The 144179-nt window shown below is 39.7% G+C and overlaps 1 protein-coding gene across 13 annotated transcripts; it reads right to left on the bottom strand.

The window, feature by feature from the left end:
* Positions 1–74032: 74032 nt before the first annotated feature.
* Positions 74033–138314, bottom strand: adgrb1a (adhesion G protein-coupled receptor B1a). 13 transcript variants are annotated; one of them, XM_027001776.2, is made up of 34 exons: positions 137716–138314; positions 123821–123922; positions 123485–123669; positions 122924–123110; positions 120931–121867; positions 111789–111947; positions 110758–110862; positions 109142–109306; positions 108396–108575; positions 107667–107996; positions 107463–107564; positions 107104–107210; positions 106792–106986; positions 106626–106694; positions 104571–104679; positions 103676–103819; positions 100381–100453; positions 99091–99193; positions 97481–97524; positions 94414–94540; positions 88162–88271; positions 87144–87246; positions 86721–86871; positions 86422–86491; positions 86094–86160; positions 85500–85585; positions 81273–81371; positions 79614–79785; positions 79378–79473; positions 79216–79255; positions 77934–78598; positions 76404–76439; positions 76132–76290; positions 74033–75933 (listed from the first exon to the last, which is right to left on the bottom strand). In XM_027001776.2, exons 5-34 carry the CDS (start codon positions 121652–121654, stop codon positions 75739–75741), a joined length of 4785 nt encoding a protein of 1594 aa, XP_026857577.2. In that variant the 5' UTR covers positions 121655–121867; positions 122924–123110; positions 123485–123669; positions 123821–123922; positions 137716–138314; the 3' UTR covers positions 74033–75738. The 13 variants fall into 13 exon arrangements, with proteins under 13 accessions (XP_026857577.2, XP_026857586.2, XP_026857555.2 ...); XM_027001785.2 differs by lacking the exon at positions 137716–138314 and adding an exon at positions 137618–137628; XM_027001754.2 differs by lacking the exons at positions 122924–123110; positions 123485–123669; positions 123821–123922 and adding an exon at positions 130171–130341 and having other exon boundaries at positions 137618–138314.
* Between the last annotated feature and the right edge of the window lie 5865 nt (positions 138315–144179).

Below are 144179 nucleotides of genomic sequence, written 5' to 3'. Positions count from 1 at the left end.
TTGCACTGGCATAATTAATTTTCTTTTTTCTATCCATCGCTTAGAGAGATTCCAGTCAAATATAAATATAGTTTGTAAAACATTTTGACACTGATATTTCATTCATGTTTCATTAACACATATAATGGCAACACATGGACAACAATGAAGAATGACAAAATCATGTCACATATTTTCAGTTATTTGACAATTAGAATCTCATTGGGGGTCCTTCACCCATTTTCCTTGAGGACCATGTGCTATTCTATTAGTGTGTGGACATGTTTTGCTCAATTACATGAAGCTCTTATATAATGAAATTGAAGCATGTTTAATTTACAAAAGGATATGGTGAGATACAAGAAATAAAAAGTTGATTTTGTACAGCATGTTGGTGTAGCAATTATTGCTACAAAAAAAGAGAAAGTAGTGATACTACAGTGTATCACAAAGATGTTTTGTCTACACCTCTCCAGTTTTTCACTGGTGAGGAGAGTACAACAGAGTCACTTAAAAAGAAGAAGAAGAAGATGAGATACAAAAATAGAAACTTTATTTATTTATTTTTGAATTTTTGCTTGTGACCTGTCTAAATATTTGTAATAAGAAAGATTTGAGGTTTTATTTCAACAGGACCTCATTTGGTTGAAGAAGAAATTACTGTATCTGTAAGAAATAACAACAGCTAGCCACACAGAAAAAAAACAAAAAAACATCCATTTAAAAGTGGCAGGTATAAAGAGGGGGCGGCTTAACCAAAAGCCAGGACAAACAGATTGGCATGTACCAGCCTGGCCTCTTGATTTTTGTTAGCTCTTCATGTTTGTAAGCTTCCCAGTAGGTAATAAATCCAAGCACTTCACTGTTACTTTTTATGCAGGTAGGCTGCAGCCAAAGCAGAGGAAAATTAAGAATTACCCAAAGGCTGAGTTGGTGTTAAAATTGTTAACTTTACCACATGCACAATTAGAGCACAGTTTGACCTTTGAGTGTGATGTGTGCAACATTTTTTTTCTGAATTCAGCTCTTATCAGGACAAACAAAATCAGTTTGACTTCTCATCAAGTATTTATTGCATATTCATGACCAAAACAGATTTATTTATCAGTTAGCGTAAACATGGCATCATTCCAAAAGTGCATTGAAGTGTGTGTGTGGGTGTATGTATGTATGTGTGTGCTTATATTGTGATGTCGTGTACACACATGACTAGTTTTTGGTCCCTTTGAGGGGAGATTTAAGGTCTCTGAAGCCAGTCTGGTTTATCATTAGTCAGCTCTGAGGAGGAGTGCAAAGTTCAAGACAAGGTGACTTGTTCTGCACTTTTAAACACTCATGCATGCACGCACACACACTCACACACTTGCACACATTTCACTGCGAGTTATACTGTGTATGACTATGTATGTGACAAATAAACCAAACTTAAACTTAAACTTAAACACATGCTTGCAAGCTCGCAAGCACTCATGCATGCTTGCATGCACAAACATACATTCAATAAAAGTATTAACAGGAAAACAATTTCTGATTATGTACATGGTATACAACTCATTAGTTTATTAAATATGGATTAGTTTATTACAGTTGGAGAAAGCAGGGTCTTTTCCAAATGTGCCTACTTTCATAATCCTTTTATGGCTGAGATGGAAAGGTATTTTAACAACTGTTAAAACTCTGCTCTATGCAATTCTTCAATGCAAAATTCATGCACTGCAAATCTGTGCACATGCCCAAGGCTGCTAAAGACTAGAACAATAAGATGCCATTTCAACTATACATTTTTGATGGAAAAAGTTAAAGGCTGATATTTTATTATTTTTGAAGTGTATGATTCTAAAATAAAGCAAAGGTACACAATATTTCAAGAATACAAATGTCATGACTTACAGAGATGATAATATCTGATATCAAATAATCTGATATCAAACAATATCTGATATATTTTCATTTCCTGAGAAGACTTCAGTTGTAATGTTAAACCATACAAACCTAACTTTTGAGGGTTTAGATTTTTTCATCCAATATATGTGGGATCTGTACAGTTTCAAGTTCACAAGCTGGTCAGCAGTCTACAACCCTTTAAAAGAGATGCAGCCAGAATATAAATATGAACATGTGCATGTGTGCTATTGATTTCAGATATTGAAAAGAGTTATAAAACAAACAGTAAGATGTGTGCATGTGTAGGTACCATAGTGCAAGATTTAGTCAAGAGAATGGCATGATCAGCTTTCCTTTGGATTTCGAGCCAGACCAGTATTGCAGCTTATGTACTATTCAGATCTCCAGTAGAATGTTTTATTGTTCCAGGCTGAAGGTGTGAGATTTTAAACTTAGGTCCACTGAGACCTACACAAATTCTGATGGATCCCTTCCCCACTGCATCAGGACCTCCTCTGGCTCTAGCTGGCTGAAGATCATTTTAACTCAGTGTCTGTTCTTCTGCACATATCATTCATATCTGGTCAGTCTGACCAAGTTCCAAAACAAATTCCCACTGGGTTTTCTTTTAAATTTAGCAATCCTCCATGCATGCAGTTCCTGAATTTACAATCCAGACATGAAGAGGCTCTAGCCATTTCCCTCACACGCGTCATCACTGTTCCAGCATATTGTCCAGGTGGTATTGTCATATAGCAGTATAAATCCCCTTGCAATTTGAGACCTAAAGAAAGATAATGCATCAGATTGAATCCATATAAAAGCACAGCCACTTCCTGCCTATTTGAACAATTCTATGATCCATTTAATAGAGAACAGTTTGCAGGATATGAATATTTGCAAATAAACACTGAATTTTAGCCAGTGTGATCTGTTTTATAGCCTGCAGCTTCATAACAATAGGCAGAACCAATGTATCAATAAAAAGTCAGGAAATGAACTGTTGACTCCATTCTTCAGCAATGTTAAATTTATGATTGAGGATGCTTTAGGTGCAGAAGACAGAAGAAGACCACCAATTTCCACTGCTCCTTCTTTGATAAAACAATACACATTTGCTAGGTCTACACCTGACCATTTCTGGAATCTATTGCTGCATGGGTGTATGATCTTGTTAATCCCAAGGATTAAAGTAAAAACACTCTACAGATTTTTTGATTCACACTTGCAAAGGTACCAGTTCAGTTCAGGAATGTTTACCAGAGATGACCTGTAGAAAATACATATCTTTTGGTGCGGCCACATAGATCTTACAGGGTTTCACGACTTCCAGTGCATTAATCATAACACAATGTTGTAATGTGTCAAAGCAACGTCTCTAAAAAAAAGTTTAAAAATTGAGTAAATTTATATTTAAAATCAGTGATGCAGTCTTTAAACAGACATTCATACCTTGAAGCTCAATTTTGGATATTTGTTTATTTGATAGAATTCCAATGTCAATAATTAATGAAACTATCCTTATGTATAAATGGAAAGATACATGTCCCGACATGCAGATAGTCTGGTACATTGTCTTTTTTGGTATTCTGTGAATAAGTACCGCCTTCCATGAGGAAGGTACATTACAATTGGTATAAAGGTGTTAAACATGCATGCCATGGCTTAAGTAAATATTACATTGTGGCTTTCAGAGTTTAATATGTGACTCCATATATATACTCCATATATATATATATATATATATATATATATATATATATATATATATATATATATATATATATATATATATATATGCAACCCTATATCTATCTATCTATCTATCTATCTATCTATCTATCTATCTATATATATATATATATATATATATATATATATATATATATATATATATATATATATATATATATATATATTGGGAAAGGACCCTCCCCAATCATGACTGTTTCATACCTGCTACAGTGGTAATGCAGCCTCCTGTCAACTCCACAAGAATGTTATTCCTCACATAGAGAAAGTTCCTCTAATGAGCCCCAACACTGACTGGCAAATGAATTAATCGCAATTACATGAGTGCTTTGATGCACAACAAACCAGTGTACCCTATAGTATTTTTTCATCCCAGTGGTAGCTCAGTGGTTAAGGTACTTGACTTGTAATCGGAAGGTTCAAGCCCCACCATTGCCAAGTTGCTACTGTTGGGCCCCTGAGCAAGGTCCTTAACCCTCAATTGCTCTAGTTGTACACAGTCATAATTGTAAGTTGCTTCGGAGAAAAGCATCAGCTAAATGCTGTAAATTCCATCAACATTAAACAGGACAGAGAGAATTGTGGCTATGAAATTAACACATCATTCTGAAATAGTATCAGAGTACTATCACCATATGCCTTCATATTACTGTAGTTCCTTTAAAGATGCAAAAAGAAAAGTCCTAGGGACCTTTTGGATAGCTTTTCCTATTTGTACAACTGTAAATTCTTTTCAAGGTGAGTCTATTCTAGTCAGTCATATGTAACAAGGGAAATTATTCATCCACCATGCTGTTTAATGGCTCATGTCAGATCTCGTAGAAATAGTAGTCAGTACAAAGTAAAAAGGCTCAGCTGTCTATTTCACCATGCACATTAAATTGGCTAAGCATAGGCTACAGAAGCATAGGCAGCGATGCAGCCGTTAGCTCTACTGAGTTAGTCGATTTCAAAACGTAATTCAGTTTAGTAGGGAAGCCTGCACAGCCACCCCACAGCCTCATCTCTGCTGACCTCAGATCAGTAGTTCAAACAGACATCAGACAGGAACTTTACAAAATTATGCCCTTTTTTGACTGGTTTGAACAGTTCACTTCACAGCCTGACCTAATGCAGGCAAAGCACCCAACTTTGACAACTTAGCTTTGCAACTTGCTGGGAAAGCTTAGCAGAGGCAGAGGTGTGAATGTCATACTGATCCAAGAGCTATCATAACAGTATGCCAGCCTTCTTTATTATTCTTGCTTCCTCACTACATTTGAGATGTACACTCAACACCCACTTTATTTGAAATATCTACCTACATTCTTTTGCCAATTTTTTAAGTACATGTACATTAGGGATTAATTCTATACCCTGCAAAAACTCTGGTCCTGCATAAGTACCTACAGATTCAAAATAGCTCCTTATAGAGTTTATTTATGTCCAGCAGGACTCACAGGGTATTTTCTGTGCAAGTCTACAGTTATGGACTGTAGGTCTTGCATTGCCATGCACAATTTGTCAGTAACCCTCTTCACTATTGTTATTCAAATCTGACCCTCGAATCCAAATCCAGTCCTGGAATTTGTAATCCCTTGTAGTTGATTCATTTAATTATGATTCACAGTTATTGGCCACTTTATCATCACAACCTGCCAAAAAAAAGGTCACACACTCTAATATTTTGTTGGACCGCCTATAGCTTTGATTACGGCATGCATTCGCTGTGGCATCGTTTCCACAACATCAGTGTCACAACATTTATTTCTAGAGTTGCATTAGTTTTTGTACCACTGCCCAAAGTCTTCTCCAGCACATCCCAAAGATTCTCAATGGGGTTCAGGTCTGGACTCTGTAGTGGCCAATCCATGTGTGAAAATTATGTCTCATGCTCCCTTAGAATCCTGGCATTGTCATCTTGGAATATGCCCGTGCCATCAGGGAAGAAAAAATCCATTGATGGAATAACCTGGTTATTCAGTATATTCAGGTAGTCAGGTAGTCAGCAACCCCAGATCATAGCACTGCCCCCACAGGCTTGTATGGTAGGCACTAGGCATGATGTGTGCATCACTTCAGCTGCTTCTCTTCTTACCCTGATGCACCCATCACTCTGGAACAAGGTAAAACTGGACTCATCAGACCACATGACCTTCTTCCATTGCTCCAAAGTCCAATCTTTATGCTCCCTAGCAAATTGAAACCATTTTTGCCAGTTAGCCTCACTGACAAGTGGTTTTCTTAAGGCTACACAGCTGTTGAGTCCCAATCCCTTGAGTTCCCTTCGCATTGTGCATGTGGAAATGCTCTTAATTTCACTATTAAACATATCCCTGAGTTCTACTGTTGTTTTTCTATGATTTGATTTCACCACACGTTTAAGTGATCGCCGATCACGATCATTCAAGATTTTTTTTCCGACCACATTCCTTCCTCGAAGATAATGTTTCCCCACTGTCCTTCCACTTTTTAATACTGTGTTGGACAGTTCTTAACCTGATTTTAGTAGTTTCAGCAAGCTCCTTAGATGTTTTCTCTGCTTGATGCATGCAAATAATTTGACCCTTCTGAAACAGATTAACATCTTTTCCACGACCACAGGATGTGTCTTTCGACATGGTTGTTTAACAAATGAGAAGCTACTGACTGCATCAGTTAGGGTTAAATAGCTTGTTTCCAGCTGAAACATAATCACCCATGCAGTAATTATCCAATGAGAGGATACCTATTTGCTTAGTTAAATCCAGGCTATTTTTTTGGGCAGGCATTATGTATATATATATTATATTTCTTTCTTTCTTTCTTTTTTCAATGAAATTTGAATTTCAAATATAAATTAAAGGGGTTATACACTTCAGTCACAATGGGAACCACATTCCAGATCCTCATTGGTCCTCTGTGGTTAAGCGACAGTGGATAGCACAGTGCAACTCCCACCACTTCATTCAGCCTCCATTTTGTAAGCCACCAATCTCACTTGTGCTGCTAGTGTACCAGTGGCTTTAAGGGAGCCACAAAGAGACCCAGGCTGCATTAGATGCTGTTAAAATCATTCTTGTCTGAAAATCACTGTGGCCTCTGCTCCAGGCAGGAAGGTGGCTCAGCATATCAAATCCACAGTGCCTGGACTGTGCATGGCCCACATGAACCTTAGTAATCTTACTCTATTGCAGTGCACAACCTCTGGCACACTCACTCTTTAATCTGCATTACTTCACCATATAACTTCTCAAACACATCACTCCCTAAGCTTCACCATTTATCCAATCAGATGGATCATAACTGACAAGTCTTGATCTTCAGAGCTGACATTAAGTTATTAAGTAAGAGACATTTCAGATCCACGTGGTGCACTGGGTTGATTAGAACTTCTGAGGCTTGTTGAGATAATTTCCTTCTTCTGAAGAAGTAATGCTACCCTTCCCATTCCATCATCTTGCATTAGATATCTACAGTCCCTCTTGGTTGTGAAATTAGTTAATTAGATTAGATAAGTTAATTCAATGATAATTATAGAGTGTAATTCTTGAGTCTTGGTTTCAGGATGTGGAAAATCCTGAGAGCTTAGTTAAGGTGTTTCACATTAGGTCTCATGGGTTCCTCAATTTCCCCTGAATACTAGCACATGTCACAATTGTCTACTTTTCATAAGGTTGTGCATTTAAACACTGCATGTGCCTTCTGTGCCCTACATCATTACCAGTTCATGTTTGTTTTTCCCCAGTATTTTTTCTTATTTTGTGTTTTCTCCTTTTTAGCTACATTTGTTATTCAGCCTTTCTGCACACTAGTATCCTCCTAGTCTCCTATTGCATTTGTCTGACCAAGCACCTTTTGGAATGGATAATGCTGGAGATCCTGCAGCATTGGGAGTGGTCAAGTATGTAGCAGATGATTATTAACTAGCACATACACGTAGACTTAGGCAATTGCTGTATGGGAGCAGAGGACAGAGATGTTGAGCTGTGCTCTAACCTTTTCCACACTGTTGTCGCGCACCCTCCTGAAGGATGAGAACCATGTGAGCAGTTGCTCAAGCTCCACAAGGCTGCACTATAGTATTGAAATATACCATCACCTTCTGCAGACTGTGCAGGCCCAACCATAGTGGCTTCCTCCAGTTTCCTGCCCTGATGATGTTGGAGCATTGACTATGGAAGTCTTCTGTCATAGATTCCTCCACACCTTCACATTCGCAGTGCTCCACCTCCTCTGAAACTAGTACTTGTCGCTGTTTTATACTCTTCATCAGGCAGTGTATTTAAACATGTCCCTCTAATCTTTCTGTGCTTGGTTTAACTTTTGTTAGCTAACCCATGTGATCAGCAGCTCATATTTGCCTTTGCCCAGTGTTTTCTCTTCTGTGTTTCTCTGTGTTTTCTTTGTTTGCTACTTTTGGTAATAGGGTTCTCTGGATACTAGTCTTCTCCATATCCTATTTGCGTTTCCTGACAAAGGGCAATTGATGGTTTATTAGAGTTAAATATACTGTCTGCTCTGTTTCATAATGTTAAAGGGATAAGTGTAAAAGCTGGAAAACAATTTTCTAAATCACATTATTTATCATCTATTTTTTATCTATTTATCAAGATATTTCTTAGCAAGGAACATCAAATTACTGAACATGCTCTATCACACATTGTGACTACCTTTTTCATTTAATTATCCTTTGCCTGACATTGATTGTCACTAAATGATTTTCCTTACAGTTTTTGTTTTTAGATTGTTTGGATTATGCATAAAAATGAAAGTCCATTTGTTTTTCTCTGGGTAATATGTACAGGCAATGCTGTCATTTGGAAAGCAAGGCTAATCATACTGTCTGCATCAGTATATGTATGTGATGATGTCATGGAACGCTCGCCTCCTGCAAGCCACGTGGTTTGGCCAGCCATGTGTAGTGGCTGCACACACCTGCACCTTGTTTGTTTATATGTATTTAAACCCGTGTCGAAGTGTGCAGAGTGTTGGTCATTGTGGATGTAACGTTTTAATGTTAAGGTTAACGTTCAGGTTAATATTCTTTTCGTCATTGTTAAACTTATTCGTGTTTATCGTCTGTGTTTATTGTTAACCGTGTCATGTTTGTGTTTATCGTGTGTAATACGTGTGTAATACGTGAGTGCCAATGTTATTATATGTAAATTAATGTTCGTCCACGTTGCTGGAGTCTGTGTGTCCTGGCCCTTGCCCTTTGGCACTCGGGCCACCTCGCGTTACAGATGAAAAGTTCCTTTCATTCCAAGAAATATGATTGTCTATGGTCATGCCTAGCTGCAACAAAGACATTCACTTTGGAATCATTATTTTTAACATTTCACCACCTCATACCAATACTGTACATGTTTGCATGCTACAACATAGAACACATCTGTCAGGGGCAGATGGCATAACAAACAGAAAGCATCCTTAGGGCCCATGTATGACATCTTTTCAGTGCATGTAGCCTGGCATCTTTGGTTCTTTGGCAAGTAGGTGGTATTTAAACATGCTATAGGGAGCCAGCTGCACCAATGACTAGAGACAATTGATCACTTCCAAATTGGCATCACCAAGAGTCGTGTTGAGTCTGGGAATAGATCCCAATTAGACCTTGATGCAACCTGTCCGCCCTTTTGAGCGACTATTCTTTGGGATCTGGTTCCAGAGCCATATCAATCTAATACAGAGTTATGAGGATTAATATAGAAGAGAGGTCGTAAATGTAAATTTTGTGCTACCTGCAATTAGGTAACCCCTGATTCAGATGTCAAGCTGCTTTTAGAGTGTTCCTGGAAGCAGGCACAGTGCTGAGCCAGGAGCCATAGCTGCACAGCTCATTTGCTCCTGATATAGTGTGCCCTGATAAAACAGCTTGCAGAAATTGTGCAGTCAGTGCTAATAAAAAAGCATATAGGCTACATCTGAAGGTCAATATTAAGCATTATCAAAACATGAGGTATGATCAAAGGTGTGATCTCTTGGGTTGTCCAGACTACACTAAATGAACAGAAGTGCAGTGTTGTGTGCTATTAATGAGAAACGCATTCAGAAACTTTAATTCAGTTCTTTAAGGCTGTTCTAAAACTTCAAAGCATATGCATATTTTTCATTAGTGTGAAATGAGAGTCTTTTCACATCATGACGTGGCATGGAGAAAATAAAAGTGACTCACTCTGTTAGCTATTTGATCTCTTGCTATGGGGACCTGATGATATCAGGTGAACCACACTTTTCACAATCAGAAAGAAACCATGAAAGTGACAAGACCATTATATATCCAATTTCCCCACTTGCACTCTATAGCAATTAACCTTTTTTCTTTGCTGCATAGATTCAATGAAAGATCAAACTCTGACATTAAAAGGTCATCTCATCTTTCCGCTTGTTTGATTGAGCTTTGACAAGAGTTGTCTCAAGTTAAGACATATGTCAGGCACTCTGTATGTCAACTGCACCTCATCATACTTCCTAGCTAAAAGGGCGCAACAAATATTTATAAAACATGGTCTTTCAAAACCTTCCGCAATCCTGTGGTTTAGGATTAGTCCTTTAAGCAGCTCAGTGCAAAAAAGTATTTACAGAACTAAATGAGTCAAAAGTAGCTGTTAAAAAGTAAAAAAGTAAAAAAAAAATCCAGACGAAAGTAGCCCAGACTGAAAGAGCCATGTTCTAAAAATAACCACAATGCTGTAGTGGCTGTGGGAAACGATTAGGGTTTGTGTAAAGTCTGCTGAATAGCGAGAAAATTCAGAAGTTTTTGTGGTGAGGAAGCAGACATGGAATGACTTTGACTTTGGGCTTTACTGGGCATCTTGGCTTTACCAGGCTCTACTCACGTTCTTAAAGTCTATTTCCAGCCTTCCAAACCAGTCCACATGCCTAAAGTCTCACCCTCTTTCATAGGAGTGTGGTCTTAAAATGGATAATTTGTGTGTGTGTGTGTGTGTGTGTGTGTGTGTGTGTGTGTGTGTGAGAGAGAGAGATGGAGGTAGATGTGGGGATAGGGGATAGAGATAGGTAAGCCTTGAGGTGAATTATGAAGTGAAGAGATGGAACAGATTAGTTGTATACATGGCTATTAGCAATAAACAATTTTAATATTAACATAAATAAATGCTGGCTGAGCATGTTCTGTGTTATGCAGAGAGAGAATACAGTTATGAGCTATCAGTGAGACAAGGTAGACCTTGTAGACATTTTATGGCTTTACTTAATTTGCTTGCTGTGACTATTACAGTTTAAAACTAGATTCATACACTCAAAAAACAAAAAACAAAAAAACAAATCAAACAAACAAACAAACACCCGCCCCCCCCCCCCATGGAGTCTTTTTTCCCTTCTACAGCACTGCCAATGTTTCCTTCAGTTATACATAAACCCAAGACTGCTAGTGCATCCTCATGGAGAAATACACTGAAACTGAAGGACTGAGGTTGCCACTGTGTAAAGTTGATCACCAAGCAAATGCAGCTCGGAAATTTATGGTCCAGAGCTGAGACGGGGCTTAAAGACAGCCAAAGATGAACACTGGAATAGGAAAAAACTGTCTAGGGTGGTTCATGGCCACTTAGCATACTGTGCAATCATTTTTCAACCAGTCTCTGACTCATTAAGGTTTGCTGTTAGAGGAATTGAGAAAAACGAGAAACGTGTGGCAAGATTTACAAGATAATGGATGAGTAGCACTCTTTCACTGTGCTGCTCAATGATTTAATCAGGACTTCAATAAATATTTGCATTCATTTGAAATGAGATTCGGGCCCGCCAAGCTGGCTGGCAGTATGGGCTGTTGTCTGGGGACGGTGGTGCCTCCGAATTCCTGATGAGCTGCGTCAGTGCTACTTTTCTACAATGCCATAAAAAGCCTAGTTTTCTAAACCCAATATTCCCTTAATAAGGTCCCATTCTCATAGAAATGATACATTCAGAGGTCACCTGTGAGTTGGTGATTGTTAGCAATCCATGCAGTAAAGTTAGGAACGGAAAAGGAATGACACCTTACCCAGTGGAACCAGTGACTCATGGGACACTGAAACCGTGCCCTAAATAAAATCAAGTACAATGTAGATTGGTCAGAAGGGACTGGGAAGTCAGAAGTTAGACTGAAATCTTTTCTGCCCTTTGCTAAAACCATAATTCAGGCTGGCAAGGCAAGTGCAGAAGCGAGCACTTTCACTGTAGGGAATCTGTCACTTTAATACAGCTCTGCAGCTGGGCTGCCCTGACAGCATAGCATTTGGGCATCTTTGGTTGTTTTGGAGCACAGCATAAGAGTCAGCGACCATGTGCTCCTGAGCAGGGGACTTTAGAGTGCCTGAGTAGTGGTTGTAAAAGCAGTGGCTATACCTTCAGTACCCTCGAGTCAGCAAGATATTCTTCATTTTTAATATGTTTGCTGTGGCTTCGTTTCTCTTCAGTTTGATATGATTGCATACTTTCCTGACTATGAACCTTCCTAATAAAGAGCACGATAAAAAAGATTTGAGGCAAATCATGAAATTTTAATGCAGCTGTTTTATTTGGCTAACTTGGGGGTGGGGAAGTAATGCTTAAAGCAGTTGCTTTGTTTGGGTAATCGGTAACGTAGATGAGGAGTTATTGAAAATATAGAAGTCAGAAATTAGAATTGAAGGCATATGTATCAAATTCTGAGGCATGTGCATGCCCACGCACACACACACACATACACACACACACACACACACACACACACACACACACACACACACACACACACACACACACACACACAAATACACACAAACACACACTATAATGCACATAGTATAGTGAAGCGACTATTTTATGGGGTTCCATAAAACCCCGATATAATGTTAGAAGATAAATAAATATGAGCTGTGGGTGGGGTGTATCTGCAGGTCACTGTAAAGTGTTGGCACACAGGCAATATGAAATCATTTCGAGCTTCCTTTGCTCTTTTGATCTCAGCTACTTCTCTACCCTTTGCCATAGCAACTTACAGTTTCCTTTTTGGCAAGTTAAAACAGCACATACGGTTATGTAATGACGAGAATTAGCTTTTCATCATTTATTTATGTCTAGGACACTTCTGTTTTTGACTTTAGCTAATGGCTGTGACAGATCCATTGGTCACAATATTCTGCCTATGGCTCCTTTGATAGGGTGAGAATACTAATTAACTGAATCTTACATTTTTTCTCACCGTAGCCTAGCTCTTGAAGTGAAAAAAAAGATAAATAATTTTGGACTGATGTCAGCATTTGTCATACTCTATGGCTCAAGTCTATTAAAATGTAATTGAAGTTCTGGTTGTAAAGTATCAGCACTCTGCCCAATGAACAAAGACAAACTTACTCCCCTCTTAATCTCCCTGTTCCACTATTGGTCTGTCTGTCTGTCTGTCTGTCTGTCTGTCTGTCTCTCTCTCTCTCTCTCACACACACACACACACACACACACACACACACACACACACACACACACACGAAAAAAAAAAAAAATTCTCATTCTCCCCTGGCTTCCTGGTGGCTGTCCTAAATGTGGAAATAAAATCTGATAAAATATTTTATGCCTTCTCAGTATCTCCTATCTTTCTTAGCTCAGTGGCCCTATGAAGTGAGTCTTCCTACATTGCCTTGAGCCATAGCAAAGGTAAAGAGAAAGGGAGGGAGGGTTTAGAATAGGATTAGGCACTAGCATGGAATCTGTCATATGAAACATACCATTTCGAGCAGACCACCACTTTATATGTTAGAGTGACTCTGTCCTCCCTGATTTTACTCTACAAATAACATGTTTTTGCTTTTCTGAGCCAATGCTTTTCTTACAGTCCAATCAATAGTTAATTATTACAGTAACAGGCATGAAAGGTGAATGGCTGTTCTTTTGTTTGTTGGTGATTTCTCTCCCAGTGTCCATGATTGGCTTGTTTTGTGAGACATTCAGATAATCACATTAATGTCACTGAGCATGTATTTCCAGTTTATTTCTTCACCCAGAGTTGGCTGTCACAATAGAATATCTATTAATGCTGTATCAAGGTAAGCTCTTGGGACAAAAGGCTGTATTTCAGTCCATGTTCCTCTGTATAATTGCACAAGGTTTATGTCTGAGAATGACTTCTAGGTCTCAGAAATATATTTAAAATCTATACAGCACTGATGCGTATGCAGTTTCATTAAATTGGTAGCATTGATCAGGATCTTAATGTTGTTGCACAGTGCTCAATAGTCATGCGTCTATTGCTGGAAATTTGAACTACCAAGCAGGGGTTGAATGCAAAAAAGTGAACATTTTTCAGATAAACCAGGCCTAATATCCCCAGCTCCAGGCCCTGTTTGACCTGAATATCTTGGGGTGAGGCATGCTCATGGCATATGGACATACATTCCCCTGTTTCAGTTCAGACAAGAAAATGCCATTATTACCAAAAGTGTAATGCGACATTTCTAGAAAAAAATGCAAGCCAATAGATGTTTGATCCAAGGTTCAGTTTAAAACTGGGTGTTTTATACAATGTGCTAACCCAAATAACCCGATGTAGCCTTACACTAGGTGTCCATCTTGAGCATATCCTCACATATATAAAAGTGTCTCATATTTTATATATGCTTATTACCCTACTAGAGATTAGATCTTGATTGGCTCAGATGTAAGAGGACTTCCTGTCTCAGCAGAAAGTAAGCCCTCTCCTGTGCCTCCAAAGTGCTGTTGGATGTCTGTCATCACCACTGGCCCCTCCAGTGTAGCTGTACTGATTAATCTGCCCCACTCTGAGCAGTCTCTCCAGAGGAGTGGTGTGCCTGCTGCCTCCTGCAGTGATGATGGAAATTTGATTGGGAATCCTGCCTAGAGTGTTCCAGCCTCCAGCCAGTAGGGGACAGTATCTCCTGTAGGGCCTGCCTCTGCCTCACTGGCTCATCACTGATTATAGCTCAGATGGATTTATTGGTTGGATAAATTGGGATGTGCTAGTGCTAAGAGTGTGGGGCGTGGTGGTGGGTGGTTGTATTGACAGGCTAATGCAGTGATAATGATGGGGAACATAGACGAAGGCCTGTTTGGTTTAATTCTCTGTGGTGTGTCTAACAGATGCTCAGCAAAAGAAGGCATGGTGAGGGCAATCAATGAGAGGTTTAGATAAGAGGTCTATAGACAAATGCTGTGTTATTAGCTTTTTAAATTAAGTTGCTAGACAACATATCTACCATATATATACACACTAATTCCATGTAAACAAATATTTAGCAAGTTCCTCCCACAAAAAAGACATTATGACTAATAGTATCATTGTAGGACTTTCTACTGGGCACAGTATCATACAGATCAGTGCAAAGTACTGTAAACAACTGCACACATTGGTTTGTTTCTATCTAAGCTAGAGTTGATATTTTAATTTCTCATGCAAAGTGCACAGCTGCTGCTTGTTGCTTGTTGATTTTGGGCCAGCTCCCCCTGTGCAATCACAGCAGCTGATTGCTGTGAGGATGAGCAAACCAAATGAATCAATATTTTTTGACAATGCATTCAAATTGCATCAATCAGGACACTATATCATATCACACACAACCTCAAACTATGTTTGTAGTATAAAATGATACAAATGACCCAAAATCTCAACTGCGGCACTGAATCATTCCTATGCATTGCATGTCTAGCTTGGAATTCCTTTATGCATCTGAATCTAGCAAATATTTTGATGATAGTAAATAGTAACTTGTTGGTGGCATGTACATGAATCATGTTGCCATCACCAAATGTAGATTTGTTTATTGCTAATTACTATTGTCAGTTTAGTTTTACATTATATTTTGTTATGTTTTTGATAAGAATAAGAAAATAGCAAGAACATCACATCTGCATCTACATAGAGCATGTACAGTCACAGCAAATTAAATGTTAACAAAATGGAAGAAATCCAGGCTCAAATCTTATTATGAAACCAAGCTTCCAAGTGACATCACATTGTTGTGATTTTCCATAACAAAAGCCTAAGATGCCAGTTTCATGACTTTTTTGAACATTCAGAGCCATCTTGCCTCTCAGAGAATGATAAAAAAACAACTAAAAAATATTATTTTTTATTAAAACATACCCTTTTACCCAGAGCAAAGTATTTTCAGTTTTACAATGTAGCTTCATTTAATTACTGAAATGATACTAAATGAAATAACATAGAAGACAAAAAGGAATGGGAAACTAAACACAATAATGGAGGCTGCTCATTGCCATGCCATGCCAAATTTCTGCCTAGCTACACAAGATTAGTCCCTGCCAAATTTCCGCTGTGCACAGTGGGATAATTTCTGCTGTGTACCAAATTGCTCTGTGCAGATATTTTTGTACTGTCCTTTTTAGAACTATTCTTTATGTTATACATACATGTTCTGTCTCAAAATGAAAGTGTTTTGCATGAAGTACACAAGATAACCAAAAACACAAAGTGACACATTCTTTTCTGTGGAAGCCATTTCACAAGGAGGACATTTTTAAGAAGGCCACATCCAGTAAGATCCCTGGCTAGTAGACGTAATCTCCAGAGACCTAATTCAACCACTCCTAATTATATGGATTATGTGCATATGATCACATTGAACATTTTTATGAATTATTATAAAGAAGAAAGATGTCTCTGAGTTTACCAAATATCATAAGAAAATTGTATGGGAAATGCTAACTTTTTTCATATTTGCAATCTTAAGATCATATTGGTTATGGGCCATGGTTTGGGGAATACATGCTCTCATTGGAACAAAAGAACAACAAGGAATCTCTGTCCTTTGTTATGTACCAGTTGAACGAAGATCTGTAAGATTACATGATATTTAAAGTTCTCCACTTAGCAAGCTGAGGTACTTACTGTGTGGCTGAGGTGCAATACTGTGTGGCTGGTGGTTCAGCAAGACAATTTGTCTGTTTTTTGATGCTCTCTTATGGTAAAGTGAGGCCTCAGTGCTGTTTTGTGCAAACTCTGCCATTAACAGAGTGCACATACTTCTGGCTATTCTGGAGACTACCAGGTGCTCCATGGACTCTGAACTGCTGACCTATTTCTCTTTACACAGAGAAAATTGCTGCACTTTGAAGTACAAAAAATATGCATTTTAAGATCAGTGAAACAAATCTCGTATTAGCCCATATCAACATAATAGTTATACGCTATTTATATTGATGCTGTCAGCATTATTCAACTACCCACCTGATATAGTCTGATTGAAAGTGTAACGGTGAGCGGTAAGGAGGCGGACGCATGTGTGGAGAAGAGATTTATTCAGGGAAAATCCAGAATCAGAGTCGGTATAACGGTCCAGGGTCAAAGAGCCGACATGAAGAGTATGTGGATACATGATAACAAAACACAACACACGAAGGCAAACAGGGCATCAGGCTATAACAAGATGCTAGGAAAAACTCGGGGCTAAGAAATACGAAAGCTAGGATAAACACAAAGGCACGGAGTACAAAGGAACATAAACATACGAAATAAACATTAAATGAACAGCCAAAACACAGGGCTCAAAACAGGGTTTAAATGCATGAACTAAACGAAGGACAGGTGTTGAAAATCAAACAAGGGGAGGAGAAAACAAAACTATGGAACGGAACTAAAAACACAAGACAGGGAAAACATGGAATACGGAAGCTGGGAAGGACTGATCATGACAGTACCCCTCCCCCCAAAGCACGCAAAAACAGGAACCACCAAAACAGGACTAGGACGAGACATCAACTGGAACAGCACGGGCAAAACGCGGCGCAGATACAGGACCCAGTCGTGACACAGGAGCAGAAACAGGATTCAAACAAGGGGCATGATGAGGAACAGGCACTGGAACAGGAGCAGACACTGGAGCAGACACACAAACTGGGGCAACAGGAGCAGATAGAACAGGACAAGAACCAGGAGCAAAGCGGGGATAGACACAGGAACAACAGGAAAAGAACAGGAACAGAAGCAGAAGTAGGAGCAGGAACAGAATGCACAACAGAAACAGACTGCGGACGACAAAAGCGCCGGGAGGGAGGACGAGGAGTACAAAAACGCAAAACAGACCAGGACAAAGGGATAGGAACAAAAATGGACACAGGCACCGGAACGGAAACACGGACGGGCACAGGGACAGAAACAAAGGGAGACACAGGAACCGGAACGGGTACAGGAACGGGCACAGGAACAGGCACAGACAACACAACAGGAACAAAAACAAAACCAGGCAACAGAGAAGGCAAAAACGACGGGGCTGTAGGAGCAGGCCACAATGGAGACATAGGAGGCCCACAGGGAACAGGAGACACAGTCCGAGGAGTAACCACTGGGACAAGTCTAGCACGAAGCACGGAGACAGGCCTGGCACAAGGCACGGGGGCTTACGGAATGGCTTCTTCCACTCCAGGAACAGGAACTGGCTGTGGCGTACAATGGTGGCGGTTCCGGAGGTATGGCTGCGGCCTTCATCGGCTGCAGGTGCAGTGGGTCTGGAGGCGCAGCTACAGGAACAGGAACTGGATCAGGATGGCAAGCGTTTCCCCTGCCAGGAACAGGAACTGTATCAGGACGGGCGACGTCTATCACGCCGGGAATAAGAACTGGATCAGACTGGGTGGCTTGCAGGTTGGCCACAGATACAGGTTGGGTGACCCTGAGGGAACACACAGACACAGAGGGACAGATGTTGAAAATCAAACGAGGGGAGGAGAAAACGAAACTATGGAACTAAAAAACACAAGACAGAGAAAACACAGAACATGGAAGCTGGGAGGGACTGATCGTGACAGAAAGCTCTGTCTTCCTTTGTGTCTATCCTAGTTATTTGCTGAGCTAGTCTTTTCTAAGCACAAATTGCTTGATAGAGGCAGCTGTAAAAAGCTTCAAGAGCTTCTGACCACATATTATTTCTCCAACACAACTTGAAGGGCAGCCTGGAACTCAAAAATAAAAATGGAAACACATTCCCTGTATAAAGAATGTCTCTGCTAAAACAACTTTTAAATTGAAATACTATGAAGGCAACAGACTTCTTGTACATAAGTGTTCATTTAAGGTAAGATATAATAGCCGATGCATTTGAACACATTGCAAGCAATGTTTTTTGGGGTCATTGAATATTTCTGGTCTTTCAACCCTCCCACAGGCAATCCAGCTACAGCATATTACAGAAGCCCAACCTTAAAGAAGGCATGAGCTTCACATTTTCTACGGGGGGTGCAAATCAACATATATGAAATTATTCTTTTCATTCATCTTCTGTATCTGTCTATATACTTTAGATGGATGTTCAGATAAACATTAACCTACATTAAACATTAATCAGATAAACATTAACCTTCATGAGGTATGTGGATCCAAGACAATTCTGCACTTTCCTCAGTTTCTTTACAAATATAGTAAAACACTGTTTCTTTAGAGACATAGTAGAGAAACACAGCAGTCAAATGCAATGAGAGCTGTTCAGCATTCACATGGCCAGGAAGTTAAGGTCACGCCTTTCCTCTTTTCTGTGCTTGTTTTGAAGCTCGGGGCTGCTAGCAGGGTGCCTTTGGCACCATTCACCCTCTGGTCCTCGTCCTGAATCCGGACTCTGTGTGCTGTGAGAGGATTCAGCCACAGCTTTGTGCCACATCTTCCTGAAGACAAATTATTCCCCTGATCAACAGTTAATTACATCTTTTATCCTTTTTTACTCCTGAACCCTAACAGCAGTCTGTGTCTCTCTTTTCCCCGATGGACCTCTCCTCTAAAGACTGAACAACAGGGCTTTGCAAGTCTTTTAGTCTATGGACGTCAACTCCTCCCCACCTCCCCAAACCCCAGTCCACCAGCCCCTACAACCGTTTTCTGTTTGGTTACAATCTTGTATTCATGTTCTTTTTTTTCCTCCTGTTGCAGAATAGACCTCTAGCAGGTGCAGCTAATTAATAGAATGTGTGAGAGAGAAACAGACAGAGAGAGAGAGAGAAATAGAAAGAGAACACTGGATTCTTATGAAGGAGAAACATTAAAGAAAGAAAGAAGGAAAGAGAAAGAAGATATTAGCATATACTTTCATCTCACTTATTTAGACTCTCAAGTGTCTGTGTATAAATGGTGTTTTTCTATGTGCCAAATCTTTGCACCATAGTATTTTGAGCTACTAGTGTAACAACTCATCTTTTAGTTTCTTTGTCAACTAACAGCCCAGAAGCTAAAATGTTTTTGGTAATTATTTGGTAATAATTTTTTCAAATAAATATTTTAGAGACAACTAAAAGTCAAGCTACATATTAGTCTTAAATACTGTTTTCATCGTGTGTCACATATTGGGAAAAAGCTCCAACATTAATCAAACATAAGGAAACAACCCTCAGTTAACATCTCATAGGAGCGCAGTAGTCAGGGTCATTTACTGCAGCCTAATGATGATAAGTGACTAACCCTGCTCAATGACCTTTATTTACCCCCAGTAAAAGGAAAAAGACAAGGCACCACTTGATCATTAGTCACTGAGAAGACCTTATTATTCTTTACAAATCTAAGCAAAGAGACGCTGACTGAATGTCAGGTCATATTAATTGGCTGTGGAGACTGTGGATTTTATCATTAGTCATATAATTATGATTTATATCAATTTCATGTGCACATGAGACTTGTATGGTAATATTACTTTACATTACTGTATTATGCGAGTTCAGTTGTGTTCCTGGTTTTACTCCCTTAAAAACAACATGAGGCAAAAGCAATAAGAGGTTAATATCTAAATCCAGAGCCTAGGTTTAGATCCAGCTGCTATTTTTATCATTCAACTGAAAAATGAAATACGGTAAGAATTTTGGTAAACTGACCCACATTAACTTGCCAAGAGATAAAGAATTCTGAACAAGAATATTCACACAGATGAATAATAATGTCACCGGAATACTGACCAAACCTCTGCAGTAAGAGGGCTTTAACCCTCTGCACCTCTAATGGATGGAGGCTAAAGACCTGGAGCACTCTAAGCCAGGCTTGTGCACTAAGAGCTCATTTTCCAGACACACATTAAGCCTGGGCTTAGACAAAATTACCCCAACAACAGAGACTGTCCATTAGAAACCCTGTGGTGTTTAGGACTACGTCCAAAGACGAGCAGCATCAGAGGTGCATAGGAACGTAGGTGGTGCGTGGACAAAAGCACTTACAGTGTTTGGCTCTGAAGAAAGAATAGAGGTTAGATCAGCCTGATTGAGTGCCTACGCCACTAAAGGACATTTAAAAGTCATCACCTGAGTCCCCTCTGCTGCTCCCCTCTGCCTAGTGCAACTCCTGGGACTTAAGGAGTCATTTCAGGGTGCAATTCATGGCTGATGACTTTATTGATTTTCTTTTACCCTCTTTCGCCTTCTTCTTCTTTGCTGTAGTGTGGGCCTCAGCTGAGCAAAATGTACCCAGAGTCACAGCAGAGTCACAACTCTGGTGAAGCTTCATGGCACCAGATTAGTGTACTGCAGCACCAACCAGGAGTGAAATGACATATACACAAATGTACACACACACACACACACAGACACACACACACACACACACACACACACACAGACAGACACACACACACACACACACAACACACACACACTCACACAACACACACACACACCACACACACACCACACACACACACACACACACACACACACACACAAACAAACACTTTAATAAACCAATTAACTTTAACCAGATACACTAGGGTTAGGGTATAAACAACACATCACCTACACAGTTACATTTGGTGAACTGTGATTCTTAATGCTAGTGCTCAGGGCTTAGACTGAGTTTTCATGTCAAAAGGTATTCTTTTCTAAAAAGCCCTTCTAGAACATATTCACTTCTCACCAGGCTTAATTGTTTTTGCTGACCAAAAACTGCAGCATAAGCACTTTTCTTTCTTAAGTCTGTTAAGTTGTTAAACTGTGCATGCAATACAGCTCCACTTGTTTTCACGCTAATGTCAAAGCTAACAGAAGCAAACACCACTACACCATATATGAACCTCATTTCACATTGAAGATCAGCCTAATCTAAGCACAACCACAGCTTTGCCTGATGCTTTAATGAATTTTGCTGTCACAGTTGACAGTGATTGTTCAGGTTCCCTCTTCTCTCCTCAGGGGTTTGCTATTACATGCAATCTTATATGAATGACAACTAAATGGAGAACTGTTATGCATACCCAACAAGTGAAAATACGCACACACACACACACACACACACACACACACACACACACACACACACACACACACACACACACACACACACATACACACACACACACACACACACACACACACACACACACACACACACATACCGTTGGCTATTCATGTTCAATTAAACCTGTAAGAGTCCATTCACTGATACAAAGCGGAGGACAAGCCAGTGACCCTGCAGAGAGATGAGTGTGTTCTTGTGCTCCCATCTCACACTCAAACCATGTTCTTTTGAAGAAAATTATGTTACAAATATTTGACATTTTTGAAACATTTGGCAAATGCCTTTACTGAATGTGAGAATACTAGTATTTAGCCAATTGCAGTTCAAAATACTAAGTATTGTCTAAACTGAATACAAGGTATTTGAATTTGGCAATGTAAAATTGTGTCTATAATTTAAAGACTGTAAAAAAATCTCTGATGAATGCCAAAGTAAGAATGTTCAAATTAAATATGGGATTGAACAATCCTGATCCAGATGACACAACTTGGAACTATATTTTAGAGTCATGGGAATCACTTTTTTATGTGCACTGCACATAACGACACTGCGGTGGGTATCATTCATTATTAGGGATTGAGTTGTGTTTAGTGTCAGCAAGTTAAACAAATAATCATTCGTTGTGCATAGTAGCATGTTTTTATCACAGTCCTGCCTCAGTAAATACACCAAAATGATGGCATATGTGTCTAGCTAACAATGATAGATTTAAGTAGCCAGCTGGATGATTCTCAAACCCTTAGGTTGAGTTCAGAAACAATTTATGTTACCATGTGACCTTTGTTATTTCCTGGGATTTAATACATTTATTTAACCTAACAATGGTGTTTCTCTTTTAACTTCTAGTCAGATTTAGACATGTAATATCAAATGCTTTCTTAAATGGCCATTCTCATTAGCTTTCTGGTAAGTCACAATAATGACAGGTCAAATACTAATACTACTGAACATTCTCAAATCAAATTACGTACCTAATGAACACAGATCTGCTATTTAAATGAAAGAAAATTAAGAAAGATTTAGCAAAAGGGAAGTGACAACACTGGTGTGTTTACCCCTGGCTGAAAAACTCATTCGATTTATTAACAACACTTCTCTTTGTTAAACTTTTTATAATTAGAGGTCAGTAGATTTATGAAATGCATCTTACTTGATAAGCCATGTAGATGACTGTAGAGACTTTCTGTGGCAGCTGGAATGGGCTAGATGGTGAACCAGTAACTGGCTCTGGTTTTGCAATCATCACATCCAACTCAAACAGGCCTGTGACACTTTAGTATTACAAAATGAATAATCCATCATCAGCATGAGGGACGCATTCAGGCCATTCATGCTGCTGATAGAAAATGGTCAATGGAGTTAAAATAGCAAGAAGATAGCTTAATATCATTGTTGCCCAGGAATGCAATGATTTGATTGAGTTCCATAGCTTTCAGCAGGCAGTATTAACAGTGATTCTTTATTTTCTGTCAATTAGAACATTGATGACTTTTGACGATTTTAATGAAGAACACAACTGATAAGTTTAATTGTTTGATTGCTGGGAGAAGTATGGTGTTTCTGCTGGCAGCATCGTCAGTGACCATGTTCTGCAACAGCTTGTGTCATTTATGGACATATTCGCTCTCTACATTTGTTGGTCACTTGGGTCTTAGCCTAATCAGTTTGCCCCAGGTTATGTATATCCTTGCAAAGTAGTCAAAACAGGTCAAATACTAATTAAAAACTAAACTTTTTGAGTATGACATTACAATCTAATGGAAGTGTTCTGAGCATAAGGGACAGACATTATCCATTGTTCTATATCTAAGCTGATATTATATAGCTCTTTGTGAGGCCCATCCTCCTCCCTGGCTACAGAAGGTGCTCCTTATGGTGTATGTAACTTTTACTGCTCCGACTTCTTGGCTTTCTCAAGGACAAATTTAAGGTTACAGCTGTTCTTAGGGGATCACTGTCTGTTTGTCTCTCTCTCTCTCAGACACACACTCGCTCTCCCTCAGGTTTTATTATTTATATTTAGATTTGTTTATATTTTTAAATGCTACATGATTTGAGGAATCCGATGATCATAGCATCACAAATAAACTCCATCCTCTTTGACCCACATAAGTAATTTTAACCTTTCCACGAAAGGTCTATATCTGGTGTTATTCCTAGGGGGATGTAGAAGGCTTAGAGTGGTGTGCGAGATCATATATCATTTTTCAAATTCCATGATTGTTTTCTGGGTCTTAAGGGGTCCGTGTGTGCCCTGAGCCCTGAGTCCCACTTTGCGTGTGCATTAATCCTGGACTTCATTTGTGCATGCCCCCCAACCAACAGACACACAAATACACATTTCATCTACTTCCACTGTTCTTCACGAGGTGTCGAATCTTGTTTTTCAATAACTGTTAAAAGGGGAAGAAGAAATGTGGTCAAAAGCCATAAAAGATGGTGTCTCTGTCCTATTTTCTTCCAGTGGAGTATTCTTCATTATATCTTCAGATTCCAACATATTTTTACACATGTGCTTGCTTGCATAACCAAGCATTATCAACTTAATGGTGTACATAGTCAGGCGTACGCGTGACTCACGACTACAACCACATAGCCACAGACCAAATGTGACTCAGACAGGACTGAACTACTTAGTGAAGGGTAAGAAAAGAACATGGGATTACAGCACTGACAGAACACCTTCACATGCAGTTACAACTCACTGACAACTGGTGGCAGTGCATTATAAGGTATTGCTGTGGGAGCACCAACAGGTGTACACACAGGAACATGCTCCCACTCCTCTCTCCCTCTATCCTTTCTTTCTCGCTTTCTCACAAACACACACACATATATTGCAAGGACTGCACCTGATACGTAAAGGTATACATACAAGCATATATAATTAATGATGAATGATGTTTTCCTGATACCAGTAATACAGTAATATGTTTTATTTTTATAGTGTTTTTTCTACTACAAACCTCTAACTGAATGGAAATTCTTATTAGCATATCAGTGTGTCAGTGTATACAAACCAAGTCTGATACAAATATACTGCTGAACTCACCCACACTAGTGTTAGTGAAATCCTGAAAAACAGAAATAGCCCATGCTAAAGAATGGTGGATTCAAGTTGGCGTGACAGCCCAGAGATTTAGGGGATCATGGCCATAAAGGCGGACACAAGGCTCCCTGTGGAGGGAAGATTTGCACCCACCCCTGAAAGGGGACATCCACCATTAACTCCTCATGCCCCAGAACCACATAGCTATCACTCCTATCCCTGCATCCACAATAAGACAAATGGGGAAATATAGTTTATAGAATCCCATTGTCAATTAAACTGACCTTGAGATTTGCTGAACTACTTGAGAGAATGGTTCGGCATGATGCTGAAAATATACAGTCTTCTTTTGTTCTTCATTTTTAAAATGTCATTCAAAATGAAGGTCACATTCTGACTCAGGACTTAAAAATGTCATTTTTTAAGTATAACCTAATGCTTGAATAAATCCTTACCTCTTCAGATTGCTTATGCATTTTCAGCTAGTAGAAATGAAAAGGACTAGGAAAATAGGAGCGAGAAAGAGAGAGAGACAGACAGACAGACAAATATATTTTGTCATTGTCGGCTTGATTAAAAGAGTATTTATTCATTTCTGTTATGGAACCAGTGGACTGGTTGTTCCTTGCTCATTTGATCAGATCAGACACAGTGTGAGCCACTGACTTCAGACACTAAATCAATGGCTGCATCTCCTGAATAAGATGCAGCCACTGTTTGTGTTACTGACTGCAGCTGATTAAGTTCCATTTTCAACTTTCAACTATTATAAGAATTACCAAGTGGATGCTCCTCTGTCAGTTACTTGAGATAGGCACTAGTATGGTAAGTAAACCACAAAACAAATAGGAAAAAAATGGCACTAAAACAGTTCAGGAATGAAGTACAGCTCTTTAAATTAGCACCACTAAAGATGTGGAACAGTGAGTAAGTGCAATCTTTTTGAACTGCACCGTCGGAGGCCGCAGACTGGAACGAAGTCAGGCTCAGACCTTGAAACACTTTTCAGTGTTGGCTTTTCTACTCCCTGAGGACTGCATGTATATCATCCTCAAACAAATGGTTCACCTTTTTACAAACGCCACAGCCTGCCTGGGGCCTCAAATCCTATTAAGTCCCTCTCACTCTCTGTGTCCCTCACTTTCTCCAGCAGGCAGCCAAGGCCTTGTGAATATGGAAAGTATGAAAGTGGCAACTGCGTTCTTTCATCCCCTGGAGCAGTGCACATTTCTGGAGACAGGAGGGAAGGGAAGGCTGTGTTTTCTGTTGACAATTAGCCTAATCCCACTGGGAAGAGGTAAATTCTCAGATGCTTGTTGTCTGTCACTGCAATCCAAAACTAAAATAAATATTTGTATGATGAGATGGTTGGCAAGCTGACTATGTAAAGAAGACTTCAGCAATGACAGGGGTTATGGAGATTGGTTATTTAGGTGCAGATCACTGTTTTAGGGGATTTTTTAGGGCTATATCATATTTATTTTTTAACCACCTTACTGTTCGCATGTGAAAAAATTCACTGCAAGGGCAGTGACTGTTTCATAAATGAATTAGCGAGTCATCTTAATTTAAATCATCTTAATATTTTGGTTCCACAAACTAAAATAGGTGGACCATATAGTATCTTTTATGCTGAATTTGAATGTGTTTTTGCAATCAGGCAAAGTTTTTAAGTAACAGTTTTACAGCAAGTATATATTACTTTTTCATAAACACGGATGTTATTATACTTACAATTGTGTACACATGTACTTCTAAAATGTACAGGTTCGTGATCGTTGCCTATATTTTGCCTTAGGAACATCCCTCTTCAGTGTGTAGCAATAGTCCTGCAAAATAGAGGAGATCCACTTTCCTTGGTACTTTTCCATACTATGCATATACTGGCACAACCCCCCCCCCCCCCAAAAAAAAAACCCCAACAACCCAAAAAACAAAACTATGGTTGATGGAAATTCTACTGGAAAGGCTACTAATTAGCCTGATATAAAATACACAGCAAAATAAGATCAAACATGGTGGGAAATTATATTCATACAATTAAAAATTATAATACCAGTTTTACTGGTCTCTGTTATAGAAATTAACTGCAGTTGCCATAGAAATGTCTCCTGAGTTTGGAATATCCGGTGGTCCCCTCTGTTCTATCAGAGATAAGGAGCAATCATTTGTTGACACCTTAATGCTTAAAGAGATGTACAAAGCTTCTTGGGCTGAAAAACAATGATTCATAGAATCTTGCACTAAATAGCAAAAATATCAATGGTAATCACTTTTATTACACACTGAAAGTTTCACTTTTCCAAAGTGAGCTTGGCTTTCATGCAAAAGGCACTAATGAGGTTTCCCCTCAAAATACAAGAGCAAAATACAGGTATTTTGGTTTAGTGTTGCAAGACTTTTATGATAGAATCTACAAAGGCAGCCTTTCATTAAGGTCATGCAATAAAGGTATAAAACATTTAAACAACAATAATAAAAAAACTAGGCATAAGAAGTTAAACTTCAGCTGTTCGTCTGAGTTGAAAGCCCCAGTAGGAGTAATTAAATGCTCACGTCTGCCATGCAGAATTCCTTAATAACTCTGTAATTTCAGAATCAACATTTCATTTCACAGACTCTGAATGATGAAGGAGATTAAACCACAGAAGATGCACTAGTGCAACCTTATAGAAATTTAAAATAAATAATTGGTGAGGGACACGTTTTGACTGAAATTAATACATTTTACTGTGTACAGTCATTAAAACTTTGAATGAATCTTTGCATTATTATCATATCAGGCATTCTCAAACCACTTAGCACTTAAAACATAGACAGAAAAATCTGCCAAACCTTTGTACTAGTATAGTCAATTTTCACTTTGAAATGTCACTAGTGACTATTAAGAAAATACACTTAAGAAAATATATATTTATGTTCAAAGCATGGATGCAATTATTAGTTGAGGTGAATAAAAACAATCTTCTGAAGAAACACAGATCAACCAACAGCCTATTTCTACAAACAAAAGGTATGTTTTCACCCTCCTGTCTGAACAGTTTAAAAAAACAGTTTAGAATAAAGTATATTTTGCCAATTACTGTTTTCATACTCCACTGTACATGTCTTGATGTCAGCAGATGTTATATGCTGTCACAGATTGTCATGTCAATTTGTGTCCAGTAATATAACAGTGTTGTGTTATTATTAACAGTAATTGTTATGATGGCTGGCATAACATTAAATGACATGGCAGATGTCACATGGTAATGTTTGCTAGTTGCTGGATTTCTGAATATAAACTTTCATGATATCTTTTGACAGATGACATCTGTCATAATGTGTTTGTGACATGGTTATGTCAGTTTTATAATACAGAGTTTATGTAAAGTGCTTAAGTAATTTGTCCATGAGTCCCACAAGAGTATTCAGTGTGTTACTGTTTGAAGACTTGTGTATTGATAGACTGCCGTAATTTGTATGAGTCTTGGTGTTCTTTTATTGCTATTGACTTTTGGTCTCCTCTTTCTTATCCCAAAAGAGTTATGGATCAGAGCAGACAGTAGCCTTTCCTTGCTTGAATAAAGAAGGTATTTGTATACAACAGTGCTGTAATTTATTTTTTTTCAGGTATCACAAAAGAGAAGCAGCACAATGACACAATAGTGAAAATTCTTTTTTCATTAGTACGGCTACAGCAGCAAAACACAAAAAGGAATTGGAGAATTTCTGGATTAATGTATGAAAATGATAGACCAGTACATATAACTCTATAACATATATTTGTTTTATATGAGGGTATTAAGACATGGAATGTATTTCATGAGCATTGTCTATAGTTCTGAAATAACATGTAGTGATATAGCAGCTACCCTGTATTAAAATTTACTCTTTCTTGGTCATAATTTTAGGATTGGTGTCTCCATTGTATAAAATTCAACTAACCTACTGTTAACAGGTACCAAACTTAAAATACAACTTCAAATTCCAAATGCTTGTGATAAGCATTTATCTGATTTATAAAACAGCTTCTCTGAAGCTGCTAGTGTCTTTAGAGGGATGAAAGCTGAATTAACTTCATATCTGTCTTTACATATTGCCACTACCGCAGCCACTCACCTGCTCCCTAATACACTGAATAATGTGAGACTGTGACCATGTTTGGATAAGCATTGCCATCTGTATGGGTAGGGGAACTTAAAGATGACACATCACAGTTGTAGTGTACTTAAATGACACAGCACTAAAGCTCTTGGTCTCCCTGAACATGCTGTAGTGATTCCCCATTTCTCACTTTGTTTGGCAGTTTATAAGAAGATCAGGAAGGCAGACCAAATCAATCCCAATTTTGCATTTTAATGTGATTAGCACTGATTCGCTCCAGATAATCCATGTCAATAAGGTCAAGAAAACTAAGACACAAACTGTCAACAGATCCCAAAAGAGAGAGAAATTGAGAGAGTGTGCAAACATAGAGAGACAGGAGATGGAGAGAGAGGACAGGGCCACTGCTGGCACTGCTAAACCTCCAGCTGCATCAAACTAGGACAAAGCTGAAAGAACACTTACTGCCCATCCATCAAGCAATATTGGTTCAACCTCACACAAGACATGTTCCTTTGCAGCTTCACCACTCTGATCTCATCACATTGTTCAGTGGGGGAGATGGGGAAAAATACTATAATTAAACCAGACTGGCTTTTAATTAAATCTTGTGTAGGTTAATTAGGAAAATTATCTTTAAAGCAAATTCCATCTTTAAAGATGTTCTTGCTTTGGCTTTGCAAGGTGGAATGGGGGGATATAGGGTGGAGAGGACCAGAGAGAGGGAATCTGAAGGCTGGTCATCCATTGCTCAAATGTAATTTCCTCCCATTGTCCAGCATAGTGGATTTCATTAGCAGAATTGAAAGTGTAATGCAATAAGAGACTGGCTGTTTCTCAAGTCTCTCTTTGCTGTCTGTAGCCCAGAGGGAGAGACACTAATCTCACTAACTCACAAATTTGGTCAAAGCCTCTGGTCTGTTGCCAGATATGCACACAGACACACACAAACATGGATGCAGTTTTCATTTTCACTAGTACAATATTCTCTGTTTCTTAAACCTTTCATACACTCATTGAAAGTTTCAAAGTAACTAAAAGTCATAATCTTCAGGGCTCTAGGCCATATTCACGAATTAGCTATATGCATTCTACTAATTGATATATTTCCAGATCTATTATAAATCAGAACTTTAGATGATTCTTAGTTAGGGACAAGCATAAACCCCAGTACTTTCTCTGACTTAAATTGAAATGGAATTCCTTGATTTGTACTTCATCATGGAAGAAAAAACTGCATAAACAAAGTCCTTAATTTCTATTTACATATAACTGACACACAAAAGTACACATAAACTTAGAGGCATTGTATCTTTCACTTAATGTGTTATCATATTGCTCTAAAGCTCATGTTATGTAGAATGTAGAATACTTTTGAGACAGTTAAACTACAACCTTCTTAAATTACTCATCTTCCCTGATTTAGAGAGAAGGAGGAACAGTATCCAAGCAACTGCAAAGCCCAGCAATAAAAGGTCACAGGAAATGCATAAGAACGAGGCTGTACTCCATTGCATGTAGTTATATATACCCTGGACTATTAGACACTAGATACCAACTGTTAAGAATGCTGGCCAAAAAGCAGAACAAGAACAGATCAAATCAGTGCAGATAACCCTTCTATGGGAGTATATTAATAATTCTGCTAAGACCCAGGCTCGGCAGTGGAACTTAATGGCTTGAGGTGCAAATGGGTGGAATTCTTCTTACAAGTTAAGAAGTAAATACCTCTATCCCCAGTTATCTAAACCTACCAGTTAGGTACCTATAGCAGGGACCCACCTCCTTTTTGTTAATCAATTAATTAATTTTTAACATATCTTGATGTTATTATTATTAATGATCTAATACATTTTTATAAATTGCTAATATAAGATAATGTCACAGGTGGAAGGCAAAGCTCAAGGCAGAATTCAATTGCAAATTTAACGTATTAAAACACAGAAAACAAAAGAAAGACTGAGCACAAACCATGCACTACCAGGAGAAAACTGAAAACAAAACAGGAGATATTCAACATATTTGAGCTTATCAGGAGATACAACATACGCTGAGCAAACTAACACAACATACCTTAAACAAAACAAAGAATCATCAACCTGTAACCTGGAGCAGGACGTGGCAGACGCAAACACTGAGAAGAGAGAGATTTATTAAGGGCAAATCCAATATCAGGGTTGTTATAACAGTCCAGAATTGAATAGCCATAGGATCCAAAACAAGAAACAAAACCAGAATACATAATAAATGTAAGGAACCAACACATGCACCAAACAAAGAGAAACAAGAGAATGAAACAAACAGGCTAAACAAGGAAATACAGTAACATGGGAGCAAACACGGCAAAATACATGCAACAAAAAAACCAGACCAGACATGTAACATCAGTGACCAGCAACACACAGAGGAAAACACTATACTTAAATACATGGCATAATGAGATTAGAACAAGGAACAGGGGAAACAAATGCATGACAGAGAAAACCAAACGAGGAGGTGGAATAGAGGTAAAACCAAAACCAAGAGGCACATGGAAAAGAAAGCCAGGAAGTAAAACAAAACAAGATGCACATGACAGGCATACTGTTATGGTGGGCCATCTAGGAAGGGCCAATCGTAACAACCAGGGGTACATTTGGCATTTCTGGGGCCCCAAGAAAAGTTATGTCTGAGGGCTCTAAACAAAGAGATTTTTTTTTTTTTTTACAGCAAAATAAAATGTTTACTCACCCAGGAAAATCTTTACTTGTCTTCTTACTGCAGTCAGAAAGGAACCATCCTGGTTTCTTTACCTTAATTTTCTTTCTTCTTTTGGGTGCTGCTGGGATACTAGCATTTCATGATTGAATTCAAGAGTCCTGATTAGCTAGCTAGCATGTTACCGTATCACTTTGGTGTCAAACAATGAAAGAAAGAAAGCGTTTAGTCATATTTTTTCAATTATTCAGCCAAACACTTGTGTCCAGCAAGGGGCCTCCTGCTCTCTGGGGCCCCACACATTTGCTTGGTTTGCATAGTGGTTAAAAACCACTACTGCTGACAACTATGACAACAAAAGAAGAGGTTTAAATACACAGGTAATACACAGGGAGAAATGAGACAGGTGCATTTAGTAAAGGACGGGATTCACACAACAAAAAGACAAGGGCCAAAACAAAACCACATGGGGATTGTTGCCCTAGAAAGAGAACAGAAACAAAAATACATGAACTGCAACACCAATAGGGGAACCATCACAGCAAAGATATAAATAACAATGATGGACTTGTGAAAACATTCACCTGTTACAACAATTCTAACACAACATAACATAGGGTAAATAATACAAAGCACACAAGAAAAGGTCCATTTATAGGTAATACTACTTACATTTTGTTAACTCTCTTATGCACTTGTGTTCTGATGAAAATTCTACACAGACCACACAAAAATGATAAAATTATTGCTGCAAGTCGATTTAATTTATTTTGGGACATTGACATTCTGTTCTAAATGGGTTGTTTTTTTGTTTACATAATAATGTTGGACCGTAGAGATGGAACAAAAACAGAGTGACGTGAACAAAAACTTACAGTGCTTTTCCAATGTATCAAAATAAAATATGCAGTTAGAGAGGGTGCATTAGCTTAACAAGGTAAAAACTGGCATTTAACCTATTGAACTTGCGATATCTGAAGCATCACTTGACCCAAACCTCTTACAATAACCTTTAAGATTCTGTGTGTAATCTTCTGCTTTTGGGACTCATTCTATGAGTTGGAAAAATAACTGTCAAATCTGTAAGCATTTTAGTGAGTCTGACCTTTAGTTAGCTGTTGAGCATTAGCTCAGATGAGGTCAAAATGAGAGCCCCCCACACCCTCCACACCAATTCTACCCATTATTCTGAAGCCTTTCCCAGTGCAGAACCATATCAAAGATGCCTGAGGCCAAGCAAGCATCTATTGTGTACTTTTAATTGCAGACTAGCCTTTGTTGTTGTATTTTTTTGCAGACTAGCTCTAAGAAAAGGTCAGTACAAGGAAGAGGTCATAATAAAAAAGACTGGGCTGAATAATACACCAGTATTTAGACCTAACTAATATTTTAAAAATATTTATATTTATAGTTATTAATTTGTGTTACATTTTCCTATATATTAAGGTCACACAGTGCAAAATATATTGTCATGTAGCCCGATTCATAAAACACTTCTTTAACTGGTAGAGAAAGAAAGTATAACAGCATACAACTGAGATGATACTCATATAAACAGTACTTCTTTTCTGTATAAACATCTGGAAAACCTATAACAAAGTACGATATTGTAGGCGCATATCCATATCATTTTCCCACCCCTTTTTAGTTTTCGTTTTGCCCTCTTAGACTAATTCAGTCTAATGATAAAGGGTAACACAATGAGGAAAATGTTAGGTAATACTCATAGATTTTTCCCCTTCCATTGCCAGCCCAACCACTGAGCACCTGTTCAATCTGTTGGTGTCTGTCTAGACCTTTCAGTGTTCTTCAATTTAAAAATTCCTCCTCAGACATAAGAATTCAGATCAGTGGGGGCTCAGAGCTCTCCCTAGAGAGGACTTTGTTCACTGTAGCACATCTAAAATACCAATAGGTTGTCCTCAGTTAGCTGACAGAGGATAGATTTTCTAGACATACCTGCTGTTCTCTTAAAAGGGACTAGACCATTTTACCAGCATCAAAGGCTTATTCGTTGGGACAAGACAAATGCCTCAGACCTTTTATGGATAGGGGACAGTGCTGTCAGTGAAACACCATTTCTCTTATAGGCCTGTGATCTGAATTCTTATGTCTGATGCATGGAATGAGTACAGGACCTTTTATTTTTTTTTAACAATGGTAGCAATTGAGAAAGACAAAAATGGCATTTTGACAAAGTGAAATACATTTTGATTATTATATAATCACTAAATACAGAATACCATCAACAGTAAGGTCCCCATTGTACTATTAAATAAGAAAATAATTACAATGAATTACAGTTTACTGTTGTTGCATATGATTAAGGCAATCATATATAACAATAGTAAACTGTAATTCATTGTAATTTCTTTTGTGACAATTTAAAATTGTGCAACCCAACACACTGCACTGAAGCCGGAGACATAGATTTTTTGTGCGATGGTCTTCATGTGACAAATAGCAATTTAAATTTAATTACTGCTGTTTTCTGCCAATAGATAACTCATATTTGGCAACAAAGTGAATGTTCTTACCAGGCTAACATCTTAGATGACAGCAAAACATCTTAGGACAGGATGAGCCTATGATGGGTTTGAGGCCTACCTTCTGTTTCTACCTCTGGATAAAGTAGTTCTGTAACACATAGTAGTGTGTACCACATTTCAAATTCAGTGTACATGATAAGTAGTTACACTTCGTACCTGCTGCCAAAAGATGAAGCAGATCATTAGTTTCTACATATTCATCATCACCCATCTTGACTGCTGCTAGTTTGGTGTTCATGTTGTTTAATTGATGTATATTTGAATTGCCTTGTCATTAGTTTGGATAATTAGTATTTATGCAGTGCACTAGGTGTTTAGAATGTTTCATGACACATGCTATAAACATTTTCTGGTTTGCATTGTGAGTGTGATTTTTTCCATTTGAGAAATACTTCATCTTTTCAGTACCTATGTATTTTCCAGTGGTGGCACATACAGGATGCTAACCTTTAAAATAAATCCTGCTCTCACCTTGCATACAAATATCAGTTTCCTCTACATTCAAAATGACCTTTGCATAAATGGCACCCCTGCATGGTATGTTATTTACATTTCCTCATAAGATATTTCCTTTTCTCATAACACATGAATAAAACCAAATCTTCCACATCTTGTAGTATTTGATTTGTAGCGCTTTGGTTGATAGTAGTGCAACTGTTGTAAGATCTTGATCTTTACTGCTCCCAGAATAACTTTATTATTAACAAAACCCTCATAATAGGGTAGCTATAGAGTTGTTGGTAGCCAAGTATCAGTGAACTTGTCAATTATTCATGAAGCTCTGGATTTTACCAGGTGACTGCTATAGTTGCCTGAAGCAAGCTGTTTCAGCAAATTAAAGTTAACATCTGAATGTCACCTTATGCAAAATTCACAGGCTCATGTATTATCCTTCAGTTGTTTACAACTGCCACCTGGCATAGGCTATACGGCTATTTGTGGGTTTTATTATCTTTCTTCGAGATACAAGACCCAAGATAATTCTCAAGCAGAAGCTCTAGAATATTTACATTAGTACACACAAGACCAAAATGCATACTATTCCTTGTTACATACCATCTTTAAAATCAACTTTATGACACTTTATGATCCAATATTGGGTAACATAAATAGTTAACCATTTAGCTTTTAAAGGAAGCATGCAAAATTCATAAATCTATTGATAATTGTTTGCTGCCCTCTCTCGCACTGCTTCTCTCTGTCATGCACAAAAAAAAAAAAAAAAAAAAAAAAAAAAATAATAATAATAATAAGAATAAGAAGAAGAAGAAGAAGAAGAAGAAGAAGAAGAAGAAGAAGAAGAAGAAGAAGAAGAAGAACAACAACAACAACAACTATTATTATTATTATTATTATTATTATTATTATTATTATTATTATTAATAATAATAGATTTCCCAGGGCTTGTGCCAGTTTGCGCTGAATTATCCATGACCTCACCAGGGTCATAAGGATTATTTCAAGACTGCAAAGGTTGACAGGATGTGTACAGTACTTTTGAGTGTAATCATTTGCAGTTCTTGGGAACTGTCATGAACTGGTAGATACTGAAGGTTCCTCTGGAGACCTTTCTTGATGGTCTCAAGAGCTCAGATCACCACAGGCACAATCTGTCTCTTAATGCTCCACATTCTCCTAATTTTGAACTCCAGATCCTTATATTTACTGATATTTTCAGTTTCCTTGAGCCTAAAGTACCAATCATCCAGGATTGCCACATCTATCAGAAAGCATTGCTTCAATTTTTTTTAACTCAACTTTGACAATCATTGTTAAAAGTGCTCCTTGTTGATCCATGCAACAAGTGATGTGGAATAAAGTTTTCATTTGCCTTGTATTCATCGCTTGTTGAATATCCTTCCCTGTTGGACACCAGCTTTCAGATCACCACCCGATGTTGACAGATGATACCACAAGGAGGCAGGGCTAGGGCTTTATCAGATTTGTTATTATTATTGTTGTTGTTGATGTGGTTCTAATATTTCGGTACGCATTTCTGTCCATGTATTTTTCATTTAATTCGCAGAGTGAAAACCTTTGTCTTTTCATGCAGTCATTGGCACACCTCCTATTTCCATCAGGCACTCAGGCTTCCTGTGGTTTAATTGGGAATTTTATGTCACATGCAGGTTACTGGAGGCGTATAATTTCCCTCTCATAGACAACTGCTGCCCAGCAAGGTCATTCCTATGAGAGCTAGCATACAAGAAGGAACAGTAGGCTTGGCATGATGACTGCATTTGCAAGCTGACGCTTTTGTTCTATTATTGTAAGGGCTGGAATATTGCCAATTTGTTTTTACACATGGAGACTAGCCTATTGTGGTCTACACCCAGTGCATAGTATCAGAGTTCAAGCATGAAATTACCCTCCAGAATGAAAAGAGCATCACCTGCATCACCTTTTTAAGTCTACATACAATAGAGACATAGTCATGTTATTATGTGTTATATGGCTCTACTGTGACATGATCTCTAATGCCCTAGGTGATTTTCCAGGTTAAAATAGTAACATTTCTTCTCAATATTTAAAATGTAATTCCTTTACTACTCAACAAATGAAACAATTAATAATAAGCAATATACTAAACTTCTACATTCAGCTATTTTTTGGTTTGCCTTTATTCTGTTATATATTATGTATTCATATTAAGAATGTAAATAATTGATCATATGAATGCTATTCATACACATAATGACAAATCATCTAAGCATTTTGAACTTTAACATCTGCTTTTTAAATGACTACATTCAAGGATGTTACATGATGCCTATGTTTTATGTATAGAAAAGTCATTAGTAATTGTTCACTATGGAGTAACTAAATTGTATTCCATTATATGTAGTTTCTTTTAAATTGTGCACATAAATATTTACATTCTTTTTAATTTAATACTACAGGTATCCAAAATAATGTGCTCTGTCTGATATATTGCCTAGTACTTTATATGAGCCTAGGACTTTGACTATTTAAGAAGACTAATTGATTTTTTAATATAAACATACCTAATTTTAGATACATGTTTGGAAAGGATTTTTAATATATTAATTTAAATAAATGTACATCCAGCACTGTCCAAACTATAACCCAATAACAAACAACTACATTTAAATTAAATTTAAATAAAATTTTGGCTTAAATTTCATAGATCAGTGGAATGGCTAAAAAGATTAAAATGCATGCTCTTAATGAAACATTCTCTTTTTTTTCAAAGTATGAGAAATCATTGTTGACCTTTCTGTCTATCTTGCAGTTTCCTGTCATCATAATGCCCTTCAGCATTCCTGGGTGTTGGAGCTAATTGACAACCTGCGGTCTAAAAGGCTACATGTGAGCAAGGGGCTGTGGTAATGAGAGCCTCTCTGACTACCTGGAAAGGCTCAGGAAGCTGGAAAGTGGTGACCAATCTTTGAGCCAACCTTTTAGCTGTAGAAAAGGGAAACGTGTAAGTGCTCTTTCCCCTGATCACAGGCAAGAAATTACTTAGCATTCTGGAGCATTCACTGCATGATCACAGTCTAACATGCATGTATGCTGCTTAGATTTTGGGAAAGCTGAGGCATATGGCCAGCATTCCATGCCCAAGTTGTGAATAGGCACAACTGAACACAATGGAGCCTACTGTTTCTAGCCTTTTATTACTGACCTATATAACATGCATTGGCATTCACTCAGAAACAAAAATAAAATCTCTCCTCTGAACCACAGAAAACAGAATGTGTATAAAATAATCTTTATAATTTTCAGAGTGCTGTACATCAAAGGTGTCCAGCTCAACTCATCAGGTAATAATCAGGCAGGAGTATTAAAGAAGCCCCAAGGTAATACGTGGTTTGGTGCTGCCAAAATCAAAATTATTTTAAAGGACTTATCAGACATTCTTTCAGCAGTGATGAACCTTTGGCACACTGCACAAAATAGCTTTGCTGTACATTTATCTGACTTGAACCAGCAACTTTCTGAATAGAAATCAAATACCTTAACCACTGAGCTACCACTTTCAATTTAGAAGCACAATCCTAGATTTATTAAATTTGATATTCTTGAACACATTCTTTTCTCTTTCCTTTAAACAATATATATTTTACCTCTCATCACAACATATTTCTCATGGCCCTGTATGCAGAAAAAGTAAACATATAGCAAATATACTCATAATCTACTTTACTGAGCACTTGCTTGCTTCAGTCAGCTTTTATGCTGCAAAAAAAGAGTGAATTTATTATTTGAACAATTTACTATAATAAGCAGCATGGTCATTTGATTTAAAAGAAAAATATGCCTTACATTACTTAGGCAAGAATGTGTGGTTTTAGCGTAGATAGTAACAGGAGTAACATTTTGACCTCCAACTGTGTTCAATTCTGCCCCTTCAGACCTGGAACTGCTGTAAAAGGTTGTTCGTTGAACACTTTTAATGTATTGTTGGGAGTGGCCAAGTTACAGTAGCAAATTATTGTACTAACTAATCAGCTAATCTGCATCACTAACTGGCTCATAATATGGCTGAGTTGCACTCACTTGGCATGTTTTAAGTTGGACAATGTTTATCTTTGCATTTTATTGACATTGCTCTTTTTTCACACTTTTGCTAGGAGAGCACATTTGGAAAGCAGTTATTATTTGCTATTATCACTGATCATCATTGGTCAAATTGTCACTGGTCATACTTTTGTGAAAAGGGAAATCATTAAACAAGTTTTAATAATACAGATAAAATAACAGCAATTTTATTAATCAATTCATTTTTGGTTATTTATTTGCTCATTCTCTATGACACTTTTTAGAAATATAATGTTCTCACAAATATCACAATATAAATGGTTTAAAATAACTAATAAATGATCATCTTTCAGGGCCTTAATTAACCATGAGACATAATACTCTTGAACATAGTCAGGTGCCCTATAAACATCGAAAGGGAGAGTCCTCACCTTTACAGCTGCACCTGCTCCTGCTCTGGCTTGCTGGCAATAAGGAGCAGCTGTGGCTCTCTCACTAATGAAGAGAGGTCCAAAGAGGGAACTATGGTTGCAGAACCCAATAGCATCTGGAACACTCTGCCTTTCTGGTGATTAAAACTACATTAGCTCCAAGGAAAATGACACAACCATCCCTCTGGTCTAATCATAGACTGATTTCTAGATGCATTTTACAACAGACAGCGGTATGCAGATTTCACTTTAGACCACTGGGGCCTAAAATGTCCTTGTGTAAAGCAGTAATGAAAGGACAGAACTTACTGGAGGAAGACCATGTGCAAACCTAGGCATTCCCAGACTCCTTAGGCATAACTCGAGTAAAGACTTTGATATATTAGAAACTATGCAAATGAAAAATTACTTGAATTTTTTATATGCAATACTTTACAATGAAGTTAAAATCTGTGAAATGGCTTTGAACTGCATCATTTATGTAGGAGGTTTGTAACTATAGACTTTTCCCTGCTTACCTATAACTAACATTATAAATAGGCATGGCAAAAAGGTTTAATACATGTAAAGCTTAAATATATGTGTCTGACTCCAAATATTAATTACAAATTGTGTTGGGAAGAGCACAATCTATTGCATAGCCCAGCATATGTTATGATAATATGTGTAACCAACTTTATAAAATTCCTTATTCTTAAAACAGCCTGCTTTGTTAGAGGCTTACCTTTAAACTAGTCTAGTGAATGGGCACAGCAGAAATCAGATATTTCACTGGGAATTGGTGTCAGAAATATATAAAACTACAGCTGCATCTTCACTCTAGTTAATTAGTACTTAGACAATTACATTATGTAATGCTGTCTAAAGAGCTGAACACATGATTTCAAGGTAACACAGGGTTTACTGTCATAATACAAGCCAGTTAGATACACATCACAATTGGATAGGCATTGTAATGAGGTTATGCAAAAGATGTTACAAATAACAGAAATGCAGCATAGAAAATAATATCTGAATGTTAGAGAGAGGGAGGGAGGGAGGGAGGGCGAGAAAGAGAAAGGGAGGGAGGGAAGGAGGGAGAGAGAAAGAGACAGAAGAAAAAGAAAAAGAATGAGAGATAGAAGGAAAAACAGAGAGAGAGAGAGAGAGAGAGAGAGAGAGAGAGAGAGAGAGAGAGAGAGAGAGAGAGAGAGAGAGAAGGAGCACAAGACCAAGGGTGAGATATCTCCAAACCTAACTTTTCAGTCTACTAACTCTTCTCAGTTCTAGTTCAACTTTCAACTTTCTAACTACCCTCAAGCTCAGAACTCCAGTCTTAGGCAATTGATATGCCACCATTACAGAGGTGACTTGTGACCTTCAGATTCAAACAAAAGTTAGCTTTGAAAGTAAATGCCTACATATAGACTTCTTGGAGAGCCTTTGCCTTACATGGCTGCTCTGGTTTGATTTTATTTCTAAATGAGAATTCATATTTGATATGACTCCTCTCTACTTCTAGCAACTACATTATATTGTTTTATAAGGAATGCATTATATACCTTAATTGTCAATAAAGGTTGTTTATTTAAATGCTAGGCAATTATAATATTCTTCAACAAGGAATAATATATCCTATACCAGGCTTCATGTCATCTGAATTTTTGCGAAAACTACGGTGGTGGCAAAGCAAAGGGGGGACCGCAGTGGGCACCATGCCCATCCAGGTCCAGGGCACAGAGAGTATGGTGTCTTCTATGCCTCAGGCTCTGGGTGGCACGGTACTCTCTATGCCCCAGGCTCTCCCGATGCACGTTTGGTGGGGGGTACTGTGCCTGCCCACCAGTGGCCTCCGTTAGACAGTAGTGGTTTTGCTTTTTGTTTACGTTTTTTATTCCACAATTGCTATGTTTTGATTTGTTGCCACACCACCCTCAGGTGGAGTGTGTTGTACTTCATTTGCCACACAACCTGAGGATTAATATGCTATTGTTTATCCTTTTGTAAGCCCTTTTTGTTTCCATGACCATTGTTGGTCATTGTTATGTTGCCATTCTTTTGTTCCAGTTAGTGCACTTTTATATTTGGTTTCATTTCTATTAATTTCATTAAACTCTTCAGTTGGAGGCTTTTCTTTCATCCCTTTTTTCCCTGCACACTCTACACCCATGATACCTCACTACGACAGTAAACTGCAGAGAACAAGAAATGTACAAATAGCTATAATATTGTTCAGAAAGTCCAGATGCATGTATACTGTTTAATAACCTATAAGGCAAAAAAGGTAGGGTCAAACAACAGGCAAGAGTCCAGACATGGATATCACACATTGAAAGAACACTACAAAGTGTGAAATAGGAAAGGGAGGCAAAAAAGTCTCAGAAACTCAGAATGAATGCAAGACTTGGCAGTGATAATGACAAATGATTTGCGATGATATGCCAGTCCAAACTAATCCATACTGATAAAGCCGCCAGTGGTGAGGTCAGTAAACCCACCATAACCCATTGCGCAGGGAGTCGGGGACTGGGATTTGATAGATGCTGTACATAAGGGCTTTGTAAAATAAGGATTTTTTAATGCTATTTTAAGGCTTCCTCTTATAACAATACATTTTATGGTGTTGTTCCACTGGCCTCAGGTGTAGCCATACCCTCTCACATTCCCCCATTCCCCACAATCCTCAGGAAAGTTTCTCAGTTACATTCATTTTTGTCCTCTCATATAGTTTTATGTCAGCTGTTTACATTGGTTTTACTTACAAATGTAATTATTTTATTATTTTTGCTCATACACAATTTTTAGTGAATATCAGGCATCAGGTATTACCAGAAGGGGAATAGTTTCAGAGAGGAGGTAAGCGAGAAGTAATGATGTATTCAGCCAGTGGTGAAAGAGGCGGTGCTCTTTGGCAACAAAGGTATCATAGGGACAAATATATAGCTTTATTTGAAATCATCCATAATTTCTAATTTAGTGGATCTTTTCCGTTACTTACTTATTTTAAGTTTAGAATACATTTTGACTAATATTGACTAATATTTTTAAGGAACTACTGCTTAAAAGGTACAGTTACCACAGTGTTGTACTATGTAAGTCAATCTCTAAATTCCAAACAGATTCTTAAACAGATATGTCACAGTGCACCAGGCACCCAGCAGGAGGGACACGCCTACTGACAGACAGACAGACACTGCACCTGCCCTGCTCCTAGTCACCTGATTATTAATCATCATGAGCACCTGTGCCTTGTTTGCTTTCTCCCTTATTTCAAGGCCACAGGTACTCACCACCAGTGCTGGGCTCTCAGACAGTGCCTTAGAAAATGTTATTACAGAGTGGCAGCTTTGTGTACAATGTATACACTGTGTTGATCAATAAACAGGAGTTAGCTGCCTTTAATTTTTTTAATTTACATTCATAAATGAAGTGTTCATTCGTAAATGAAGTGTTGTAAATGCAAACATGATTATTATTATTTCATTATTATTATTTCATTTCATTATTTCATTAATATATTGACTATAGACCAAGTCTCTCTCTCTCTCTCTCTCTCTCTCTCTCTCTCTCTCTCTCTCTCTCTCTCTATATATATATATATATATATATATATATATATATATATATATATATATATATATAATATATATATACACACACACACACACACACACACACACACACACACACACACACACACCACACACACACACACACACACACACACACACACCATGTATTTCTAAATTACAAAATTACATGCCACACACTGAACAGCCACAGCTTGCCATTTTATAGACATTCTTTTCATTTAATTGTGCCATTTACTGAAATACCCAGAGTATTCTAGTGGATTTCAAACCTGGCCAAAAAGGAAAAACTGCTAAGTTGTGTTTTCTACTCAATGACCCTTAAAAATAAGACCAGAGCAAAGAAGGAACTGCCCCTGCAGCACAGAACTAGCACAGCTGTTTGGCACAGAAAATGGATTGTGTGCTTTGAGGCAGTAGATGAACAAATGCAAGAATTAACATCTACTAAGAAGTCCTTACATGTTAGCTAACAAAGCACAGCAGATGTGTAGAGAGATGTTGTCCCTTGGAGCATCAAACTTTTAGGAAATAAGCAACTTCAAGGAGAAGGAAGACTATCTGTTCATTTTAGTTGATTTGAATTGCTATTTGCAGAGGCCACTGAAAATTTATGGTGCTATTTATTATTTTATGTTATTTTTGACTTCCATCAGGTCAAGGACAAATCAAGAACAAAGCAATGATATAATACACTCTGCTTACAAATGTTAACTGAGAAGATTAAATCAAATGAGATGAATTGCAAGTACACAAAGACAAAAAAAAAAGTATTTTGTATTTTCATTTTTTCTACAAGCTGATTTATGGTGACAGGATAATGAAAACACTAAGCAATATAATACATGTAAATAAATAAGGTAAGATTTCTTTTTATCTTTTTAACAGCTTCTGTCATTGAACTACTTTATAAATTAAATGCTGTTAATGATTGCTTAACTATTTCACCCTTGTCTTTGGTGTAGCAAGATTATTAAGGTTTAAATATGCTTTAATCAAGTAGTGACCAAACGAGATGTTTACTAAAATAAGAAATCTAATAATTATAATATTAATATCACTTTCAACATCACTTTCATTCACAATAAAACATTTGCAATATATTAAATCTCCTGAAACACTTGTACACTTGTTTCTATATTGTGCCAAATCTCTTTGAAGTTTTTAAATTCAGAAAAAAGTGGGATGAAAGGCAGAAAAAGGTCAATAAAAGGGTATAACCTTTTGTGGATGTGAGCAGTCAGCTTGGTTTTGATCTGACCCTTTTGATTGAAACTGCAGACAGATACAACTGTGCTCTGATACTGTTTCCTTTATAAAGCAGCAGACCAGCCTACTCAGTCAACTGCTCTTTGAAGACTGTCCTTGTTTTAAGAGAAAGCAGAGCTTCTTAAGTTAGCTTGCATCATTAAATACCATGACAGCATTTATAAATCTTTTATTCAGTTCTTTGGGAGGGCCTCAGTGGTACTTGAAGACAAATTGACTTTAGAGAAAGAATCAGATACTATCACAGTGAGAGTAAAAAATCCTAGATGGACAGAAGAGGTTATCACTCACCACTGTCCACTCAGTTTCAGTCTCAAACAATTTCTGACATTTACGCACATGGGTGCAATCCTCATTTTGTTAACTTCTGACTAATCTATGCATCCTGTAAAATAGAATCTATACTACTTAACATCACATTATATAACAATATTAATTGAAATTTTCCCTATAAAATTATGTATTAATTGCTTTCAAAATAGTAATTTTAAATATTATAAAAAAGTATTTCGCAAAAATGGTCATCTACAACAGATAGGTTTAATTCTGAAGTCCCAATCAGTTAAAGTCTAGGAATAAATGATTTCCTTTTGAAATGTTTAGTAAAATGTCTTGTTTGAAGCTATTATTTAGGCTTGTTTGAGAATTCATTCTAGTATACATGCACAACAAAAAACGGATAGCTTATAGGGAACTGGTAACAGCAATATATAAACCTATAATTTTCTAAACCACCAATCAAATAAACAAACCCAATGAAATCAGATGAAGTAACCCTAACCCTAACTCTACCAAGATTTATTGGTTAGCCAAAAAATAAAAATTAAAAATATAAACATGTAAAGTCAAAGCAACAAAGAACCTACCTGAGAACCCAAACTGGACATGACAGTAAAGGTCGCATGCATTTAAAATGTATCCAGAACAAATGATATGCAGAACTTTTATACAACCGAGCATAAATAACACTTAGCAGAACCAGATAAACCAATGGTTATCAGATTGTTGAAATTTACAACTGGTACTGCATCTCACATAAACAGCAGATGACCTTCGCAATTGGGAAGGTCATATCTATTTACATGTTGTCTCAGTGATCAGGGATGTCTCATTTCTATTTGGGGTTAATATTATATAGTAATACTCTGTATCAAATGAACTTGTATGTTTCTATTAAAACTATCACATATTTCATAATTTTCACATTCTATTACAATCATCACATTCTATTAAAATCATCATATACACACACTTCACCATAAAAGAGTAAGCAGTATAAGATCAAAGATGCCAGGAAAATGCACTGATACAAAAATTCTAATATTATTATCAGTTGTAATTCTCTTGTGTGAGAACTTCTTAAGCCTCGTACTGTATTATTAACTGTGTACATCTGGGTTCCAACCTTTTGGTAGTTCTCATTTTGTTAGACATACTACAGCTTGCCTTCTGAAACCTTATGCTTGATCATTTATGATTAGCATCAATAGGATGGAAATTCATGCATACTTTATAGGAGATTATATCAATCAAGCATTTTTCTAGAGCTTAAATGTGGCCATGATGATGAAGCCTTTTCCCATTATGGTTCCTTTTCAAAAGAAACCCCTAAACACAATACACATGCAAAATATACAAACACTGAATTATTAATTCCTCTGTGCTGTAAACAAAACTCTTGAGAGCCATAACATCACTGGTTTCCTACATTTCTGTTAAAATAAATGTGAAGTATTTAAAACTTGAGTAAATGGGAAAGCACTTTAGGTGTTGACATGATTTACTTGATAGAAGTCATATAATCCTATTTCTGTAGTGCAAGAATATACCATACAATGAATGAAGAAAAAACAGTGAAATTCTCATTGAGATGGCTGCAACTAATGGGATATAAGGAACAGAACATTTCCAGTCACACTGAATAGTTTGCCCCATCCCATCAAATTGAAGTGATTTCTCTGCATCTTAAACTAATCTTATCATAGTGAATATCATATCATAGCATAGTGAAATAAAAGGATCCATAAGATCTTTACTGGATTGCTGTTAAATGATTATACTACATGAATGCTCTATTTTAAAGTGCTGAGAAATAAACTCTGAGGGAGACTGGAGTTCCACATGCAAACATCACTCAGGTATGCAAATGAACTGAGGAGGCCATGGTACATAGGATTAAAGTAAAATGGTCTGCTCTTTCATGCCCATAGACTCACGGGTTACTACACTCATCTGAGAACAAAACCAATGCAAATCAGCTGTCACTGGATGTGTAGGTAGACAGCTAAATATCCAGAATATTTTGACTTATTTTGTTCTCATGTGTGATTTTACCATCCTCAATGCTGTCATTGAAAAAGAAAAGTTAAATTGGCCTTAACCTCCTAACAAGGTCTCTTTGCTTAGACTGATTGATTATCCCTACTATCACCATGGACAATGAGCATAATCAACAGGCATCTCCATTTTACTGCATAAGACTCCTTTCCATACTTCTGCCTTTTTCTAGCAAACTGCAATAACTTTTTCCACTCAACTTTTGTCTACTCCTATGTGTGATCAATCCAGTCCCTTGTCTGTCACTCATATCAGAGTGCCTTTACATGTGTGGTCTTCGATAACATTGTCAACTGTAGCTTGACAGACAACTGGTGTCACGGCCCGAGTGCTGCAGGACGTTGAGCAGGATGCACAGACTCCCTTGATGAGGTGAAACATTTAATGTTAGAAAACATAAAGGACACTTGTGGCACTCACACATAATAACACTACTAGACAGGAATACACAAACAGTATAAACAGTGACATCGTCACCATGATACAAACGTTGGGTTATATTAACAGTGGCTACACACTCCTTGACACTAACATTACACTAACAGGAACAATGACCAACAATGAGGCCCACACTGACAGGGGTTTAAATAAACAGACATACACTCAATGTTAACCCCATGCAGGTGCATGCCATGATGGAGGGCGTGGCAACAAACGTAAATTCCCCTGCACACGGTGGGCCATACCAGGTGACTCGTGGTGTGGGAGCATTCCGTGACAACTGGGCTGATTATTGTGATTATTATTGCAACATTTGTGTTGTGTTTCTCCAATATTGATATTGGAGAAGGCAGCAATATGGAAATAGGCACTGTAACAAATCATTTGATTATTTGAAATAAATACAGGCATTTTTAATGCTGCCACAGCAAATGTTCACATCAAGGGTGTGTATATGTGAAGCATATTCAAATCACAGCACCATAATTCAAATATAGTATTTTTGTTCATATTATACAGTCCTAAACTAATCACTTCATTAGTGAGAGCGAGTGGCTACTGGATATAGCATCAATATTCTAAGCTCATTCTCTGCTCTTTATCTGCACAGCCCAATATGTTTTTATCCCCTTCTAAAAGGTCAGTGATACTCAAAGGTGAACACTGTAACCTTGTGGGAGGAGTAGGGAGAAACGTATGACCAGTTAATGACACTCCTGTCCTGGTATACTGTAAATAACCATTATTTCCATGAGATGTACCTGGTGAAAGCACCACACTATCTGGCTTTGCTTGACATTTAGTGAACAATAACATTATAATCATCATCATCATTATCATCATATGTTGTATTTATATAGCACCTTCCTGACATGCAAGGTCACTTTATAAAGTCTGTTTAAAAAGGCCACACAAAATGAGCAAGACAGAGTTTAAAAAGTGAACAAGAAGATTTATATTGCATGAGGAGCAAAGTTTTCAGTTGAGATTTGAAAGATGAAATAGAAGCGCAATCACGGAATGACTGGGATAGTGCACTTTTAGGTACAGTTTAGGTACTGCTGCAAGCAGTCTACTGTCAGAGGACCCAAGGGTGTGAGATAGTATGTAAGGATCACTATGTTCAGAAAGATAAGCAGGTGCAAGACCAAGAATATAATAAAGAATAGTTCTTGCTGAGTATGGAATGAGATTGTGTACCAATGTAGTTAATGATGGATGGGAGTGGAAAGCGGTTAGTGTAGTGTCTGCACTTGGGCAGCTAAGTTTGAATATAAGTTTCTTCAGTGTTGTTGCAGGTAGAACAATAAATAGAGCATTACATTAATCGATACGAGATCTAATGAAGGCATGGATTAATGTGTTATAATCTTTCATGTTTAGTATATGGCAAAGACAAGCAAGGTTATGAAGGGAGTGATTTATGATTTAGGGTATACTAACAATATTTCTGTTATGTAGCAGCAAGGATTTGACATCCCTGGAGGGCAAGGAGTTCCCATGCTTTGCGCATAAAGCAAAAGCAACCAGAATGTTCTGCATTGTTTCCATAAGCATACACATCCCACTGCAGTAAAACAACCATAAAATTTATCCTTGTCCTGGACAGGATACCACTTAGAGATCCGTACTACATGGTGTATGACCATGCTTGTCCCAGCAGACTGGTACAGACTGGTATGTGCACTCTAAAGACTCCCCAGAGTATTGTAATTATACACAGGATAAGATGTCAAATGTTCTGTGCCAAACAGTGAGAGTTTCACATAGGGCCCAGCCCACTTTCTTCACAGGGGTCATCATCTAGGCACCTCCCTTCATCTGTGTTTCACTGAATTGAGCCCACAATACTTCTTAGGTCACTTTTAAACTCAGCCACATACAAAACATCTTTAGACCTAAATCCACATTAACCTCCCTTGTGACTAAAGCCATATCCAGCCCCACTGATACCATTAATAGGTGTGCTCCATCAGTTCCATATGGGCTTTACTCACTACACCAACCAATACTGCAAGAGTTAATCATGTATATTTATTCACTACACTGCCACCATGCAGCCAATGACTTCCTAACCTGAAAATCCTATTGGCCTCCCCCGTGGCTAAGGCCTTACGCAGCCCCACTGACATTGTTAATGCATACTCTGCCAGTTCCATATGAATTTTATCTACTGTGTCACCAAGCATTGCCCAACACAGCAGATCCTTACTGGCTTTCACTGTGACTAAGGGCTTCCCAGCCCAACTAGCACCATTACTGTATGCTTAATGCCAAAGTATAATTTGGCTTACCTGCACTTATATTCTATTCTTTCTGTCAAAACCTTCTGACCAGGATGCAGATGTGATGATGAAATATGTTGTGTCCTGCTCCTTTTGTACAGACAGGATGCTGTGAAGTTTCACCACGCCTAGCAGGCTAATGGAAAATGAACCTGGATATCTTTCCCCTGCATCCCCTTTCTTGCTTTCCATATAACAGTTCACTTCAGCCTTACATGTACCTCAGACCCAGAACACCTCAGCCATTCCATCTTTATATTACATTTCACATTTCAGGTAACATGTGCTTTCCACATCCACAGCCACCAACTAGCCCTTTCGGCTACTTGAGATAATTCCTTCAGAGCTACCCTTATCTTACAGCCTCTAAAACCAAATTCCACCAGTAAGCATATGACTTAGCTACAAATCCCCTAGCACATATCTCTACTGTCCTTATATATGACTGCCACCCATGTTTTCTCACCTCAGCCACCAAGTCTGTACATTTCAGCTTTCTTTCGAATGCTTCATCCACTGCTTCCTCAATTGGAATCGTTAACTCTATAAAATAAAATAATCAGATTACAACAAATTCTCAACAAATTACGATAGTCTCAAATTCATTGCAATCTCAGGATTATTAAAGACCTTCATGCCAAGCATCTTTAGTACTTAGTAGAACATTCTTTACCTGTTAGCACCTACTGCAAATTTGATGTATAACCAGACACCAGCTTTTGTCAGTGATCCTGAGGAATCTTAGCCCATTCCTCATGGACAATGGCCTCTAGTTTTCTAATATTCTTGGGTTTGTGTGTTGTAAACACATTCTTTAAATCCCACCAAAGATTTTCTATGGGGTTCAAGTGAGGTGACTGTGATGGCCACGATCCAGAATCTTCCAGGACATCTTCTTAAATTAATCCTTGGTGGACTTTGAGGTATCTTTCAAGGTTCCTCATAAAAGAAATGACTGATACTTGATTTCCTGATACTTGAGTGAATCCTTTATTCTCTCCTCATTCTGCAGGTTTCCAGTGTCAAGAGGAAGCAAAGCAGCCCCAAAGTATTACTGGGCCACTACTATTCTTCACTGTAGGCAGGATGTTCTTCATTATTCCTCCACTACACATTAAATTAAGGCAATAGCCTCTTGTTAAGTGGTAAATCCAGACTTGAGTTTCATATTACTTTGTTTTATGAATTTTTTGCTTGTTTTAATTTCTTTAGTTTGTGTTGATCAGAGTTTGCTCATCACAGCTTATATCAAGCAAATTCGCCTTGTGTTCATTGAGACATTGAGTTTTATTGTGCAGCTGGAGATCATTCTAGAATCATCATCAAAAGCAAGCATGTGCCACATAACCACTAACACCAAGACTCCTGTTTCTGAAAAGTCTACCCAAAAAGGCCTCTGACTCTCTAACTGAGCCAGCTCTGGAAATTCATTCTGTGGATAAAAATGCCTGGTCGTTTCCTTGTCACCGGCCTACATTGCTTGTGCAGAGTTGACCAGTTGGTATTAATAATAAACTTGCGATTACATGAGCATACTTTAGCATATTTAAATTCCTTAACTAAACTTGTAGGGGTAGATCCAGCAACCCTCTCCAACACCATGCCACATGATTTTGACAGCATGACACCTCTAGCCACTTCCTTATAGCTTTATTCAAACAGAACTGAATATCTTCAAAATAATCTTTAACCAGCCTAGTGATCCAATCTGGCACCTGGAAGAACCCAAATGCCTTCCATATGAGATTATGTGGTACCGAGACAAATGTATTAGACAAATCTAGGAAAACCACATAAAGGTCCAACATGTAGGTGTAACTTATTCACTTTTAATTATGCAGCCAGTCTCTGTGCAATTAGACTAAAGAAAATCTTACCCTCTAGATTAAGAAAGATTATGAACCGAAACTCCTTAATATCAGCATCCTTCTCTTTGGTGTAAGACTATCCCCTGCTCTTCTCCACTCTTTTGGAATAATCCCTTTCTTCCACACTACAAACATCATTTTCCATAAAAACGTCAAGACATCAAGTGCACTTTTATACACTAGTTATGGGACTTCATTAGGCCCCGTTACAGAACCTGCCTTTGCACAACACACAATGTCTTGTACCTTCGTGGGCTGACATCATTTTGCCACTCTGTCAGCCATTGGTAGAATATCTGATGGCAGCTCCAACTACTTATTAAAATACAAACTATCAAAATGAAAGATGCATTGGTATTTGGTAGGAAAAAGAAAAGAGACAAGACAAGACATAGTTGAGTAGAATAGACTCTACTCAGGCAAGTAGAAATAGACTTATGTCAGACCCCTGAAACAGGAAACATGTCAGGCCCCTGAACCCTGATTACTGGAGTACCATAAGGTTGTGTGTTCTTACCCCTCCTCTTCAGTCTCTACACCAATGACTATCTGTGGAACCAGCTGTGAAGATCCTGAACTTTGCAGATGACACCACTGTGTTGAGACTTATAGCCAATTGTGATGAGCCTGGTGATGGCATTGCCTACAGAAAAGATGTCAAGCAACTGGACTCCTGGTGCAATACCAACTACCTGCAGCTGAACATGCAAAAGTCTGTAAAGATTGTAGTGGATTTCAGGTGCTACCCCCTCAACACCAGTGGCTCTGTGGTTTCTACTGTGGAGTCAAGTTCCTGACCACCAACATATCCAAGGACCTGAAGTGGGAGAACAGTCTCCATTATCAAGAGACCACAGCAAAGAATGAAGAAATTCAACCTGCCGCAAAATGCGATCCAATTTTTGTGACGTAGGCAGCACAGAGGAAGAGAGGCGATGTCGAGCTGATATGCTCTTTATTCTCCATAACACAAAATCAAGTCATAATCAATCTCCGGAATCTGAGTCGCATTGTATCGACGGGCACTTGTGGTCTCATCTGCTAATGTGCAGCATTTTTCCCTTAGAACCTGTGAGAGTGAGAGTGAGAGTGAGAGTGAGAGAGAGAGAGAGAGAGAGAGAGAGAGAGAGAGAGAGAGAGAGAGAGTGAGAGTGAGGAGCAGGTGTCTCCCATTAAAAGACAGGTGACAGAGTGGGGCAGGTAAGTGGTATGGTCCCTATCTGGAATGGGCATGTCCCTGCCAGTAGGGGACTGGCCTACCATAACATTTTACAGAGCAGAATGATCCCCACATCATCCATATCCATCTGGTTTGGTTCTTCCACCTCACAAGAATGAACCAAACTCAAGCACAATCAGGACAGCAGAGAGGATCATTGATGTAGTCTGCCAATGCTTCAGAACAGCTAAATTGACATGTTGGTGAAATGTGCTAGCAAAATAACAGCTGACCCCTCTCATCCTGGAAATCACCTCTTCCAGCCACTTACCTTTGGTAGATGATTCAGGGCTATCAAAACCAGCCCAACAAAACATGCTAACAGCCGTTTCCCTAGAGCTGCATGGACACTTTGCACTTTAAACTTTAACTGTAACGTTGAGTGGTAAGGAGGCAGACGCATGTGCAGAGAAGACCGAGATTTATTCAGGGCAAATCCAAAATCAGAGTTGTTGTCATGGCTCTATGACCCTGGACTAACTTGGAGAGCATGGGAATACATGAGTAAACAAAAACAAGAGTACACGAAAGCAAATAGGGGAATCAGGCAATAAAAGACTAGGGAAAACTCGGGGCTAAGGCTAGGAGAACAAACAAAATGATTCAAATATACATACAACCATCACTGAACTAAACACATTCAAAAGTTCAAATGAACTTCACAAAACTAGAAATGAGGGACAGGTGTAAGCAATCAAACCAGGTGAGGACAAAACAACTTTGGAACGGAACTAAACACAAAAGACAGGGAAACCATGGAACACGGAAGCTGGAAGGGACTGATCGTGACAGTACCCTTCCCCCAGAGCGCGCAACACTGGGGTATGCAAACAAGACTAGGACGAGACACCAACAGGAACAGAACGGGCAAGACGCGGAGCAGGGACAGGACCCAGATGAGACACAGAAGCAGACAGGGCAGAAAACGAACACAGGACACGATGAGGAGCAGGCACCGGCACAGCAGCCAGAAACCAAAAGGAACAGGAGTAATGGGCAAAGAAGAAACGGCAGCAGCAGACATGGAAGCAGGAGCACAAACAGATCCCACAACAGAAACTGACTGAGGACGAAAAAGGTGCCGGGAGGGAGGCCGAGGAGAACAAGAGACGGAGGTATGACCAAAGGCACAAAAGGACAAAAAAACCCAAAAACAAACGCAAAATAGAGGAACAAAAAAAACCCAAAAACACAGGAACGGGCACAGGGACAGAACACAATCGGAGAAACAAAACCAGGCAACGGAGAAGGCAAAAAACAGGGCTGTAAGAGCAGGCCACAGAGATAGGAGGCCCACAGGGAACAGGAGACAGGCTGGGGCGGGACAGGCAGGGAATATGAAATCTGTGAAACAGGAGGCTTACACATGTTATGACCCCCATCTAGGCTGTGAGGTGGTAACAAGGAAAAAGAAATACAAATGGCCAATATAATGGAAGTTGTGACAAAGTGAGCAGCAACAAAACAGAAGCACAAATTGAAGGTGTTTTTTGGTGCATTTTACAGAGGTTATGGTTCATAAACAAAATCATACTGGTGCAAATGTCTTTAGGAGTGACCCAAGCCAAAATAAACAAAACCAACTCTAAATAAAACTACACACTAACACCACAAGAAGCCTACAACAAACTTTCCTAACTCCCTAATACAAAAACAGACAACCCACAACCAACAAAAATGGCAGTCACTCCCTACTACCAGTGTCCCAACACCAAAACACCAAACAATATTTAAACAAAATCCATGTATATATACACACAGCTACCAAAGCAGGAGGGGCGAAGCCAAAGTCCAAAAATGGGGAAAAACAAGGTCATACACAAAAATGTCATACAAATTTTAAAATCATAGCAAACCAACTCCAAACTAACAGTCTCCTTTCTCTGTCCTCTCTCTTCTGGGAGTGGCCTTTAAATGGTTGACAGTTGGCTCGGAAACCCGGCAAGGAATGGGGCGGAGTCTCAATCAGGGTGGAAGTCCTGGCAGTGGATTTGGAACACACACACCTTTCCATAACACATGGAACAGGAGACACAGGCCGGGGCAGGACGGGTAGGAACCCAGGGACAGAGGAAACAGGAAGGCTTCAAGGAGCAACCACTGGGACAGGCCTAGCACGAGGCATGGGGGCTGGTCTGGCATGAGGCATGGGGGCTTGTGGAGTGGTTTCTTCCATTACAGGAACAGGAGGGTCCAGAGGCATGGCAGCAGCCATGAGCTGCGGCACGCCTGGAGGCGCAGCAGCGGCCATCATTGGTGGCGGGTCCAGAGGCACGGCTGCGGCCATCAGTGGCAGTGGGTCTGGGGGTGTAGCTGCGGCCATCAGAGGCGGCAGGTCCAGGGGTCTTGCTGCAGCCAGCAGTGGTGGTGGGTCCAGGGGTGGGCGGTGGAAAAGTGGGGTTCAGAGGCGAGGCTGCAGCGGTGAGCGGCAGAGGGTCCGGAGGCGGGGCTGTGACCATCAGTGGCGGAGGGTCTGGAGGGTCCAGGAGGCAGGGCTACAGGAACAGACCTGGTAACAGGATGGGCGGCATCCACTATGCCGGGAACAGGAACGTAACTGGCGGCATCCACTATGCAGGGAACAGGATCAGGACGGGTGGCGTCTCTCACGCCGGGAACAGAAACCGGATCAGGATGGTGGAGTCTCACACCGGGAACCGGAACAAGCTCAGGACGGACGGCATCTCTCACACCGTGAAGAGGAACTGGACGGACGGCGTCTCACGCCGGGAACAGGATCATACTGAGTGGCTTGTGGGATAGCTACAGATACTGGTGGGGTGACCCTGGAGGAACACACAGACACAGAACCTTCCCGGCAGTAATCAAGGCGCATACGAACTAGAGAGCTCATATGTGCTTTAGCGCCCACTGAGTGACTTTAGACAGGTTATCTGTGCATTTACTCCTCCTACTCACGTCTTGCGCTGCAGGCCGCTACCCCGTGCGGCGTTGGTCAAGATGGGTAGACTCTTGGTGCTTACCTGGGATCTCGTCATCAAATAAATGGGATCCTGCTTTTTCTGGGAACGACGAGATGCCTGTATACCCGCAGCGGCAGGGGATTTACCTTTCTCTGGTTTTGTGAAACTTAACGAACTCGGACTGTGTAGAAACAGCTGGAGTTTCGTCCTAGTGAAACCACCTCCGAGAGTCTCAATCTCTCACTGCGTCCTTGTTGGGCTGTTCATTCTGTAACGTTCAGCGGTAAGGAGGTAGATGCATGTGTGGAGAAGAACAAGATTTATTCAGGGCAAATCCAAAATCAGAGTCGTTGTCATAGTCCAGGGTCATAGAGCCAACACGGAGAGCACGGGGATACATGAGTATACAAAATGAGTACACAAAAGCAAACAGAGGAATCAGGCAATAACAAAAGACTAGGGAGCTAAAGCTAGGAGAACAAACAAAATGATTCAAATATACATACAACCATCACTGAACTAAACACATTCAAAAATTCAAATGAACAGCCACAACCAAGGCACACAATAGGGTTTAAATACATGAACTTCACAAAACTAGAAACAAGGGACAGGTGTAAGCAATCAAACAAAGTGAGGACAAAACAAAACTATGGAACGGAATTAAACACAAGACAGAGAAAACACAGAACACGGACGATGGAAGGGACTGATCGTGACATTAACCTTAATCTAACCAACAACCTTCCTTACTCTATTACAGCAACTGCTCTGTACAGCTGAAATATTTTTATAAATGTTCATATCATTCTGTAATATTTTGTATATAACAGTTTTTATTAATATGTCTACTCTGTCTATATATATATATATATATATATATATATATATATATATATATATATATATATATATATATATATATATATATATATATATCCACATATGTACAGGTGCAGATATTTATACATCTCTTAGCTTCCCTCCATGACTCTTTACTGCTCTTATTTTGTTCTTTTCTCTGTTTATTGTATTTATTGTTCATTTTTCTAAAAATAAACCTGTTAATAGTCCGCATGCTTGACAGGTCTGCTTAGTATGTTACATACATGTGTCCACTCAGCATGATAAATTTCTTGTATGGGTAGCACACTTGGAGAAATAAAGTGATTCTGATTCTGGTTAAGAAATACAATTGCTATAACAACACTGAAATGAAAATATATTGTTTTTGTAATGATGTTATATTAAAGTATTTGAAAGATACAATATATATCTTGAATTAAACATGAAATCCTACCTGAAACAATGAGATGATTTTTAAAGCTGTATGATATGATAAGAACAGTTATCAAAGAATAGGCCTTTGAGGGAGTGAGATAGGAGGTGGCCCACTGACCACTGCTGCAGGAAGGAGAACCAATCAATGTGGAGAACCAAATGTGACATGCAAACTGCTCTACACACCTATAAATCCCAACACCTCACATTTCAGGGTGAAATAGAACATAGGAGGCATGTTAGTTTCTTATTAACAATTTTAACAATTGTAAATTAAAGGCCTGTTGGTTTCTGAACAAACCTACAGTTTCAGCTTCTCAGCTCAAACCATTTCAAACTCAGTTAATTGAATACTGAATCAGGAGATATCCTACATGCAATCTGGAATAAGTGTAAAAGCCTCTGTTTCTGCAATTCCCTGAACATCGATGAGGAGACTGCTCAACCTGGCCACTGGGGATGCAGTGCAATCATAGCGCTGATTGCGTCACGAAAGACATCTGGCGTAAAAACTTGTATCAGATGAAACGTGGACTTGATCCACTGTGGTGACCCCAACAAAGGAGCAAGTACAAAAAATGTTTTACACACACACACACACACACACACACACACACACACACACACACACACACACACACACATATATATATATATATCATTCCTTCAGTATGTCCCTTATATGCTTAGCTACAAGAGATAAGTATGATGGCAATCCTTCTGGGTGCCAAGGTTTTCTGTTGCAGTGTTCCCTATATCTTGCCCATCAGCCTCAGTGCTCTGATACTTCTGCATCTTATTTTCCTGCTTAATAGTAAGATGCTGGAAAGGGTAAATGCAGTTTGGGATCAGGGTCGAGACTAAAGAGATTTACAGCTCTATTCAAGTCTGTGTTCTATGATGCACAAGAGTGAGAAAGCTAGTGGGGAGTTCTTCTTTTGTAAGGCTCCTATCCAACTGTGGAGTATGCATTAGTGTTCCAGACTCTAGATAATAACAGTGGCTAGAATGACTTCAGTGGCTAGTGGCATACTGCAAGGTTTTGAATGTAGAATGTGGTTATTGAGCTTGCATGTTGGAATGAATCCTAAGCCTTTTCAAAAACCCTCTGACTCTAATGTCACTGTTTATCCAACTGGACAGTGTCCTTCAAGAGAGGAGTATATTACCACAGTCAGTCTGGTCTCAACCTGCCTACCCTGTTCCTCATCTGTCCAACCCTCAGGACACGTAGCTAGGCAATGTGTGTCTCGCTGCAAGAAAGACAGAAGAATCTGAAATGGTTTTTATTGCAGGGAAGCTGGTTATCTTCTCCCTGAATGTTCAGTCTACCCATATGGCTGCAATGCTGTGAGCACTGGGAAGCTTGCATGCTGTGTGGTATGTCCCCTTTGACATATCTCACCTTTTTTTACTGGACATAGATCTCCACTGCAAATAATCTTCTAATTTCATTACAGCACTCATCAGCTCCAGAGAAGTTGGTAACTGCATCACCACAAACACTGGTGATTAGACACAAACATTAGACCTACCCATTATTCTTCTCCATTCCCTGGATGGAAAACCACTTCTGGTGTGCTGGTGACACCACGCACATAACTGAACCCATTACCCGCAGATGCAGTCCAGCCCAAAAGGAAGTCATCTCTCTTTTTGTGGTCAACTCTTCATACCACCATATAGTTCTTGAAATTCTTTGGTTAAATAAAAATAACCCCCACATCTGGAAATTTCTTGACATTTTATTGTGGTCAGATTGCCTTGTAGTTGTATTAGTAGGCCTCTTATCTCCATCATTATGACCTCCATTGAGAGCTTCAGGTCACTTCAAACATTCCTGAACAATATACAAACTTGTCAGAAGTTTATTAAGGTGTGAGCTACTGCATTACTAAGCGTACCTATGAGTCTGCCATAGACCTGATAGATGGTGCTGTTCCACCCAGATCTCACCTCTATCCTCCTACTGAGAGTAAGGCTATGGATTATATTTCTGAGTCTTTGTCACAGAGTTATAAGACCTTCCAAATCCCTGGCAGTAGTCAATTTCTTCTAGAGAAGGATGGTGGTATCTGTCCCGGAATTGATTTCAGAGAACTTCATGAGGTCCCAATTAAATACCCTTATCCATTGCCTTTATGTCTCTCAGCCCTGGAACAGCTTTGAGCTACTCAAAGTTTTATCAAGTTGACCCCAAGAAGTGCATATAACTTGCTATGGATAAAAAGAGTAATGGTTGGAAGGCAGCTTGTCATTAGTTTTGGTTCACTATGCATATTTGGAGATGCCCTATGGATTAACTAATACCCTGTCTGTTTTGCTCTTCCAGTAATGTCTCACACATCTAGCCACTTTGTAATAATATACAGCAATGGCTCTTTTTTGGGGGGTGGGGGGGGGTGGCTACATTAGTGGACTGACTGTGAAGGATTAGAAGTTAACAGCAGAACATAGCAGTCATGAGCTGGCCTAGATCTGCCTCAGTCAAGGAACTCCAGTGTTTTTTAGGCTTTGTCATATTTACAACAGGTTTATATCTACCTTTAGTATAATTGCAGCTCCTCTCACCATGTTGCTGAGGGAACAATCAGGAAACTGTCCTGGAACTCACATGCTGAACCAGTTTTCTGCCACCCTTAAAACTGCTTTTCCCAGTGCACCCATACTCAAACATCTGGACCCTGAGGAACCCTTTGTATTAGAAGTAGATGCTTCATGAGTGTGCTGCTCCAACCACCTAAACTCTCTCCTAGCCTATTTTTCCAGAAAATTATTTCCTGCTGAAAGTGAAGAGGCTTATATCTTTTAAATTGTGAGAATTCTATCCCTTTGCATGTTCCTGTTAAGTCTCACACTGTATTCTTTTCTGAGTGGGTCCACTTTCTCAGCTAGAGATCACCCAGAATTTAATTGTTCATTTGGTGATTGGCATGATCACTTCCAGTGTGTCATGGACTCCTGGAAAAGGGAGAGGGTATGGGAAAACACTCAATGTCTGTATACAGCAATTTAAAGGTACAATGTACAGTCTGACTGCTATCATAGTGCTGCTTCCTTATACCATCAAGGACACCGTGCTTGGCTTTTCCTATGCATAATATGTGCCTGGATGGAAGCCACAAGTTGAAGCCTCTATACCATGGTTCATTTCTTTTCAAGAGAAGTATGATCAAAGTCATATTTAGACTGAAGATGCCCAGTACATACAGATTCTCACTGCATTTTGTGGTCCTGTTTGAAATGCACTTAGTGAGGTTAATCTCAATGATCAACGCACATTCCCCCTCCCACCCACGCCCAACTCAGCCCAGCCCAGCCCAGAAGTTGAGGGACACATGTCTACACCATGCAGCTTGACTCAAGGCATGAAGTTGCCACCATCCAATACCTTGTGGTCTGTGAGGGCTATGATTAAGGGGAGTGCTGCTGGGTTCCTCATGCTTGGACACCTTCCGTCTTGCTGAGTTTCCACAGGGCTCATCTAGACAAGCCAGCACTCATGACAAGGGATCATCCTCATGGCTATCCCAATACCTTGGAACCTTCAGTCACATTTTTGTTGTATCTGATCCTGCCTGCAAACTTCATCATGGACACCAACTCCCCTGATGCTCCAACCAAGTTCATTAGATCCAATCATTTTACTTATTGATTGCAGCTATTCTTAATCTACGCACCCCTCCCGAAGTATTTAAGTATTTAAGTTTGCATATTAAGTATTGCTGTTTACCTGCATTTCTAAGCCATCTTAATTGTATGCTCTTCTTTTTGCCTCCTGTTGCTGACCCTGGTTTTCTGTTTTGGATTGCTGTTTTGCTTTGGTCTGTTTGCCTGCCTGTTAAAGGGCTGCTGCTTGAATTACAGGGAGTGGGGGGGGGGGGGGGGGGTGATATCATATTTTGTTTGCCTGTAGCTCCATTTCCTTTAAAGTTAAAGTTTAAACTTTGCTTGGTGGTTAGCATGTTTGCCTCTCAGCGCTAGGGTCTTGAGTTCAAGTCCTTATCTGGGTGGAGTTTCCATGTTCTGTCTGTGGGGGTTTCCTCTGGGGTGTCTGGTTTCCTTCCACAGTCCAAAAACATGGAGGTTATGTTGATTGGATACTCTAAGTTGTTGTGTGTGTAAGTATGTATGTCCAGTGATGGTTGGTGCTCTGTCCTGGTCTTAACCTCCTCCCCTTTCCCTGTACCCAGTGTAGTCCCCCAGGGGGCTGTGGTTTCTGATTGAGAGTATACTGTGTGCAAAATTGGCTGCTGCTTCTCAAAAAGTGATATTTGTGAAGTGTCCTTGAGTTTGAGAAAGGTGTTATATAAATGCAACTAATAAATAATATGGATGGGGCCCTGGGCTCAATAATTATTCACTCCTTTAACTAGTGTATGATTACCCATGAAGTTTTACCTTTCTTATTATTCAGTCCTTACACTCGCAGGTCTCTGTCGCAGCTCAGGGGTGGTTTGACCATGAAACAAAATTGTACTGGCTGCTTCACTCCACAAGGAGCAAAATAAAATAAACTAAAAATGCCTCTACAGTACTTCAGACCATGCACAAGATTTCAATTGTGCCGTGATTCCATCTCTCTCTCTCTTTTGTCGACCGGCTTTCCATGTGGCGTCGTTCTTATGTAGTAGGGCTCTCAGTCTTAATCGTCCCAAATAAAACTCTCTCCTCACACATACAAAGGGCAGAGAATAACTGGTGTTCCGAGCTCATTTTGCTTCATCATCAAGCTCGGTACACGACCGGCTAGGCTTCCATGTACTCTTCTAGCTAACTCTCGGCTGAAAATTAGGATAGCAACTTAGAAAATACAATGCGTGAATACTACTACCTGAAATACAAGTTGTCTAGATTACACTTATTATAATGTAGCAACTAACATTTACTTTAAAAACCTCGAAGTAAAAACAATTTTTTCTCACTGTTCATGAATGTCTTCTCCCTATACATTCTCTTGTGCCAGCCCTCATCTCCGGATCAAATAAAACATTGAACATAGATACGGAAATCTATCCAATTAAAAAATCAGAAAATTATATTGAAATGTACACATAAAACTAGACTGTACTGAGCACATGCTAGCTCTGTACATCTCAACCAAACTTATCTTTAAGAACAATTTTGCCACTTTCGATTTTAGCAAATAAACCAAATTAATCATTACCCCCACCCCCTCCTTTCCCCAGGACTACAAATACATAGAGTCAAGATACATCTCAAGATAATATGCTTTAATCTTAGATTTAGACATGCTTACATTATTAGACATACATGCTGAACATCATAAATGAGTGCCTCTGTTTTTACTTTATCAATGAACTGACTGAAGAGGAAATTCAGTCATATGCAGGCGCACACAGTTGGAAAAAATAGAGACATTTCATTTTCTCTATTTAGTTACACAAACCTGCTGAGATGTTCTCACTGTGGACTGCATTTTTGTAGCTTCTACAGTACAGACACAGTAGGCCCTAATGTTCTTAGTACAAATGCACCATTGAAAAATTGACAAGAAATGATTCAGAATAACTGTCATAGCCTACACAAACTCTGCTTCCTAAAAGTACATATTTCATAATATGTATATATTGTGGCCTTTCTAAACTTCTGTACTCATGGGTGATATTTCACAGGAACAAGTTTGATGACACCATGTAAGCCAAATACCAATTTCTTCACACCTTCTAGCTTGATTCACATAAGACTGTCAGTTACAACCTAGTGAGGAAGCAGAGGATCATCTGTTGCAGATGTAATTGGTAAGTGCTGAGGACTGGGAAAGGGCTTGGACAGGAAGAGCCAAACAACAAAAGGAAAAAGTTGCCTGAATGTAAGCAAGAGTTCAAAAATTCAATAGAAGTCCAAATCTGCAAAGAGTCCAGAAAAATAAAGGCAAAAAATGAGCAATGCATAGATGAGAACCAGGGTGAAAAACTTAAAAAGAAGAAACCACAAATCCACTGAGAAGTGATAATCATGCACACTTCAGCCATAATTTCTGACAACAAAGAAACATTCCCAGAGTGAGAACCAAGCTTCTGTGCTGTCTTGCCCTTTATTGCTTCACTTAAGCAGTGGCTTTTCCTGAGCTATACTGCTTAAAAATCACAACACAGGTTGGTATGGAAAATCAATCAATTATATTGGCTTCTATTCATTTTCTCAAAAGGAGGGAAAAACACAAAAGTAATGTAAAAAAGCATGAAAAATAACTATTGATTGCTTTGGTTGTTTATGACATTTTTCCTAAGTGGAGGGATTTTAAAGATTGACTATCAGATACACAGGATTTAGCTGGCAGCAATGTGCTCACTCTCTTTGTAAGAAGGACCTTGTGGTGTTGACCATGAAAACCACTTTCCCTTGACATTTGTCCTATGCAATGTTTCTTGACCACTCTTTCAATGTAACCTTCCCAATTACTTCAGATAATTTGAATGCCTGCTCAACTTGGCAAAAGGGAGATTAAATTACATTTAGGTTTGAATTCATAAAACCCATTTTTGTGATCAAGCACTTCATTTGTATATCTTCAAGTATATAATGGTATGTGGGATGTTATACATCTCTCACTTGGAGCCCAGCCCCTAGGTTCAACCAGGCAAAGCATGGTCACTGGGCCAAATCTAAAGAAGAAAGGTTTGGGTGGCAGTAATCGCCAAAATAGCCTCTCCTGAACAATGCCTCCATGGACACCTGGCAGCATTCCATAGCACCAGGAAGAGATGTCCCAGAAAATTGTGGCACTATGTTGACCTATTGGCCACCTGGTGATGCAAGGCATGGTGGTGCTGTTTAGGTATCACATAGTGAATGATCTAGAGGCATTTGGTGGTATTATGGCAGCTTTCAGGGTACCAAATTATCTATCAATGTAGTTATTAGTCAGGTATTGTCATCTAAACCATCATAAGGCACTGCTTATTTCAGTGGCAGTATAGAATCATTCTTTGGCATTAATGGCCACAATGGCCATGAGACGTCCTTATACTTGACATTTCTTCATTGAGGACTACCTTTTCTTAACCTGGACAATGTGTGCCATGGCTGAAAGAGAAGCTAGTCGATTATCTGGCCAGGTGTGGGAAAGAGCATGGGTGAAAACACTAGCAGAACTACTAGCTATAAAAGACTGGCAAACTCAGCACTAGCAGCTCAGACAGGGATTTCATAAAAATGCATGGGTGTGAGAGAAAAAAAAGACCCAAAAAAGGGACAGGAAAGGTAAGGGGTGGTGGTATTCTCTGTCTGGCTTAGCAGCTTGGTGAGTCATTCATAACAGCTGGGATCCATATAAGAGTGGGACTGTGGAGAGGATGCTGCACCAAGTACTTCTCTTGGCTTTCAAAAATTCCTGCTGGGGAAGAGGCGATCACTGAGGCAAGCAGGAAATGTGTCTTCATTGGGCAGCACTGCAGAATTTCATTGTCAGGTTTCTCTCTCAGGCTGTGCTTCACATTATTCACATGTACACGACAAAAATTGACCAGATCCTGGTGGTTAACAGTGAATAAAAATGGTTTTATTCACAGAAGGGAATAACACAATCATAATCAAAACAGGCACAGGTCAACAGTAGGATATGTGCTAAAGGATACGAACTGGGAAAGTCAAAATGAAGTTGGGAAACTGGGTAGCAAAACAAGTTTGGCTAGAAGCTGGGTCGCAAAAATTGGTCAGAACATGGCAAAGGGAGACAAAAGAATACCACTCAGTATACATAGGTGAACCATGTCAATAATTCACAAAAAACAGACAGAAAAGGGTAATTGTGGTAGGTGCATTGTGGTGATTTCAGCCTTAACTAGACATAATAAACATCAACTGAACTAATAACTTTAGTACAGCCATGACCCTTAAGTGCTGTATCAAGAGATTTCTGCAAACACAGACTATGGCAGACTAGCCCTGGGTCAGGAAGCTGGCAAAGGGTGCTTGTGAAGCTGGGAATTTATGGAAGGTTAGTACAGAGGCAACAACGTTCACTGGAGGGGCATAGAAGCTTTTCAAACAGTTTTACAGATAACAGAAGTAATCAGATGTAGGTCATTCGTAGATTAATTCTTAACATCAGCTACCCTGGCACAGTTGTTGTGATAACAACAAACTGTAAAAGCTCTTGATGTGGTCTTTCTCCTAAACCTTCAATTACTGTTTCTCCTTAACTGCATTTTACAGGTCCCTAATGATGGGGAGAAGTAATTTAACAGCAAAGTCATTTTAGATGGCACAAGGATATGATTTTTATATGCAGTATTACTTATCAAAATAAGAGATAATTAAATCTAATACACACGGTCTCAACTACAACATATGTAAAGACACTGGTTCCTGAAATATCAGAGGAAATTCTGATTTTACTAAACATTTCAATCATATTTAGTAGAATGCAAGTTTGAGTTTATAAAAGGGCATATCTTTAAAACAAACAGTAGGTCAAAAATGCAGGCAAAACTGGTAATAACCACAGGCAAATCCACAATCAAGAGATTAAAACCAAGCCAAAGATCCAAAACAGGCTAGTCTATAAAAAGCATCATAAACACTGGCTTAGTAGTACACAAGAAAATAGCCAGATAAAGTAGCTAAGTTATGAGTACTTATACAGTCCCACTGAGCCCATTATTAGATGCAGGTGTGTATAATCAGTGGGTGGTGCGAAGGTGGAGCTGAAGGAACAACTGGCAATGCCAAAGTTGCAAAACCTGCAAAGGTGCCTTCCATGACAGTCTCTGAGTTGTCTGTCTGTCTTATTTATCTTTCTCATGTGTACACACATCCCTTAACAAACCATTACAAACAACATGCAATGTCTGTTGATATACTGAGATGAAGTCAGTGCTAGTGTTTATCAGTGTCCTTAGTGAACATGTCTGATTTCCTGAACAGCAGCCATCTGTTGGGAGTCTGAACGGGTGCCTAACTCTGGTCTGGAGATCCATCTTTCTGCAGAGTTTGATTCCAAAACATCTGGTTTTAATATTCAGATGCTATTAAAGCCCTAAATTAACTGGTTCAGGTGTGTTTGATTAGGGTTAAAACTAAAATCTACAGTGAGGTAAATCACCTGGATCAGATTTGTGTATTCCATGTTTAAATTCTAATTATGCATCTAATTATGCTGCCATTCAATGACAAAAAGCTTTATGCTGTGGCACAGTCATTTCACCTGAATTCCATAACACTCCTTTATTAGTATCAGAGAGTTTTGCACAAGGGCATCTATAAATATTGCACTGTCTGTCAGGAACACAAAGCTCAAGTAATCAGTACTGTAAACAACTGAAGGACAGATGAGGCTAAAAGTCAGATGAGGTGAGAAGTTTTCTTTAAAAAAAAGAAGAAGCTGAGGGTTGCTTGACAATGGCCTCCAATTACAGGACAAAGTGAAACAATCACTCTCAAGTAAGGTGAATGGAGGATTGTGGACAGGCTCAGCTGTTTGAGAATGTGCTTTAAAAGTAGACAATCTGAGTGTATGGTATATGTGCAGACCAGTAAAGCTGGCTGAAAAGCCATTATGAGATGCTTTACTGTAGTGTTCGGCCTTTGAAAGGGGCAGTGTAACTATCAGGGGATTGTAAAGAATTTTATCTGCTGACGTCTGGCCACATCAACACATTGACAGCAGCTAGATGGGCTAATGAAAACTAATCAATCTCCAAAAGCAGACATCTGCACTAATAACCACACTCCACTCCAAGATGCACTGAAGCAGCACATCCTTGATTAGCACTAACATGCTAACTTCAGTCCATTTTTAGCACAACCCTGCATAAAGTGCATACTTTACTGAGTTGCCTATTTGAAGTAAGAGGCAAATAAATGAAAAGCCTGGGTGAACAAAAGCAAGCAACCCTTGGATTTCTCAAAAAAAAAAAAATTCTTTTGTTTCTTTATGTATGATTATAGATAGTAGTATGTCATACAATGCCAGAAAACACATAACCAAGCCTGCAAGCATAACATTCCTAAAAGGTAAATAAAGTGATCTCACTTGAATCTGAATATCTGATTTCAATTATTTAAACTATTAACACTAGTCTAAACAGATCAATTAAGATGAATATTAAAATGCCTACAGTTCAAGTTGTTGCAATCAATTGAAGGAACAGTAAACTTCCATATTAAAATTACATATAATCACTGGTCACACATATCAGTGCTAAGTTTAAAATGTGCAATTACCTCCTATGAACATTTGTTCAATTAACTTAAAAAAAGTTACATATTTGAACTCTATTTGACTGCACTCCTGTGTTGTTATTGTCACGATTAGTCCCTCCCAGCTTCCGTGTTCCATATTTTCCTTGTCATGTGTATTTTAGTTCCATGACGTAGTTTTGTTTTCTCCGCCCCTCATTTGATTGCTCACACCTGTCCCTCGTTTCTACCTTGTTAAGTTCATGTATTTAAACTCTGTCTGATGCGCTGTGTTTGGGCTGTTCAATGTGTAAGAATGTCTGTGTTGCAAAGCCTTCGCTTATGTTAGCCTGTTTTGTTGTCCTAGCCTATGTTCTAGCCTGCTTCACTTGTATGCCTTCTCGTATTTGTTTATAATGTATCCCCGTAATCTCCGTATTGGCTCTATAACCCTGGACTTCTCCAACGATTATGACTCTGGATTTGCCTGTAATAAATCTCGCTCTTCTCCTTACCAATCACCATTACAGTTATACTGACAGCCTCATGTTGGATAAGCACCCTCGTGATAAAAAAAAACAAAAAAACAAAACTGATCTAAAGGTATTCCATAAATAGTATCAAACAATATCAAATAATAAATAGTATCAAATAATATCGAATAATAAATACGTGTGCAAATAAACAAACATACTCTGAAGATCAACACCATCTCCTGTCTCTTCATTGCCAAATTTTTGACAATGTTTACAGTGCTATAGCATGATCTGCACTGTATCTTGTATCATTGAGATGTTTATCAGATTGTTTTTTTAAGAGACATTTTTTATTCAGGCCATAAAACCAACATTTATGCAAAAGCAACTGGTGGTGTTCTTTTAAATACTGGGCCTTTGGACAGGATATTGTAAAGTATATTCAAAAGGCACACACAAAGATTACATTTCCTTCAGTACTTATTACACAAAAATGTCAAAAAGCAGTGAAGTATATGTTTGTATATAGTGACGTACACTCTTCCACTAAAAGGTGAAAATGATTATTGGCACATTTTGGTGTTCTCTTGACTAAAGAGGGGCGAGTAATGAAAAATCCCTCTGTTTTATGAAGTTCCTTTTAAGTTGTCTCCCATTTGCCAGGTAGAAATGGGGGTTTGACAGGGAGGGAGTGCATTATCAATAGGCTGGCTCTGCTTCTCCTTATTACGCCATGCGTCTGTCTGCTTTAGTGGAGCCTCGGTGCCCGTGAGTCATCTCTACAGTCAAATCAAGCCCCACTTTGCTTTATTAGCATGAAAGGTTTTCTGGCACCTTCTGCTCCTAGAAGAGCCACCTCACAAAGGGATCCATTTGTAGCTTCAGTGGTCATGCTGCAAAAAAATCCAGGGATGGTACAGATGCCATTATTTGTAATTGACTGTATATTCTGCATTTTATTTTGATTTTCAAGAATTTGGCCTTGGATGTAAAGTGCTACTTGAGTTTTTCAGATAGAAAAGTTGGTAAATGAACATCTTAAATATTTGCAGCAGTCAAATTGACTGATATCCTGTGTTCTTTTAGGTTTCTTGAATGAAACAGCAGAAGAAAAGTAGAATTTACTCCAAAAGAAAAACAAGCATTAAAAATAATCAAAAGAAAATTGACAAATGTCAGAATTAGTGATGTGATGAGGAAAGATGACAGTAGATTTAGTGCTGTTTCACCATAAAAACTTTATTCGTAAAGTGCATTACTGCTGATGTTATTAAAGTATGATATATTATAAAATGGTCTGGGGCTTTGAAAAGATACAATCAGGAATCGTTGGTGAAAGTCCTTTGATTAAAAGATGCATTGTTTGTCTTGTGAAATGGTTGCACACTCCCCCAATATTGGGTCTCAAATGAATGAGTAGCTGATGGGCTGGCTGTTATGGCTGCAGAGCTAAGCACGATTGTTGATTTATTTTTAATGGCTTTTCCAATTATGCAAGCAATGGTATCTATTAGAAGTTATTGTTGACATTTGCTGGTGCACAAGGAGTCCTGCTCTGAGGTTAGACATCACCTTGATTCTTTCTGGCTAGTGTTTTGTATCTACAACTTGATATAATCTATATTCAGACACTTAAAAAATTATACATATAAACAAACACTTTGACAATCCTGTTTATTATTATTTTTCCTTCTTGCAAGTATTGTCTCATTTGTATTTTGTGTAATTATTGTAAGGAAATTGTAATAAGATTTTAAAAATGTATTTCATGATTAAATGATTTCTGATTATGTATGATTGAACTGAAGGTCACTTTACAAGATCATTCAACAAGAAGATACAGGCATTACACATATATAAACATAACTTCTAATGAAGAACAAAATGAAAAACAAGAGCACTGTGCACAAAACCGTGATTTGTAGTTTTGCCTTGAGGAGTGAGATCAATAATATGTCTTTGAACCTCTGTGGGAGTAAATTCTAAGGTCTAATGTCTGAGTGGCATTCTACCCACAGAGGAGAGGGCCAAACCGAGAGGACCTGAGTGAAGGATGGAAATGTCTGCAGAATATCTCTAAGGTATTGGGAAAAACCTTAAAGGGCTTTGTAGATCACGAGAAGTAATTTATATTAAATTCAGTGAGATGGGTAACCAGTGCTGTTGATGGAGGATGGGAGTAATAAGAAAACTCTAGCTATTGAGTGTTTAATGTGTTACAGTTTGACTATTTGAATATTGGTAGGGAGACCAATAAAAAGGGCATTAAAGTAATGAAAATGAGAACTTACAGTATGAACAGAAATGTTTTACATCTTTTATATAGTGTAGGGGATAGGGCTATGTGATGTTTTGCTGAAAAAAACTTACTTGCCAAAACGTATGCCAGGGTTAAGAATGATTGAAAGGGTCTGACATCTCTATCAGTTCTCAGATCTGAATGTCTAGTGACAAGTGTTTGAGAAGTTAGAAGTTTGGTTTCTTCAGTGTTAAGTTGAAGAAAATTTGAGCTAATTTGGTTCTTTTTCAGCACAGATAAAGCTGTCAATAAGGGAGTAACAAGGCTGTCATGGCTTTGGTACTGATATAAATCCATGTGTCATTGCAATAATAATTAAAATTGAAGCTCAGGCGGTAAATAATTTGGCCAAGGGGAAGCATTTAAATAATGAAAAGGAGAAGGCAAAGAACAGACCTCATAGACACCCTGAGTAATGAAACCAGTGGAGGATTTGTGAATTATAACACAGATGAAATGTTGTATGTCAGAGAAGAACTAAGGAGAAACTAGAAGAAAGCTGTGCTAGACAGGATGTATGTCATGCCAAAATGTAGCTAAAGATGTTTATGTGTGCCTACATTTGTGTGCAAGAGTTTAAATAGGCGTTTAAAACAGGGGTAACATTAATCACATACTGGAGCAGACATTGATCACTGTGGATGGGCTGAGGCTAGACCTCTCTAGAACTTCAGTATACAGAGTGAGACTGACAGGTTGTAAATCAGGCCCTGTCTTCAGCTGTCTCCCTGGATGGTTCGGAGAGGGATTACCACCAGTGTACACCAGGAGGCTTGAGGTAGGTCAGGACAAAAAAAAAACAAGAGAAGGAGAGGAGAAATCCCCAGAGTCAAACCTTTTTCTCTTTGAGGGCTCTCAATTTTCTGCCTATTCTATAGTCCTTAAGAGGATTGACATTGGCTTCTTAAACAAATGAAAATAAATGAGAATGCAAATCTGTCATAACAAATGTGAATGGGAATGCATTTTGTTATGCCTGTATTATATAGTGGTGCAGAGGTTTGCTATTACTGAGTTATTACTAAGAGTAGAATAGAAGGAAATTCTCCTTTGGGTTATTCAAGGAAACTTCATTAGATGAGGTTTCAAAGAGCTGAAACTATCAGTTTCTATTAGTTAATAACTGTCAAAAAGCATGTCTGCATTTATAAATTTTCATGTTGTCTCATCATAGAAATTTAAAATTTTGCATTCTTACATTTAATTAGTTTTTCATTTAACCTCATAAATCATGAAGAACTAAAAATAATATCCACTTAACCACAAAAATACTACAGTTTATGCTTGTGAGCAAGATTAATCGATTTGTTAATGTCAATATTTATCACATAATTTGTGTTACTTTACAGCAAGTATTTATTCTCCACTGTCAAATTTAGGTTTTGGGAGTGTGTAAATTAATGTGATTAAATGTGTAAACTTCTGGTAATTGTTTTTTTTTGTTTGTTTGTTTTTTTTTGGGTGGGGGGGATGGTCTTTTTTAAGGCATTATTTTCTGGGCTTGCTTGTTTTGTAAAAACACAGACAATAGCAATACCAAATGCTTTCAATGCTAAGAAAGAACAATATTTTGAAGTCTCTAGTAATTTTAAAGTATACTATATAGTCATAATTCTAAAATTGCCGCAACCATGTATACAAACATTGTGGGTGCATTCATCATGTGGAAAAATTCATTTTTAAGTATTTACTTAAAAATACTTTTACCTAATAGTGTGAATTTCAATTGCTCTTAAAGTCATAGGAGGAGTGAAAGATTATCTTGATATTTCCATGTATGCTCCAAATGAATCATACACAATAGACATGAAGACATGCTTATTAGGACTGTGAATATCTTCTTTTTATTCACCATCAGATGGAATCTAATCAAGCTGGCAGAGGTGAGTATTTTCAAAGTTATCTTGTTGATTTCACTTGATGAGCAAACACACGCGGCGCATAATTGCATAGCAGATGCACTGAGAAGAGTGATTTCAATATAATTGAATCCAGATTACATTTAATTAGTCATCTCATCTGGCTTGAGTGCAAGCACGTTTCCAGAACCCCAAGACAAGCTCTTCAAAACACAATATGTAGTTTATAGAGGCCTATGATAAAAGAGCCCACCAGAAGGTCTTTAAACAAAACAATACCAGAAATTCTATTATTGTTTTATATAAAGTGTTAACAACAGAATTACATGCATCAAAAATCTTCAGTATCAACACCTGCACAACATGAAAATATTTTTAACTGCTTAGATGCACAAGAAAAGCCATGGTCATTATCTTAACAAGAAGGTGTTTTCTAACTGTTTAACAGTGGGGAAAAAAATAAGTATCAAAGGTTGCTGTACTTTGGGTTGGCATTTCCATCAACAATGCTGCAGCCGGAGCCGGGCGATAAGCTCTAGGCCATTACTGTGCAGGCAGAAGTTCTCTAGAGATTTCAGCTCTGTCTTATTTTCTGAAAATAATAAGAAACTAGGCTTTTGCTGTGACAGATTTCATTTAGAGGTCATGTGAGTGAAAAAGGATGTTGTATGCATACCTGGCATAAATACCTGGACCTTAATAGAACTGGAGACAAATAATAGTTTAATTAAATGTGTGTGTGTGTGTGTGTGTGTGTGTGTGTGTGTGTGTGCGCACATAATTATTAAGTCAGGGGTTAAAGTATAAGCTCTGGGTCCCATAAAGATACAACTAATATTTATTGTTAATTTCCACAAAATCTGAATATTAGCTTGCTATAGCTTTTGTTTATCTAATCCAACCAACACAGCTATAAAACTAATTGTTCAGTTACTGAGCTTGAGAATGTATATCCGTATGTGTGTTTGCACATATTGAATCTTTGACCTGATCAGGTTGATGCAGGAACACACACAGAGTTGAAATTGACAAATTCTCAATTTAATTATTTGTGTAACAGATATAGTCAAAATTGTAGTTCACAAGGAAAAACAGGTATTTTCCCAAAAACAAAAAACCAACCAAACAACAACAAAATACCCATAAAAGACATTAGCGGTTACTGGGATATAAAGAATGTAAAGATTTTCATTATTGCTATCCAGGGTCCGATGCCTGAGTTAGCTTTGGACAGCCATTAATTGACTAGAGGCTCTGAAATTAATTGCTTTAGCTAACCATGAATTAAAGTTTCTATTGTCTATACTTTGGACAAATTATCCTGAGAAACAATTTTTACCTCAAGATATAGATTCTTAATTGCTTTACAGTGATCCTTCAGAATTCCTTCAAACTGATTTAATTTCCTCCCAGCTTGTTTTATGTTGTCTTCAACAATGTATAAATAACATTCTCATCTAGTTAAATGAGTCAGTATTTAAATGACCTTTGTGAGTTCAACAGAATAATATAGGACAATTTAAGCTATATAAAATACAGACTCAAAAGCCAGGACAGCCCTCTGTCTAAACAGTTTAACAGCTTGATCTGCTCTAAGCAAGTGATCTCTGGAAACAGATGTCTGTATATAATAATGAATGTGTGTGTGTGCGTGTGTGTGTGTGTGTGTGTGTGTGTGCAATGGGAGTGCGAAACATCAGGCCTTTGTCCTGACTTTTATTTTTACCCTGTTCAGAACAGTTAGCAGCTTGGTCTTCACTAAACAAGGAAATATCTCTGGAAATAGAGGTCCACATACATTAACAAATCAAGTATAAACAATATAGTTGACTTATTAAAATATGAGAAAGCAAGAGGGAAATTTTTATTTAATTATTATTATTATATCATTCTGTGATTTTATTTGATCCAACTATCTGTGTTTGTGTGTGTTTATGTGCATGTAAGTGTGAAACCTCAGGGCTTTGTCCTGAATTTTATATAGTTACATTAGATCTGATTTGAAAATAATGTGCATTGAAATTAGTGCACAAAAATTTTTGTTGGTGTGCTTAAAGTATTATAACAGTTCTACTAAACATTAAAAATTAAACCCAGTAAGCCCTGGGCCAGAAGGGGCCAGAGTGAGTCCTGCTAAACAAGAGGCTCTTTGGGTTTCACTTAAGTGTGAGTCTCTGCCAGTTACTGCAAAAACATACACATAACTATCAGAGCCTCACACAGCTGAAAGTCATACTCCAGTTAGCCCCACTTGTTTAGCACCCTTCACAGACCCCACTCTTCTGCAGTATTATACTGCCAGTCACGTTCTAAAATTCTGACCTCAATGTTATTGAAGCTAGAAACATTTTGTGAAACTGTTTGTCATAGTATAACACTCTTTATTAAATTCCTCTTTTTTGATGTGCTTTGTAAGAAATTAAAAATAATTAGAAGAATTATGGGGAGGACAATGGGCAGCCCTGCTCTAACATAAAATGGCTTTGCGCTTGCTTCACACTCCCTTGGGTGCTGCTACTCTCACCTTGCTACATTCTTCAAATCTAATAACAATGCACATGACGTTTATCTTCTCTGTTATTTATGACTACTTAAATCTTTATTAGTAGATTGCTTTGCTGTCCAGACTGGATTTATGCTCTGAGAGTACAAGTAATTCCAAAGCCAGCTCAGTCATCCACTTTCCTTTGTCTAATCACAGGTATGTAATGCTACACCTAAATATCTAAGCGCCCATTGTGTATTACTCCATATGTCTGTTAATTTGTTTGTGTGTTCATTCGTTCATTCAATTATGTTAGGAACTCAAATTTCATTAGATACACAGAACATAATTTGTCTTGGATTGTGCAAGAGCAACAAGCCATTCTTTTTTCATATAGGAAGTATGTGGGAGGATTCTACAAAATGTAACGACAGCAAGGACAGATAGGCAGAAAGGTATATGACACATTACAAATGATTATATAGATTTTTTTATTAGAAATATGACACATTCATCTTGTGCTCTGAAAACTGTACATTAACAAAGAGACCCAGTTAACTAAAAAAGGGAGGGGGTGGTGCTGTTCGATTGGGAGATCAGACAAGTACAGATCTTCTGGAGTGACAGTCAGTGATATTAAAACACACACTGTTACATGAAGTTACAGAACACTCATATAGTCCAGTAACCTGACGAGATTTGGGGATCTCATAATCGCAATGATTTTTCTTCATAAGAATAACAATATTCCCCAAGCACAGTAAGAAAGATATTTATAGGCTAAAATTAATTCTGTAGAACTCTTCTGGAAATAATTACAATGCTGTACAACAGGACTCTGAGGATGAAGCCTTGTGCTTTCTTTGTGTGCAACCATCATCTGACCACATAATCAAATTGCAAATTCTTGTTTTTTTGTATCTATTTATATCACACACACACACACACACACACACACACACACACACACACACACGTGTGTGTGTGTGTGTGTAAATTGTGCATTTATTTATCAGCTTGCATTTTATTCAAGGCTAACTTTCTTCCTTAGTGTGATCAGCATCTTCCACAGTCCCAATGAGCGTGTCAAGGCGCCACCGTGAAGTGAACAGAGTCATCCTTTTTATGGCAGCACATCCACAGATGGGCTCGCCACTCTGATCCAGCAGTCATGCCCTGTCTGCAGTGAAGAATACACCAACAGGATCACAGAGGGAGAGTCCCTCACTGATGGCATTGTAAGATCATAGCCTTGCCCAGATATTTCCCAAGCATCCGTGGATGGCTAGCGTGTGGCCAGTGGCCCATTGGCTGACGCTGGGCTGTGGGCGGCACTCATGTGGCACTAATGTGGGTGGTTTTGGCTTGGTAGAGTCATGTGGTCAAATCCCCCGTTCAGTTAGTGTGGAAGGGCATGTGGAGCAGGTGTTCCTCTCATTAACAGTCATACGCGGATGGCTTTGGCCTCTGTACTTGGGTAGTGCAGACCCCACCACCATAAAACCCATCAAAGCTGAAGTAGCATAGGTATTTGTTTTGTGGCACATTAATAATAATAATAATAATAATAATAATAATTAATCAGAATCATGATTACAGGAATATTGAGTGATTGCTTATGAAATGAGGTTTTCCAGTATATTTGTGGCTTTCTAGACCTTTGCTAGAAGGCTTTTTGTGTGTAGAAATCCAAATATCCTTATCCATACTGGTCTTAAACCTTTGTTGTGTAGAGAAATTTGTGTGTGTCTGTCTGTGTGTCTGGGTTTGTTTGTATGTTCAAGAAGAATGTAAGAAACTGAAGGCCACACACTCAGGCTCCTCTCAATCACAGCCTGAATTTCCTTTTACCTCCTTGGTTAGTCAGTCCCTATGTTCACATGGCAATCTCCAAAACTCACCTGCTCAGTCTGGGTAATGCTGGGCCATTTCTACAGTAGCATGTTCATAGTGTATTTTCCATGTGTTACGATTCCCCTCGGCTTCAAGGAAAAGGCCATTCCAGCATCAACATCAAACAAATTGCACACCAAAGAAAATTGCCAGGCCATTCTTCCATATTCTTCTGTATTTATCACACACAGTCTTCCTCACTTCTCACTTTCTCTCTGTATCTCTATTTCTCTGTTCCCTGCCAGTGGAGTTTGTTCCAAGCCTATGTACAGTGCCGGAGGCCTCTCAGACCTCTGTCTGCAGGTCCATGATCTCCTGGCCCACCAGAGGGATGGTTGCACTAGCCTTCTCCCACTCCACTGCTTGCATCTCTAGAGGGGAGGCTTGCAGGGGCTCCAGCTCCTTGCGCACCCATGATGGGGGAGAGTGGGTCTTTCTGATGCCTTCCCATGCCCGCTTGCTGGGTGTCTGCTGCTTGTCCTGTTCGAGGAGGAAAGTGAAGGTATGAGAATATAGTAACAGTGACGGTGATGAACTGACAGTGACAGTGAGGAAAGAGTAAATCAGACAGAGAAAGAGAGAGAAATCTGCATGGATGAAGATAAATTAAGGAAATATGGAAATTGAGAGAGACAGGAAGCTGAAAAATAATGAAGAAAAATATGCTTAAAAGCTTACGCTAAGGTTGGTCTTATCACTGCCTCCAGATGACACACTCCATCTCTTTCCAGGCTTGCTGTCCACTGGGGGAGAGTCTCTGTCCTTCTCTGCATGCTGCAGCTTCCTGTTCAGGTCCTGGAACATGTCTTGGTGGCGCTTGCGTGTGTGCATGATTTTCTGCAAAAGCAAATTAAGAGTAAACAAATGGTACCAACGACATAATACCACAGACACATAGCTGCACAACATCATGATTCTCACAAGCCAGGGTAAAAGGAGACTGCAAATACCTCAAAATCCAACTCTGCATAGCGTGATTTTCTTCTCTGCATGGAGAAAGTAATAAAAAAGCCATTCACTGTTTTTGATTAGTTAGAGAAAAACTTACATAAAATAGTTTTGGATCAGAAAAAATTATAAAGAGAATAGTGAAATCAGAAAAAATCTTTGACTAAGTAGTAGACAAGGGCTATGCCTGAATAGTAGTTTTCACTGAGAATTTGGCATGAATGTGCAGTAAACAGCTTGTGACCGCATGGCCTTTCGTTAGCCCATCCGAAACCGTCGGAGGAGAGTATGACCTTCTGCCTGCTTCGCCAGCAGCACAGATGCCACCTTGCACGGCATTCTGGGAGCATGTTTGGCCTGAGGTCAGAAGAGGCAGGCCGGGGTCTGGGCACCACGGTCACTGAGCTGTCCACACTAGTTGCTGGCTAACGTTCAAAACGTGACCAAGGACTGACCTTTGGAGGAGACTGTTCCCCCCTCCTGTGCTAAAGAGGCTAATTTCTGATGCCTTTCAGCTTTTGAGTAGGGCTTGCAAAATGACAGATTTTACATTTTTGCTTGTGTGTATTCCACCATTCGGTTTTCCCAAAGAGTGTTATTGAGATTTTGAGAAACCTAATGCTTACTTCATCTCAGGCACTCTTCTGAGACATGTTCTTTCACTCTTATTCTTCATGTCCTACATAATAAACATTAACATGAAATTCCAACTCAAAAAGCAAACTGCGCTACAGCTCCTTGAACTGCTGAGTGACATCCATTAGTGAGCAGTGGCACTGGGAAAAGTGTAGAGGAAAGAAGAAGAAGAAAAAAAACATTGACGAAGTGATTTGTGGACAGAATAGAATGAAAAACCAGGAAAAGACTGAGTTAAACTAATGCCACCTCTTCTCTGAACACTCCGAACGTTTAGTCTTTTTGATAGTGCCTTTTGGCATGTTGCGTTTATAGACAGCCATTTAGAAAACAACCCCGTCACCAGCAACATGAATAATTCAAACAGAGCATCCTCTCTTAATTAAGATACACACAAACAGTGTCGCAGTAGCTAAGCTTCATCCCCATACAGCCTGCAGGTAGCCTCACACTGATACACGGAATTTGATTAGCACTCCTTTACTGTTCTGTCTGCTTAAGCATGACCTTTCAGTAACAGATGAGATTTTATAGGTAGTGAACTGTTTTGCTACCATTTCTAGCAGTTCTCTGCAGAATATGCAGGAAATCTATTCATATTATCTAATGCTAGAAGCCTTTCTATATTACTATATTGCTGTTTGGATGTGTACAATTCCAAGTGCATAATTTGAGATTTAAAGTTTTTATAAAGATAATCAATTAAATTATGAAAACTAGGGAGTTCTTGTGACATATTTCAGTGGTATAAAATCTGGCAGTAGCATCAGATAGCCGAGGCACAAAAACAAGGGGTAAAGCTTAAACCCAATGAGCTCTGCACATCCTATTATCTGATTGAATAAATAGCCATGTCTATTCCTTGGTTAGAGGATAAACCTTCTGAAGTGGCCTACCTCCAGGGAGCTCATGGACAGTGTAGAGACAGTCTCACTCTTTGACATCACGCCTGAAGTGCCAGAGTCCCCAGGTTCGCATGCGCTGTTGGTCATCTGTACTTCACTAGAGATGTTCTGCACTGTCTTCACGGGGGAGTCTCTCTCTGAGCAGGACACGCTGACCCGTTCAGACGGGAGGGGCTTCAGGCCGAAGGCCACCCCAGGCTCTGTGCCAGCGGAATTGGTCAGGTGAATGAGTCGGGTCTGGGGCAGCTGCTCAATGCTGATATTGTATTTGCTGGCCTGGTCTTCCTTGCAGGCCTTGGCTGGCCTGAGAGTGGCCATGTTGTTGTTGGGCAGGATGACGTAACCCTGAGCCACCCCTCCTCCCTCAGAGCTGGTGCTGTCCCCTGGGCCTCGGTTTAGATCCCCATCAAGCTGCTTGAAGAGCTCCCCATCGCAGATGTAGATGGACTTAGCTCCAGGCAGTTCTGTACTGACCCCAGCGATGGCCCCTTTCTCTCGGCGCAGAGTAAGTGTGTGGCTGGAGTAATCGGCCACATTCTGCAGGTGAACTTTGGCCATGCTGGCTGGCATGGTGTTGAAGTTGGAGCCCTTCTGGAGTGTGAGCTGCTGAGGTGTTAACTTCTCTTCACCCTGAAGGGAGGAGCGCTTCATAGTGCCTGGAAAAGAGAAAAATCATAGCATCACATTCATTAAGACACTATTTATAAAGCAACCATCTTGTGCAGAAGCTGGCAGAGTATCGTAGAATTTGATTTCATTGTTCTCCCTTTCCTAGAGTACACCTGTTTATTATCTACAGGCTTCAAGTCACACATGTGCACATACCCAGGCACACCTGTGTGAAAATCATCCGTTAAAACCTGCTGACAGGCTGCTGTGTCGCAGCCATGCTATGTGTCTAGATGCAGGCATGATATCCTGTCTAGAGGGAGAATCAGATTCCCAACCCTAATGGATATCAGAGCATTGTTGGCTGCGAAGCATTGGGAGGCTCTTAATTAGAAGTGGCCAGCGGATCTGGGGCTCAGCAAGTGAGCCAACAGCCCAATTTATCTGAATATTACAACTCAGCAGCAGACATCAGATTCAAAATCTTCAGGAAAAAAAAACTTCATCATGGATGTATACAAAGCAGTATGATTCTTGTCAAAACAAATGGCTGTATCTTGAAACAGTACATGGAGTATGTGAAGAGTATGTGAAGCACTTTGAGAAAAGGCAGAAATTCTTACTCCATGAAAGGCATAGAAATAATAGAAGAATTGTATCCTACCTGATCTACAAGCCATATCCACATCCTTCTCAAAGTCAGTCTGGAGGAAATGCAAAGAGGCCAGTTTAGTGGGGAAGTACAGGAATTCATAACATAATGACACTAGAGAAAGGCAATTGGGTTGCATATAATTACATTACAAGGTACTACCAACTTAATTACCATAAGCTGAGCATGGCCATTCTGAAAAGATCCAGCTGAGTCACCATTGCCATCTTCTTGGCGATCAACAACTCGACACTTTACTGCTTCCTGAACCTAAAGGTCCACACAAAAATCATGGTCAATTCACAATATAAATGACATTATGAATTTACACCTACACCCATACACACCCCTCCCCACACACTCTTTTACCAAAAGGTAGAGTGAGCCACATGATCATGAGCTCCCCGCACCTCTCTGCGCAGGATGCAGTGCACCATGACGATGACGAAGCCCTCCAGTGAGTCGAAGACAGCAAAGAGGATCTGAAAGAGGGCTGACCGGCGGTCAGTGATTGCCAGCACTGCAGACATCCAGGTGAGTGCCAGCAGTGGCAGCACCACACAGGAGCTCCATAGTGATGCCCTGCAGGATGGCAGAAGATTTACATTCAGTCCTCAACACACATTAAGACAAAAATGAATAAATAAATGAATGAGAATTTTATGGGGAAAAGAAAATCTAATAATTATTTGACAAGTTGTGTTTACATGTTTTTATTTTTCTATTTGCTTCAGTTAAGCATTCATTATGTATTTCTCTCCACTGAAAGTTTGCACTATTCCAGTTTTGTAGCTAATCTTAGTGAAATATAAATTTTAGTGTACTTTTCAATATGAGTCTGTCAAGTCCGCTATTAATTAATCACAACAAAACGTTATATCCATATACCTATAATGTGTATAGATATACAGGTTGCTAATTTCTAGGAATGTATTACAGAGATATTCAGGGACAGTTTGTTCAGTCATATCTTTATACAGACATATTGACATACATACTGTATGTAGTTGCATAGCTGTATCAAAACATGGGAGGAGGAGCACCAGAGGAGTGAATGTGAGTAAAGGAACAATGAAGAACAGAAGAGGATGACAAATGAAAAAGTGGAAGACAGAGGAAAACGGACACAGTAATGGGTGTGAGAGAGGAGCTCTCTGTCCTTAGCCACAACTGGATAATCTCACTCAGATTTCACTTTTTGGTTTGTGATCTTTTAATTTATATTATTATTGTTTGAAAGACAAACACACTAACACAAACATACGCACACACACAAAGTCAATTCGTTTTCATGTATTCTCAGTGTCATCTACATATTGTAGGCATGAGCGCGTGCACACACACACACACACACACACACACACACACACACACACACACACACACACACACACACACACACACACACACACACACCCACCAAAATAAAAACAAGCCAAAGATAAATCCACATATAGGGGATTGTGTCAACCATCACTTCAAACAGGTTTCTTTTTAATCCTCAATAGAAACACCCACACACAAAAACACTCGCACAGTACCAAGTGGTCAGGCCATATTCATAGCCATGTACATTATTCTGTCTTGCATTAATAGATTAAGAATCATACTACTCAATCCCATGTTATGATAAGCAATGGCCTCCCTCAAAACAAGAGAACTCTTCGATGACACATATTATATATTTTTAACTTTTCAATACTATTGTAGAGCATTATACACATTCATACACACACACACACACACACACACACACACACACACACACACACACACACACACACACACACAATGCTGTAAACAATAATATATCCTTTTATTTATTTTGATATAAATGAATAGCCTTTTATAGTATTGTTTAAATCTAAACATTTCACCTAACATGAGCCATGGGGTGTGAGCCTCACAAGTCCTCTGAGGGGAAGGACTGGGTGGGGGGTGGGGGGGTCTGGAGCAGGGGATGAATCAGGAGAAAACCGGAAAAAAAAGGAGTGAAGAAATAAGCAGAAGAGGAGGAGAGGACTGAAGGTCGAGCAGTAAAGAGTTGGTAAATAATTAGCAGCACTAACATGGCGTTACTGGTAGCTGTGGTGGAAAGGTCGGCCGACGAGATAACTCCGCACTTGGCACATTTGAGCGTCATATTGTACAGTGGCACTGTCATCTGACTGCAAAGTCAAATCAACACACTGAAAATACACACATACACTAACATACGTACATACACACACAGTACTACTGGCCACAGAATCCCCTTTTAAGCTCCCTGTCAGGGCTATGGGATATGCACAGGGGCAGGGTTGAGAGCACACCACTTCCACTTTATTCCTTCATTTATATCTAATTTAACAAGCGGGACATACTGTCAGATATTGAGAACAGAAAACTACTGGAGAATTAGCAATTAACAATCTAGATAATCACTCCAGTGTAACCCAATGTTCCTGCTCTTTTGTTATGTTAGCATTAGGTTAGATTTTATTTAATTTGATGTTGGTCACATTAAAGTCTACATGTTTCTATTTCTACACCATTCTATTTCTACACTACAGCTGTGTTTGCTTAGAGCTGAATGTAGTTGTTATCTATCTCACACATCTGTCTTAGAGAGGGACATAGGATGAGAAACTGAGCACTGTAACCCATACTTATACATGCCTACAGCCACACTAAAACCATACTACTCACTCACACACACACACACACACACACACACACTCACACACACACACACACACACACACACTCACACACACACACACACACACACGGTAAAATTTATGGCATTCACTAAAACATAAAAATAAGTTGCATAGTTTAATTTAAAATGCCATTCAGCTCATATGCAGAGCACAATCATACTTTAAAAAACTTTCCACAAAATTACCTTTGTCAAGGCATGTACCTGTGCACAGAGACAAACTGTTTGCTTGTGAAATACCAGTTAAAGCTCTCAGCTCAGTATGACTAGCCTTGAAGTCAAGGGATCGATCCTGCAGCTGGCAGACATGTAGATTAAAATCCACATATCAGAAATTCAATTCCACACTAAAGGCCAATACCACCAATAAATGCTGGCTGTGGGCAGTGATATTAAAAAGCAATCAGCATTTTTTTGAATTACAAGGTCACTTTGCTAGTCTGTAAGCTGGATGCCAGAGGGGCTTCCAAAGATGAGGTGTACAGCACTGAAGAGCCACTCCAGCACAGGCACATACAACTCTTGATTTGATGATATCTGCTCCATGCTACTCTGATTTTTGGTTAGACCCAGTTGCTCCCCCAGTTCAAAACTGCTCCACCTTAAAGGATTTCAACTTCAGAGCTCAAACACTATATCTGGGCATGGATTTTGTAATCACTGGTAATTAACTGAATAGGTAATGTAAGTAATTGTCATATCTGAGTGTTGGATAATTGGTGGGTATTAAATCTATAGAGCCTAGACCTCAAGGGCTCTGATTTGAATATGAAATCTCATAAATATTAGCTATCAACAAATATAAAATCTAGGAATGGAGTTTGGATTCCAAGTCCAGAGTTGAATTCCTCTCGTCTTGGTTAAGGGGGTCAACAGAACGTTCATCCAGTTAACATCATATGAATCAATCTGTGATATTTGAATCAATAATAACCATGTCCGAGCTTCAGCATGGCTTATGCAGAACTAAAACTAAAAATGTTTAGTATTAAAACTCCTAGTCTGTACTGAGTCAAATGGGGCTAATGGAGGAGGTCTATAGAATCACACTCTGGTTGCTTACAGCATAAAAAACTGCATCTATAGTATAGCTTCAATGGCTGCTGTGGGTGCTGTACACCCATGGCCCTTTATAGAGAAACCACCACAAAGCAGTATTTGGAAAACCATAACTTATAACTTATCGTTTTACATGTAATAAATTATTTATACACAATGGCTGTGTTTTTTTCCATTTCCACTTTCATTCATTAAAAGTAAAACATCTGCAGTTGTGCTGCTTCCAAAGATTTCACCACTCACTCTACTTAGGCTAAATGGGTCATTTTCTTGGAATCAGACGGCACATTTAAAAGAGTCACAATATGTCTGATACATTAAAAACATCCAGCTACTGCTTGTCATCACAGTAAACACATTCTGGAACAACAAAAATAAATATGCATGTTGATGTTCATAGATCCTCACTGTTGTTGCTTTTTACAAAGTGGTTAGATGATTCCTACTGCATGATTTCTCAGATATTTACAGTAATTTTGCAATTATGTTATTTTTGTATCTTGTAACTTGTATCTAGGCTTTCTCACTTGCTCCCATTTACTAAAAATGCAAGCTCCGCCTCTGGATTGCAAACGGTATTGGTAAGCATGTCAAATATCTACCATTACTCAATCAACCGAAAAGGATTACTATACATGAGCTAACAATAACAACAAACTTATTTGCTTGGTGGAATTCTGTTACTGCAGGATTCAGGCTTCTGGCATTTGCCTTTCAGAGGTTGGGGTAATGCCTGCTCTCATTGCTTCAGGTATGAGGAGTCCTGTCTTGCATTGGAACATGTCCACCTTGCCTCTGAAGCTGCCTTTTGTCTTTCACTGCAAGGTATCATATAGGGAATATCTATAGAATGCATATCATTAGTCTGATCTTTTTTGTTTTCCTCTTTTGTGATTATCTAGTTCATAAAATATCCCCCACCTGCACAACCAATCTCAAAGGGGATGGTATTCTAGCTGTGTGCAGATGCTGCACTGCGCTTAATTAGAAACAGCACACATTAATTGCTTTAATTAAACATGCCATGTGTTTGAACCTTGAGAATGAGGGCAAGGCAGAGACAAAGAGAGAGTGGGAGTGCTAAGGAGAAGAGTTGCCCTTCCAAACCTTCCCACTTCTATTTACAGACAAAGACACACACACACACACACACACACACACACACACACACACAAAAAAAAAAAAATTGAATCTAATGTTCCTTCGGGTCTCATTTCCACAATAATTCACATTAAACTTTGAATAATAAAATCAAAGCCTCAAATGTCACTTAATATGGACTGTGGGAAAAGCCTGTGAACCTCTTTAAATTTGCCAGCTGGGTGCTAGTGAGGACCGAAAATAGATATTAGCAGAAAGTTGAAGATGGTTGGTGTGGGCCTACGTCTGTGCCCTTAGCACACAGAGGGCGAAGCAGAGAGTACAGCCCTGAGTGGGAGCGAGGAGGATGCTGTGGTAACTCTGACAACAACAAAAACAAAGGAGAGATCATCACACAGGCAGACATACTGTTCTTCTAATAGAGAAACAGATTCAGACAGAAATGACAGGAGAGGATATGAAGCTGTTGGATGAAGAAGCAACAGAGATGGAGGCCACAGCAGGTGCCCAGCAAAGGAAACACTCAAATACGAGGTCACATTTGGGTCACACACACATGCCATTTGACATTGGTATGTTCAGGAGAATGTCATGAATAAATGCTACAATTTGGTGAAACAAATTATGAGAGTATCAGATTACTTAGCATTACTACAATAGAATAACTGTCATGGTTGTAAAAGCACAATTAAAAAAAATATTAGTGATCCATTCAGTGCTGTGTTTTGGTATATAATCACTATTCTCAGTTCTTATGACAACTGGACAACCTTTAAGTTAACATGATTTTAAAACTAAAATCAATGGAGATAAATTGGAAATGTACTCAGGCTGAGCAATATCGATCATATAGATGAAATACATATATAAATTTTGCCTTTGCTGGGCTCCTTTAAAGAAACACTTTCCAATATGAAAAAAAATGATATGGACATATTCAATTTTACAAAAGACACTGCACATAACACCCAGAGATCAGGACAAGCTGTGGACATACACAAAAAACAACGCATGGTAGAGTACACAAAAGTCAAATGAAATAAGCACAGCTGTGCCATCTTGCTTTTGACATGACCAATAGCCAGCCCTCTCGAATCTCTCCCTTAGCTATACGTCGCTCATTTACTCCCTGTTGTCTTCGATCTAATTTCATGCTCTAGAAACTGTCTGAAATTATTTAGATCATAGCTTTGCTAAAACAAATAATGTGCTTTTTTGGTATAACCTTTTTTGCCTCTTTCCCATCGCTCACTACCTTTCTCCACTTTATTCTCTGTCCCTCCTGTTTCTTCTCTACCTCTCCTTGTTTTGATTAGTCACTAATCTTCCTATGTGTAGTCTGTGTGGGGAGAGAGGGGTAGGCCTGGCTACTGAGTCTCTGCGCTAGGTTGGTTACAGAACAACCAGTCACATGGATGTGAAGTATGAGGCATACCCTGCCCTCTCCTTCAGTTTCATATCAGTAATGCCGTCTTTCGACACCAGTTTGTTAAAAACCAAAATCCCGATAACCATGTTAACCTGGAGAAGACAGAACAGAGGGGTGAATTGAACATATGTACTGTGCTACATCTGCAACAGTCAGCAAGTATTGCTGATAAAGTGCTGGCAAAAAATGTCATCACCCAGACCCGAGATCAGCACCAATCATTCTGCAGTGGCGCTGTGAGTAGACTACTGTGACCAAAGCCCATAAGCAATGCTTTTATGCTTAAACAGATATCCAAGTACAAACGTGTTTGCCAGCACACACCACAGTGCAGGTCTGCTGGAATTAGGACTTTAAGTGATGCTATGAACAATTGTGGCTGGCAACATATGGATTGTTGAATATACATTTTTTGCAATAAGTGTTTGCTGCAAAAGCCACATGTTCTGCAAATGCCTTAAGGGCTTGCATATGAGGTGTAGTGACAAGTATTTAAATAACTGGAACCAGACATGCATTATTTAGCACCACATCTCAATGGGTGAGGAGCTGGGAAGATCCATCCCCTCTACTACTGGAAAGCAGAGAAAGAGAAAGTACCAAGACTACTGCAGCAGCTGGTCCCACAAATGCATATAAGAGTCCACCTTCCAAAGACATCCAACAGCTAGTTGGACATGGAGAGAGGACAGAGGGAGTGACAGAGTAGTTGGGGGGGTGTGAAAAAAGTGAGGGAGACAAGGTTGGAGGGGAAAAAAGGTCAGACAGAGAAATGTAATTTCAATCAGAAGATCTATGAGATCTAGCAAAGTGGCAGCATAGTGTACCTCTCAAAACTCATAAATCCTGAACCCACATGACATGGGGAAAGTGTAAAAAGTGTGAAGTGTGCAAAATGCAAAGCATTGCCTGAAGAAAACATACTTACTAATTAACTGTACCATATCCCTTTGCCTTGGTAAATCCAACCGAGATAGCCACAACAAGGGCAGGTAGTCCTTTAAGGACAAAGGGAGAGAGTGAATGTTATAAACAGGCAAGCTTTAATGAATCATTAAAGACAGCTATAAAAGAAAGTTTAAGCCTAGTTGTAAAATGAGTTAAAATTATTCTACTTCATGTCTTAGGCCTAAACTGTGTGTAAAAAAAAATGCTTTTAGGACTTCAGGAATGCAGAAAGAACTGAAAAAAAGAGAGCTCAACAGACAGCAGGCAGATCAGCCTCACCCCAGCCCAGGCAGAGGAAGCGTTTACGTATGATGCGGTTTCTCAGGCGGCCAGTCACAGCCATGTAAGACTGCCATGCCTCTGTTAGAACCCAGCAGAAGGAGGAGAGAAAGAAGAAGTGCAGAAATGCAGCTACGAGGGTGCATACAACCTATGAAAGAAAGAAAGAAAGAAAGAAAGAAAGAAAGAAAGAAAGAAAGAAAGAAAGAAAGAAAGAAAAAGATGACGAGAGCACAAAAGAAGGACAGGTGAGAGAGAATAGAGAGAGAGCATGAGAGAGAAAGAAAGAGAATAAGGATGGGAAAGTGAGAGGGGAATAACAGTTAAAAGACAGCCAAAGAGGTAGTTAGACAGCAGGCTTTTAAGGATTTTCAGAGAGGAAAGTGTGTGTGTGTGTGCAGAAGTTGCTTCAGATTGCTTTACCTTGTTGCGTGTCTGAGTCTGTCCAATGAGAATGAGGGCATTAGAGGAGATGATGGACAGGCAGAAGTTGATGAGGATGACAGAGCGCTCAGAGCGAATGTACCTGCAGAAGAAAGGTGAGACTCTGCTTAGCAAAACACACTCCAAACTCCACACACTCACTTTCACAAGCCAAGACCCTATCATGGATGGGTTTTGTCCCATTAATCCAGCCATCTGTTGATTTCATATAAAATTGTATTAGACTCCCTTAGTTTCCATGTTGAAAGCATCAGTGGGTTTAATATGATCTTATTTGAGGTGTCAATTTTATTTTTTAATAAAGAAACCCAACAATGAAGTTTAAAAATATGCTCTGAGAGAATTAAGTAAAACGCCTGCTTGAGACCCTGACACCAGAGAGTTTGCCCTTAGAAATATGGACAAAGACATATACTTCAGTAACAACACAGCTGTGATATGATGGGATAAAGCAAAACAGTCAGTTGAAAGAATATTTCACTGTGACATGGTTGCAGATAAGGTTGCAGCCTTTTTGACAAAAATGACTGCACATTTGTCAGACTCCGTATGCCTGAGGTTTATTAACCCACTCACAGAGCCCTCGACAGTAATATGATATTGGTCAGCATGAGAGAGCTGGCAACTAGGAATGCTTGTTTCTGATACACCAGATGTACAATTTACAATGTAGAATTTTATGTAATAAGTATATTCTACTGTAGTTACCAGATTGCAGGGGATAATAGTGTTACAATTACTATACAATGTACTGTGTAGCCCCTTAAAAACCTCTTAAAATCATTTGCTGCATAACTTTCACATTTCTAAATTGACTCCATAAAGAAGAAATCTGATTAGGCAGTGTCCAGTCTATCATATGAAATGAAAGCAACAGTCACATCATCTGAGTGTGTTATTAGGCTTGTGACTGCTTTGGTGAAGCACTGTCACTGTCATAGACATGGTGCAGGTCTCTCTGCAGAAATGCTGCAGGAGACCAGTAGGAGCTCCTTACTTCCATACAGAGACGTAGATGATGATGAGGAGGAGGAGAGTGAGTGAAGAGACCCCACAGCCAACAATCAGTGTCACTGAGGGCAGCTGGCTCTTGGATGGGTCCATGTTCTGTCGGGAAGAAAAGAAGAGTGGGGTGAGTGCTCATGGAGGGGGGGGGGGGATTACTCGGGGGATGCTCCCTGTCTGCACTTCGGACAGCTGGAGAGATCTGTCTGCTGTCTGGGAGGTTCTGGCTGGGGAGCTCAAGGTGACTCTGAGGAGCTGCTTGTGAAAGGACAGCCCGAGCCTGGAGAAGAGAGGCACACCACACCATCCCTGAGCCACAAACCTGCTGCAAAATCCACCAAAAAAAGGTGGGCAAGTAAAAGATACATGTAGAGAGAATGACATGAGCCCAGATTGCCAACATAAGCCATCACGCCGTTTCCATGCTAGTGGAGGCAATGCTTTAGTTGCCATGGTGATGCAGCTGAGCAACAGCGGCCACTGCAGTAGTGGATGCAGTATTAACCCAGTACCCAGTGCTGGATGCAGTAATGGCTGCCATTTTCACTGCAAACTACAGTATTAATGCTGAGCGTGTGCAGGCATCCATGAACTCATGTATGTGTGTTTACATAGTAGCACAAGGCTTGCATTTGCTCAAAGGGATCATGTCAGACAGAAAGAGAGAAGGTACGAATTGATACGGTGGTGAAGTCCAGAAAATGAAGACACCCAAAGACTGACCCAAAAAGCCCCATGTGCATGTCTTAAAGAAGGGCCCTGTGGGAAAGTGAAGATTGTACTCGTGCTCCAAGAGGACTGTGCACATGCTCATGCTCTCAGAGGTGTGGCAAGAAGACTGTAGCAATGACAGGACACTATGAGTGGATGGGTCTGCAGACTACCCAAACATATAAGAGCACACACACACACACACACACACACACACACACACACACACACACACACACACACACAGAGAGATAATTGGCTGAGTTTATAGCCTTCCCTGTTTCCATGTCTGATGGCCATGCAGAACCTAATTAAATATCTCTGATTAATCAGTACTGCAGTGGGTTCTCTTTTCACCAAGCAAGTAAAAGACAAAGACACAAAGACACACACACGCAAAAAGGCATGTCAGTAATGCAATGTCCATTAGTATTAATGCCTTGCGACTGGAAACAACAAATCCTTATTTTTTCAGTGCAGTTTTTCCAAGTGCCCCCATCACCACTGAGGCAACCTTGCTTTTAAGTATCCACTTTTTCTCCATTTCTTCTTTCAGTCCCTGGGATTTTGGAACTATTACCACTGCTCCTTTATACATCTCATCAACTATCACAGTGTCTGGTTTGTTTGTCACTACTTGGTTAGAAACTTGTTCTCGACCTTTATCTTTTTGTTCTCTTTGGTTCCACCCATTTGGACTTGGGGGAGGGGGGGTCCATCTCATATTCTTGCATATGGTCCTGTATATGAACCTTGTCACTTGGTTGCATACACTTTCCCTACTGGTGCCTTGTATTCTACTACTCAAAGTCAGTATCTTGGTCTGGTCTGATACACCTGCTTCGAGTGATCTAAAGCTTAGTGCTCCATATTGTCCTCCTAAGATTAGTTCCTCTGTGCTGTCCTTCAGTCCTAACTTTTTCAACAAAGACATGTGCTGTGGCACACACACACACACACACACACACACACACACACACACACACACACACACACCTGTTTCTTGTGTACTACAATTTTAAATCTCTCTCTCATACATACATACATATAAAAACATAGAATATACTAAATTAAATACTGTCATGAAACAGGCTGAAAAAGGTTGGCAAAAGATTCACATGGTGCAAGGTGCAAGGTGTGGTGAAGCACTTACAACTGACAGTAAAATTTAATGCCCGTCCAATCGGCATAGCTGTAGAGTAGCATAGTACTGAAGTGAACATTCATATTAAAGAATAATCCTCTTTTTCTTGGACATGTCCTCTTCTTGGGACCTAAAACATTTTCCTGACAGTGATTTCTACAATGTCTGCGTACAGTATGCATAGAGGAAATTTTACATAAATCATTCTCCTTACGCTCACACCACACTTGGATTAAATCATTTCTTAGTCTAATAAAACAGAAATTAAAAACAAATCTGACAGAATTATAAATGTGAGGTGGCTAGTAGTTTGAGTGGAAATCTGTATTAGACTAAATTCCCACATGTGGATTGCACATCTGCCTTATTAAAATGGCATTTTTGTATCCAAAACAGATTGAAAGTATTCTTTAAAGTATACTTGGAAACATGCACTAAAAAGTGTCCTGTGGAGTAGTAGATTTTTATGGCAGCTGATTTTCTTTTATTCTTTGATCATGAAAATATATATTTGGAACTTTAATGTTTTTGTAAGGAACAGCTGAATAGAGAACAAAAACATTTTCTGGCCATATAGTCTCTGAAGGCAATTGTTATTTGTACTGTAGGTACAGTGAAATAAGTACATTTGTTAAACATGGTTATGTATATCTATCCAACTACCACCCTTCCACCCCCACCCGTTCCTCTTCTTTGAAAACCAAAAGATGGTCACCCTAGTAACAGTACCACAACCCAGACCTCCGAGATGCAGACCGGCCCTTGTTAAACACCAGTACTGAATAAGTACCAGGTATCATGGGTTCTGTTGTGCATTCAGTACAGTTTTGCCGTGCAACAGAGTAAGGTAATACTGATTAATTACTTGTCTCATGTGCAAAAAAAATTTAAAAATCAGCAAACTCCACCCCACATCTCTGCTCATTTGATTTGTTGTATCAAAAATAACCGGCATGTACCCTTCTCTAAATAGCAGTACTGATTCCTTTGATTTGGCTTTCTGGGTTCAGGCATTAACTGTTACTTGAATATTGAGGCTACATGCTCAAACAGGAAGTAAGACCCATTTAACATTACAGAACACAGTGCCAAGTGTGACAGTGCCAATCTATTCCCAATGTAGCACAAGAGGAGGACATAACCTAACAACCTTTCCTACAACCTAACATTCTCTTAGCATATTAGAGCCTTCCTGAGTCCAGAGAAGCAGTTTAATGTTTCAGAAGTTTTGTCTTTCGAGTTTCATCTTTTGTGTTTTGTTTCATTAGCTATTTTTGTGTTTTGTGTTGAGTTTGATAAGCTGTCTTTGGTGTTTGCCATTATGAAGTGCCTTGTGTCCCACTGCAGGCACTTGGTAAATGTTCTTGGGGATGTTTGCTTTTGTTAGTCATTTGTTAAAAATAAATACTCAGAATTGGGTAGATATTATTTCGCCTTGGCTTTTTTCTTGAAAACATACAATAATTAGTCGGTCTTCCTAATATACTTTTAGCTACTGTTGTTCATCCCTTGAGTAAAGTAACTTCAGTGTTCCCAAAGCCTATTCTCTATATTCCATCTGGATAGCAATGAAGATTTCTGAACAACAGTGATTCTGTAATTAAAAACTTGCCAGTATAACTTCAAATACTGAATGCTGGAACCCATCCATTCTTGTTTACTTAGCAAATGGGTTTAAGAGCTAACAAGGAGAAGACAAACATACTCAAACTGCCCTTATCTCATGTATGGGTGCTAAACATCACATAATGCAAACTTTATATGTATCACATAATGTAGATGTACTAACTTACTGTGACATTTCTGTCTTGCATAAAATGTTGGTGCTAAAAATCCCTGGTCATTCAATTATAAAAAGCAATTCACCAAATTAACCAAATCAATTTAGGACAATTCAGGACAATTTAATGCAACAGAGTTTTTAGAGGATCAATGCAGCCAAATTTGCAGGAATTCTAATCAAAGCATAATTTCAGGTAATGCATCATTACAACTGTATTAATAATGCAGCCAAGAATATTTCAACACTCTTGAAAATAGAGTTTTCCCTTCCTATTAATTTTTCCAGGTTTTCAGCAAAGTAACCACAGAACATCAATGCTCTGAACCAGCAACAACAGGTAGCAAAACAAACGTAGGCAAATGCTGAATTTTACTGTATTATTTCATTACAAATAAAGAGACACAAGAAAACAAACTGAACGTGCATTAATAGAATGTGTAAATATTGAATTATTTAAAAACACTCAATCTCACACAGTCCCTTTCTAAAAAAGCAAATGTGACCTCAGTCCACTCAGTGACACCTTACATATATGCAACCATAAAGTCAAGAACTTCATTAAAACTCAACAGTTTAGGACAATGGGACTGAAAAAACTAAATGAAGACTGCTTTCCTTTAGTACCCTTGAGATCATTGCTTACACAGTATGACCAGCTAAAATGGCTGCGACACAGCCTGCCTTTCCTCTGCCTATGTATTGCAGCTGTATTATACAAACCACACAGAATCCGAATGATGCGTGTAAGGAAATGCAGAAGTAAGAGATAGAAAGAGAGGTAGACAGTGCAAGGGAGAGTGAGATAGACATTGTGAGGGAAGTCTGAATGAGGAGACTATGGCCTGTTTCTCTGGCTCTTTATCATTCTGAAGCTGTAGGAGGCTAGTTGCAGACAGAGGGGCCATCGGATGGGCCATTCAGAAGGTGGCAAGTGTATTGGCAGGAATAATTAGCAGTGTGGCAGTGGGGGTCTGGATGGAGCGCCAGAGAGAGGACAGGAGGGGCAGACTTCTTTGCTGGCACACCGCACCACCAATCAAATCACCCTAATATTCTTCCCACGAGGAACGTAACGAGCTAACTGCGACACTCCCTGAGTTTGCTGCCATCTGCCCAGGTAGGGCTTGTTCCAGGACCAGGCAGACATCACATGGAGTGAGATTAGCACCCTGCTACTGTACAGGCCATAGCAAAAAGGAGAGAATCCACATGGACGTCTGGAGTACAAAACAGAACCACACTCAAGGACAGCAAAGCTCTCTGGGAGATTCATAGCAACCATTGTCACGTGCAGGTTTGAAAACCATTCTTGTATGAGTATGAGTAGACAGTGTGAGTTTACATCACACCCCAGACCCAGCTTGACCTCAAATACAGATCAATCAAATTTCTGAAATACAAGCTGGTGTCTGCATTCTGTACTTGAGAGGGAAGCACTGCTGAATCCACTTCAAACCTCCCAATTTTTTCAGTGACACCCAGCTGAGACCAAGGCCTCATTTCCAGTGATCTGAATAAAATAAATGAATTGCTTTAAAGTACTTCACTTACTTTGTTGAGTATACAAATATGAACTGTACATTTCACAGAACAAATCCAAAACTTTTTAGCTTCATGAATTATGAAGCTAGTCCTTGTAAGTATTTAGGATGGGAGCGGGCGGTTAGTGGGTTTTCTTTCCCTGCCAAGGCTCTCTGGCCTACTGACTATCTGGGCCAAGAAGCACAACAGGAATGTTATAGTGCCTTCTATAGCTTTAAGAGCCTCTGCTGCCCATGCTGTTACCAGGGCAACTACTGAACAAACTGCTTCAGAGGCAGTTTCCAGTCTAATAATAACTAATCGCATTGAATGAAAAATCCACACAAAGACGATACTCTTCTCCCCATTAAAATGTAGTATGCTGGAGTCATTTAAATGAAGATCCATAGGATAGCCATTGCTTTTAGGGTAAACATACAGAATATTTATGCAAAGATGTCTTGGGCCAAAATGAACTGGAGTGACATTAGGTGAATTAAAAATTTTGGGCAATTTCATAAAGGTGAAAAAGATATGTTCTCCAATCATGCAATGGCAAATACAGTAATACAGTAAAGAAAATAGTATAGCATAGTGTGGCAATACACTTGTGAGGATATTAAGCTATTTGCATTTTTATAGCATATAATGCAGGTAGGTGCAAAATATATAATTTTAGAATACTGTAAACATTCAACCTACAAATCATGAACCTGTAACCATTTTTGATTCAGTACCAAATGTATGCAAATCAAATGCATTTGAACGGGAACATGGCTTCTTCATGCATGTTTTCTTCATTAATACAACCACTTGCTTAGGCTGACATTTCCTATCAACACAGACACTTCATCAGCCTGTACATTGCAGAAATATGCCAAAATTCTTTACATCAAAGCGCTCAGTCCTCTTTATGAGTCTGGCATGTCGCGAGGGGGAGAGGGAGGGAGCACGAGAGGGATCTGTTGATACGGAATGACAATGACGCCTATATCCCACAAACGGCAGATACGTTCAAATAATCACACAAACGCGTAATTTCACATCCTTTACCATCAAAGTGAGAAGAGAGAAGCTGGACTTACCGTATCAAGATTTAGGCGCGCTAAAATGGCGAAGGTGGACAGCCTGTCACACACGCATTTGGTTCTGAATGAGTCGAGGGGCACAGCTCTGCAGGCTCGTGCAGACCAGGACCCAAGCAGCGAAGCGCTGCAGCAGGAAGAGAAAGGGATGCGGTGATTCAGACACAGGAAAAGCAAGATCAAATCCCCAGTGCTATTTTCCTAATCCGATATACGATCTCAGACGGTAACGAGCCGGAGTACAGGAAACCAGACTGAAAATGGAGCTGTACAGACGGTGTGATGCACTGTGCACTTCTACTTTCTGCATGGCCAGGTTAGCTATAAAGCAATGAAAATGCGACAAAAAAAAATATAAAGGAAAAAAAGCTTAAGACGTTATATAAGACAACTGTTTCACTATTACTACTAAAGTTTACTACTACTACTACTACTTACTACTAGTACTATAATAGTTCTACTAGCCTGTAGCTGTATCTCCTAATAATTAAGGCACCTAAACATTTTCAGTGTACTCTCATATATATATATATATATATATATATATATATATATATATATATATATATATATATATATATATATATAATATATAATATATTTGACAACTCACCATAAGCAACCTTAAATTAGTAAAAGAAATCCTTCGTATTTACATTTATTATTTGTTTATTTATTTTCTGTTTTAGCATTTAAATGGCTAAAATTTCAATATTTTAATCCTGAGACTAGTATCAAGAATTCCACATGGAAAACTAATGTCAAGCTGTATTTTAAAATTTTTTGTTTTTGGAGACACCCAAAATTGGGATCCATTTTAATGCACCAAGACAACCTATTTGCCAACTTAGATTTTAAATGACACTGGTTTCATATCCAATTACCCAGGACCTGAATACATTTGTCATATGTACTGCATATACAAATGCGATCAACTTGATCAAGCAGAAACCCACTTAAGAGTGGACTTGACCATGATACCATGATCAGCAACCTTATTATGAAAACCCATTCTATCCCTTACGATGTCATACAATATCACCCATCAGTGGCATCCAATGCAGGTCAATTTAACAGGCTATCCTACACTTTGCACCAGTGTAGCAGCCAAATAACACAACCCAACATCCTCTAAGAGCAGCACTGACACAGGGCTACGCACTCAAAACAGACCACTCCAAAATCTGAGCTGGGGGTACCCATAATGCACAGATACACTACAAAACCTGAACTGCAGGTAGCCGTTGTACATAGATACATTCCAAAACTTGAGCTGGGGATAGCCGTAATGTACAGATACACCCCTAAAGCTGAGCTGGGGGTAGCCGTGGTGCACTATGGCAGTCAGAGTGCCCTAGGACTGGCAGGTCTGTAGCTCCAAGGGAAGGCTCTGTGTTAATATAGCTGATTTCAGACATGGTGCTTATCACCCCCTGTAGAGTCTCTGTGGATGATTTGATCAGGCCTCCCTGCTGACCACAAACATTTACAGACAGCAAAGCACCTTTGTGTAATTGCATTACTATGTATGTAACTATATGTGTGTGTGTTTTTTTTTTTAACATACATACATACATATATATACACACACACACACACACATTATATATATATATATATACACACACACACACACACATTATATATATATATATATATATATATATATATATATATATATATATATATATATATATATATATATATAAAACAAGAACAGTGGAACATTGCAAGAACACATGCATGAGAAAAAAGCCAGTCAAAATGAGGAAGATTAACCACACTGCATGTTTAACATGCATAAATTAGAAGAGTCTTGTACTGTATGTGGTGGAATCGCTGCCTTGGAGGTGGAACCTCATATTGATTGTGCAGACTGAAGTGTGAGCCACCAGAAGAACCACACTCCTTCAAGCTGTTATCAACACAACCCGCAGTGACAAGGACGCCTCTTCACATTCCAATTTCTTCCCCAAATATTAACTCATTAATCATAGCAGCTGTCCAAGATGGATTTTAATTTTGCCCCGAACCCACCCCCCCCATTTCCCTTCTTGTCACTGTACATGTAGATTACATTTTAGTGTTTTCATCTCTCCCTCTCTCTCTCTCCTCACTGTCACTCACTCACTCTGTCTCTTTCTCCTCACTCACTGTCTCTCTTTCTCCTCACTCTTTCTTATTCATTCCCTCTGTCTCTCTCTCTCTCCTTGCTCTGGCCTCTCTCTCACTTGCTCTGTTTACTTGTTTCTTCTCACTCTTCCTGCCATCCTCTTACTTAACTCACATTTTAGATTTTTTTTTTATTTTCCCACTCTTTTAGGAAAAAAGGGAAATGCATTTTGCTTCCATGTTTGACGGAAAGTGGGAAAAAGAACACTGAGCATATCCATCTAAATGCAAATGTTTCACATGTCTGCTCACTCTCTCTCTCATGCACCCTCCTCACTTCTCACGTCCCACTCCCAACCCCCCCATCAGAAGACAAAGAGTACCTAAACAGATGGCCGTGTAGGGAAGGAAGTACCAGTGTGACTCAGACAAGCCCTCGCAGGCTGCGGAATTATGCCAGATGATTCGACCTCTCTCTGCTTGCCTCATTCTCTTTGTCCTTCTCACTTAATGTCAGTTGGTCACCTGTTCCATCTCTCTGACACCTGCTTTGTTTTTCTCTCCACCCTTTCCTGTTTCTGGTCCTGTGACGTGAGTGTATGAGTTGGTTGCACTCTCATCATTCTGGCATCTGGTGTGTGTGCAGGAGGAAGCAGGCTAGGGGGTGAGTGTGATATGGATTGTTCCCTCTGCTGACTCCTATGCAGTGGCCAGGATGGGTGAGTTTCACTGTAGAACTGTCCGCACTGCTCCACACCCACATTTATTTGTCACTGACATCACAGTGACACATCAGCTATGGTGTACTGTTGTCTGCTTCACCATCCTATGATACTAGCCTCCTAAAATCACCCTGCCCCTCCCCACTCCATCTGGACATTCAGCAATAAACTCTCAGAGCAGGTACAGCTAAATAACAGAAAAGACCTCAGATCGATTATAGCTAGTCTCTTACCTGTCACTCTCATCCCAGGAAATGCAGGTTTGGTTGGTTGTTCCCTGTGTAAAAGGGAGAGACAATTATTGTAGTTTGACACTGAACAGTATTAAAACACTAAATGCTGATTCTTCATACATTTTATTATATTGGTTCTGGCTAATAAAGGACCGTATTACCAGTCTACTTTCATATCATTATAATTACACACACAAATTTGTTAGACCTGTTGAATTCTGCAATAGGTGAATTGTCTATGTAGTGGTGCAATAAATAATGATTACTAATCCTAAGAATGAATAACAATTTAAGGATAAAACCTGAAATGTCCTCCAAAGCAAGGCAAAGAGAGCCTAACCATGAAGTCATGACTAAGTCACAAATTGATAAGGTCATTAATATGACCCTCTGCCAACTGCTTCCACCCCCATCTCTGCAGATTCTTTGAATGCTCTATTTACAGCGTTGTACGTGACTGCACCTGGTTCAACCACAGTAGGCAGAGTACTTCCACACACTCAGGAGCTAAATTACACTTGTTTCCTTTAGGATCTCTCTCATACTTGTTTTTAAAGCAAGTAATTTGTACCTTTCAGACTGATTGACTCATTATGTCATGAAACAGTGTTTAAGATAATCTAGCATGGCAGTGTTGAAATGTACTCCTGGCTAATTCTGACAGAAGGCATGACAAGGCAATTCAAAGTGATTCAAAAGAATTAAGGAGGCTGGGTTTTGAATTTCTGCTTCTAACCTTTAAGGCAATGAAAATTTATAATTTTTTTAAGGAGCTCCTTCTTAAGGTTTTATTCCTGCATTAAATTAAATTTTCATCATTACTATTTTGTATGTCTGAAGTATATGGTGAAGGTGCAATATGCTATATAAATGAATCTTATTATTACAAATAAAGATAATATACTCAGTGACCACTTTATTAGAAATGCACGCCTTGTCAATAGCTCACCTATGACCATTCTTTTAGTCCTTCATTAATGGTCAAGTCCTGACCACAGTTTCTCTGTTGTCTACAGTTTTGAAAGTTGGACAATGCTCAGCTCAACTCTGCTGTGCATATTACACTTCTATCAGCACAACTCCCTAATTAGCATGCCACTACCATGTCAGTGACATAATATGAATAATATATGGTTAGAATTCAGCGTCCTTGGAAACGGACATTTCCAGGTGGCAGGCCTCTCCCAAGCCAGCAGTGACATTGAGGTGTTTCAGTGTAACACAAATATGCCACTCCTATGCTGCTTTGTTGAGAAAGTCCAGCACCCACATAAAACAGGGTCAGCAGTGTTCGTGTGGTCAGAAAAGGACTAGTGCCTTACAAGCAAGGTGGTGGCTGAGAAACTGTACATGGCAGCACATGGGCTGTGATTGTACATCCATAGGCAGGTGTAAGTGTACCCACGAAAATGTTGTATGACGTTCTCGTTTTGATGTTTCTAATAAAGTGGTCAGCGATTTTCAACATGGATAGCTCTATCATTGTACCAACAATAACATTTTCAAAGTTTAAGAGCAATTTTGTTTGATAATTTGTCATTGCATTTTAATATACATAAGCTGAGCAACACCTTGACTGTTTCAAGTGAATAGATGGCAACCTGGCTTACATTGTAAAGGTGGGAGAACTCGATCTCCACTGGGGCGGTGAGTGAGCTGGGGGTGGGCTTGATCGTCACAGTAATCATCTTGGAATTTAGCACTGTGTTGTTTCTGATAGACCAGTTGAAGAGAAGAGAAGGTGAAAAATGACTGACAGAAGCAGAACATGACCTTCAGGCCAAGCTTCTTACTCCCTGCACATTATGCATTGAAGTATCACCGCATTTGATTTCATCTGCAACTTTATACACAAAACCATATCTATTGAACATACTATCATACCATATTCAGATATCCACACACACACACACACACACACACTTTGGAGGACATAGTTTAGTTTACTGGAACCAATCATCCTCGGACAGACTCTACGCACAGACAACTTAGGGAAAGAAAAGGAAAGTAAGGGGGAAAATGTTAATGTAAACTTGTGAGGAACTGCAAGGAAGTTTTTTTTTTACATTACATTTGGACATCACAAGTATAGTTACACACACACTTTTGGTACTTTCAATTGCATAATCAGTCAAGATGAGTGTTTGTCACCTGGTGTATCTGATAACACCACCACATTGCCACATTCAGGTGGATAAAAAAACTGAGAACTGATACCTTACAAAAAATAAATCAATGTTAAAGGACAGGAAGCGCAACAGCAAAGGATGAGAAACTGGTCAAAAATCTGTCTGCACATTTATAGCACATGGGAAAAAATAGAAAAGTTATTAGTGCCTCATTAATCTATTCTTAACACAACTCACCTGAAACATTCTACATAACTACCTACAAAAATGACAGTAAGCTTTGTGTATCACAGTGGTATAATGGTAAGCGTTAAGGAGGCAGACGCATGTGCGGAGAAGAGCGAGATTTATTATGGGCAAATCCAAAATTAGAGTTGTAGCAGTCCAGGGTCATAGAGCCAACACGGAGGGTACGTGGATACATGAGCAAACAAACAAAACACACTATGGCAAACAGGGGAAACAGGCTATGACAAAGACTAGGGAAAACTCGGGGCTAAGAAACATGAAGGCTAGGATACGCGGAGTACAAACTTACAGGTATACCAAGGTGTGGAAAATCAAACAAGGGGTGGAGAAAATGAAACTATGGCATGGAACTAAAATACACAAGATGGAAAACATGGAACACGGAAGCTGGGATGGATTAATCGTGACAAGTGGCACCTGTATCTGTACCTGTATTCACAAAAGTATAAAGAGGGCAGCCGAGATTAGTCAAGGAGTCTGAATAGGAATGAAAAACCAGAGGGCTGTAACTCTGAACCTCACCTCTGAAGAGACAGTATACTGCCGAGGTTTCGATAAAGGACAATGCCAGTCACAAATGCTGAAGTGTCATCATCTGCAACACACACACACACACACACACACACACACACACACACACACGGAAACAATATGAATAATATTCCCTGCAATCAGAGTGGGAATTACAGTAATTAATGAAAGACTGATCACAAGAATTCAGTGAGAAAGAGTGTGTGTGTGTGTGTGTGTGTGTGCGCGCGCGCGTGCTTGTGCCTGTCAGTAGTGTTTTCAGTCAGTGCATTCAGAGTGAATATGTATGAAATATGCTTGTCACCCATTCTTGCTTTATCTCCCTTCAGCCTAGTTGACTATTCACCTTATATATACAGTACACATACACAAAGACACACAACTTTAATCACATGCACGCACGCACGCACGCACACACACACACACACACACACACACACACACAGGTTGCTATGATGGCACATATTGGCACGTTGGGTCTGAAATGACCAAATCTAATACATTAATATGAAGAGCAGGCAGAGGAATAAGCATGTAAAAACATTGGCCAGGAGTCCAGCCACTGACACAGTCACACTTCACAACTGCAAAAGAAGATGCAGAATTGGACAGCCTCCAGGGATGGAAGACACACACAGATGCATACATGCACACACACGTACATATGCACAAACAAAAAGGCTCCATCTGTTATACTGATTCAACTCAAAACATGTGGATTCAGGCCTGGCTGGCAGAAAAAAAAGAGAGACAGAGAGAAAGACAAAGAGAGAGACAAACAGAGACAGAGACTGAAAGAGATACCATACCTGCCATAGCCACTGTCCTGAAGTAGATACAAAACTATATAAATTTATAGTGCTCATGAGTGTATATACACCCACACATACATACACACATATACATATATATATATATATACATACACATATACACACACACACACACACACACACATATATATATATTTATACATATATATATACTATATATATATATATATATTTATACATACATACATACACATTATATATATATATGTGTGTGTGTGTGTGTGTGTGTGTGTGTATATGTATGTATGTATGTATGTATGTATATATAAATATAAAATGTGTGTATATATATATATATATTTATACATACATACATACATACACACACATTTTATATATATATATATATATATATATATATATATATATATATATATATATATATATTTATACATACATACACACACACACACACACACACACACACACACACACACACACACACACTCACACTCACACTCACACTCACACTCACACATACATATGTGCGCATGTGCATACGTGTGCGTGCAAACTTGTATATGCACTCACGAGCCCTTTTATTAGAATCATTTATCCTGCATCTACAATCACTGGCCTCTATATTAGGTTTTCCTCTCTTACCAGTGCATTTTATAGCTGTACAATTATAGTTTTGATGCCATAAACAGTGGGTCAGTCAGACACTACCCGTTACCCTATACATCACCTTCTGACCACAGGTCCACCTTCTGCTGTCAAACTAGCTCTTAACTATTGAGGCTTAGTCTACACAAGTCCTTGGAAGGTGTGGTGTGGTATCTGGTACCAGAGGCCACCTCAGATGTTAGCAACAGTTCCTTTAAGTCCTGCAAGTTGCAAGGTAGGGCCTCCATGGATCAGACTCAATCCATTCCTGAACAATATTTGAAAGAAAGAATGCTGAAAGAGGGCACTACCTTTAGGCAATACTGTTGCTGTAATGTGATGCACCTGGTCTGCAACAATGTTTAAGTAGGTGGTACTTGTCCAAGTAAAAGCCACTGGAATGCCAGGACTCAAGGTTTCACAGCAGAACTGCCCAGAGCATCACACTGTTTCCACACTGCTTTCTTTCTTCCCATAGTGCACACTCTCATCTTCCCATAGTTTCATCTCATCCCCAAGTAAGCAACGCACAGGTCACCTTATTCCAATACAACTTTTGGTGTGTTCGGTTGTGAACAAGGGACAGCATGGGCAGTCTGACTGGTCTGAGGCTATGGTAGGTGATAACCACTGTATACTAGCAACACCCCATAATGTGGCTGCTCAGTGTGTGTGTGTGTGTGTGTGTGTGTGTGTGTGTGTGTGTGTGTGTGTGTGTGTGTGTGTGTGTGTGTGTGTGTGTGTGTCTGTCTATGTGCACATATATTTAACTATAGTTTACAACCTACAACTACAAAAATGGCTAGTCAATAGACTTTAACATTCAAATTAGTGTAAATCATTTTTGTTTGTAACCACTGGAGGCTTCAAAGATCCTATATAGTATATTTATATAAGCACCACTCTCAGCATGGTCCAGAACTTGACTCCATGTCAATCTGCTCCAAGTGCCATGGAAACCAAGTTCCCAATGGGAGTGGAAATTAGGCCTAATTGCCTTTGATTGGCTCCTGTTGACTCCTGATTAAGAAGCAACTGCCCTATTAGCATAGTCACTGGGGAGGGAACTTCTCTAATGATCTGTAACATTGGGCCTCACAAACATTAGACAGAGACTACAGCTAGCAAATATTAGTCCTTCTACAACCCCTTTTTTTTCAAACCAAACCCTCAAAGCCCTTTTTTTCTTATCAATAGGCATTTATTCAGCACTACATTATCTGCAACTTTTGTTAGGTGCTTGGACATAAACTCGTGCCACTTTATTAGAAATATATACATTGTACCTACCCTTACACACTAATCTTACAGCCAAGGTAAGCTAATTTTCCTGCACAGGTAGTTCACAGTGATTTTACATAGAAAAGAAACATGAAGAACATAAATGACAAAATAATTAATTAAATTTTAAAAAAGAGATAAATAAATGACAATGACTATAGGAAAGATAAATGAAAACACCACCACCACCACCAACCTAATAGATGTATTTTATAATCTGCAGGCATGCAGAATTTGTCAGTCACCCTTTAGTCCATTCATCACTGGTCAGTTTGTGACATCACAGCAAACTGGCTATTTGGGTAGTAAACTGTTCTTAAAATTAAAATGGACATAATAGCATGGTTGTGGGCCAATAGAAGTGTTCTTTCTAAAATAATGGCTGCTGAGTACATTTGTATATGTGTGCATGTATAGATTAGGCTATTAATTTGGTAATTTTTTCTTTCAGTTTATGTGATCAGTAGCTTTCACCCATCTTGCACTGGAGTATGTGTCTCAAGACCTGTTTATGTATGAGTATTTTCTACATGTCTTGTCTGCCCGGTGGGTGTGGAGGTCTTCACCTGGGCTACCCGATGACACAATATTCTTGGAGATGGTCACCCTCTCATCTGAGTTACGGGCCCAGTCTGCCATGCCCCTCCAGGCCTTCATGGGAAAGTTGATATCGGCTTTGCCTGCCATGGGTCGCTTGTGAATGCTCAACACTGATGGGAAACAAAAGCCAAGCCATTAGAATGGAGATGACTCAGGCACAGTGCCCTCATATCACCTGCAGGAAACACTCCATTGCCATTAGATCACTATGTTCACACAGATTGTTTTCAAGATTTTACAGCCCAACACCTTTAATTTCCAAATGAATATAAAAACCTGCTTATTTACTGTATGTGTTGGCACGCACACTTGTGATGTGGGGGACTGTGAGTGGTCATTTGCTTGGAGACAGGTGACAGCTATGTGGGAGGATATGTGCTTTTGAGAAGCAGTGGTAAAGAACTGCTCAGGCCCCCGGACTCCCACACTCTCCTCTCCAGCTCTGCCATGCCTCCCCCCCTGAGCGGCCCACTGCACAACAGCTCATCTCCTGCCTGTCTTGGGCAGTGTGCGCATGTGAGTAAAGCATATCTCTCACTAGGGCCCTGTGGGTGGATCACAGACCTCTCGATTGCTCCAGGCTACAAGTGCTGGGTAGATTATGTCTACACCTGCTGGCCCCAGGAGAACAGCACATAGTACATCACAGGAGAATGTTTCATTCATAGTAGAGGGAGTGCTGAGGATTTACTGGAACAGTTTTGCAACAATTTACATTTGCTAAAAGATTTATTCCTGGAATATTATTTCATTGGTGGATGGGATGTAAATCGATTACTGTTCATGTATATGCACACAGTGAGGTGTTATGTTACAGACAGAAATAGGTACAACTGAAAGAGAATATGGTCACAAACTAACCAAGGTTGTCAGTGACCTCATATGTATCCTGAAAGTCCTTCATTCGCAGGCTGATGACATCGACAAAGTCCTCCACCAGACGAAAGAGCTCCTTAGCATTAGGACCCAGCTGAAAGATACAAATGTAAAGCTAAGGAGTGAGGTATTTGAGAATTTCAAAATAGCACAGTAATTTAAATGCTGCTGAAAACTTTGAAGAGAGATCTGTGTGTAAAATATGTCAGGAAGAGCTGTTTTGTTGATCAGTTAATATGAAATAGATAACTAATAAAGTATAGGTCTCTAATATTGTACATACTGCCAATAATCACTATAAGTGACTATTCAGTTGGCACAATAAGTGCCATTCAGTTTGTTGAGATGAAACCTTTGTGAATGAGATTTTATGTAACAACTTCAGCATCAGTTAGAGCTCTATTTTCATGGACACACGATAAAACTATTATGCAGGCACGTGTAGGCACGGGAGAAATGTTTGCTATTTTCATGACAAGCGCACATGTACTAGTCTGGCACAGAGTTACGCAATTACAAAAAAGGTTGAGTTAGACTGAATACATAATCCGCAGCTGTGATTTGGCGTGCTGCTGCAATATCCAATCAAATTAACTCCTATCACTCCCTGTAAAAGGTCATCATGGCAGCGAATGTGCTGGAATGGCAGTGCAAACAAAAATTCACAGACATGCTTGTCAATGTCACAGTTGGCCCCTCCCTGGCATCTTAGTCCTGTGCTTTGTTTTTTTTTTACTTCCTGTTTTTTGTTCCAAGTGCTTCTTTGTTTTGTTTTTTGTTTTTCTGCCCCCTTGTTTGTTTTTCTTTCACCTGTCAGAGGTTTCATTCCTGTTAGTGTGTGTGTGTGTGACACACACACACACACACGGTTTTCTGTTTTACTTGGCTGGTCATTTGTACCAAGTCTCTGTTGATCGTAGATTCTGTCTTATGCGCTAAGCCCGTGTACTGTGTGCTTGTTTGCCTGTTTGTTTCATTCTCTGGTTTTCCCATGTTTAGTTTATGTTTTGCTTGCTTTCTACTATGTATTCTACAGCTGTTTGCATTCACTAACTCTAGACTGTCTTAATGAATGATTTTGGATTTGCCCCTAATATATCTCGCTCTTCTCAGCACTTGGGTCCAACCCACTATCGCTCCACGGAAGGAAGTCAAGGAAATACAGAGTTGCCAAAATATTTACTACTCGAAGTATTATTGTTATTGTTGTTAACCAGACTAAAGACTAAAATTAATATTTACATAATTGTCATATGAAAAATTATTTTAAATTATAGAATTTTCCATGCATAATGTCATCAGCTGTCTGATTTATATTTAATAGTTACAATAGAATTGTTTTTCCTTAAAAATTATATTGGAAGATGTATTTTAATCCCATTCTGACAAATTGGGCAGGTCTTTATGTGCCTGTTTGAAGTGAGGAAAATACTGTGTTGTACTTGTGTTTGCACCAAGAGCTGATTTTTAATGTCACACCCCCTGCTGCTTCACTCCACCTACCTTAACAAATGGTGATAAATGTAAATGTACCCTCTGAAATGTGTAAATGCAATATTATGCGGATTTAATGCCCCAGGCCAGTCACAAAATTATAGCCCTATGTCCGTTTCTGTGTGAGTATTCTGAGTATATGTGGATATGTGCGCTGTGGTGCTGGTTTGCTGATGTGATGATGATATAGGGTAGATGTTTAGGAGCTGGTGGCACAAGAAGGCATATGAGAATTTTAATCCCATTGCTCTAAATATACACCCTCTTCTTCCAGCATCAATAGGCTACTATATCATATATGCCACACACATGTCTCTCTGTTTCTCTCTCTCTCTCTCTCTCCACATTTGACTGACATTTATTAGCATATTTTCCTAAACAGAAGTGTAATAACCAATATGGAAACTGTAATAGTGTATTAGTCATATACTCCATGATCAAAAAGGATTTTGAAAAAATACCCTTCTCTTATGGTTGAAATCCATGAACAGAAGAAGATGCACTTGTCAGGTGTATAAGTAAAAAGGTGTAGGAGCTTGAACCTACCAGCTGTGCTTCTTCCCATCGGTCTCTATTTTCCTCCATCAGCAAGTTGCTAATAGACTGAACAAAGTTCTACAGGCCAAACAAGGAAACAATAACATTTCATAAGGTATATCAGTATATGGCATTCTTCCAATATATTTCTCTCATTATGTGTGCTTACACCAACCCTCATGTCAGCACTGCTTGGGCTGTAGTAGGACCTTCTGAATATCTCTGTCATGTTCTTTAATACATCCACTATAGCCAGGAGATCCCCACTGTAGCTGGTTCCATCACTGGAGATCACCCTCAGCTTGGTCATTACCTCAGACACTCCATCTCCTACAAGTCCCCTCTGTGCCTTTGACAGGTGTTCACGGGTCTGAGGAAATGATAGTCTGATTAATAAACTGACTTTCACCAAAAAGCATTTAGGTATTCATAGTAAAATGTATTACATATGAGTTGATACATTACAGTAGCCTGAGTGAGTGCTCACCAATGTTTGGATGCTGCGGTAGTCGTTAGAGATACACTTCATGTATGTAGGACTCTCCCAGTAGGCGATACCCTCTTCATCCAGAGAGCAGCGGCGAAGGATGAGGCCTGTATCAGTACCACAGACATTGAGTTTCCATGACTACTGCCTGTTAATGCTATGTATTCTTCATACCACCTACAATAATGCTCTGCTGAACCAGTTGTTTGAGTGGAGCTGTCCATGGTACTGAATCAGAATGCTGCCTTAATATTGACAGTTCTGAGGTTTTTAGGTGTGAGAAGAGTGTTACTGTATGTGGGTGTGTGTGTGTGTGTGTCTGCGTGCGCGCACATGAAGGTCAGTAAATTGGGTCTTACCCACAGCATTGGGTGGACAGCGTACAGCTGCTGTATCTCCAGCCGGAGTTCTTTTCCACACAACATTAGAGAAGTTCTCCTCATCACAAATCTCATGGGGCTCTGTCAAAAATTTGAATATGAGAACATTTAATATTCAAAAAACAAACAAAAAAAACCCCAGAAAATGTTAATTGTGTTGGCTAGCATAACTGGCATTTACACCTGGGCATCTTTTCTCATTACAGGAGCGTGCTTCCTCACGGTCTCCTAGGCATTGCTCCCCCCCAAAGAAGGGTCCATAGCACACCCTCTGTCTCTGCTGGCTCCCCCCGCCACAAGTCTTGGTACAGCCTGACCAGGAAGTCCACTGTTGCCATCGACCATCTACAGGGCACTCTCTCAGGAAGCAGTCACGAGACTGAAGCCACTCGCCCTGACACTCAGAGCCACCATAGGATGGGCCATTACACTCCCGTGTGCGATGCATGGTGCCATTAGAACAGGATGCTGAACAGGTGCTCCAACTGGACCACTCATTCCACACACCATCCACTAGACACAGAGAGAAGGAGAGAGAAAAGAAAGAAAGAAAGAAGTAAAATATTATGTAATCTTTATGTTGAAAAGTAAAAACAGATTATATATTATGCTTTTGGTATTTTAGAGAGAAAGACAAATTCTGACATACAAGAGAGAGACTGAGAGATTGTGAGTAAGTGAGAGGGACAGAGAGACAAGAGGAGTGAAAGAGAGTGCAAAAGAGCTTTGTTTAGTTTAGTGCATTGTACAGTGATTTAAAAGCTCTCCTTGTCACCAATTCTATGTATGTGTGCATAACAAAACCTAATTTTTGTCTGTCCCTTCCCTACAGTCTCTGTCTTTAATTTTGACATGACACTTGATGGAAATCATTAAGGCTGATTGAAATGTTCATTATTTGAAGATCCTCACCTGGGCAGACAGCAATGTTGCAGAATTTGGTCTGTTTCTCTGGGCCCACACATGCATATCCCCCAAATTGTGGTGGCTTGCAAGTGCGTGTGCGGTCCCTATATCCACGGCCACAGGTGGAGGAACATAGACTCCATGGAGACCACTCATCCCACGCACCATGCACTGCAATCAGAGCAGCTAGGGTATGATTTATAGAGAGAAAGACACCCTTCCATACACAACTATCTGCTTAAATAAAAACACAAAGCACATACAAAGTCACTGCAGAGCACTTATGCCAAAACTCAAAGGTATGGCATTCTAACTGCCACATATGGTGGATTCAGAGGCCATGAATCGGAAGTGGTTTTAAATACGTGAGGCATGATTGCATGTGCATTGAGACGTATTCTGATTATTTCTTGCATGTGAGGCTCTCCAGTGGGTTGGTTTATATTTATATATACCACAGAGCTGTGAAGATTCAGATGCACCACACTTCTGTCAGAGAACTGGAAAGCATAAGAGACAGAGAGAGGAAGGGACTAGGAAAGGAATGCAGCATGGGTCCATGTCCTGCTCTACCTTTGATCATCTCTCCTTTGGGCTTCCAGAGGGGAGTAGCCACATGCTGGGACCCAGGGAGAGTGAGTCACTATTGGGCAGCAGGCAGTGGGTGGTCAGCTTGCAGTGAAGCTCAGGGGTCGGGACTGAGGAGGAGCAGGAAAGCTGGGAAGGCAGGGCCAAGGGTGGTCTCTGCTTACCTGGACACACGGCGGTGTTGTTGCAGGGCCTCTGCTCACGTAGCGGGCCGCTGCACTGTGTGCTGTATGAGACGGAGACGCAGAAGCGTGTGCGACTCTGCCAGCCCTCGCCACACGTGGCCGAACACACGCTCCATGGAGACCACTCCTCACCTGATGGAGAGTCTATTGACGGAGTCAGAGGGAAGGGGCATGGTGGAGCAAGCAGGGTTTGGAAGGGGTGGGCAGGAAAAAGTCCAAAACTATTTAGCATGCAGGAAGAGCTTTCTGTGCTAACAGGGAGGAGCGTCAACACTCTCAGGCCTGGTTCCATATCATATAGAACATCAGGTTTCTATTCAAGATAGGCAAATGGTGAATTAACTTGGCTATCCAGTAGAACAGTGAGACAGCTGTGGCTTTTAGCCAGGATGAAAAGCAGGCCTGACAGAGTCTACTTGGAGAAGCAAGAAAATCAAAGTAATCACATGCAAAAGAGTAAACAGTCTTGACTGTTCAATAAAGCAGCCCCAGACTGTTATCTCCATGTCCAATAAGCACAGATGGATTGTAAGAGTGTAGAGCAGAAATAGGGGCTTTCATGGGAATTCAGTAGGAAATGTTGGACTGTCATGACCATCCAGTTTGAAGAACTGGGGTGTCACGGCTGTCCAACAGGAAGAGATGGGCTGTCAGAAAACTAGCAAGAAAGCAACTCTTGGAAAGGGAATAATCCAGTTTCTAAATGAAGTCTCCTGAATGGTCATCGGGATTTGAAGTGAGTTAAATTAATAAATAAAATAAATAAATAAATAAACTTCTGCTTCAACCATTTCATATCAAAATCTCAGTATTTTTAAAATTATCACCACATCATCATAGCATAATGCATTTATGATGAATTTAAAGTTTGTTGCTGTCATGCACCCATTCTGTCTGACATGGTTATAAAGAAAGAAAAAAAAGAAACAAAATCTTAGTATTTAATTTATTTAATACATAAATCTGTGTATTTAAGTGCATTTAATACACAAAAGACCATTTGGAACACATGAAGACACTTCCAACGGAATTACCACCAATGTGACAGAAACTCCAAATTTTATAATCTATATTTTCTAATAATGTGAAGACCAAGGAGAACATTGTAAGGTATGCATGTTTTCTGTTGGCTTCTTAGTTTTGGAGTAGGACTGTTGGCTTAACAGCCTCTCAAATTACCTACAATATTCATATGTGTTGAGGCGTGAAGTCCATGATTCATACACAAACTGACATCCCACTGTGAATGATGCCAAGACACATCACATCACAGGACACACACATCCCACTCACATTCACAAAACATTACAGGATGAAGCCATAGCCACATGCACTTCCAATCTACACCCCTGTGTGTGTGTGTGTGTGTGTGTGTGTGTGTGTGTGTGTGTGTGTGTGTGTGTGTGTGTGTGTGTGTGTGTGTGTGTGTGTGTGTGTGTATGTGTGTGTAAGTGTGCATGTGGGTGTGTGTGGGTGTGTGTCTTTGTCCAATACAGTTGCATGTCCAGTGATTGTAGGTATGAGTAGTGCAAGTAGTGCAAGTATGTGTGTGTGTGAGCCCAAGCTGTACAGGAGGCTGATGCCTATGTTCTTACCTGTCTGAGAAGACTGCTGTCCACTAGGTTCCTTGTCCACGTCCTCTCGTTTGCGGCTATCCACCGATCGCAGCGATTGGCTGCGTGAGCCATGCCGGCCTTTGCCTGCAGGATGCGGCGGGGTTAGCGAATAGACTGAACGTTCTACTGAAGAGAGCTGTGAGTGAGCTGGGCTCTTCAGCATCAGCCATGCTTGGGGTTTTGAGACTCAGAAGGACACGGAGATGCTAACTGGTTCATGAAGAGATGCTACAGGGATGATAACTGGGACATGAACTGTATCCATTCTAAAAAATATATTGCATTATATAGCTATCAGAGCATTTGCTCTTCACCATTGTTCTCTCTGTCTAACTCTCCTTCTGTGAGTGTGTGTGTGTTCGTGTGTATTTATGTGATTAGCAGAGTGTACAGTCATAATCTGAGAAGGACCTGATTCAAAGGCACAGTGGTGTATAGGAAGGCTAGGGGAAGGGGGTCAAATGAGGTGAGCAATGGATGTCAGATCATGCAGAACAGTCATAAATGAAGATCTGCACCATGGAGATGTCCATCAATCCATAGCCTTACATTCACAATGAAGTGTGGATCTTAGCACTAGAGCCACATTCATAGTGACTCACCCATATTCTCCTTACCAAGTTTGGTGTCCTCCATCCCATTATATTTCAAAATGTTTAAAACCTTTCCTTTAAAGGAGTACTGGCTGTAGCCTACAAGTTAAATGAGAGGGACACAGAGAAACTCCTGCTATCATTCTATCTCAGCTTCCAGCAGGCAAAAACCCTTTATTTTAATATGAAGTATGAAGGAGACAAGGGATGAGGCATGTCAGAAAGTATGAGAGAGATAAATGAAAACAAGAGAAATGGAGAGACAGAGAAATGGAGGTAAAAAGAAAAAACAAAGAAAAACAAACAATCATCTGTAATCACTCCAGCACACACACATGCACACACACACACACACACACACACACACACACACACACACACACGCGTGCGCGCGCACGCACACGCAGCAGAGCTCACCGATGCAGGTTTGGGAATTGCAGGGTCGGCCCTCCTCCAGTACCCCGTCACACAGGTAGGCCTCCTCTGGAGGAGACTGACACATGCGCGTACGGGTCTGAACCCCACCCCCACACTCACTGCTGCATGCAGCCCAGTTTCCCCAGCTACTCCAGCCTCCTGTGATAAAACCCACACACACACACACACACACACACACACACACACACACTACACTTAGCAGCTTATTAAGGTCTTTGCATAGCAATCATTAATTTTTCTTTTTTTCTTTTTCTAATTTACATGAATGAAATCACACTGTGATTTAAACATCCCTGTTTAGTAATGATGTTTCCCATTTTGTGAGCCATTATGATAGCATAAGGATGTGAGAATGGACCCATAAATACCAGCAGAATGTGACTCTCTGTGTCCTCCACCCTCATGAATGTTTAATAGCAGACACTGCCGCCTGTCTGCTCCCATAGGCCCCGACAAATATGTATTAATCTGCATGAATAGAACATGAAGCTGGCCCATGTCCAGGCATGGACATTTTTAATTACACACAAATCAATTGTGTGGGAGGATGGGGGCTGATTTTCTAATACACCTTCATTGTCCATAAAGAGAAAGCAAAGAGACAGAGACAGAAAGAGAGAAAGAGAAAGAAATAGAGAGAATGTGTGTGTGATAATGTGTGTAAAGTTTAGATTTACAGATCAGTTATTGAAAGTAACCATGCTAAACTGTTATTAAGAGATTCTTGAAATGAATATGAAAGATACGCACTAAGAACTGATGCTTATCTAGGTCCAGTCTTGCAAAAACAGGGAAATATTTATAGCATCTCATCTAATAAAGAAAGTGATACTCACTTGACTATGTTCTGCAGATGCTCTTTATGCTATGATGCTTTGGGAAAACTGGCCTCTGGCTGTTAAACATGCATTGACAAGCAGCATCAATATCTATTTGTTTGCACAGGAGGAGTGATTAAAGGCATGCTGTTTACTCATGATGCTCAAATTGCGTTCGCTGCAGGCAAATTCACCTGCCACACCCTATAATTGATCCCAATCTATAAAGTGACCCAGCCTTGAATGCACAACAAAACATCTAATCCATACAGCCAGTGACAATTACAAGCAAAAATGAACCCAGACAACTCCCAGCTGCTGCCTTGATTAGCACCATCCATGAGCCACACCCAAAGTCTGACAGTTCCATTAACCAATGGCCTAGAGAATAAGCAGTAAGATTGGCCAATCACATGTGGATTAGAGAGCACATTCTTAAGGCTGTCACATCGCCACAGGGAGCTCTAATGAAGTAAAAGTGAAATAACCTTCAGCTTCTCTCCTAAGTGATTTCAGACTTATTTAAAACAAATAGGCTTTATGAATAGAATAAGAGAGAGCCAGCGAATATAGCAGGGACGAGGAGGGGAAGGCCTTCTGTCAAATGAAAGCTCTTGGGAGAAAAGGGAGAGAAAAAATCCATTTGGAGATAAGATTCTCTCCTCGCGTGAAAAACGGCCAGTGAGTATGAACTTTTTTCTGACTTAGTAATCAGAAGGAAGAAGAATGAAACATTTTCTTTCACTGCAAGGACACTTTATAATACTTTCAATAATTCACTGTGTGTCATTTGTGCTGTAGTAACTCTTGCAAATTAAGGCTATGTGGAATGGATATTTCATCATCTTTAAAAACTTATGTTCTGCCCCATTGTTCCTCTCTAATGTCAACCTTCCCTCTTTCTTTTCTCAAGCATTTTCATTGTATGTTGTGAGAAGTGTGGGCCATTCTGCTCATGGTTTTCATGTGCCTGTGCAAGTGTGTGCATGTGTGTCCATCCTGCTGAGAGTTACCTCCTTGTCAAAGTCACCTCTGCTTCCCGTATGGCGTCTGGCAGAGTATGCCTGAATACTCCGGCTAAAGCTCAGCTTACGGACTGCACTGGCTCCATCCTCACTCATACCCTCCCCAAGTGCATGTGCCTGCCTGGCCCCCTCCACCCCCCTGCGCCCAGCACACTTCAGCAGAGTGCTGTTCACCAGCCAACCCCTGCCTTCGCTGCAGCATGTGATGACAACTAATTTTTTCCGGGTGTGTCTATGCAAATGCCTGTGTGTGCACAGTGTGGGTAGAGTGGGGGGTGTGAGACAAGGAGTGGGAGTCGCTCCATCACACGGCTAGTGCTGACACCAAGAGGACAGTAGGAGTCTACTGCACACATGCTGTTGCCAAGGAAAGAGACACCATGCACACAAGGAGAGGAGAAGGGTGTAGAAGGTGGTTAAGTGAGAGCAAGAAATGAGGGGAAAGGAAAAGGGAGAATGAATTATAATGGGAAGCAATAGACAAAATAAAATGAATACATCAAACACAATCTATTGCAACCATGCCAGCATACGTCTATGTGAAATTCCTTCAAGAGCTTTTTCCTATTTTGCAACAAAAAAAATAACAAACAAAATCAATTCTTTTCTTCTTTTTTTTTTTTTTAAATCTCTCATTGGAAGTATCTAAACTACACTGCATTTCACTTTAAGACCTAAGCGCTTGCGCTCTCTCTCTCTCTCAGACTCCATTGGCAAAATCTCAGCACTCTAATCCACTGTTTTCCCTGTGTGTGTGCCCACAGTCTCTATCCTGCTCAGGATAAATATTTGAACAGCTGCACTCACACAATCGCATGCCATCGATTAATCTCCCTCCAGGGGCAGGAACCACGGCTCGGGTCTGTTCTCCTTGCTCCCTGGCCTCTCTTCGCCCTCTCCTTGCCCTCTGCCTCCCTCTGCAGCTTCCTTAAACACTGCAGGCCCGCTGTAGACTGCCTGCTCATTTTAAAGGCAGGCCAGTCCGAGCGCTTCCCTCAACTCTTTGGTTTGTTCAACTGCCATGTCAGATCATGCAAGTCTATTTCTTAGCTTGCAGGCAAACATATAAATCAAAATGCATGTGCTTTTAGTGAGTTTACTCCTGGGCTGTAGACTTCAGTGTGTCCTGTGTGCTATGGCTTGGATTTAGTTTACAATACTATAATATAAATACAAAGATGTATGAATACTTTCCCCTAAAAGTAATCAATATTTTCCGCTTTGAAGATCTTTGTAGAAATATATTATCAAACTCATCAATGGAGTTCATGAATGAGTTGCTTTTAAAAATATTCTGCCTCACTTTTTATTACAAAATTTGTGGCAAACAGATAAAAAGTAAAATGGCAATAAAAAGCAGGTGTTTGGTGAAGCATTCTTTGGTTGCAGGTGTGGGTCAGGCAAGTCGACATTTCAATTTCGAAGATGGATGCCTCTCTTCGGCAGGAATGAAAAGGAAAAATCAGCTGAAATCAAAAGCACCTTCACTAAAGGGATCAGGCAGGGCTACTCCATTCCATGCTCCAGAGATGAGTAGCAAAATAACAGTTTTGTTTTTTTCTCCACACATTTCAATCTTCAGCAGAGAAATATTTGCTGATAAATACACCTTAAACACTCTCTAATGGATCCTCTTTAGCTAACCTAGACCACTATGTATTTTTGTGCCAGGAGTTGCTTGGATGACAAATCTAATGACTGCTGAGATTAGCATTTCAGTGCTGCCTGGTTTCCTGCCTGAGTTCTTATTGTTAATTGACACAGCAGAGGATCTAAATGCCATATTGTGCTTTTTAGTGACAAGTAAGGGGACTGCAAGAAACTTTAATGACCATTAATAATAAACAGGTTTTAAAGGTAATACCCTGCTGCTACTACTACTACTAATAATAATTAATACTCATTATAATTAATAAGAATAATCATCATCATTGTCACGTCATGGTAAAAAAACAACAACCCCCCCTCTCCAAATTGCATCTACAGCAAATACTTAGTTGTGGCATGTTCAAGATCAATATTTTTAGACACTTATAAATTGCAATCATAAACAATTCATACATTAGGGTGAAAAATAAGTATGTAGAACTATAAAAACACCTAATTATTAATCCACTTCAATATTGTCACAAAAATATAAACTGTACCCCATGAAAGAATTTCTCTTGAAAGAACCATGTAATATCAAGACCACAAATGCACTTAAAGTGAAGATGTACTACCACAAAATGATACAGAAAATAGGGTTGGTGGCAAAACACTTCCCTATGTTGCTATACACGCCATAAAAATACTGTGCATACATATCTGCAAATTGGTAATCAGTTATTCAGTAGGTAGCCATGATTTCCTGGTGCTTTCCTTATGACCTGAACGGTCAAGCTGATCCCTCTAGAACCAGTCCACCACTAATATTTGGTCTGAGTCACACCTTCTTCTGTTGTTATTTGTTATGCATGCTGTGCACAACCAATCAGACTTGCTCCATTTAATTCCATACTAAAACTGTACCTAATCCAGACATCATTGTGGAAGCCATAATGGCTTGAATCCAAATGACTTCATATGCACCTGAAGGGAGACTGAGCTGAGAGTCCAAATGTGTATGCTGTACGCATGTGTGTGTGTGTGTGTGTGTGTGTGTTTGTGTGTGTGTGTGTGTGTGTGTGTGTGTGTGTGTGTGTGTGTGTGTGTGTAAGGTGGAGAGAGACACAATCACATGGTCACACAGTCAGAGAAAATAAACAAAAAGGACAAGAAAACCTGATACAATGTCACTTGTGTGGTAAGGTTGACCAAATTTTATAGATTTCAATGTCTATATCCTCTATGATACCTGTAAAAATAGTGTTCCTATGGAAACCACTGGGGCTCTGTTTGTATGTTTCAGAGATATGATAGTTGCAACACTCCTATATGCCAATTTGCATAGCGTTTCTGGTGTTAACAAACAAATATCCCTGACCCACCCTGTATTGACCCCTCTGTCTTTCACACTGTCTCTTTTGCTGTCTCTCTCTCTTGTTCTTAGGGCTCTGAGCAGTGTGTGTGTGTGTGTGTGTGTGTTTGTGTGTGTGTGTGTGTGTGTGTGTGTGTGTGTGTGTGTGTGTGTGCAAAACATGACTTTCCTCTAGACTGCGGTAAGAGCTGTGACTCATGCCGAGGTCACACACCCATGCTAGGTGCCCTGAGAGCTCTGCCATCTTTCCCAACTTCACATACACATGTAACACAGACACACAGACATATACACATGTGCACAGAAAATATATACAACTGCATACCACACACACACACACACACACACACTAGAATAAAGAAATGTACACACATACACAATCACACAGCAAGCTTTTACTGCAGGACAATCTGGGAGAAGGGAGGGGGCATGTGTCCAGTAATGAGCTGCTCTCTAGGGCCAGTTTAGTAGAGTTCAGCCAGGCTTAAGTGCTGCTGCAGTAGCATGCGTGTGTGTGTGTGTGTGTGTGTGTTTCTTTGTATTTGTTTCTTTTTGTGTGTGTGTATGTGTGTGCAGCAGGCTCCTCTGACTGGGCTCGCTTTTCTGACTGTTATTCCGCAGGAGAAGAGAGCACTTTTACTGTGGCTTGATTTATCCACTGGCAGATACTGACAATTTGTCAACATTCATCTATCGATGGGAAGTGAGGACATGCTATTGCAGCAGGACTTTATTCTGCCTTTTAATCAGGGGTGAGACCAAGCCTTGTGAACTAGTGCACCCTTGTCTTCCAGCCTCTTTGCTGAGCTCTAAAGATTCAGCTTCTTCCCCGCTTTTCCCAAAAACCGAGGTTTTTATGCTGCACCACATCACCAAGTATTTTATTTTCTTCAGAATCAGGCTGAGGTCACAGTCATGCACTGCTAAGAGTCCACGGGCTATTTTTCACAAGTCATGATGTAAATAAGAAAACAAATGGCAGAAAATGGCTGGGTAGATAAGGCACAGCCCACAGGGAGGTTTTGAGATGCTTCAAAGCACCACTAGTAGACCCTGCCATTAACACAAGGAGGCCGTTTTGAATGCAGTGATGACCTGTATACTATTGTAATACTGGGATTCTAGGTAGGATGCAAAGGCGAGCCATACAGTGACGTTTATTTACACACAACATATGAAAATGTGGCACACAGACTAACGTTAGACAATTAGACGAGCCCTTAAATACATGTGTAGGAAAGGGTGTGATACACGGGGAGGGCGTGGCCATACAAACGAACACACCCACACACACACTGAGATGTCTGGGAGGATGGACCATACCGTGACAACTATAAGGTTTTGCTTATAATGACTTAGTGTTGATAATGCAGTAATGAATACGTGTACAGAAACTAACACATAGAATGTACGTGACATGACGCTACTTTCATGACAATGTCCTGTGGAAGAGCTTGTGAATTTGAGAATTTAACGAGAAACTTGAAATGATGGTGTGAAACCATATGAAAGAACAAAAGAGACAGAGAGAGCAAGAGAGAAAGAGGAAGAGAGCCATAAACAGTGATGAGCTACTAATCAGGGAGAGAAATCATCATCCATTTCCTCAAGCAAGCATTTAAGCACAGATCTACCAGCTTATTATCCTCCAACCACAGATGAATATGAGCTCCTACAGTAAGAGGAACATCTGAAGGAGTTAAATCTCTGTTTTCCTTGTCCAATGATTATTTATGGATGAAAATTAATAGCTTCCTTGATAATACACACAGAACGCACAGACATGAACACTCTCAGTCCCTCACACACATGCAATACACACATAGTAGACCTGTGGCTTTGATTATCAGATGTAAAGAAGCAGCAGTAAAATCACTTAATTAAAACATGAATTTTTAATCAGCCCTGGGGTTTGGAGAAAGTCCAATGAGATAGCAAGTTAATACAGAGGCATCTTCTTTCAGAATACTGTCCTGCTCTGAGTGATAGAAGGGGGAGAAGCTCTCCATTAAGCAGAGATAAGCGCTGGACTCATTCCTTTTTGAGGAGGCGGCGGCGTGCTGTCCAAGCTTTGCACTGATGGAGCCCACAGAGTGCCCCCGTTGGCTGAACACGTACACAACGTACACCTCCAGACTGAGTGATGCCCTCTTAACCATTTTGTGCCACCTACACTGAAATGGCTCAATGTGTATGTGCATGCATGCACAAATTTGTGTGTGTGTGTGTGTGTGTGTGCGTGTGTATGTGTGTGCATTTGTTTGTGTGTGTGTAGGTGCAATGCTAAAGCTTCAGCTCTTTAGGGACAGTTATTTTAAATCCTTTCAAACCCAAGGCTCAGCCATATAGACCCAAGCCAAGTTCACCCTGCCCCACAAACACATCAGCACCACATAATCCCTCATCCTTTACAAAGACTTCTGAACAGAATACAGATGAAAAGACCTATCATCACTTCCCATTTCATTCTTCCAGCTTCACCCTCCACCCCACAAACCCATGTTTCCCCTATACAGCCTCTCAAACATAAGCAACAATCTGTCTCTGCTATGAACTGATGAGTGCAGAAGGAGTTTACTCGTCATCCCGATGCCTCTCCTCTGAGCAGTAGGTCACACTCATGCGATGCACACACTTTTTCCATTGTAAAAACCATAGCACTCCCTTACTCCTTTCAGCTTCTGCTCCTTCTTCAACTAAGCAAACCTGCTGCACATAAGGGCCAAGGGGTTGCACTTTCCTGACATACAGGATTCGCCTGTCATCACCCAGGCTCTTGCAGCCCCTCATTACGAAAAACCCTTATGGCTTTCCACCCATAGTCACAATTAATCAATGTATTATTTCATTGTCTCTTTCTTTTATGCTCTTTCTCCATCTCTCTCTCTGACTCCATCCATCCATCCATCTATCCATCCATCCTAGATCATTCAACTTACTTATCTTATTTCACACACAATAATATAATAAAAGCTTAGTTAAAAGGTTTGACCCATTAAGCTCTTCATTTTTGAACAGTATACATAAATAGAGAGATAAGATGACATGAGAAGGAAATAAAACATCTCCCCAGGAGGTCACAGAGGGCAGCTATCCTCCATGATCTTGATAGCAGCATAAACTAAAAGATTGGGTTTCCAGACCGTGTCCATTCTCTTAGGAGAAATCAGAGCATAGCGAAGGATTCAGTGACAAGCCCTGCCTTCCCATCTCTAAATCCCGCAGTGCAACCACATCCCCATCCCAGATCAGTCTAGAACGCTGTCTGCTTGGATCCTCCCACAGGTCCACCCGATATCCCCAGCGGAACCCATGCTAGGCAGCGCATGGCGCCAAGCAGCCAAGGTCACCCAGTCAGGACACATCAGCTGAAATCTAAAACCTCTCTATCACTCACTCTCACTCACTCCCTCTCTCCACCTCAGAGCACTTATCTGACTTCTGTCTTCCCCTTTAGTTGGACAATAGCTCATTTTATTTCTAAACAAAAGGGGCCACTTTCACAAGAATGAAAAACAATACTTGCGACTCAAAAGAAAAAAAAAATTGTCTTGTTTGGCATTCCGCATTCACAATAGTCTGTATCAAGAAAATACCTGTTTTGAACTCGACACAGTATATGTATTTTATATTATTCATAATAGACCTGTGCATGTGAAATGTGATTAAATATCTTTTTAGTCAGTACCAAAGCCTTTTGTCTTAAAAACGTTTAGGTATTGCTAAGTGTGTAAATTCCTGCTCTTATACTTAAGAATTATATGTAAATATGATACATCTGATATATAAAAAATTGTTTTTACTTTTGTTCTTAGTAGTTGAACTCTGCTAATATGGTCTATGATGATGTCTTGTATAACATCTGTAACATCATAACATCTGTAACATTATGCATAACATTATATAACATTATCACCATAACTAACATAATGCATAACATTATCTCCAACACTGCAGTAATGGAAGACCAAAGCTCAAAGATGCTGGCCTTCTATTAGAAGACCACCTATTGACCAGATTGCTTATTATTCAACTCACTGGCACTTTCTTCAGCACTTAGTGGAAATCAAGGGGTGTGTATCTGACACTTCTGGTAATATATCCTTACAAAATCAAGACTGCATTAAAATGCATCTACATGGAAAAGAAACTGGTTTGCAATGTCATATCTCATTCAACTCCAGAGTATTAATAAATGAACCTACACACTGCCTTCTTTTGATAATGTCTTTCAAAGGGCACATGGAGGTGAGAAATACCTTAATGGCCACTGTGCCACACTAAAGAGGCACAATAGTCATTAAAAGCTGACAACTCACCATTGTTGTCTGTGTCAAATGTTGGCTCGTTCATGGTGGGAAGGCAGTTTTCCAGGAAGATTCCATCTCGGTAGCAGCCGCTCACCTCTTTATCAAGTGTAGGGGGGTCCCAGCACTGGCAGGGTGTCTGCATGATGCCACAAGGCCGGTTGGAGTTGCTGTAGGTTAGGCAGTCCTCCAACCACTGGCACAGCATTTGGCAGGCAGCCATGCTAGGGTTTCGCTTGCCCACCACTAAATACTCAACCTTAAACTCCTCGCTCCCCTCCCCATTGTCAGAGCCCACCCTGAGTGGCCCCTTCCGTATCTGTAAGAACTGTTTGCCTGCTTCCAAGAAGGCCATGTGGGTGGAGGGGTCACACAGCTTCACCACCTCGTCGAAGCTCTCCATACCCAGGTAGGTGCGGGTGGTCTCCAGGAAGGAGTCGTACTGGAAGGTGCGGTGTTGGTGGGGCATGCAGTCCTCCGAGGGCTTAGTGACTTTGATGAAGATGGTGTATCGTCTGGGGTCTGGGTTCTGAAGGGTCCAGGAACAGGGGGAACTGGGAAAGACAAAGGAGGAGAAAAAGAAGCCAAAAAAGCGGTTCTGGACAAGTGTGGAGCACGTGTCTGACTCTGGGCCAGAGGGGGCCGCACTGAGCCCAGCCATCCACAACAGCAACAGGAGAGGCACAAGCTGGACTGAAGATGTACAGGTCCTTATGATGCTGGATATCATGGTCATAAAGGCTATTCCAAAGGACTGAAGAGCAAGCTCTATTTCTCTATTTCTATTTCCAACTCCTTTTGGGTTTGAGGTCAACTGCCTCTTCCTAATGCTAACTGGAGCTCCTCTGAAGCGTGCTGGAGCCTGCTGAACGTAGTGCACCAGTTGAGAAAAGGTTTTGATTCATTGATCCAGATTGATGCCCATGACAATTCAGGCCCTCAGAAAGATCTGCAAGATCAGAGCACACAAGAGAAGTCACATGAGCCAAACAGGAAAACTGCAGTGAAATTACCACTTAGAAAAGACCAGACAAACCTGGCCTGAAACATGATCATTTCACTATGATACGGCCACAGGGTTATTGCAGAAAGTACAGATAGTAATTAAAAAAAAAAAGTGTAATGTGAAACACACTTCTGTATAGAGCAACAATGTCAGCATATTAGTTATTTATGAGAATTCTTTTTTCATACAGATCAGACACGTTTTCTCATATTTTATCTTAGTCTGACAATTTGTCCAATTAAAGGGCAATTAATTACAAAAATGTGAACACCTGCAGTCATTCATTATACCAGTGCATTTTCTGCTTGAAAAAATGATCAATAGCCTCCATTTTAGTGAATCATTAAGCTAAAAGCAAACATACTTGCTCTCCACGCCTCTGTACCATTGTTTCCATTGACAATTCAATATGATGTATGATGAGTAACAACAGAGTGAGGTAGGCAGATGTAATGGAGACCATACTAGCTGTGAGCATGCAGGGACAAGGGCCAGATATCCAAAGAGCCACTGTCTGCAAGCCAGCAAGCATGTGAGGAGCTATTGTCATCGAACACCACGTGGGTTTCCATTCCAGATTAATCAGCCTTATCTAAAAGCTTTACGTTCCCTCCCTACTCCCTCAGTGTGTGCAGAGCTGAGTGGAACAGAGATAGGCAGAGAGAAAAGAAGGAACTGCATTATGCAGCTTTGAACGCATTAAAGAAAAGGGCATTGTTGGAAAGGACAAAGAAGGATGAGAAGACTCACAGTTGAGTGATGTGTTCTTTGTTATTTGACTGTTTATCAATGAACATTTTAAATCATTTGACAAGTGGGATTCCTTGGTGGTCATCTATGGGATGTAATAAATTGAAATTATGAAAATATACTGAGTGTGAATACACACAAGAAAGCAATAATATTTTTGAATGCAGTGATGAAGCTAGGTCCCTACCCAGATAAGCAAGAAGCAGGTCTGGGAAGTTGAGCCCCAGGCCTCAGCCATGCAGTGCGTACCTCAGTCAACTATGAACACGGGGCAGGGCAAGCAGGCTCCTGGGAGCCCATGCCCATGTGCAGCGGAGGGGACACAGCATGGGCAGAAGCTTTGGGGGCCGCAGCTCCAGCGATGCTGAAGGTGCCTGAGCAGGAGCACTGCTTCTTGGCTTGCCTTGCTTCGTTAGTGGCTATGTCTCCCAGGGAGCTTTAATAGAGCGCAGAATGTAAAACACCTCAGTACCACTGGCACTAAAGCATGGCTTCCAGCACCTGTCCACATACACCCCCTCACACACAGTGCTGTGGCTCAGCCAAGTCCTGCCGGAGCTGAGCTCTGTGTGCTCACTGTGGAGGCTTGTGGGCAAATGAGTAGGTGAAGGAAGAAAACCACCTCATGCTTTACACACACAGTACAGTATAAGACATCCCTACACTAAAGCTGCAGATAGTCTTCTGAAGCTTGGACATGAGTTAGCAGAGACTGGAGCCACTGGCATCTGTAGGAAATGACAACCCCTAGCACCAGACATCTCTGTCAACATGAACATTTATGTGCATCTAATGGGATGACAGACTTACAGTAGTGTCCAAAGAGCCAGCCTGTGATCCCTTGTGGAAGCTGCAATCCCATCGTGGTCTGGTTGGGTTTTTGACACTATATGATGTTTGACTCATCACTGAGTGGAGTGTTTATGGATCAGGCGTGGCTCAGTAAGAGCAGCTATCCACTTCCTCTAAACCACTTCTTTATGCTTTGTGTCAAACTGTAAGAGTATGAAAAAGTTCTCAAAGCTCGAAGATTGATTAAGGGGTATAACATCAGGCTGAAAAAATGTAAAGTAATCTCAATGTTTTGCTATTAAGTGAATCATAATAAAGATCAGAGAATGCTATGTCACATGTTAACTGCCTTACTGTTCTATCCTGCTCTGCAGTATATAGTTCTTGAGGACACCCAGGCAACACTCTCTCCTAACAGGCCACCAGTGTCTACATCTGAGTCATGCATGTTGGAGGCTGAAGGTGAACAGAAAGAAGAGTGACTGAATGTCCCTGACTTCACAACCTCTGTTCAAACAAAAGTTCTAAACTCTATACAGATTATACAAAACCAAAGCTACAACACTTTGGCATGAGAAAATGGCAGGTTGAGTCACACACATTCCCAGGATGTTAGTCACCACAGCTCTCTGCGTATCCCTTAGCAATAGCTCAGTCACTGCAGAGATGTGGTGCTCTTCACCTGCCTCTGCTTTCACACTGACTCAGTCAGCATGTGTGTGTGTGTGTGTGTGTGTGTGTGTGTGTATGTGTGTGTGACATCTCTAAGGGTTTCACGTCACAAAGTCCTATTTGGAATCATGATTAGAGCAGTTACAATGGGGTTGCTATCCATATTCGTGAGGCAAACAGAGAAGGGAAATAATCATGTTCTTGAGATCTGCAGATCTGAGGACCAAAGGATTTGGTTATGAAATGTTCCATGAGGCTTCTCAGCATGTAGCTGGAAAAGCATGCCCCTTTCTGTATCCCCAGTGGTGCTTGCTGTTAGCTTTCATGTCAAAATCAACAGCAATCAAACCAGAATGAAAGAAAGTGTGTGTGTGTGTGTGTGTGTGTGTGTGTGTGTGTGTGTGTGTGTGTGTGTGTGTGCGTCTGTGTGTCTGTGTGTGTGTAAGAGATAGACTATAGGTAGGAGGGAGGAATTCAGAACTAAGTAACACACCTGTCAGCTGTTTCCCTTGGGTGCTCTCTCTCATTCATCATCTTCTTTTCTGAACTTAATCCTGTTCATTCTTTATATTCCTTTCTTAATTAAAGAACTCCAGTGACAACTCCAGTGAGCAAGGTTATTTGAACAAACAGAAAGCAAGAAGCCACATGCCCCTTTTCAAGACAATTCACATTCTTGTCTATCTGCAATGTACTGCCTATGACAACCAGTATGGGAGGCCTCACACGGCTGTGGAATTAAAGAGATAATTATCTGTCTCTGGTGATGAATGTGTTTACAGTGCTAAATGCCAGGGCTTTTTCATCAGCTGAAAAAGTACTCCTACTCCCTCCTAGGCTAAAATACATTACAATACACACGTACGTGCTGTATGTCAGACTCGTGATTTTTAAAAAGCCATTAAGTCCAAGTGTCAACCTTCTTGTGTCAACTACATGATTCATAACTGAATCTCAGATTGTGTAATGGTAGTTGTATTGGTCAACATATGAATTGTAAAACAAAGGTCCCTTTGAAGGATCTTCAGAACATTTTTTGTGAAGTTTCTTTTTCAGTATGTATTACAGTGTGATCGATTATAATAATCCACACTCTGGTGATCATAGCATAGCCTCTCTGACTATATCTAGTAGATAATCTTTCATGAAGAGCCATAATCAAAAGTTTTCAATCTAAAGAATAAATACAGATCTGGAATATATTTATGTGTGCCCCTGTGAGTGAATGAGAACTATTAAGCCATTCAAAAGTAAGCACGCGAGGGAACATTACAGTGGACCATTAAAAGAAAAAAAAAAATGTCACAAAGACCACACAGCACACTAGATATCTAACACTAGATACCTGCTATTCCACTACATATTATGTTATATATAAACATAATATGTAGAAAAACTCACACAAACTATATATAAACATAATATAATATGTAGAAAAACTCAAACAAACTGAAATAAGCGCAAACCAGTTGCATTACACAGATTCATTAGACAGATCATCTAATGTAGTGTATGTATGCCTCTGAAATAATTTTCGGTAATAGTTGTCCCCCAGTGATAATGGTGGGGTGCACAAAATGGATAGTGATGAAGTGAATGCAGTGATTTTAGCATATTTTAGTGTTTTAGTAGGTGTTCCAAAAGAGTAACTTACAACAATGCTGAGGTTAATGGGTGAGAATAGATACAAAGAGGATATCCACAACAGCTTAACGAATGCTGCCTCATTTTTCTTCCAGGAATAAAATATTTATCATCTATCCAGTCTGGTATATCTCACATCTGACTCAGTAACATTACTTAGGCTCAATTAATATGGAGGACACAAGAACACTGCCAAGTGGTCCAACAGAAATTAGTGGGAAAAACAGAGAGTGAAGAAAATTAATGGGCAATATTAGCCAAACCAATCACAATATGCCTTCCTAGCCTAATTTTAATACAAGTGTGGTAGGAGCAAATAAAATGTCCAAAGGGAAATGTTTTAGGTCCCAGTATTCATGGATGTGGTATAGATTTCTCTGACTTCTCCATGATAATAGGCTATGTTTAAAAAAAAAAAAAAAGCTTAACACTTTAGGAATAGAAGAGGCAGTTGGGAGTAAAAGGAGGATGTAATCAAACAAGGTGACTGAGTGTTTAGAGCACTTAATTGCTATTGGCTTTATTTCCCAGGTCTGGTAAGCAGCTACTGCCAGTGCTTCTGAGGGCCTACACCTAAACACTGGCATTATCACCTACTTTAAAAATTAACAATTGGGACACAAATATCTAAAATTAAAACTGATCATGTTAAACTAAAAATCAGGAATATATATTGTGAACATATATGTGACTATATATATATACATGTATTGATATATACTGAGTGGATATTCTACTCTGTTATATATGGTTGTACAGACAACTTTTGCCACAACATCACTAGATTTGCACTTTTTTGGGGGGGTGGGATATCTCCCAATATGATTGCACTATGAGAGAGATGAATGCAGTTCATTGTGCCAATGTACAGTTACTTTTAATGCATGTGAACTTCAACTTCTTAACATGACAAATGACATCCGCACAATTGTGGTGTTCAGCCAACCTCACATCTTACAGGTCAGTGTTTTGTGGCAGGCTGGCACACACTCCATTTTCTCCAAAGTGCCACAGGAGAATTTCCTATTTTCTTTTATCACCTTCAGGTAAGAGTGAAAACAGCTAGAGAAAGACTTGTGGACTGACTGGAGCAACATTCTCCTAACATAAGTGATATTTCCCTAGAGAAATCCTGGGTAGGGCTGAAGGGATTCCCTGTAACAGTTCACTGGTATCATTCTCCTTTAGAGGATGCTCTGTTTATCTTATGAATTTTAATAATTTAGATGACAGCTTCAGGCATATTTCCATATTGTTTCCCAGTATGGTGTGCCCTCTCCATATCAGTGTGATGGCCTGCACATGCCAGGGGTCAGTTTTGCTAAACTTATAGAAAGGTGTCACAGTCTGTCTTGTGTCATGTGTGGAAGCTGTTTCTTTGCTGCACTGCCTGCTCTTTTGACTCGCCTGTTCGCCATTCCACAGGAATATGTTTGTGAAATTAAACTGCAGGACGTTCACACCCATATTCTTCCTTTGGTTGTGTTCACAGTTGTGATTGTGAGGATAGAATAGTTGCTGTTCTGAATTTAGCCAACCTCTGCCAGTCTCTTGCCATCATTCTTCTCTGGAGAATGAGCAGTGTTTGAAATAGGTATCAATCTATTTCTGGAGTGCACATTGTTGAAATTTAGCCTAAATAAAATCAACCAAATGGAGCCAGATGTAAGGCTTCCATCTTGGTATTCTGCACTTGGCACTATTCTTTGCATGCTCTATGCCTTGACCTCATTTTACAGGGCAGAGGTAAATAATCTGAAAGACCTATTGATCAGAAATCCACACTTGCTCTATCACCATTGCTTTGTAATACACTGTCTGCAATCTGTCTATATCATAGGTATGATTATGTAGATTGGCCTAGTGCATGAATAGTTCAGTCATTTTTAATTTCCACTGAGCAGATGCAACAGTTCATATACAAACAAGAACCACAGAGAAGAGTGAAGAAGTAGAGAGAGAGTTTAGAAAAAGAGAGAGAGGCAAGTGGTAAATGGGGAGTTGGACAGACAGGCTGGAAGGGATGGGAGGAGAGATGAGGGATCTTCACATCTGTTTCTGAAATGATCTAACAGTTTGTATCTGCACGCATCCTCCCCCTCAGCACACGCAACCCAGCTCAGTTTGTTTTCGCTGTCATGAACAACCCAGACGGCTGTTTACCTGACGTTAATTTCAATTAGATGTCTAACTGTCTGAAGAAATGGATAGTGTTGGGGAGATACTACTGGGAGGTGGCCTCTCTACACCGCCACACTTCTACTCCAGGGACCAGTCATGGTGCACTGATCTGTGTTCATCTCTTCGGTCTTACTCTTCTCTGTGTATCAGTAAAAACATAGTTACAAGACAAATTACTATATATATATATATATATATATATATATATATATATATATATATATATATATATATATATATATACTATTGCAAAAAGAGGTAGCAAAATTCACCTTAATTACACATGCAACACAAATATATATTCTCAAGAGAAATATCACACACACACACACACACACACACACACACACACATCTATATCTATCTATCTATCTATCTATCTATCTATCTATCTATCTATCTATCTATCTATCTATCTATCTATCTATCTATCTATCTATCTATCTATCTATCTATCATTATTTATTATTTCTCCATTTATTCTTTGTATTTAATTGATGTTTAATTTAATTGTTTTTAATATATGTTTAAATATATAGCTTTTATGGTGCTCAAAGGTGTTTTTCAAGTCTTTTCATGATAATCACCTCAAACAGAAAATAGACCCATATGGTCTCACCACCTTATTCAGTAGGAAGCTTCTCATAAGCGTCTCTCTACTGTGAGACAGTGTGCTTAACGAGTCTCCTTTCAGCTCTTCTCATGAGCAGCTACAACAAACAGATTTGATACTGTGTCCCCTTCATTACCTTAGCTGATTGATTACATGTGTGAACCACCAGTTCATTAAGTGAATACATCCTTCTATCCTTGCCCGGCATCTGGGCCTGTATTGTCCAACCATTTGTGGAAGACGCTCAGTGGCACTGTCTCTTCACAGGAATGAAAGCAATTATCTCCTGCATAATACACCCTCATGAGGCTTGAAATGGATGCAACATTTAATACAACCCTAATTGGGTTTCATGCCAGCAGAATTTATCTGCAACTTGGATTGTTGTGGAACTGCACAAAGCAGATTACAGAAGTGGCCTCGCAAACATTTTTATGGGCTATTAATGACAAACAGATTCATTGCAGGGGTGTTTAGCCATGGCCACTTAGAAAACAGGGATGCTTTCTGCTGAGTTTATCTGTCTGATAACAAAGTATCAAGGGTAGCAGAAAAGGCAATGCGATTTAGACACACATTGGGAGTGTGTGTGTGTGTGTGTGTGTGTGTGTGTGTGTGTGTGTGTGTGTGTGTCTGTGTGTGTGTGTGTGTGTGTCTCTGAATTGGGGAGAGTTTTGAAGATGAAATGGCTAATTGCTCATAATTCATACATCTTGCAAAAGGGGATGTTACAGATGGCGAGGAGACTGTCAAAACAAATCCTTTCTCTCCATCAGAAATTACACCACAGATAATGAGTGCTTTGTGCCACAGCCTGGTCGTATACATATGAGAGGGAATTGCACTGGATAGCAAATCAAATCAAACCATATCACATTCAGATCAAATGAGCCAGGAAGCTCATTTCATTTATAAAAGCAGAGGAAAGGATTAGGACTCCAGGGTATTGTGTGCTGCTGCTGTACCCTCTGCTCCCTAGAGTACATCTGTGGCAAATCACTGCCATCTCACATTAAATAGCAAGTTAGGCCAAGAAGACAATCTTAAGATGTGCCAGTATGCCACAAACTATGATCCAATCATAATATCAGCCATTCTGAAGACAACATTTTTGCCATTGGATTCATACAACTAGATGTTATGTTGTGCATAAAACCCCTTATAAAAACTTGTTTACATTGATAATCATTCAGTACTATGATAATATCTGTTATGTGAATCTTTGTGTGTTTGCACACACTGATCTTTGAGAGCTTGACCGCACCAGTTGAGGAACCCTCACGGACATCCGTGATCTTACATCAGCTTTTAACAACAGTGGGGTTCAACAGAGAGAGAGAGCTTGTTCATCTTTCCCTTCCCCAGTTACCTCAACACACACACACACACACACACACACACACACAAAAATAAAATTTAGTAGTCAGTGAATACAAACACACTTTTTATTTCCTCAGTTTGCTAGGGCAGTGTTCACTTTAACATGACTATTAAATTGTGCTGACCTCAGCTGTTTCATCTTCACAGAGGCTACCACCAGCTTTTGGGAATTTCTCAGCCCAGAAATCATAAGAAAACACTATCATAAACTCACCTTCACTTGACCTCGGGCTCAGAGTTGCTCTCCAGCCCCTCCAGTAGCACCTGTCTCTCCTGAAGGAGCACCAGTGACCTCCCTGCAGCTCGGCACAAAACAAGTGTTCAAGTGTGTGGGTGTGAGGGGTCCGGGGGGTGCCGGGAGCACAATGCCAGCTCAGTGCGAGCTCTGTGGGAGACACGGGGAGACAGAAGAGGGGACTAAGAAACGGAGAGAGAGAGCGAGAGAGACGTGAGAGTGTGACAGAAGCAGAGAGTGTGGACGGGGAACAGAGAGAAAGGGAGAGGGCAAGCGAGAGCAGGAGAGCAACTCTGGGAAAGCGGAGCTGAAGGAGGCCATTGAGTCCGGGCTCTGCGCCTCTGCCCTCGTTAACATGCAGATGGGAACAGCTGTCGACACTCTGCCATGACGGCTAAAATATTTACGACTCGCTGTTTACCAAAAGAGACCCCGACTGACAAGACCATGGGTTCACCACTTTCTTTCTCCAGTTTATTTCTTTCTCTCCCTCTCCTTCATTTTTTCTCTAACACACGTGACTTGTCTTACACACTCTCTGACTGTGGTGCTCTTGCTTGCCTGATAACGCTTACTTTGAGTGACAGTTTTTAATCCTGCCCTCCGCTAATGATATTTGCTTTTCCTTGGCGCATCGGCCTGCTATCAAAATGTCACAGGCAGATTTACATGAGCCCAGCCCACCAAACAAAGCCGATTTTAGCCCGCCGCTATACAAAGAGTAGGAAAATCCATATCTACTAGTAATCAATAGGGGAAATTTACACACTGCATCAATGGGCTAACGGCTTCTAATGATACAGGCTGGAATAAATGAATGCATAAATAAGAAGGGATGTGTGTTCAGTGCAGAACTGTAGCAGCAGATAAGAAGGCAACACTAGGAGCCTTTGTAGGAGACTGGGCTACTTTAGGTCATGTGTTGCATCCTCAAAAGGATCAATTAAAGTGTAGGCAATTTTAAAGATGCTTTGGGTCACAAAGTATTAAATGCTTAGCCATACATGTATTCCTCAACCAGTGGTGTAAAACTTCAAAGGACAACCACGTTAATTCTTTCTCTGTCTGTCTACATTCTGCCTCAGGCAGATGGAAGGGTTTGATGCAATTGCTCGTCACAAAGCAGAATAAAAAACGACAGGCCTGCAGGGCACAATTACCCAGTGTCAACAATTACTTCTCCACACAACCACTTTATAGCAAGGTCTCTGAAGGATTGGAGCATGCACCTATGGCCTGCTTATCCTTATATCAGCTCCATATCCTTAACTCATCACAAGATCAGGAAAAATTAGCTAAGATGTCATGTTTCCCTGTCTGTCAAATGTCTGCGCCAATGACAGGGGTGTCACCTCAGCATTGGTATATGGGTGAGAAGGACGGGTAAGAACTGTAGCAGTATCTGTGGGCTGATAGTCAGGGTATCACTGTCAACAACTGAGGGACGACCAATACTATCCATCAAACTGTCCAGTCCTAAGAGAGAAAGAGAGAGAGACAGAGAGAGAGAGAGAGAGAGAGAGAGAGAGAGAGAGAGATCGCTCTCTCTCTCTCTTTCTATATATATATATATATATATATATATATATATATATACAGAGAGCGAGAGAGAAGCAAGAGATATAGAGAGTCTCTAACTTGTTAGTGGTGAAGTGTGTTCAACTCTTGGGTCCTGGGAGCCAGTGGCATCAGATCAGAAAAGACACAGTGTCTTACTTCCAATTGTTTTCACCCGCACACATTCAGACACAGCATCAAATGTGCACAGTAAACAATAACATGCAGCTGCAGTTTGCCTGAAGAAAAACAACATTTGTGCAGAATTTGAGACTTAATGGGATGGAAAGACAGAGGTCGCACTGGCTCAGACAAGTGAAGCACAAAACGCTGACAGCACCAGATTAGACAGGCTGCATTTTTGCAACCAGCTGCTTTCACTTTCCTCTTTGATTTTTTTTCCTTTTCGCTTTTATTGAAGGAAAAACATGCAAAATATATTTATGGAAAACAAGGAGATGAATTCAAGCCTATTTACTGGCAGATGTATTCGGTTTAAAAGTCTATTTTTATACTGGCATGTTAGAGAAGGATAGATTCCCAGATGAACGATATTAGGGTACATCTGTTCTTCTGCAACACATGAAAAGCAGCACAGGAGAGCAACAATAGTTGGCATAACAGGGGAAAAGCACCATATGAGCTCGAAAATAAGGAAATCAATAAACACAGAATAAACAACAAAACCTTAGTAAGGGAGAATAAGCTAATGACATGAATTAATTCCAATGCCACCAAAATGGCCCTCCATAACACAATTATATTGTGACAAAGGCTTAAATATATCACCATGTCACGTTAGCTCTGACAGCTAGCCATTCAGTTTGACATCACAGCTGCTGCACCTACGCAACAGAAGAGTGAACAATGACACTCTGGAGGTAGCGACCTTCTGAGATCTTTTGGGATTTATGTGCAGAAGGAGATGGTCATGTCAGATAGTGAGGATTATGCACGCACTTAAGATCAAAGCCACTCTTGTTCTCGCAAGAGAACACTGTGTGAAAAGAATGTCTATGTTTCATTCATATCCTATTACAGCTGCTGTGATTGAATTTTGTACACAAGGTGGTCTTATACTGGCACTGCAGAACAAGGGAATCATAAGGAAGGCTTTGTTTTATTGTATAAAATAGTGTAGGCACTCCAATATGTAATGATTTAGCATGAATGGTAGTCGAGAGAGACCATCATTTTGAAAACATTGATAGCATGAATAATTTCCTGTCCATTTAACAGGTGACTAACATATGGAGAAGTAATTAAATATACTGTACAAGATAGAAAAGTGATCCAGTTTGTAGTGCTGATTTTCTAAAGAACTCTGTGTGCAAATGGAGAGTCAGAAACCCTTAAAAGATAAATGACAGAAAAAGATTACTCATCTTAAGTCTCCAGTATATCCTACTTTTACTCTCCTTCTTTCTGTCTCTCTCTGCTTCGTTCACTCTCTGAGTGTGTGCATGGTTGTAAGGCCTGAAAGAATAATTCTTGAGGTGCAAAATGAAAAACTTTAGTGCCATTTTTTTTCAGACAAAATATTCCACTGAGACAAACTACAGTTGTGGACAAATAAAAAAATTGCTTCACTTCGGAAATGCCCCAGTTATTAGGTGACCTCATATTGCAAAGTTAATTACAATAGATGTTTCATAGATGGAAGAAACTGTAACCTGCTTAATTCCTGCATGTTGCTTCTCATCAATATAAGCCAGGAGTTGATTTGAACAAATGCCTCCAGAGCTCATTTTCATCTCATTAATAGCAGTGAGTTATCAGTGCTTATCGACTGCATGTGTTGAACAGGCAGCCGCACAGAGAACAAAGAGAGTGAGCGAGCCTGATCTTAGTGGTGGCCTTGTTCACTGCCCTGCTTTGTTATCTCTGCCATCAGCAGTCCTCCCATTTACCCGCCAACAAACAGAATCCACTGGTTGAAAAGGAGACACAATCTCACACACACACACACACACACACACACACACACACACACACACACACACACACACACACACACACACACACACACACACACAAATACACACAAACACACGCACAAAGACAAACTGACAAACACTTAAAAATGTTCAATGGTAAATGGCAAATAGCATCCCCACTATCATTACCCATTCTGGTTCTATCACTCATAAGCAGCTAAGTATAGTTGGCGACTCCCCTCGCCTATAATTGTTGCCTATAGATGTGAAATCTCCCTCTCTATCTCTTGTGAGGTTACACTGCTTAATGAGAGTGAAAACAGTGTGTGATAGAGGTATGCTCTCTTCCCTGAGATCCTCACAGCTTTATTTTTGGCCCTCTCTGTTCTTCAGAGCTCAAAGATGCCTGACTGGCTTTTAGCTCAGTCATGTTCAAATGGCTTCATCAGTTTTCAATGGTCCTCATCTTGGGGTTGAGTAACTACAAGGAAATGTGTGAACAGCTGTGTTAATGGAAAATCACATGCAAGTAGAAACAGCTTCAGTGTCCTTTCTAATTGGGGTCTAGTCCACTCTGGTTCTATTCACCATATTCTCTTTAAAGGATAGCAAGGGAATGTGGCAAGATGGCAAGAAGAATATTTCATAAAGTAAGCCACCCACAGGCTGTATTAAAAAGACACACACATGCACATACACACACAAACATGCAAACACACACTCACACACAAAATGGTCTTATATCCATCTCAGCCTCTCCGTATGACAGCTGAGCAGAAAGTCATCATGTTCTTTGATGAGATGTGGGACTTGGACAGGGACACAGGACAACTAATGCTCTCTATCTTTCCTTCCCTCTTTAAACCTAGGATGATCTTTGCATCCCCCCACACAACTGCTGAGCTTCATTAGAGAGGACCACAGACCCTGATTTACACCCTAATTAGCGATCCAGTCAAACCCTGATCACTGAACTCACATAGGGTAGCCACAGGCCATGAAGCTCTCTCTGCAGTCTTATAATCAACCCATTACTACGGTACAAAACCACGGATCCATCGCCCCTCCCACACGCTCCCTGTCCTTTCTCTATACTGACCCTTGCCACCTCAGCAAGAAGTCAAAGTCATCAAGAGTAGCCTACGTTATCTGTGAGACACCTGAGACTCCAAGCTCAGCTAATATAATGAGAACAAACTGTCTTTTGATTGTACAGGACAACAATTTTGTAAGTCTTAAACCCAAGGGGTCTATTGTGGTTAAATATGGTGGTATTAGCTCATTTTAAGTCATGCACTGTGGTACAGTGAGGTTCTTCCTCACAGCCTTACCAGTGTGAATTGAGCTGACATCATTTGCAGAAAATGGTAAAGAAGGGAAACACCTCAAACACCTTTGTAACTATGTGTCAGGTGCATGCAAACAAAGTGATGATCAAAATAGAGGATGAGAAAGGGGTGTGAGAGTGTGTTTGTGTGTGGGGGGGCATGTTTCATGAGAATATATATATATATATATATATATATATATATATATATATATATATATATATATATATATATATATATATGAGAGGCAGTAGGGCTGTTCTCTTGTTCTGCGCATAAGCATCTTACAGCGGGGGCGAAGCAACCTGGATTCTCCCTAAGCACTGAAGACTGAACATGGCGAACGTTGGGAAGATAAGAGAGAAGAGGTGAGAAAGAGGGAGTGAGCAAGCATTCTAAGGAGGCAGCACAGGTAAAAACAAAGCAGGACATCTAGGCTGGAAGATACGAATGGCTGCCCTCCAAAAGCAAACGGTGTGTCGTTGTGGCCTGTCTCATCCCCTTTGGTGATTAAAACCGTGCTGCCAGGCTGCTTTGGCATGGCTTATTTTAACTTCTAATGCATCACTCTTTCCTCTTGCTTTGGATAAAAAAAAGAAAACAAAGTGCCAAATTTCTTAAACCAAAGGGAAAGCACTATGTACCACCTCTTCAAATGAAAAATAATCCAGTGAACCATGTTGGTAAAAGAGGTGCAGAAGCTACACTGAAAATGAAAACGAACTATACGAAAATAAAATGAACACTTTTCGATATTTTATGGAAATAATAATAATGACAATATTTATTATATTATTATTATAATATATATTATATTATATTATAATAGATATTATATTATAATTATTATATTATTATTATTAGTAGTAGTAGTAGTAGTAGTAGAAGAAGAAGTAGTAGAAGTAGTAGTAGTATTCTTATTATTATAATTATTATTTCCATAAAATATAGAAAAGTGATCATTTTTTGTTTTGAATCTGTTATTATCTAGCAATATCTAATAATGCCGTGTGTGCTCCGATTCAGGTGGGTCCAGGTGCTACTTTAAGCGGACAAGGTAGACTCTTCCCGGGTGCGCAGTGAGGCATTTCTCGCCCCGACTCGTTTCATTCGCGTATTCAAGTAGAGGGAATTGAGCGCTTACATAGTCCCCCCTACCGTACAATCACGGAACTTTCACGTCCAAGTCCTGCGTGAATTCCCAGCGTAAGTGCAATATAACGTTTGGCGATTTTCCCTGAATTCGCAGTCATTTTCACTGCAGCATATGCATGCTCATTTGTTGTCAAAATATTGAGTGCAATATAGACTGTTATGTCAATTATAACAGTTGATATTTGCCACACACACGCACAGAGAGACAGAGAGAGAGAGAGAGAGAGAGAGAGAGAGAGAGAGAGAGAGAGAGAGAGAGAGAGAGAGATTTTACTTGTTGTTATTCTATAAAAGAGTTATCATCCTTGATAACTCTTGTAACTCATGTAACCACTGAGCCGGGCTAAACGCGAGTCATCTCGGCCTTCCGCCTCTCTTTCAATCGAAAGGCAACTGAATGCTTCATTTACTTCCCAAACAGAAGTCTTAACATGTTCATACCGGGCACTGGGGAATTTTTACATAAAAACTGGTAAGCACGTCATTGTCGTTTAACCACGCTTTAAATATGTACAAAACATAAAATCTCTATAACGGTGTTTCACGCAAAAAAGAGATAAAAATGAATCATAGATCATCAACTCACCACGTACAACTACGGTTTTGTCCGCAACCGGTTCATGCAAAAATACTGTAGTTACAGTTTACTCGCAACATTCAAAATGCACAATAACTGCAAGTGTAGCTGCATTTTTGTATTTTTTTTTTAATTTTTTTGCCTAAAATAACTCCGATCTTGTGAGTAAAAACTGGACAGATTAATGTCTTAAAATATTCAAAACAACTGAATTGTTAAATTGTGCATATGTGGTCATTCAAAAATAACCCGTCACTCATGTACTATGCTAGAGGAAAATCAACCTACTGTGAGATTAACAGAAGACTTCGTGCAGATAAAAGGTAGCTACTCTGATCATCACGAGGGAGATACGAAAGGAATTAACTGTGGCGCACATTGTGAAGTAAAAATTAAATGGGCGTTATCATTCTTAGAGAGACATGCATTCCCGACATGTTAAAAAAAAAATTAATTCCACGCGTGATAAAATTAAAAATGGCATCTTAAATGTAAAGAACTTGCCCAGAAGGCTAAACCTTCGGTTAGCTTGGACAGCTATCGACCATTGGTCCCATTTGCAAAACCATATGAGCAATGTAACTATTAAACAAAGTTTAAGATGGATTTGCAATATTAACTCTAATAACAGCTCATATTGTTATGCTGAGTTCTTTTCGTTGAAAACTATAACATACGGTATAGGAGAAAGGCAAAGGACAAAATAATTCCCAAGCTACTCTTGGTAGTGAGGTGGCTAATTCTAAAAGCAGAGAATCCCGTGCGGGGCGCTCAATGAAAAACACTAAACTATACGAATATTCAACACCAGTGTATTATTAGTATTTAGAGATGTTTAAAGTCATTTCACCAAACATATATTTTAAACTTACAATTGATGGAGTCACCACAACAGACTAGTATGCGAAGTCCACTTCGTAATATCGTCATCATATGTTTATAAGAGGCATGAATGAAACCTGGGATTTACCTCCGGAAAGTTGGCATTTCCATTTGCGGTGTTTTCGTTCAAAAGCCTTTCCAAAAGCACTCTACCACCCATCGATCTTGTCCAAAATAAGTCCTACATTCTAAGTAGGTCTAAATAAGTCATACAACAGGCTTTTATCTGTTTTAACAATAACACAACAAGAGATTAGTTTTCTTCCATGGATTTTAGGGAACCCCAAACAAGCCACAAGCATCCATGAATTCGGAGCAAAATATAACTCCCACCCAGTTCAAATGTTCATTACTGTTGTAACATGTCCTTGTTATGTTCTTTATCTTTCACCAAAATGTCTGTAATAAATCCAGACCTCGGAACAGCAAAGTATCGTTGCTATTATCCTGTTCTTGCACAAAAAGTGCATAAGCAGAGTCGAGGCTCAAGGGAGGCGCGCGAACAGTGGCGCAAGCTCGCTCGTTGATTTGTTTTCTCTGTGCGGACTAGGGCAGTGGGAGAGTTCCTCGCGGCTTTAGGATGTCCTTGCCCGTCGGTCTGTCCGCAGAAACTGGATTCAGTCTTTGAAACCAGGGAGTTCGTCACAAAAGCATATATCCTGCAGCCCCCCCTTGTGGAGCTGGAGCAACGCGTGGGTCATGAACGAGACACTCGGAAAGAGAGGGGGGAGAGAGAGAGAACACATGGAGGCACTTGTTTGAAGCAAGGAAAATGGTCTTTCAGGGACAAACATTTATGAACATTTCACAGTACATTCATAGGTTACGTCAAACTAATATTTATCGTGTTTGTTCTCACCGCTGACTTTGTTATTATAAATATGCATTTGAGTATAAATATATATTACACAGCAAATACGTGTACTTAAGTGTTATGGGAATACATTTATAAATAGGTTTTTAGACAATTACCATATTATAAATTCTTCAAGAACAGAGGCCACAGTTGTCGATTGGAGCAAGTTTTATCGTTAGGTTGAAGAAGACTAAACAGTTTTATATGGGTCGGGGTAATTTAAGCTTCGTGTGTTAATAAAGTGTCGACGATAATAAAGCAAAACAATACTGCTGTAAGCTCTGACATCCCGCAGCTCTTCCCGCGTTCTTCACGTGGGCGGCCACCTGCTAGCTGCGCGTTGACAGGGCTCTCTTGTTCCAGGGTGGGCGTGGGAGGCTTCTGAATTTAAAGCTGTTCCTCATGGAAACGGTCGAACTGTGCCAGAAACGGGTGAGCAACATTACGCAAAGCTCCTGTCGTCATGAAGCCTGTATCAAGTTGTCTGTGCGGTTATGTCGGCGCGCTTTGCTTATGCGTGGGTGATGACTACATTAACAACCAATACCATTTGGAATTGAACATAGGGGAAGGTGTTTACATGCGTTTCGAAGTTAGAATCTTCAACTACTTGACGAAACACTCTCAGGAGTAGAAGCCTCCGTATACGTGTGTGCTCATAACTTGGTGTCTTGCGCTTCATTGCAGTTTTGCACCTACTCCATGGTTTCAACGCATGTATTCCATTCTGACATCTAATGGAACCGTAAGTTCTCCACGGCATCTGTAATATCTTTCACCACTTCTGTCCCGTGTTTATTGCGCACGCATGCTTTCGATAGCAAGTCTGCCATTATGTTCAAGCTCATTGTTCTATTTATTTAGGTTCTGCCCGTGGCCCAAGCCTCACCGCTGAGGAAATCCTCTGATCTCCAACCTGGGCAGATCTGAGAACACACACACACACACACACACACACACACACACACACACACTCTCTCTCTCTCTCTCTCTCTCTCTCTCTCTCTCTCGCTCTCTCTCTCTCTCTCTCTCTCTCTCTCTCTCTCTCTCTCTCACTCTCTCTCACACACACACACACACACATGCACACACACACACACACACACACACACACACACACACACACACACACACACACACACACACACACGCGCGCACACACACATGCCCACAGACACACAAACACAAATACTTCACACACACCTGTTTAGATGATGACAATATAAATTCAGTTGTGATATATTGCCAGGTAAAATCTGCAAGTTATTATTTATTTATTTTTATGTGTAATCAAATTCTAAGGCTTCTTCATAAATTAGATTTACTACTGGCTGATAGTGCATTTTCAGAGCACATTTGGTCTGGAATTATCTACAACTTGGGTAAAACTACTCTGGCAGTGGAAGGTTATATAGCTGGGGTGAAGCTTCTCTAGAAACAGCTAAACCAACGAAACAACATAAACAGTTCTCCATACCAGAAATAGGTACAAAGCCCAACCTTGTGACAGAGGCTAAACCATACTTCACTTTCGGCTCAAACCAACCACACAGGTTCTTTTCACCAACATCTCAAGTCTTCAAGGGTGTGCACTGCCAGCAAAACATGACACACACACACACACACACACACACACACACACACACACACACACACACACACACACACACACACACACACACTTACTTGGGGCTATAAACCCTAAACTGAAGGAGAGGCTCCAACAAATCCCAGGAATTACTCATTCCAGAAGAGTACAAGCCTAGGAATAGCCAAAATACTGTGCCACACCCTCAAACGTCCTGGCCCCTGCAGGCCAGACTGTGAAAAATATAGATATGACCACCCATTTTAAAGTGACATGAGTTTTTAATTGTATTATAAAAGATATGCTTACTATAAACCACATTACACACAGAACTCTAATGTGGATTACTATTTGAGTACTATTTTAGTACCAAATGCATACCATAAGTATTTAAGATTTTTTCAGGGTTCAGATTCTGAAGTTTTTTTTTTATCTTCCACATTGCTGTACTTCATCTTGCTACAGCCTTGGTCTTTTGCTTCTCTCAGGCCCCAAGATGACTGGGAGTGAGCACATGGTGTACAAAGTCTGACAACTGGGGCTCAAGTAAAGGCTAAGAGCAGCACATTTTTTCAGAGCTTGCGTTATATGCATTACTAACCATTAGCAGCTATGATTTATTCAATACATGACCAAACCACTATAAATGTGCTACTGAAATATTAATAACTGTGTAGAATACAAATTATGCCCTTTAAAAAACTGCCTATAATAAGTTTTAGAACAGGACATGTATTTAGAATTTTATGTAGCGAGTTCAGCAACTGCATAGCATTGTTTGGCAAAAAAGCAAAGCCTTTGATGATATGCAATGATCTGTCCTAAACTCACCAGGTGAGTTAATGGAGCAAGGTTCAGCTGTGTTAACACCTTTTACAAAAGCACACAAATGTAATGCATAGTATATGGTCATGAAGTTGTATGTGTTAGTTTTGTATGTTGTCAAATTCAGCATTTAATTACCTAAATACATCTGTAAACATGTAAAGAGTCTATAGGCTAATACAATTTTTGAATCATAATTTGACATAATATTTACAAGTAAGATGAGGTGTTCAGTATAATTCCCATTTGACAATAATATCTTTAGATGCACATTGACCCTAAAAGTGCATTTGTATTAGAGAATGTTACAGTTTTACAGTGCCAAAACATTCAACAAGTTCTGTCGTGTGGTGTTGTGTCATCTACACGGTTCAATCCTGCTGGAAATCCCATTACAGATATAAAATAATGGACATGGGCAGCATTTAATGTACCAATAGCCAAGAACCTTTTTAGCATATATGCTTGCAAGAATTTATCAGTGGTGCCAATATTACTGGAGTAGCTATGACAAGGTATGAGAAAGTAAACAAACACAGAATAGTAAATTCAATAAAATCTACATTCAAGTTTTGTTCTGGTGGACATTCAGAAATGTTATACAAAGATTTAACACAGATCTATTAGAAGTCATAAATACAATAATTATCAAGTAACCAGAATTTTTCAGTAATAGTTTTTAGGGTTTTTTTTCTCTATAATGCCTTAAATGCATTGAATGACGACATAAAAGTGGATTTAGCATTTCACCCTTTCTTGTACTGTTATGTAGAACTTCTCAATATGTTATTAGTTACCAGAGACTTTGGCCAAACATACTGCTGGAAATACCATATTATTTTAAATATCACATTTTCAAAGAAGTTCTGTACAATACATTTTTTTCCCTTGCGCCAAAGGGTTGTAAACTCTCCAAAAATGGGGACTTTTATGTTGACATATTTTAATATCATTTTGGGTCATACTAAGCTGACATTAAAAGGCTGCACAAATTTAAGAAGAAGCATGTCAACAAAATGGACACTGGTAGCTCAGTGGTTAAGGTATGTGACTTTTAATTGGAAGGTTGCTGTAAAAGTCCTACCACTACCAAGTTGCCACTGTTGGGCCCCTGAGCAAGGCCCTTAATTCTCAATTGCTCAAGTTGTACGCAGTCATAATTGTAAATTGCTTTGGATAAAAGTGTCAGATAAATGTTAACAAAATAATCAACAAACTGCATCACTTGTTATAAAAATGAGTGAATGTGGCAGTAGGAAACTTTGCCAGTTGAACAACAAAAAAAAATCCTTATCACTCAGTTCTTAGTGTTTCTTAACTGAAGGTGTTATTGCATTGTTGGGTTTAGCTCCACAAGTGCACACTCCAAGACAAAGTTTAGCAGTGTTGTCAAGTTCACAAGTAACTGAAAGAAAAAAAAGTAGAATCATGTCAACAAAATAATCACCAAGTTGCATCTCATTTTATAAAGTTTCATGAGGTAGGAAGAATACATAAAGTGATCTGAGATCACTTAATGCAAAATCTCACCACCTCCTGCAACGTCAATGGTCCTCACCTGTCGACTCTCTTCTTTAGCTCACAACAGGCTTTTAGTGGCATTTAGGTCAGAAAAGCTGGAATTTCATGGGACCAAAGTACACAATATACCTCCAGCTGTATAATTTAATTTCTTAATTATTTTATCCCTGATTTATAAAGGTCAACAACCTGATGTATCATTTCATTTGGATATTGTCTGATGTTCCCCATGTTAATGGGTGGATAAGTATGTTTGTTTCACATGTCCCTTTATATTATAGTCAAAGAAGAATCCTTGAATTTTGACTTTTAAGATGTGATATCTCCAGTAGAGTTATACAAAGGGCTAACATGAAACACCAGGAATGTGAACAGAGGTTTTAAACATATGAAAAGTGGTGAAGTGGTGACAGCTGTGTGTGTGTGTGTGTGTGTGTGTGTGTGTGTGTGTGTGTGTGTGTGAGAGAGAGAGAGAGAGAGAGAGAGAGAGAGAAAAACGTAGGTGGGGAATGTGTGAAGGTTTATGGGAATCATAGCAAAGTCCAGGTGTGGGCTCATCCCTAATGGTGTGGCATGACATAAGATTTAAGCTTAGAAGTTCTTTAAAACTTAAATATGTTAACCCTTATTTGCTCATCTTCACCTGCTTTGTACAACTTTAACTCCAATTCTCATGTTCACGTAACATAGTGAGCATAAAATACACGTTTTCAGGATATGTAACTGTAGAGATTGTTTAACACATTTGTGTTGATTTCATACTAGAGATTACATTTACATTTTACATTTACAGCATTTGACAGATGCTCTTATGCAGAGCATATTACAGAAGTGCTTTGTCATTTGCTCACAGAATGTATCCTAGCCAGTATGGTAGGTTAGAGTTGAATATACCATTGAACTAGAATACTGTTGAACTACATAGAGCAATGCTGATGCCTAGAAGTGCAGAACACATAAGATTAAATGAAAAATTACTGAAGAAAAGAAAAAAAGCAATAACTTCAAACGCTTAGTGTGGCAGCTATTTACAATTTTTTTAGATGATGTCAAAATAGCTGTATTGCAAGGATTTTGAAAAGCAGCAGATAGCATCTCTTAACCGTTATAGGCATCAGTGAAGCAATCTCAGGGGCCTGGGTTTTATTTATTTTATTAACTGATTTACAGAGGCCACTGTAAGTGGTGGCGGATTTTTTTCTGAAATTCTACATTCGAAAGTAGGATTTATGGACCCTCCTTGACTATGAATGAGCTTAATTAAATAGCAATCCACCAAAGTGTGGCCTACAAGGAGAAGCTATCCCTCTCCAAGACACATGTTTGCTCAGACCCAGCTGAAGCTTGCTCTGTGGTCAGTGTTGACTTTTTGTTCAGTGAGCATTTACTGATAGAGCAAAACAGCTGTTGACAGCACTTATCTTGCATTTATAGGCTGTCGGCAATAACCTGAACATCTGGTGTGTTGATATTTGACACATCTATATTTATGAAATATCCAGCTTCTATAGTAAGTCTAAAGTCAAAGTTTGCTATAAAATTAATAAACAAAAGAATTCTCAACTAAAATTCCAATACATCTAACTTCACTGTAAAAGCATTGCATTTCATGTAGGAAGAGGAATGTGTAATCAACGTTATGCATGCTATGTGGTTTTATGAATACTGTGAATGAACGAAAGAGCACACTTGAAATATATTCACTGATGTGCACAATGTAAAAATTCCAATTTAGAAGAAGATATAAAAATTTAGGACATTC

Source organism: Electrophorus electricus, chromosome 10, assembly GCF_013358815.1.
Source record: "Electrophorus electricus isolate fEleEle1 chromosome 10, fEleEle1.pri, whole genome shotgun sequence".
Classification (NCBI taxonomy): domain Eukaryota; kingdom Metazoa; phylum Chordata; class Actinopteri; order Gymnotiformes; family Gymnotidae; genus Electrophorus; species Electrophorus electricus.
Note: the sequence above shows the minus strand (reverse complement) of the source record. Positions and strands in the feature narration are given on the sequence as shown.

Coding starts and splice junctions, on each gene's coding strand:
- adgrb1a (XM_027001754.2), bottom strand. CDS start 121,654: ATGACCATGATATCCAGCATCATAAGGACCTGTACATCTTCAGTCCAG. Junction 88,272..94,413: donor CGCGCCTAAATCTTGATACG/GTAAGTCCAGCT, acceptor TCTTCCCGACAG/AACATGGACCCATCCAAGAG. Junction 85,586..86,093: donor CAGCTGCTGCAGTAGTCTTG/GTACTTTCTCTT, acceptor TGTCTTCTCCAG/GTTAACATGGTTATCGGGAT.